Here is a 144,179-nt window from a genome sequence, read left to right as displayed (position 1 = left end):
GTAAGTCAGAAGCTGGTCGAGCTCTGAGATCAGCTGATTTGCCCCATCAAGATCTAATACTGTTTCTAAAAATTTCTCAAGAAGGGCTAAGATTTTGGAAAACAAAGATTATACTTCTTACTGCAGGATTAATCTACTCAAGATGTAGTAAAAATGCATTTTAAAAAACCCTAAAATATCTGTGGAACTCCCTGGGTATCTTTCTATTGATGAAGCTGGGTCAGATCTTAGATTGCTTTAAATGTAAGAGGCCTATTTGTTTTTCTCTGCACTTTTTGTTTTCCTCTTGTTTTCTCTGATTTTCAAGCCTTTTTGTTATCTTCTGACTCATGGTCGCTGGTTTTCTTTTTGCCACAACATAATTGTGTAAGACTTATCCTCCCCAGTTCCTCCAGCTTATAACCATCCACATATTTCTTAGGTTCACATTTCAGATGAATCATGAAAGCCAAAACATCCATTAACCAGTCACCAACCTACTGATTGTGTTTATTTCTTGTAAGTCTGGAACGAAAAAACAGTCAAAGATGTTTTTCCCATCCTCTTCAAAGTCAGTGGGTATCAGGCAGGTGGGCTGCAACCTTTATCCCCTCCAATGACTTCTCAGTGGGTAGATTGAAACATGCAGAGCAGTCACAAAAGACAAGTGGCACTGGGCAGGAGGGATTAGATCTTGAGGAATTTTATTTAATTAATCTTTCTGCTAAAATAATCACATCTCACTTCTCACACTCTTACCCTTCTAGGTCATGTTTTCTGTATCAAACTGTGAAGTAACACAGTTACACACAGAATTATATAGCCTTCTTGGTATCTTTGATTTAAAATAAAAACGTAAATAATTCTGAAGTGACATGAAAATATAAATAGATGGGGTAAGAAAATATTTACTGCTGTGTAAACAGCTATCAGTCTGTCAGAGACATATGCAGCTGCTGGATCTCGGTGGGAAGCAACCTGAGCCTTGCACCTTGAGCCACTTGTGACAAAGGTTTGCATTGATCCCACATGCTACTTTGAAAACTGAAGCTCGATGCATCTCTAGTCTTTGCAGGAAGCCAGAATGAACCAGCAGCTCCTGTCTGCAATCTGTGCTGGTTTTGCTGTGGAGGGTGTAGCAGCTCCAAGTGAAGATTCTGGCTCCAGACGCACATTCCACAGCAGAGCAATGTTTTGCAATGCCACATTTCAGTGACTTAGGCCCCAAACACATCCTGGGGTAGATCATCAGGCATTGTCAATGCATGTATCCTGGAGCTCTTGAGATGAGGTCTGGCCTCAGGTTCATAGGTTCAGGCAGGATGTGCTGCTTTGTCATGCTGATGAAACACAGTCAACAGGATATGGGGAGATCTCCAACCTCAGTAAGGGCTACCAAAGGGTCACTGGAATAAAAGCTGCTTCTTCTCTATGTGAAGTACGAGTGTATCCCTTCAGAGTGTCTCCTGCTAAGCTTTTCCTTCAAAGGGGTAAAACCAAGGTCAGGGAGCAGTAAGTATTTGAGTTAAAAACTCTGGATTCTGAGGCCATCTGGGAAGTCTACAGGATGGCAGTAGGAGAGGTGAGGGTTTGCTGAGGAGAGCTGCTGTTATGCTGCTGTTGATGCAGGTCTGTTCAGTGAATTTCATCACCCATTGCTGTGTCTCATGAATGTGAAGTATGAGCCAGTTTCTGGATAAATGTCTTACTCCCATGGGAGAACTGACATCTGAGAAATACATTTCTCTGAAAATTCAGAAGGCAGAACAGCCCAGCCATAATGATTACTTGCAGCAACCTACTTTGTCAAATATTTTTTCTCCAGAAATTCCTGATGGTCCCTAATTTATAGTGTCAGACCTCTTTCCTAAGGGCTTGCAAATACTGAGAACATGCAAACCTGAGGTGAGTCATGGATCCTTCCTAAATCTTGGACCCTACAAGGAGCCCATGGAGAGTAACTTGAGTGGCAGAAATGATTGTTTACTGTTAAGAGTGTCCCTGGTGCAGCTCTCTGAGGACAGTCAGTGGTGTCTGTGCAGATGTCCCAGGCTGCCTGTTGGATGAGAAGGATAAAGCTTTTAGAGTGCCACTGCTGCCTCCTCACCACAATATCAGCAGTTCAGATTAAAAAGGGGCATGTCTGGTGCCTCTGGTAGCTCCCGAGTATGTTGGAGCTGTAGAAAACTGCAGTTATTGTTCTTTTTCCTCAGGCTTGATACAACTGGGCAGCCCTTTTATCTCCCAGTGATTTTAGGACTGTAACACATATGTTGGCCTAGTGGAGTTGTGCAGAGGAGGTGTGTGCACCTTCATACCTGTGTTATATGTAACAGGTATAATTCGCACCATTTTTTAAATATATATTTATATAATGTTAAATAATTGTTAGGATGTACCCTTTGGCATTAAAAGCCTCCCTTCTCAGGCAAAACTGAGTGTGTGTTAAAACCTGATTTACAAGCAAGGGAATGTGGCTCGCCAGGAGATGGGCCTTATCTGAGGCGATATGGAGACGCTGATCATCATCAGGAACATCCTCCCCCCGGGCCGATACATGTGAATACTCTGTTCCCGTAAATTTCATCAAGAGTTTCCACAACACCAGACTTTGAATTTCTCTGCCTTGTCGCCGAGAAGGAAATCTCATCAACTTATGGGACTTTGAATGAAGAAGGAAATCTCATCAACTTATGGGACTTTGAATGAAACAAAGGACTGAATGCCGAAATCCTGGCCTCAGGCAAAATTTTCCCTATAAAAATCGCTTGTACCACGATGGTGGTGTGGGGGCATAGAGTGAAACCTCTGCTGAGGCTGATCTCCGTGTCTTGCACCCAGCGCCGATCCCAGGCTCGGCACTGTCCTTTTCCGTGTGGCTGGCTAAGTTAGATCTCTATTGCTAAAATAAATTATTTTTATTTTTTTAATTTGGCTGGATCATTTTTCATTTATAACAGCTGTGTGCACCTATTGTGCTGTAACATGAACAAGATAGTTTAGTTCTGTCCCTTCATCTAACTCCAAACTGTGTTATAGCCCATCCTCAGGTAGGACAAACTTCCCTGTGTGCCCTTCCTCCTCACAGGGCACGGATGTGTCCCCTGTCTGTGCACTGTGGTTGGCCACCTGCAGCCTGGCCTGCCTCTCTCCTCGGGGTCAGGCTCTTGGCTGACTGGGTCAGTCTTCCCCAAATCATTTACTACAGCCACTTTTAAGCATTTTATAGTCCTTCCTCTTTATTGCTCAGCTTGCAGGAAGCTGATTCCTCTCTCACAAGGCATATGCTCCGTGTTCTGACAGCACACGTGGCCTGGTGTGGAAACAGTCACGATGCCAAATCCTCTAAATATTGTAAAATTCCAAGACCCAGTCCAGGTCTCCTAAAATAGCATGTCTGTGCAAACTTCCTGGGGCTTTTTAAACAGCCTTCTGATGTGTGTGCTGGTGTATGAATGGAAATGCGGATTTCTGAAGTGTTAAGGGGGCGAATGTGTGTGCACCCAAACAAGAATATTATGAATGAGTCTCTTCAGAGAAGAACACTGATGAAAAGGACGCTGTTAGCAAAAAATGACCACAGAAGTATGAGCAAATACTCGAAAGGAACAACACCCAGGGGGAGTGGGTTCCTACTTTCTAGTGAACTACATTATTTTCTTTCAGAAGTCATGCTAAATAGGAAATATTTTCCAGTTTTAGCAAAAAACTGAAATAATGTCTGTCCTTAGTGTAAATTCTCATGAGTGCGAAGACAAGTCCCAGTGTACTTCCATGGCCATAGGATAAGCCTATGGATTTGGCTCTTAGGAGGAGTTAAGTTAAAATAGGCTAAACTCTTACCTGTCTCCTGTGTTTACATTGCTTCATCAGCATGTTGTTTAATTATCTTTCAGTTTTAATATCTTTAAAATTACAGCACCCTCACGACACAGGGTTTCTGCTATCTTCTCACAAAAAAAGATGAAAAGGTGAGGCATAAAGAAGGTGGTTTGCACAAGGTTCTTTAAAAGATGAATTTGTCTCCATTATTTCAGGTTATTGGCCTCTCATACCATTTTTTATCTCCCATTTGGTCATCTACAATATGAATAGACAGTGAGCTGACAGGGACAGTGCCCTCTAAAGTAGTGCAGCTCCTCTTTCTTCACACTGAAAGCTTCTGTGGGCTTCAGATATAATTTTCCTGCAGCTGTTGTTGGTAGTTCTGCTTCTCTGCATTCTTCAGCTCTTTCAAATCAGACTAAAGATCTTTCCTAATGAAATAGAGATTTTTGGAGTTCACTTGAATTAACAAAATAAATTAATTTTAACCTTCTACTTGAGAAACCTCTGCCATGGTACAAAGGGCACAGGAAAATGCAAATCTCTGAAGCTTCTTGCAATAAAAGACAATGCCAGAGAAGACCAGGAGATGCAAAGAACCCAGATAAAAGGGCTCCTCTGTCTCCAAGCTTATCAAGACCGACAGACGCACTCAGATAAGCACCAAAGGACCAAAAACGCATGCGCAGAGGGGAAAAGTTCAAAAGTTCAGTCCTGAGGAAGACCACAATCTTCAGCCTCAGGAGACCACCAGAGACCACCGCGCGACCACCACAGCAAACCACTCATGCCCAGAAGGGTGTGGACCTATTTAGCATGAGAGGCAGGACAAGTGAGGCCAGGGGTTGAATATGCATGGCAAAGTTGTGTAATGTATTGCATATGGAACACCTTTGTGAATAAAGATGTGGGTCAGACTGAGGCTCGGGGCACAAGTTTTTGGAGAGCTATCTCACTTGTGCCGGGCGCTGACAATACATACCCACTTCATAACTACATCAAGTTGTGGAGTCTATTTATTTATTCCACATATCGCTTCAAATTTATAAACAGTCATTGCACTGGGTTGATCACCATATACAAGATTCCACAGTGTAAGAAATCAGGCTGCCTCAAGCCTGCATGGAGGGCAGTGATGGACAGGAGTGGAGCAAATGGAGAATCCTCATGCAAAACAACAGTTTAAGATATCAGAATTGCAGATGTGGGGGAGAGTGTTGAATCAGGATTATACCTACCAGGCTGTTCATGCTGCTACCTAAAGCTAAGTACTTCAAGTCGTGAGGTCTGTTGACACTGTTCCTAAAAATTGGATTGGCAATGTAATTTCAGCATTGAGATCAGGTGCAGTATCAAAACATATATGGCACATGTGGGACTTTGTAGCAGTAAACCTAGAAATGTTTTATAAAGATGAGTGCATGATATTATCTCCTCTATAAAGATGGAGGACTTGAGGTGGAGAGGATCAAGTTATGTACCTTTGGGCACAGGCAGCACTGGGAAGAGAGCTCAGCTTTGTCAAAGCTCTTAGGTCTGTTTGCTTGGTTTAGCAGGAGTTTTACAATGGGCATTTTTATTACCTTTAAGCTAAAGTCTTCTATTTAGCAGCAGAACTAATTAACAGTGTAAGGCCTCCACTTAATGGCTACCAGTCTGCTCATGTGGGTCACAACTGGTTTTACAGGGAGGAGAAGGTGGCTGAAGAGTAGTGGAGTGTCACCAAATTGATCTGAGCCTATTCAGGATGGGAGCCAGAATCCACTGGGCATTTCACTGGGAGGTGCTGACACTTTTCAGGTACCCACATGGTCTGGTATTTGTGATGAGGGCTTGCAAATTAAGAATAATAGGAAAAAAACCAAAAAACATATGACCCCCAGTAAGGACATTGTCCTCATGAAGATAGACCCATGGGAAAGTGATCAATGGAGTAGGAAGAACAGGGAGAAGGCAAGATAATTAGAAATGCATGAAGTCTATTTTGAGAACTCTCAGATACTAAAATTCATCAGTAATCATGAAAAATCTTTGGAATGGGCCATTTGGATATGTTGTTTCAAAACAATGATGCCTAAGAAATTAATGTCAATAAAAAAAAAATAAGGTGAAACAATAAGTTGTACAGAGCATGAGAAATTAACAAAACTGTCCTAACTATAACCTCCTTTTATCCAAAGATCTGGTGTTCTGGAATTTTTCCACTTTAACTCATCAGAAAGGAAAACCCCAGGCCCATACACCCAGCTTTCCCTTTGGGATGGTGAAAAACGCCAGGGTGAATCATTTACTTTGTATAAGAGTGCTAGCACCTGCAGCCCTCCTGACATAAACATTGAGCACTCCCAAAAAGCAGGCCTGGAATTTCTCACTCTTTTCCTAGGGAGAACAGCCTTCAAGCTGCATTACAACTGCCTGTTGGAAGCAATCTTGCAATTTTCAGTGTCAGCTTCCTTAATTTTAAGCTTCAACTGCTTTGCAATTCCTTTTTGTAACCTCCCTTGTTCTGCACCATCAAACATCCCTGCACAATCTTTTGCCGTTAATAGATTTGCAGGCCATCCTGTGCTGTAAGGGAAGACTGACAGCAGCTAAGTACCATGAATGTCTGTGTGATTGAATACAAGTTAGGAAAGATCTGCAAGCCATTTACCCACGTATTTCCACCATACCCTACCAGGGCTTCAGAGAAAAGCCACAGATTAATCACAGCCCCTCTTCATGTCTCTGAAGTCTGAGCTGCACTATTCTTGCCAGAGGCAGGACCGTTTATAAAGATGTCAGCTCAGTCTTCAGCTGTAGCAGCCAGTGGTGCCCTTGACAATCCTCATGGCACTAGGGAAAATCCAGGCTGGTGTGGAACAAAGAGAAATCCAGAACACACTTCACCTTTGCCAAATCCCTTGATACCTTTCAGAGCCACATCCAGCAAGAGGAAAGATTGTTGGTTAGTACAAAGCCAGTGGTATTTCACTCAGTTCTGTCTTTACAATTCTTTATCAGGAGCAATTTTGGAATGTGACTTGATGGAGAACAGACCCGAGCTGTGAATGACAGAGCTTTGTTAGTTTAAATAAAGAGGGAATTTCTTCTTTTAGTTCCTAAACTTGAGACATGATTTAGAAAAGCCCATGCAGTTTTCTGCCCTGTTTTCCATTTTTGTGCCATTCTCCTTGTGAAACATGGAAACAAATCACTCAAGACGGAGGTTAGTGAAGCGATACGCAGAATAAATAAATAGACTCCACAACTTGATGTAGTTATGAAGTGGGTATGTATGTCAGCGCCCGGCACAAGTGAGATAGCTCTCCAAAAACTTGTGCCCCGAGCCTCAGTCTGACCCACATCTTTATTCACAAAGGTGTTCCATATGCAATACATTACACAACTTTGCCATGCATATTCAACCCCTGGCCTCACTTGTCCTGCCTCTCATGCTAAATAGGTCCACACCCTTCTGGGCATGAGTGGTTTGCTGTGGTGGTCGCGCGGTGGTCTCTGGTGGTCTCCTGAGGCTGAAGATTGTGGTCTTCCTCAGGACTGAACTTTTGAACTTTTCCCCTCTGCGCATGCGTTTTTGGTCCTTTGGTGCTTATCTGAGTGCGTCTGTCGGTCTTGATAAGCTTGGAGACAGAGGAGCCCTTTTATCTGGGTTCTTTGCATCTCCTGGTCTTCTCTGGCATTGTCTTTTATTGCAAGAAGCTTCAGAGATTTGCATTTTCCTGTTCCCTTTGTACCATGGCAGAGGTTTCTCAAGTAGAAGGTTAAAATTAATTTATTTTGTTAATTCAAGTAAACTCCAAAAATCTCTATTTCAAATCCAGTTTTGCAAGAGACTGGTGAACTGGTAAAAATACTCTAAACAGCATTTGGGACACACTAAATAAAGAATGAAACCTTCTTTGATCCTTACTGATGTGTACATACCATGTAATTATTATTATCATTGAAAATCCCAACTTCCTCTCTTTGAGCATAATTTCTAAACAGGAAAAAGCTAACCTTCTGTTTGGCAAATAGTTCGTTTCAGAAGAAATGTATTTTTTTCTCTCTTGCTTTCAGTTCTCATATATTTTATTTTTAATACAAATGAAAAAGACAAACAATAGACTATCTAAAAGGAAGGGAAACCACATGTCTGAGACAAACAGAGTCTGCTATGAATAGATAATCTTTGCACTATGAAATAACTCATGTCATACCTACCTACATTTGGACTTTTGCATATTGGGAAAGGAAATGTAGACTTATTTTTGGCACCCACTGCATTGTATATACATAATACAGAAAGCAAAGCTAAAGTTAGAGAGGGAAGAGAAGCCTCCTGTCAATCTGTACAGAGAGGAGGAATCATGTAGGCAGTTGGCCTGGCCCAACAGTAATTTCTAGATGTAATGCAAGGCTGACTTCAAGTATGTGCTTGGCATATAGTGTTCTCTGGTTCAAGTCAGTGCTGACATGGCTTTTTGGGTAAATCTCACATCCTAAACTCTGCTTTTGCAGCTTTTGTTTAGTTAAAGGAAATACTGGTGGAGCAGCACCTGCAGCTCTGTTCCAGGTGTGTGTGGAATTTCTGATGGCTGCCAGGAGCCGCATAGTGAGACTGAAGACTGAGACGCTCCGCTCATCTTTGGGAGGCAGAAATCAGAAAACAGGTAACTGAAAGGTGACTATGAAAAAGGGTTCCTACCAAAGGCAGAACAAACTGTTCGGCATTCCAAAAGTGTTTCATACCTTGCCAGAGTGTGACAGGCAGCCTAATGGAATAACCAACTGGAGAGGCCTTGTGAGGACTGCTGATGTCAATTTGTCAGTATGGGAAGTGTTCATATTGTCACTTCTCATTCATGTTATTTCATCGCAGGCAAGGCTGTAGTCTTGCTGATCCTATTTAACAGCAACTGCTGAAACATCTTGCATGAATGGAAGAGGATATATATGATATAAGATCACTGCCCACAGAGGGCTGGGAAGATGGAAAGGCCTGTCCTTTCTCCACCATCTTCCTAAATTTCTATAATCCAGACCTGACTAGTTTATATGTTCTTTACAGCTAAACAGAAGTCCTGAAATACTTGGGCAAATTCTTGGTTCTTGTATCTACAGACTGTATTAATATCTACCATCTTTTGATCATGTGAAAAATGTGAAAGAAAGTGTGAAAATGTGGTCTTACAGGGTCAAATACCAGACATTTGTAATTGTTTTCTATTCCTTGGGGTTTTTTTTACACCAGTCTATGATTTTGGAAGCCTTATTTTACCAAACTGGCAGCTTACTGTTGGCAGTACTGTGTAAGTGTAAAGAAACCCTGCCAATATTTTCTCGGGCTATTTCCAGGTGGATCTTCTTACTCCATTAGGGCATTATGCTTGCTCATGTTTGTAGAGTCAGACCCTAAAGACATATCTTGTTCCTCGTCTGTCTTTGCTTGCTTCATGTTTGCACTTCTCATGGAACCCAAGTGCGCACCCTACCCAGCTTTGTGCTTTTCCAGAGATTCACAGGTGAAGCTTCAGCTCCATTTGCAGCCCCTCACTCCTGCCACTCAGTTGTGTCCTGCTCTTCATCTGTATCTTCCCAGGTATGGGCCTTGCTCTGTGATTTAACTGGACTGCAGCTCCAGCAAGAGGATAACATATTAAAGCCAGTGTAAAATAATGGGCACCACACGAAATCAAGAAGGTGGGGTCCAATGATCTGAACTGCAGATGGTCACTGGCAGGGAGAAGGAGAGCTGTCATGCTGAAAAGAAGACCCAGAAGTCAGTACATGAGTGAGTTAATGATGTGACACAAAAAAATTAAGGACAGAGTGTATGTAGGAGTGTCCCTCTTGAGACTGAGCTCTCTGAAGTTTTATCTGTGCTTGTGCAGGTATTGGGGTGGGAGCAGTGCTGGATACTAACTGTCAGTAGTTAGATCTATCACCTCATTAATTAACAACATGATACTCTACCAGCATGTGGAACAGGCTCTCTGATTGGGATTAAAAAGTGCAATTGGACTTCACTGAGAATACTATGCATGTCACATGGGAGGGGATGCCTGATTTCACAGTGTGGGAAATAGCAATAATAATGTCAAATGTGAAATAATATGTGGCCATACAATTGTTTCCTTCTGTTAGTCTCCATAGGGATATTTATAGAATCTGGATTCTGGTCCTGAGTGCCTGGATTTCAAGGAGGAGCCCATGCAATCCTTGGACTCCGAGTGGCTGGCTAGATGTCACTGTTGAACAACAGTGCCCATTTGACCAGTTAGTGCTTATAATATGTATTGCAATGGCAGGACTGGGCTTTGCTATTGAATATCTGAGTTGATACTATGGGGCACTGAGTCACTGTCCTCCCCTGTGCTGCTACTGCAAATAAATTCACCAGCTTCCATCTTAATAGCTTGCTTTAGAGCTAGTGCCACACTTCACACTCTATTCTGGACCCTCTCCAACAAATTAATGTTTTTTACTGAGGAAGATGAGTAAAAATGATGAGAGTATCCTTAACTAAGGAGCCATAAAACTCTGATAGAGCAGTAATGTTCCCAGTGAGCCTGAAGGAAATCCAATCAATAGTTATGAGGCTGAAGCTCAATTTACGGCCTGAATTCATCAAGCATAGTCATTCTCCATTTTTGTACAGGATACTTTTGTGGTTTCTGCTGAGCAGAGGAGTATAAAGTCAGCACAAGCTCTCTCTCAACAATTCCCCAAGCTTTGTCATTTAAGATAGCTGACTCTACAGAGATGGTGATCAGGGTCCTATGATCTATTCGAAGGCAAATTTTCATCATATAGGACAGGCTGTACCAACTGTATGTGTTCTGAGAGTCTCAGGCTTGGAATGGTTTCACAAAGAGTAAAAAATAAAGTTATTTTGAATCTCTTTGACACTGCGGTTATTAATTTGCCTGCAAACCACTCCACAGTCAGGAATGGTTCAATAGCCTGTTCTCCAAAAATCCTTTTTACTGCTTTTTGTAGATCTCTTACAATAGAGTTATCTAGATGGAGCCTGGAATAATTCTACATTTCTAAGCTGCCTCTGTGGAAGAAGTTTTCCCATCTGATTCCAGCACAGGTGTGATCTCCTTAAGTTTTGAAATTGGTTTTTAAGGACAAAGTCAGACAATGAAATTTCATCCAAGGGTTTTATTAAAACCTCCATATAAAAAGCCAGACCATTCCAAAGTCTGAAGTAAATGCAAACCTTATGTAGCCATCTCCCACCAGTGGCATAAGCATGAAATAGACAGAAGCTTTTCAAATGAAATGGAAAAGCCTTGGTTTAAGCCATGTCCTGCATCTACATGTCATTCCTGCATACACAGGTTAGCAGTGAAGTGACAGGAGTATTTTGTAAATATACAGTAAGGCCCTAAGTGAAGAGGGCTCTAAATTAACACTTGACCAAAAAAAATTTGTGATACTCATTCAAATATAATTTCTTAAGGGTGCTTTTAAATCCCCAACTCTTACACCATGCACAGATCCATAGACTAAGCATCTGGACCTGCAGATGATCTTCATTGTACAGATTCATTCTTGCTTTGGCTATCTGCCAGTTGGTTTTATGTGAAATACTCCCTGGTATAGCCTCTGCATTTAAAGGATGCCTATAAGTATCTGCACTGGCTGATGGGACAAAAGGAGAAAGAGTACTTTTTTAGAGAAATGTAAGATGTGTAGAGAGTTGAAATGCCCGTGGTGGCTTTTCTGATGGCTCAGGGGGGGCTCTGGGAAGCCAGGGCTGCTGGTGCTTTCCTAGCCCTCTCCCTGCAGCAGGATTTTCCCCTCCTACCAGCAGCTGCAAGGGCAGGAGACAGGAGGGGCTCAGGAAAGCCGGGCTGTTACCTAAGCCAACAGCGACACCCAGAGCTCCAGCAGCGCAGTCAATACCTTCTTACATCTGCAGCCCCGTGTCCATGCTGCCTGGGAAATATTCCAAGGTTTAGCCCTTTTTGCCTTCCTGAATGACTACACTTATTGAGAAGGAAGATATATTTTGCTGTAGTAACTTTATCAATAGCAATCGTGTATACTGTAAATTAGATCAGCCACAGGCACATCTATATTCCAACACCTGCATTCACACAAAGTGGATTATGCTCTTTCATCTCTATCAAAACAGTTAAGATGATGTTAGTTATTTGTAGCTAAGGTTGAGGCAGACAACTTATAAAACCTCCCATTTCTGCTTCCTCACTACTGCAAGAAGTCTCACTGAGACCACACTGCAATTATTTTGGTTAGCTTTTGTTGAATAAATGCACAAACAGACGTGAACAGTACATGCAAGGTCTATGTCAAGATCAAAATAATAGGTGCAGGTCCTGTAACAGTGAACACTGAGTCAGAATTTTATTAAAATGACCCTATACAACCCCTTGAAGACATATACTGAGCAGACAGCGGTAAAATAATTAGAAATTATGAGAGACTTAGGCATTAATGTCTCTAGAAAAATATTTCAACAGAAGCAAGAAAACACCTTAGAATTGATCAGCACATGGGGTGTGCTGAGGACAATCTAAATTACACAGGACAATTACAAAGTACAAGTGTATTTCCCACTCCCAGAATGTAAAAGCTCTGTCATCAGGGTACAGCCTGCACAGCTGCTGAGGTAGTTTCTTGTTTCCTTTCCAAGCTCAGGCTTGCTTCAGATCAAAAGGGAATAGTGGTTCCTCTCTGCAGGGCAGGAGGTAGGTTGAATGAAAAAGCAGCAAAGCTTAGCAAGTAGCAAATGTTGTAGACCGATTATTGTAATTTGACCACCAAGCAGAGAAGTTGGTGTAGGGGAAGGGCATGAATGGAGTCCAAAGTTTGTATGTTTCAGCTGAGGTTAACTGAGAAGAAAACAAACAAATTAAATCTGTGTTACACCAATATAAAGCATAAAGGTGCAAAACTATGTGAAACAGAGCATGAAAAGTTAACAGTGCAGCAAGCACAGAATTAAGTAGTCCAGGAAGCACAATGATCAGGCTTGGCAGTGCCTGAGAGCACTTTTGGTCACTCCTGGACAGTACCATGGGTTTTCTTTGAAAAAAAAAGCCACAAGCATGCTTCTCTAGCTTAAACAGACCATTAAGCAGTACTCCAAAAATCAGGACTAAAGTGCCTGAAGATGCATCCAAAATGTGAAGCATCTGTGATTTATTCAATTCTTCTGAAAATGCATCTTGTAGTCCATTTACACTTTCATAAATCTGCTGGTTGCTTTGTCTCTGTGTTCTGAAGGATTTATACTGAAACAGTAACCATTCTGCATGTCTTTTCAAGGAAAGATGAAGCCATCATCTGTTTATTCCTGCTATGGTACAGTTGGAAATGGGATATTTGCCAGGAACTCACATAGTCAATGTGAGACAGTTGCTATAGGCTGAAGCTCTATACCACTGGTTTTCCTTTGCACTTTTTTTTCCTTCAGAATTTGGCAAGAAAGGTTGTCTAAAAACCAGTCTACATCTTGATAATCTTCAGGCCACCGCAAGTACTGACTTCTTTGTAAGAAGTTTTGAATTGGTTTGTGTTTCTTAAGTTGATACTGAGAAAGTGACCCAACCACTACCATAATGAGGACATCCTTCAGATCGCAGAAGTACCTGCTCTGGGCAAAATTAAAGGCTTCCACACACCACCCATCTTTGAGAAAATGCCTGGTCACAATGCAAATTGTTTTCCTGCTGTTCCAAATGGCATCACGAATATTGTTGATATGTTCTTCCCCGGGCAAGAAATCTCTTTCCTCAAAGCACAAGGTAAATCTGTTTTTATCAAAATACTGTGAATCCAGGTGTTTTAGCAAAGAATTCTGGACCCATTCAAAGTCATTTTTGCTGTAGCACAGATATGCATCATATTTGTATTCACTTTTATCTGCTGCTTGTGGTTGGTTGTCTATCAGTCTTTTTGTGGTGGTTTTATACCAGATGAAACAAATCCCCCGGCAGCGAGTAAAAATGATGACTGCCACCAGAAACACGAGAAGAATGACCGAGAAGAAGATGAATAGTGAGAATCTGAGTGTCTGCTGGAGTTCATCTTCATCACAGCCATTGTATATCATATGTGACAGGGGTACCCCTTCAAAGGGAGTGGGGTACACACAGTACCTGTCAGACTGGGAGCCAGCCAGGGTTACATTGGTTTCATTCAGCCACACTACCAGGCTCTTTAAAGCACAATCACAGACATAATTATTGTGTGTTATATCCAGAATACTCAAGGTCATAAAGACTTCAGGCTCAGGGGAAAACAGCTGGTTTCCAGATAAGTTTAGGTTTGTTAGGCTTTGTGGGAAAAGCCTGGGAGAAAGATGAGACAACAGGTTGGAAGCCAGGTTAAGTATTTTAAGAGATGTTAGACCTCTGAAAATCTCCTGTGGAAGAGCACTAATGTAGTTGTTATTCAGATGTAGAACTTGAAGTTTGGGCAATGCTTCAAACACATCCAAACATAAATCTCTCTCCCACACCAACTGTAACATATTTTCACCTAGATCCATATATACTAACTGATTGTTTTCTATAACATTAGTACTCTTCTCACAGTAAGAGAACTGGTTCTGTTTTAAGAAGATATATTGCAGATCTGGAATTTGGAAAAGAACATACAGGTCACCTAGGTTTGCCAACCGATTTCTTTCTAATTCAAGGTGTGTTGCAGTTATTGCTATGTCATCTACAGACATTAACTTATTGTCACCTAAAAAGGCAGAGGTCAGATGTGGAAAGGAAGGGAGTCTTTTAATAGCATTGTCTCGGAGATCAATTATTTTCAGATTTACTAAATTCCTGAATGAATTGCCACCAATCACCCCAATATGATTTTGCTGTAAATCAATATACATTACACTATGTAGACCCTCAAAAGTATAATCATACAACTCACCCAAAAGGTTACTTGAGAGATTGAGAATTTTTAGGTTGCCCAAGCCAAAAAATGCTTCCCTTTGGATTTGATTTATCTTGTTTTTGAAAAGGTTCAGTGATTCCATATTGCCAAGACTTTGAAAGACTAAAGAATTGAGAGAAAAAATGTAACCCTGTGAAATATCGAAGAACCTAAGATTACTTCTTCCTAGTCCTGCAAAAGTAGAATCATCTGGATTTTTAAAGTTATTAAAGCCAAATCCTGAACCCATTATAGTAGTGCTAAATATTAAAGAACTTATTTGAGTCCCTTCAATGGCTGTGCAGAAATACTGGACTCTCTCTGTGCTCCAGCCACTGTCACTAAGGTCTAGTGAGCTAAATGTAATATTTTTGAAAGGATTGGGGCAATTGGCCCAGGCCACATCTTCTGTCTTGTGCAGATGATTAGAACCGAGGTTAAAAAATAAAAAGTGTTTTCCTTGGAAGCTGGTAAGATTGGTTTGACAGAAGTTGGATATCTTGTTGAGTTTCAGGTTCACACTTTTCAAGGCTGTTAGGTTATAAAATAAGGGATGGGGATGAAGTTTTGTGATTTCATTCATTGAAAGATCCAATTCTTCCAATGACCTCAAATCTTGAAAGTAACATTCTTCCAGGATGGAATCTCCAAGGTAGTTGTGAAACAGACGGAGGACAGTCAGGTTTGGCAAGCCCACAAAAGCATCAAGATCCAGTTGAAGAATCTTATTGCCTCCCAAGTCTAAGATACAAAGGTTTGGCAGGTTCCGGAACGCTCCTTTTCCTATGGTAACGGGATGGACTAACTGGGTTCCGATTTCCAACAGCCACAAGTGCTCCAGCACTGGAAACGAAGTCACTCGTCTGATATAGTTATAAGTCAGGAAAAGCTTCACTGTATCCTTTGGCACAGGTGGAACATCTGTGAGGCTGCAGAAAAAATACATGGAGACCTGGGCTTCTGAGTAGCACCTTCTAGATGCACACACACCACTAGCTAGCGACAGCCCAAAGACAAGGAGGACCTGATGGCACAACATCATGAACCTATGTGAAAAAAAGTGACAACAGTGAGAATTAGTTCTGCAGTTGGCTGTCTTTGCAGTGAGTTTCAGAGCACATTTTAACAGCTGTAGAACAGAGGACTAATGTCACCCTAAAAATGTCTTGTGATTTGGGATTTATCCTTTCTCTGAAGTCTAACAAGCATCACCTGATAGGCTGTTTGGTGAACATGCATCCCAAAAAGATGTGAGGACCTCCTACAACCTAAAAAGTAACTCTCCTTTATGTTCCTTAAAACCCCACCAGGTAAGAGTAAAAATCTTGGCCTAGCTATTTAATCTGCACCATGGAACTGGTAGTGCTAGTGTATTAGCTTAACTCCTTAATTAGTTTTTCCAAAAAGGCTAAAACACTTTGGATTGTTCAAGTAAAGTGCAGCCATGTAGTCATCTCAACAGAGCAGGCAAATTCTGCTGTTTCCCTGAGTGCTCTCCTTGTCACCTGTTTGGAATTCAGATTGTTACCACACAGAGGTGCCTAAAAGCCATGAGTTCTTAAGAAGGGGAACCTCTTTTGGGGCTCCTCGAGCCTCAGATTAACCTGACAGTGTGAAATTGTTTTGGAAATTGGTGTAAAATAGTTTAGAAAGTATAGGCAGGAGCAAGACTAACAGTGATGGAACAAAACAAAACAAAAAAAAAAGCAGTAGCCTGAAACTGTGCTGCAAGATTTAATGTTTTATGAAAAACTACATTTCCCAAACTGTAAATTCCTAAATTATACAAAAAGGTGCATAGCACAATTTATGCAGCTTACCGATGAATCCATTTATTCCCAAACTCTATTTTTCTTGCATTATGCCCTCTGTCTGCCTGTCACCCTTTTTATCTGAGACAAAAACCTCTTCAGAGCAAGGAAGGTCTTTTTTATTGAGCATGGTAAAGAACAGAGCAAATTATTGGCCCTGAAGTGGTTGCTTGTGTAGTGTAGTTTTAAAAAAAACTCCTAACCTTCTAACTAAGATTGCAACCATCTGCCTCTGCTTTTAGCCAAGCATTTATTGAAATGAAATGATGACTCAATGGGTGATTTTTTGTGTCCTCCAGCACAATCTGCTTAAATATTGGTAAACGTGAATTCTTGTGGAAACAAACCCCCATCTTATGTCTGCAAAGTAGATCTCCTTCAGAGTGTAAAACAGTGGGGCTTTGAATGATTACTGCTCTGATTTGAGCACACCTCTCTCTTTAAAGGACAAGTACAAAACTCCATCCAGAATACTGCACTATTAAATTAAATTAAAATTATGCTTATTGCTGCCATACAATGGGATTCCTGGGAAATCAAAGTATGTCAGTAGAAGTCACTACAACATTCCCACCGCAAAAAACAAAGGAAAGATCTAGCCAATTTTTAGAGACTATCTGCTCCATAGAAAGTACAAGGATACTACAGTACAATCCAGTCCCATAACTGACATGATCCCACTGTATCAAATATTTTTGGTGATGTTCTCCAAGTCACCTGATTATATTAAAACCTTCACTTGTAGCAGCTTTGACTGCTGGAACAAGGCTGTGAATTTTCACCCTCGAGGCTCAAACACTAAGTGGGAAACCCACATAGCTTGCAACTTAAAATAGTGATCTTGTCATTTTTAAGACAATCTCATGTGCTTGAGACAAGCTCTGATCATTGAAAGTAAAAGAGATTAGGGATCTATGATAAGAGTTGATGTCTGAAGTCCTGGCATTCAAACTTCATTCATGTTTTGTCTCACTAAGGAATTTAGAATGTGCTGCAAAGGAAATCAAATTGCAGGCAACGAGCATCAAAATTCTTTTTTATTGAGCATAGTAACTAACAGAGCAATTTATTAGCTCTAAAGAGGTTGTCTGTATACTGCACTTTAAAATAACAATGAAAAAATTTTAACTTCTTCTATAGAAAATAATTCCAAGTACTAAAAAATAATTGCACCTACTAACCTCTTTTTTTGACTTAGCATGCACTTTTAAAGGGGACTTTATAGGCAGCAAACTATATAATGTTTGTTGTGACTACAAAATATTGTAGGTTATTAAGAAAAAGACACAGCTAAACATACAGCAGGTCATTCAAGATCTTGTTTACTTTTTCACTTTTCACTTTACTGGAACCATGAAAACAAGAAAACACCAAATTACCCTTTTAATATTTGATAACTATTATACCGCTTCTTCTTGACACCTTGATATAAGGTGTTTAGCACAAATAGTTTTAAATTACATTTATGTTTCAGACATTTACATTTTCATCCCAGGTTAGATGGATGCTTTTAAAGTTTGGGCAGAATCACAGCATCATCAAAAGCAGAGACAAAGAGAAAATACTTTAAAAGTCAATATTTAACAGATAAGTGTACAATAGACAGCTAGAAAAAGCTCAGAATGTTTAGAGTGCAAGAATTAGAAAATTTTGGTTTTAAATTCTAAAATGTAGTTTTATTTTTATTATGAGAATACAAGAAAATGGGGGAATATTTTTAGAGATTTTTCTTTTACATTGACCTGCTTTTCCACATTTTTGTGAGCTAAAAAACCATCTAACAATCTTTTAACAGTTGTTACACTCCAACTTTGCTCTGGTTTAGTGTCAAGCAAGATTTCACTTGTAAACTCTTTGTTCCCTTTCTGCCTAAGTTATTACCTTCTTCCCTGAATCCATGAGCAGCAGAGGGATGCTGGCAGTGAGAAATGCCTCTTACTGCTCTCATGAAGACAACAAAGATTTGTAATTTATCAGAATCCCATCATGTAGCAGTTTATGCAACACTTCACCACTGTACATTAGCATGCACAACCTTTTTGGAAGAATATCCTTCCTCCAAAATGAAGATCATCCATAAGGGACATGGAGATGAAGGGATGTGTAAAGTCTCAATTCATAGAATCATAGAGTCACAGAATCTTTAAGGTTGGAAAAGACCACCAAGATCACCGAGTCCAACATTTGACCAAACACCACCATGCCAACTAAACCTTAGCAATAATTGCCAGGTCCACCTGTTTCTTGAACACTTCCAGGGATGGTGACTCCACCACTTCACTGGGCTGCCTCATTCAGTGTTTAGACAACCTGTCAGTGAAAAAATTCTTACTGATGTCCAACCTGAACCTCCCTGGTGGAGCTTGAGTCTATATCCTCTTGTCCTGACAATTACTGAAAATTTTCATCATTGAAAACGGGAGTACTGAAGTTCAGAGAACCAGCGTCCAGCATGTGAGATTCTGTTTCCTTCTACTGCACTGATGTCAGAAAGGGTAAGTAGTAAAGGGAAGGGGAAAAGTGGGAAGGCTTTTGGAACTGATCTTCCCTATTGTACTCAATGTTTTAAAACCTGATTTTGCTAACCTGGTTTCAAACCACAGCAAAGGAGGATGGGAATTGGCAGTACCTGAGAGTGGATGCTGTAGCAGTGCCTGTGTATCTCAGCACCTCTGTGTTGGCCTGAGGACATCCAGAGGAACTGTCAGTAAGCGGGGCCTGGAGTAAAGCTGAAAAGGAGGGCTCACACTGTCTCTTTTTGTTATTCATGGCTGAGCAGCAACTCTCTTATGGAAATTTAGAAAGCACTTGTTGCTGCTCTTTCCACACCCCCAACAAAAATGTGCTGGAAAAGTTGCTGTGCAATTGCTGTCTAAACCCCATGAAAATTCACCTGAATAGATAAAGATGTCTCAATCTGCTTCTTCAGATCTTGGGCACCTTCCAGCCATCCAAAGGAGTCTCCCTTGTGCAGTCTTCACTTTATATTCCCAGGTCAAAATTCTGTAGGGAAATGAGAATCATTCCTACTTCTTGGAGAAAGTGCAGAACAAAATACATTGTCTGATGCTTTAGTATCATTCATATTTTCCTCACTCATGGAAAAAATTATGATTATCTTTCCCAGAGGCTGGTGATATTCACTGACTGTGAAGGACTATTTGTATTTGGTGGTTAGTAAAATTTCTCAGGAAAAAAACCCACAAGGACCTTCAAAGAGCATCCTTTTTATTTTAATCTAACAGAAAGCCTACTGACAATGAATTTGTAATATTTATTTAGGTAATAAAAAGATCTTGAAAGATATATTGCAAAGCAGGAAGCTTTTGTTCTTAGACTGGTCAGATAAAGGCCCACTGCTATTGTGAAAATTGGTGTTGCTGCAGTTATCTGATTAGATAAAATCTACTTACTGAAACAAAAATAAAGCTCCAAGCTTTTGACTGGGCTTTAGGCCATCACAATATATGCATTTGTGCTCATAAAAAGTTGTGCAGTGTAAACACACTTCTTATCATGGAGCCCCTCTAGTCAATTGAGATCTAAAATAGAAACTATTTCATTCATCAGACGATGGATGAGTGTGCCCATCCCACCCCCTCAGTTTCTCCCTTAGGTTGCCAGGATGCTTAAATCAAATATAGCATGTTTCCTATTAAAATCAGGAAGCATCTTACAAGGTAATTGAGCACTGTGACAGCTCCTATCATTGATGGAGAAAAGCATAAGGCAGTAAGGCATTTAATGACCTGGCAGAGCAGAAGGACCATAAAAGCCAGAACTTGTTTGGGTGTAATGATCTACTTCCTGTTTCCCTGCCCAGAATGGTCCCAACACTGGGCACTGATCCATGAGCCAGCCCCAGGCAGCCTAGCTCTGCTGTGTGTGTCACAGGACAGCATGAAGGCAGAAAGAGCTTCAGCTGGGCCTCAAAGAGGACCAACAACCAGTCTTCCAGCTCCTAAGGAAATAAGGCTTTAGTGAGGACAGCGAAGATTCGTTTGGATGTTTGGGTTTTTTTTGTTTGGTGGGGCTTTTTTGGTTTTCCAAAGTTTTTGATACTGTTGTTTGCCAGCAGTGACACTCATTCTAGGCTGCACAAACCACCTGTGGGCAGTCACAGTCACCACTTAGGAATTCTTACCTCACAACTTGCACCCATGTTTTCCTCATTCTTTGAAAGCTGTCATGTGAGAACTGCCTGGTCTACACCAGAAGTCACCCTGAGGGAAAAAAGTCTCCTTCCTGTTAGTGTCCCTTCTCTCTTTGCTATAACTTTGTTTTTCAGAAACTGGATTTAGCCCATGGACACAATGTTCTTTTTTTGTGCTTGGGGATAATTAGAAGTAGGCAGGATTTAAGCTCTCACCTAGAAAAGATCAAAGTGATAATAGGAAAAGAGTCTTAGGAATGACAGTCAAGTTTTTAAGTTACAAGAAGCCAGCTTTCAGCCAGTCCTTTAGGAAGCAGTGAATTCTTGACAAAGTGGAGAAGCAGCATTCAGACTGTAACTCCTGGGGTCACAAGCAGAGTTCTGTACAGAGCTCTGTACAGTTCACCTTTTTATAAAGCTCATCAGTTCTGTCATGTCTGTGAAACAGCTGCGAGGCATAAAACAGTGGTAATTGTTTGGTAGCCTGAAGTCAGCAAAGATGAGTAACGGTGATCAGCGAGAGGGGGAATGGCATGGTTACCACTCCTGCACTTCTGGGACCAAAACTGGGCACATTTTTCATTAGAGAACTATTAAAAAAGTATGGGAACTGATTCCTGAATATGTGGAGCCAAATGGAACAAATTATAAAAGAGATGTTTGCTTTTGCAAATATTTTTTTTGCACATGCATTTTAAAAAAGCAATCAAAAGATAACAAGCTGCAAATGTCCAGTGACAAAAGGACCATAAATATAATATAAAGAGAGATAAAATCTGCCCAGCTTTTAGGTGAAATCAGAAACCTGCTCCAGACTTTCCTGGAATCGAGATGTTTGAATTTATTTTAAGTAGGATTTAGATCTGAATGAATTTGAGTTTGCTCTTGGTGATGGAGGAGAAAAATGTGAAAATTGCACTCACTACTACAGCTGACAAAACTCTGTACTGTCGAACCTGTGATGCAATGATGACCTACCAAGTGAAGAAGGTAGAAAAGAAGTTGGTAGCCTTCCTGAAACCATTCCTGTGGGAGGCTTTTGGTGAGGGAGCTGTTCCATCGATTCCCAGCATGGCAGGAGCATCCTAGGGCTCACCTGCATATATATCCCAGTTCAATTGCTTATCCGCTGATTATCCTTACACAAGATAGTCCCAACCCAGCCAGGAAGAACAGGTGTCCCACAGGCTGAGCAGATGAAGGGCATGTAGAGTGAAAGCAGGAGACTGAATGACACACTCCATGCAGTGCATCTAGAAGAACACGCACATTTTTTCTGAATCCATAAAGACCTACAGTCAGACACCAACGGACTGCCAAAACAGAAATCTCCATGCAGGTTATATTTTAAATTCTCTCCCTACTCAGCTTTTTCCAGAGAGAAAGTCAGCTATGTCTTTCTTTAGCATATTGATCTGTCAAGTAAAACAGCTACAGTCAGTATTCTCTTCACAATGCAACACCAAGCGCTTTTCTCACACTCATATCCACTAAATGTGCAAGCATTGGTTATTTTGGACAGGAGGCACTCTCCTCTTTTGTTATAGCTCTTCCAACTGAGTGAATAATGTTCAAGATTCTCTGAATTAAATATGTGTTTCAGCCTAATGAGGGGTTGGGGGATTCTTTGTATGGGGCCGTGGGAGGGAAGGGAGAAGATCTGCTCTGGGCTGCTTCCATGTTCTCATTGTGCATGTGTTCAACCCAGAAACCATCCTTAGAGAACACTGTGGGCATCCTTCTAGCCCTGTCCTCTAGTTCCTGTTTTTCACCACCTTACTCAGCTTCCGAAAGTTCTTGCATAATGGCACAGCATCACAAGGAAGCTGGAGACAGCCAAAATTAGCCTGTTGCCAGTCAAGAGGAAGACATTCTCATTCATGCTCAGGCAGAGATCTGATGGACTGAACTCTCCCATGACCCAGGTGAATGCTCCCAGCTGTAAGTCATGGAATTAAAGAAATACACCAACAGTTCCCTGCTCCATTTTACAACACTGCTGTGCTTTATGCTAGGTTGGAGCTAGAAGCCTGCCTACCTGACAACACCTATGCCATGTGCTAGCCAGGTTAGATGCTGGCCAGTCAGCCCTGCCAGACTGGGACACTGCTGGGTGTCTGCAAAAGCAAAACACTTTGTGCTCAAGTTCTCAAGTACAAAAGTCCAGGGTGGAACTGGTGAAATCCCACAAACTGGACTCTTCAAAGACCAGGTGCAGATGCAGCCCTGTCTTATTAAGCCCCACCTCCAACACCTTCCTGCCTCTTAGGGACCTTGTACCCCACAGATCTATTTTTCCCCATTAAAAAAAAAAAAAAAAAAGTGTAGTAATCCTTGTCCGCCTCGGGGCGAGAAAGCGAATGACTGCTAAGTTACATTGTGCTCTGAAAAATGCGAAGTGAAACCCTGCTGCCAAAGATTCTCCTAAGGGGTGGAAAACCTTATTTCTTGGCGGCAAAAAGGGACAATGGAAAGAGGGGCGGTCGAGGGTGGGAAGAAAGGGTGAAGACTGACCCTTGGAATGCCGTGGGCTGTGACGGACCCGCGTAGGGCTGTCGTTCTCTCCCGCAGCCCGGTCCCGTGTCCCGGCGCCACCGCCAGCGCTCCGGGGCGGAGCGGCCTCGCACGGAAGCCCAGCCGGGAAGAGCCGCCTTGTTACCTGCCTTGTTCCCCGTTCCCCGCGTTGTTCCCGCATACAAACCGGGCGGCTGGAGCGGGAGAGCGTCCTCCACCTGCCGGGAATGGCTGGGGCGCGGGTCTGGCGGGGGAAGCGCCGCCCCGGGGAGAGCGGCAAGAAGTGGTGTGCTGAGCTGCTCACTCACGCAGGGCGAGAGGCACCAAAGGGCCGAGCCAGGGAGCGGGGGTGCCGCAAGGGTAAAGACTAGAGGAAAGCAGTGATTATGTGGATATGGAACGGGAAAAAAATATTTTAAAAGGCAGAATCATCGGGGAAGAAGCACTGGAAGGTAAATTCCCCAGCAGAATGGAAATCCTCCCTGGCTTTCCAAGATCGGCTGCTGGATACCGAACTCTAGGGCCCCAATAAAAGAAGGAAGTGAAGTGTTGGAACAGCTCCACAAGAGGGTCACAAAGATTCTTAGAGGACTGGAGCATCTCTCCTGTGCAGACAGGCTGAGACAGCTGGAGTTGTTCAGCCTGGAGAAGAGAAGGCTCCAGGGAGACCTCAGAGCACCTTCCAGTACTTAAAGGGTGCCCACAAGAGGGCGGGAGAAGGTCTTTTTACAAAGGATGTAGCGACAGGACGAGGGTTAATGGCTTTAAACTGACCGAATTTAGATTAGGTTTGGATTAGATGTTGGGAAGAAATTCTTCACTGTGAGGGTGATGAGGCACTGGAACAGGTTTCCCAGAGAAGTTGCTGATGCCCCTTCAAGGCCATCCACAGGGCTTTAAATAACCTGGGGATAGGGCTTTAAACAAGCTGATCTTGTGGAAGGTGTCCCTGCCCATGCAAGGGGGTTGAAACTGGATGATCTTTACAGTCCCTTGCAACCCAAACCATTCCATGATTCCATCAGAGAGTGTCAGGCCAGGGAAAACCAGACTGAGGGGTGCAGCCAGAGACAGGAGACAGCTTTTATGGGCTTTGCTGCATTTTAATCCATAGGAGATGATAAGACTGACTTATCTCAGTCAAAGAAACATTAACATTTCTGTTTGCTAGCTACTTGGTGCTTGAGCTATTTCTTCTGCTCTTTTTTCAGGTGGAAAGAGCCAGCACATCTGTCTCTTACCTCCAGTACAGCTGTCTCTCTGATCTGCACTTAATCTGACCCAAGATAACTGTAAGCAGGTGATCCTCCACTCATATTATTATCCTGTTTCTAATGGCCATTACATTCCATTTCCTACATTACCTTATACTAAGTGGAATATTTAGGCTTCCTAAAGAAGTTAGGACTGAATGATATATCTATAACTGAAGTGATTTATTTGCCTGTTACTGTAATTCTTAGAGAGCAATCCAGGCATGAAAAGGGGACATAAAAGAGAGGATAGGGTAACTTTTATTTTTAAAAATTATAGTAATTTAGGTTTTCATGTTACATTTAGATAAAATTTCTGGAAATTGATGTTATTTGAAAAAGTGACCATCTCTGAGCTAACTCTTGAGCTCACTTTTGCATGGCCATATCCACAGGAGAGAGCTGGGGATTCAGTAACATTGTATGGGAGACATGGATAAAGCACTGGATCTACATCTTGTTAACCAAAGCATCACCTAATCTGGACAGCTGGAAATGCAGCACTGAGGGCCATGTTTTAAGATTATTAAATAAAATAAGTCTCAACTCTCTTGGGGTTGCATAAGTTTCAACTTGTTTTGGAATTAAGTGCCTAAGGCTGCTTGTGCTCACAAGTCACACCAAGTTGTGGACCCTTCTCCTGTCCAGATTGCTCCTTCTGGAGCCCTCCTCTTTGTGAACTCTGCTTCTGTCCATGATGTCCCCTGGTCTCCCACCAGACAATTAGAATATCTACACAGGAAATTCTTACTCTTTCTTGGTTAAGCTGTTCTGCTTTCTATGGAATCAACTGGGCCAGAGATGACACCCAAGTACCTATTTTCAAACTAATCTGTGTTATGTACCTTTAATTACTTATATTTATGTCACTCCTGTATTAAGTATTTATAAGTGATTGCATACCATAAAACCTAGGCCTCCAGGGACATTGCAACTACAAAAGGCATGCAAAGGGGAGCACTTCATGTAATTTCATTACATTGGCTTACAATCACTTAATTCAGTATTTGCTTTTATTTCTTTAAACTGAATTTCACTTCATTATAAGTTCATCCCAGTCCAGTTGTTTCACTTTGTTCTCTGACTTGGAGATTGTATTTCCTTTCATATAAGAAAATTCTTCATTTCATGAAAGGAAATGAAATCTTGCTATTTCAATCCATTTGGCAACATTTGGTCCATTTTCCTGCACTTGAAATCTTGAAATGAGAGAAGAAAGTGTAACAAACACTCAGGAAAGGAGATAGAATGAAATAAAATGCAATTGAAAAAAAAAAAAAAAGAAAATTCAAAAACGGAGTGACTAAAACCAAATGGATTGCAGTGAAATGAGGTGCAGTGAACAAAACCAGAATTTTGCAGAATTATACTTACTGAATTCCTGAAATGAAATCAAACAAAAAGACAAGAGATGAAATTAATGAAATAAAATGCTTAAAGAAAAGGACAATTTTGCAACAAAGTGAAAACAATAAAAGCCAATAGGATTATAGGACTGACAGACAGTGGCCCAAAGTGTGCCACTGCCTTCTAAAATAGTGAACATGGTAGGACTTCTCCCAGCTCAAAGCTGCCAATACCTAAATTTCTGGCTGCCTCTGAAGCACCAAACACCACGTCTGAGCTGACCCTGAGACACTGGGGGAATTAAGTTTTTTTCCCATGGAAAATGACCACTGTTTGCATCCAGTCACACTGGCGGACAGTGGGGTGCTGCCTCCAAAATTCACAAATGACACAGCATGCCTCCCAGAAAATAGCTGCCACTAACTAGGACTCTGGCTGCCTTTGGAGCCCCAAATGCCATCTCTGAGCTGACTCTGAGACACTGGGGGCTGAGTATTGTGTTCCTTTGAAAAGGGGCCGGTTATCATCCAGGCATTGGAAATCCAGGGAGATGGACAGAACCTTGCCGAATTAATCCTCATTTAATTCTCAAATATTCATTTCCTCTCAATAAATGAATAATTTCTATCAATTAAATGTAATAAAATCTTGAATTCAGAAAAGAAAGTGCAACAAACTCTGTTCAAAGGAGATATGATATTACAAAATACAGGGGAAAGAAAGAAAGAAAAATAAAATTTGTAAATGGAATGACTACAACCTAATGTATTGGGATGAAATGACCTGCAGTGAAAATGACCAAAACTGTTTAAAATTATACTTTATGTAATTCCAAAATCATGGAATGAGGTCAAATGAAGAGACAGGAGAAAAAATTGATGAAAATAAATTATTAAAAATATAGAAAATTGTAAATCAAAGTGAAAACAATAAAATGGAATAGGATGATATCAAGTGTAGGTAAGTGGACCAAGCCTTGCCAAATTTATCCCGACTGAACTCACAAGATTTTGTTTCCTTTTGTGAAATTAAATTTTGAAATCAGAGAAGAAAGTGTAACACTCTGGAATGATGATATGATAAAATAAAATGCAATTGAAATATAAAAAAATATATTTCAATAAAATTTCAGCTTCATTCAATATAATCAAAATAATCCATGATGGTGACTATGTCATAGTTTTCCTGCTGCATGCACTAATTAGTACATTAGTGCACTAATGCACTTCATCTGGGCTGCTGATTTCACTCCTCACTCTGGCTTACCCTCCTTGGGCTTGTTTCTGGACAGCCTTGCATCCCCTTCCCCCTTCAAACCTAATTTAAAGTCCTCTCAGTCAGCCTCCACATGGGCTAGAATTCTCTTGCCCTTGTTAGTTAGATGGAACCCAGCTGGCTGCAGCAGGCCACGTGTCATAAATGTTGCCCCATGATCAAAGAACGCAAAGTTCTGCCCAAGGCAGCAGCCCTTAATCCACTTGTTGATCATGTGGGTTCTCATGTTCCTTTCATCATTTGTCCATGCAACTGAAAGGACTGAAGAGAACACTACCTGTGATCCTGCCCCATCAACCAATCAACCCAGAGCCTTGAAGACCCTTTTAATTGCCCCGGTTCTCTTTTCAATCTTGTCACTGCAGGCCTGGAGTATCAGCAGTGGATGATAATCAGAGGGCTGAATCAGCTTAGGGAGTCTCCTTCTGATATCCCACAGCCAGGCCCCAGGAAGGCGGCAGACCTCCCTGTGGGATGGGTTTGGTCAACATACAGGGCCCTCTGTTCCTCTCAGAAGGGAGTCACCCACTATGACTGCCCTTTTCTTTTTAATGCTAGAGGTGCTGATCCATCTGACAGACAAAGTGCAATTGGGAGGCTCTTTGGGCAGGTTATTTTCTTTGATGGCACCTGGCTGACCCTCTGGATCCAGTGCCTCATACCTACTCTGAAGTGGCACCTGAGTAGGTGATGGGGTCAGAGGAATTTTTATTAACTCCCCAAGTAGGAACTCATTTCCTCTCCCTTTCATCTACTAGGTCTCCTCCTTCTGCCTGGTGGTAAGCAGTATGGGAGTCCTCTGACTCCTGGGGGGCTTCTTTCAGGAATGAAAGGGTGAAAATCCACCAGTCTATTTCCCTTTAACTTTCCCTAATATTCCTAAGTCTTTCTACTTTCTCCTTAAGCTTGGCCACCAGACAGAGGCGATCATTCACCGACCTGCATCACATGTGGGCATCTTTTGCATTGTCCCCTGGTGCTATTGACAGCCTCAAACACTCCTTACAGCTAGGGGTCTGGACAGACACAGCCTTCTTGAGGAGCGCTGTTTGGGTTGGTACATTTTTACTAGCTATGGCTTTTAATCATTTGGAGACCATTGCTGAAAAAAAAAAAAACAAAAACCCCACAAAACCAAATAAGTGAACAAAATCCCAACACAAAATAAAAACCCCACAACCAGGAGTATGACTGCCACCCAGCCTGCTTACCTTGCCTGTGTACACCACTGTGCCATGCCCTTGTTTGCCCACTCCTGGCTGCTACCCTCCCTAGAGCCTTCTTTAAAGCACCTCTGATGGCCAGAGGAAGCCCCTCCTGAGCCTGAGTGGCCAGCGAGAGGGAAAGGGGACCACCTGGTCAGATCCCTTTTGAAAGCACCTCAGATGACATGGATTGGAATGAAATGAGGTGCAGAGAAAATATAAGACCTTGCAATAATTGTACTCGTAGAAATCTTGAAATCAGGGAATGAAGTACATTGAAGAGACAGGATCAGTAACTGATGAAATTGTGTTACTGCACCTCTCTGGTTGCCTGGGATATATTATACTTCCATAAAATCAGGTGACAGATCTGGCACTAAAACAGTCCTAAGGCCAAAGAAAATGGGACCTCAAAGACAAGTAATTCTGCTAAATTTGGAATAATAAACAAAACACAGGGAATTGAAGAAAGCCAAATATAGGAAAAGTCCTATACAATTATTTGAGGACACATGGGATATTAGAGAAATATCTGGAAGCAAATTGTTTTGTGCAAATTTATGGTGTGAGGAAACGGTTGTGATACTTATGCTCAAAAATATGACTTATTTTCTTTTTGGTCCTACTTCTCCCTTTTATAATTGAATAGAGGATACTGGATACTTTAAGTTCTGAATATTTTCAGGATTACCCTTAGCTGTAAATAATAGGAAAAGACAGTAAGCCTGTAGTAAATCTCTTTTCTACCGAGTCTACCACCACAGCACCTCTTTTTATGTGGTGACAGTACGAAGCACAATCATGATTTAACCATGCTTGCCCCCAGTTCACAGGCCACAAACATCTGTCTGATGTAGATACTTCACTTATAATCCTGTTGTTGCCGGTGGGAAGCACCTCAGGTTTTGTAGATCCTGTCAGCTTGGGCCTCCAATTGTTTGCACATATATCTAAAAGGCTGAGATATTTTATACTGACATTACTAAAACAAGATCTGAAATGCTGTGATAGTTCAGGTACAAGCTAAGCCAGTTTCAGTTTGTAAAAACTTCAGAAGTGGCTGAAGCAGCAGGTAAGCAGGACTGTTATCCTTTCATGGCCTAGTTTTTGAGAACCTTTTTGTTTAATACATAATGTACATTTCAGCATGGAAGCAATGTATTCACTGCTGCTTGTTGTACAGTCACCTGCTGCTAACAAATGGTCATGAATTTACACAAGTGTTTCTTTGCAGAAGTTCTTACTAACTTATGGTTGAAAATACAACCTGGAACTTTTCTGGGGTTGGTGCATTGGCTGATTTGTCACTGAAAAAGGCTTGCACACCATTATTATGAGTGAAGACTTGCTTCTGGATTAAATCCTTTTGATCCAGTTATTAAAAACCTCCAGGCTTTATGTCCATAAATCACAGGACGCTATAATAAAGATGCCAAAATATTCAACTACTGTGGTTGTTCTCTCTCTCAGAGAGAAAAGAAACAGCAAAGTTTTTTGTTAATGCAGCTGTATTCTCTGTAGCTGTGTGCTGATACCTTTCAGTGCCTTCTAGCACACAGGAAGAAATGCAATTCCAAATTATGCAGATGAGCATGTCCTGCATGTTATATTTTGATGACAAAAGGTCCACCTACACAGCCCTCTCATGCTGTTCTGTCACTTGAAAGAAATTATGGAAGCAAAAACAAAAGCTGTCTTCCTGCCAAGGTATCTCTGTTAAGCACAGACATGTTTCTTGCTCCTCCTTTGTCTTATGCAAGTCACATACACACAGTGAACTAGACACCTAGCAGGCACCAAAAGGGATTAGGATGGAGGGGGTAAAGAGATCCTCTCCAATATGCATGGGAAAAAGCCAAAAATTAGGAACAATTGCTTACAGGATTTTACTGTCTCCTAGATTTATGTAGCTTCTGGAAATTAAGCACTGAGAGACATAATTTTAAGCGTGTTACTAATTTCAAGAAAATACCATATATGAAAGTTCATTTATAAAAGATCAGTAAATGCTGTAACAGGTTTTATAGCTATTTGTCTCACATTTTGATAAAGACTGCAACAGGTTCATAGGCAGTTTATTGCCAGGGTTCATCACCAGCTATGATGTCTTCTACTGATGTGCTCATAACATTTCCAGTGTATCCCACCCCATTTTAAACATGTTAATAAAATACATGAATAGCATGCAATCTTTATAAGCCCCCTTAAAATGCAGCCAGGATATAGTCTTTATTGAAATAAGACCCAAAAAGGTGCTCTCTCTTGTATTTAATGGAGTGGATTTAATACAGAAAAAAAATGTGCTTCCAGCCAAAACCAGCCCCTTGTGTGAGCTGGTTGTGCAAATGACATTTGCCAGTTGTAATGTACTCAGCCTATGAAATTCTAATAGCCACAGAAGGTTATCTATGGTGAGTGACTAATACCTTCTAAATTAAGGCCTGTAATTGCACTCCAGTTATTAATGCATTAAATTACCCATTTCTTTCATGTAGGACAATTACAAATGTATATCTTATTGTACCTCTGAGCTCACCTATAATGTACAATAGGCAGGTGAAATACATGGGCATTACCCCCAGGCTCCTTCTACACCAGACTTCCACCCACACAAGATCAACGCTTTAATAAGGTCATTATTTCTGGAGATGCACATTCTCAGATCTTGCATAGGTAATGACATTAAGTTCCTTTACCTTATGAGTCCCAGTTAAAATTATCATAATAAATGCCAAGCATGATTTGATTTTTTCCCATATGAATTTCACAACTAACATTGGAAAAATCTATGATCTCTTTAATAAACCTCTTACTTAAAAAAAAAAAAGGACAGGGGGAAAAAACAGTATTTTAGAGTATTTTGGGAATAATTAAATTCTTCTAGAAAGATTTTTATCAAAGCAGTGAACTCAACAGTTTGTCCACATAGTGGAGAGAATAAGAAAAGATAAAATTCTATATGTACAAACTTAATTATACTCTCTTTACGTATATAGAAGAATTCAAAATGAACTCCTGCAAATTATTTTTTCCTGGGCTAGGTAGCATTGATTTTGATCTCAATCTCCTTCTGTGAGCTTTTTTGCTTAGTGAGACTAAATGCTTTGGAGAGGCAGGTTTTTGCATTTATCTGCCTTTAGAGCCTTGGCTACCACTGACTTACAAATATGACTGTGTTAATTTGAGCAAAGAAGAGAAAAGCAAGCTCAGTAAAGGCTAACTGAGCAAAGCTTAATCAATTGAATAAAGTGCTCTATCTGTCTCAACATAAGGATAATTCAATATATTACATTTTAGCTTGAAAATGATGATACCTTCATTTTAGCACACACTGAAACCGAAGTTTCTCTGTTGAAATTAACATGGTCAGATCTTGTAAAAAAAAAAAAAACAAACCCTCAGAGTGTGTTTACCCTGCTTTAGATTCTTGAACCCAAGGTAAAAATATGCAAAAGGATAGTGATGGAGGAACTGGTTCATCTTGCTCTGCTTGTCTCCCCGATCTGGGTAGGTTGTAGGAGAAAAATATACTCCCACATTTTATTATGGATAAAATACAGCCCTGGATTGTCTGACCTCCACAGGTGTGCAGGATAAATCCCTCTTTTGGATCCTGCTGTCAGGCCAGCCAGACACAGCAGCAGCAGCAGCAGCAGCAGCAGCAACAGCAGCAGCAGCAGCTGCCCCTCGAGGCCACTTGGAGTAGAAGGAGACCTTTGTTCGGGCAACATACACCAGCCAGCTGTTCTCTGCATCCTGAAAAAAAAAAAGGCTGACTGGAGCTGAAATCTGGTTTTACTATAATCTAAAAACCTTTCAAATGCTGGGGCTATAGCAAAATGACCTGTAAGAGCTTTTGTGTTATTCAGTTGTCTGGCATCGGGTTGTGAGAGTACATGTGAAGCACTTGTGCAAGCTCAGGTTCTGCCATGGAATCACACAGTGCACGTGGGATTGAGAAGGACAGGAGAGAGCCTCAAGACATGAGTTTTTGCTGTGTTAACAGAAAGAGGAGATGAAGGTAAAACAGAGTCCTCTGGTAACCCCAGAAGAAATGTCCCATGAAACTGAAAACTGTACATGCTGACAATATGCCAGGGCTGTGCATGCAGCTGGGATTTAAAAGCCAGCACCTCCACAACAGGCTTGTATCCTTGTGACTCCTGTGGCCCTCAAGACATGTGTCAGTTAACAACAGCATACTCAGCCAGGATGGCTGGCTTGGTCTATGCTGGCCACTTCTCCAAGTGTAAAAATGACACATGAATTGTGACACGTCATGTTGTGCCACTCAAACACACAGCGGATGAGGAGAGCATAAAACCAGCACATCACTTCTTACACTCCCAGAATGTTATTCTTTTAAGGATCTCCAGAGTGGTTTAGTAGCAGAGCATGTGACATCCTAGAGAAAAAGTCCTTTTTTTCACATGGAAAGATTCCTGCAGGCATTAAAAGGATAACCTGAAGTCTCAATACTAGATCACACTTTTACCAAGAAGCAGGTGGAAGTAATCTTCTGTTCAAGAGGGAGGACTGCTGGGTGACCACATGAACTCCCAAGCTGGGTGACAGTCTCTTTGCTGCTGCTGCCTCTGGCTCCTATGTCCAGGGCAGGAGGGGCCCCAGAGTGGTGCAGACAAGCAGGACCCACCCACCAGAGAGCTGTGCCAGAGGCTGTGCTTCCAGTAGCCACCATAACCCTCTCTGGAGAGATGCCAGTCCACTCCAGCTCCTGCCCCATAGCAGGGAATCACACTGATGGGGTGAATACAGAATAGAAAAATGCAGCAATAGTTCTGCAGTTCCTTCCACTTCACCCAGTGCTTGGTTTAGCCAAACTCCACTAAGTGGTGCTTTGCACTCCTGATCTTACGCCGACAGCACCTGCCAGCCGGGAGTAACTGGAGAAAGTGCTTGGAGAGGGATGTCACTTCTGGCTTCATCCACACCTGAAAGTCCAACCTTTCAGGCATGAAATGTGTTTCACTTTTTTTAATGGCCTCTTCCCGTATTTTTTCTGCCTGTTTTGAAGTGACAGCAGTTTCTGCTCATTTTGTGCTATCAGCACAAACCCTAAAACACTGCTCTTATCTACACCTGTTCCTGCCATGGAATGTCACTGCCTAAAGAAAAGACAGATGCAGCAGATGCCAAGAAGAAACTTCTCTGACTCACTGCCTGTGAAGCAACCATCACCTCACAAATCATACTTGCCTGAAAAGATCATGCTTACCATTTCCAGTAACCCCACCCATTGCTGATATTGTTTTCTTTGTAGATTTGAATCTGGTGCCTGGTCACCTTTGCTCCTGTCTTTTGTGGCCAGTGCACCAGTACTGATGGAGCTGAAATAGCCTTCAGCAGTGAACAGCTGTTGTTTTTAAGAGAGCAGAACCAATTCTCTATGACCATGCCAAGGGGTAAAGCAGTTGCTCAAGTGGAACATTTGCCAGTTATCACAAATTTGTGCTTTTGAGGGTTTCTTGCATTTCCTGCCTTCTTCAACTTGTATTGAAACAGTTGTGTTTGACACCTGCACATGAGAGTCCATCTACATTTGGAATTGAAAATGTATCACAACCTGTTTGGCAGCATTTTCCCTGTAAGCTTTCAGCATATACTTATGGTTCTCCACAATAAATCTTCATTTCTTTTTCTGTGGCTCTGCTAATCAAAGCTTCAGTTCACTTTCCTTTTAAGGTTCAAACTCTCTTCACTCTGTAAAAGAGAAAAATACTCATCAAATGTCAAAGGTCTTTGAACTTTTGTATTGGTGTAATGCTGATGATTACATAGGACTCTTTCTGACCAGCAGCCTGGGATTTGTGCCTTTCTCACTCAGTAAACAAATCTTTTCCACAGATCTTAAATATGTAATTGCAGGGCAGAGGCTGTTGCTTCTTAGGAAAAGCACTTATGAACACGTTTTGCACTAAGTGTTGAGGTTCCAGTGTAATCATGGGCTAATATTTCTCTGTTTTACAGGCTGGATTTCTTTCCAGGGTCCAAATTATGAACATAAGATTTGGCTTCCCTATTGTGAACTTCCTGTTCAAGTGCATGACTAATCTGAAGAGAAAAATTAATGCATGGGAACAACATAACAATGAGGCTACTCCTAAGCTTGATTTATTTATTTATTTTTAAAAACTATTTGTTTAGTTTTCAATGGTATTCACTTTGGAGCTGATGGGAGTTGAAAATACTCACTGCCTCACAGAGCCAGGCCTGACAGACATCCTGATACAAAGATCTGACAGTGCTGAATACTGCTGAGGCAAAAACCTAAGAGGATTTGCAACCATTTCTAATTGGGCTAGTCTTGACCAGTGCCATGTCCATCTTTGGAGTCACCAGGAACTGGGTCTGCTAAATGTGGAAGAAGCTTCAAGCAAGTTCTCACAGAAGCTACTCCTGTAGTCCCACCAGCTACCAAAACCAGGCAATGCTAAACCAATACAATTTCACTGCACTTAATTTCATTTAATTCCGTTCCATTTAATTGTTTTCAATTTCTTTCATAATTTTATATTTTATCAATTAAATTTAATTTCATTTAATTATATTTCCTTCCCTTTCTATCCATTGCCCTTCATTTGTTGATTTCTCATTTCATTTCCTTTAGTGAAATGAAAATTCTTCATTTCATGCAAGGAAATGAAATATCAAGATTTCAATGAGTATAATTTCAGTAAGGTTTGGTTAATTTCACTGCACTTCATTCCATTCCATTTCATTGTTTTCATGTAATTTCACAATTTTCTCTTTTTTTGCATTTCATTACAGTTCATTCTTTTTCCTATTCTATCTTTTCATTTCACTTAATTCCTTGATTTCTCATTTAATTTCCATTCATGAAATTAAATCTCGAGATTTCAATGAGTATAATTTCAGCAAGATTCAGTTCATTCCATTCCATTCTATTCCATTCTTTTTACTTCATTTCACAATATTTTTTTAAAAATTCACTTAATTTCATTCTATTTCCTTTCCTGTCTTTTCTTAATTCCTTGGTTTCTTATTTCATTTTCTTTCATGAAATAAAAATTCTTCATTTCCTTTCATGAGATGAAATCTCAATATTTGAACGAATATTATTTTGTTTTAATTAATTTCACTACACTTCAGTTCATCCCATTCCATTATCTCGCCTTCAATTCAGTATTTTCTTTTTTCTATATATTCAATTCCACTTCATTCTATTTCCTTTCCTGTCTTTTTATTTAACTTCATGCCTTGATTTCTCATTTCATTTCCTTTCCTTTCATGAAATCTTAAGATTTCAAGGAGTATCATTTCAGTAAGTTTCAGTTCATTTCACTGCACTGCAGTTCATTCCAACAATTTAACTTCTCCTAAGAATTTTTTAAAAATTTAATTCTTTTTCCTTTCCTGCCTTTTCATTTCACCCCATTCTTTGAATTCTCATTTCATTTCCTCTCTTTTTATATATTCTAGAGGAGGCATATATTTGATTTATGTCTGCTGTCACCTAGTGACATAAAATACAGTTTAGTGACACTGCCTCAGTGAAGAGACTGAAGGTCAGGGGATAATTAATCACATTCTTGCCCATAATTTAATATGAAGATATGTAGGCATATTTAGGACACTTAGGCGTCCAAAGGTGAAGGCAGTGCTATTCTGGATTTACAAGTGTCTAAGAAGGCAACTGTCTTAGTTTCACGAGCTTGTCTTTGCCCAAGGCAGCCAAAGGCTGCTGATGATCTGTTGCACAGCCCTCACGTGTTGTGAAGACTCAAATGAATCCACAGTACCACAATGCACCCAGTCAGCCCGAGTCACTGTGAATGCTGTAATGCAGGTAAAATCAGAAGGCTGGGTAGATTTTCCAGAGTCCAGTTTTGCTCTAAAGGAGTGTAATGATAAACCCTACCTTCCCTTGGAATGCAGTACATGGCCTGTCTTCTGCTACTAGGAATTAGATGGAGACTCTGACTACACAGTCAGAAAGAGCTTGTTGCTGAAAAGGGTCCCAGTTCTCATTCATTTCACTGGAAACTGAGAGCAGTGTGTATATCCAGAGCCTTCTGTCTAGAACAGCTCCTAGATTCAGAAATTCAGGGAACAGGAGCCTCCCAGACCAGAGAAACCTGACTGAAGAGGCATCATTATCTTTAATAATGTTTCTCCTTGGCAATTTTTCCTCCCACTTTTTCCATAAACCAAAGAGAACACTATCTTCTAAGCCTTGTTGTAGGTATACCTATCTCCAGTAAGATGTATTTGTGATAGATCAGCCCAGCATCCTAATTGAGAAGCTGGACACTTTACAGCAGTCATGATGTCTGTTTTAATGCCAGGCTTCAGCACTTCTGTAGCTCTGTCTACACTGCACACGCCTGCAATGTGAATAGATATGTAAGAAAACCTGCTCAATTATTGTGGCACTTCTCTTCCCAAGTGGTTGCCCAAAATCTGATGGAAAACCAAGCAGGAGGTGTACAAGCAGACAGTTGGACTAACCCTCATTTTTGCTGCAGCACTTCAGTAAAAGCCAATTATACCGAACTCCAGTAATGGCTCTATCAGTGATAGACTGCAGACATTTATAGTCTTCATCAATGAACAGGCTAAGTGAATCGTTCTGCTAAACTTTTTAGTAAGTAATTAACCCTGAATTATTAACAACAGGCAGCTCTGGTAATGGTTATGAAAGAAGTAACAACTGGTTGCACGGTTATTAGCATGAGAGCACTGAACAAGGCAGGCGAGCAGCATGTGCTGCCATGGAATAGAAGGGACAAGGGTGGCAAATGTGATCCCCTGCAGGGCAGTGCAGCTTCAGGGCTCACAGAGGTGCTGAAGACACTTGCTTTGGAAAGAGCAGCATGTACTCAGCAGTAGATGGATGGAAGTCAGAAGTGGATAGTAATAAGGAACGTTAAAAATAAATCCAGTCTCATTAGGTTAAAAAGAAAAAAAAAGAAAATATGTGAACCTGACAGCTCAGCAACTCTTTAGTTCAAGCAGTTATCCAGGGGACAAGAAGTTCATACTGGAGCACAAGGAAGCAGGCAGATGAAGTGACCTGCTGTGCACCCTGTGCTCCCTAACTGGACCATATCAGTGCCAATTTTCTGAAGATGTGAGCTCACCAGTTTCAGAAAGGAGAGGGTCTTTTTAGAGGTCTTTCTTTAACAACACCCTAAAACATTAGCAGAACCTTAAAACCTTTGGCTACTGCTGTTTTCATAGGAGCATTCACATGCACCTGTGAATATCAGCGATGAAAGCTGGTGAGCTGACAGTCCTGGGACCAAAGCATAGACACAGCACTCATGAAGCAGTGTGGGCTCCCCTCAGTGCCCCTCTCTAACCATTTTCATGGGCCATTTGCCAGCAGAGTGAGGAACTCCATGTCCCTTCTTGTCCTCTCTGCTGAGAACTTAAATGAGCAAGGCAAATAAGAACAACCTCTAATACGGGAGGGAAAGTGTCCTGCTGTGTACTGCACTGCAATTAAGCAACTTGTTTTGCTTCCCAGCATGACTGGGGTGGCAGAATGAAACTGGAACAGTATTAGTTACCAAAAAACAACTGAGTGAATAGAAAGATAAGCAGAGGAGAAATGAAGGCAAACACAGTAAAATGGAAAAAGTGAATCCAAACAAAAACCAAGGCCCTTATTGTAAACAGAACCAGTCTGATGACAGAAATGCAGAGGTGATGAAAAGAGCTGCTGAAGCCCCAAAACCTGGAACTCTGGGCTTGCCTCTTGACTTCCTTTTGAACTAGTTGTATTAAACAAACAGCTCCCACTGGTCTTACTGGAGAACATGGGGGATTTATCCACGTCCCCTGGACTTTATTAAAATTTAAATGTCTTTTCTTCCTTCTCCCAGCTTCTGCTTAACATATTTTAGCAGGTGAATGCCATTTTCCTGGGTTATAAAATGTCCTCACATAGCAGCTGCCCCTGCCCTACAGGGCAGCCCCTTTGCCTGGCTGAGGAAAGGTGCAAATCCCAGTCAGCCTCATCCATCCAATCTCTTCATGGGGTCTTTGTGAATTATTAGAAGTCTGCTCTGACACCTGGACAGAAGATAATTCAATCTCAGCCCTTTCTGTTGCTGTTAAATAACCTATCTTCCTGTCCTGGAAAATGTAGGGCTGGAAGAACAGGCTGTGGGCCACTGTGTAATAGTAGTGAGGAGAGAAATCTGGATGCATGAATTAAGTTATATACATTATATGGGGAGAGAAGGATTTGTCTGTCTATCCTGGCTGCACACCTCGGCCTGGTAGAGTGATAGGTAAAGCAGGGCCCATCTCCCCTCTGCCACAGGGCTTCCCCTCCAGTGTAGTACAATTCCTTTGGGAACTGTGTTGTGTCCTCGACTATGCGAGATCCCCCTGGGTTTGGGGCAGATGTTTACTTGCTTTGTAATTCTTTCTTCTCCCAAGTCATGCCTGGGCATCCACAGGAGATCAAGAACAGGAGCTTGAGATATGCTTCTCTCATCTGTCCCCTCTGACAGCTGACCTGCTAAGCTGTGCTACCATCCACAGCATAGAGCAGGAAGGAGCAAACAGCCTTTGGGTGTGGGAAACAAGGTCTGCATAAGCATGACAATGGGCTCTGTGCTCCAGTTGCCTGAGCTGCTGTTTCTCATTGAGCTCAATAGGTGTCTTCAGATAATTGCCGAGAGAGGATTTACTTCACCTAATGCACAGGGAGTATTAGCAGGGCTGCGTTCATTTAGCTGCCTAAGATAGACATGAAGACCAGAAAATCCCAAGTTTGGATTTGTCACAGAAGAAAATTCTGAAATCAATGCCACTTCAATGCAACAGGGTTTAATTCACAGGATTTTATTTGAGTTCAGCCCATGCTACATGAAAGCTTCTGTTGGTGAAATCGAGAGTATTTCTGGCTGTGGTTTTGTTGAGCACTCACCAGGTGCCCAGTACCATCAGTTTGGAATTAGTCTATGGGCAAAACTGGGCATCAGCCAAGTTTACGTCTCACAAGCTGAGAATCATGCAGAGACAGAATGAGAAGGGGCCCCAAAATTCACATTGTGCATCTCCCCCAGTGTTTTCCTGGCCTCTACTTATTTAAACAGTCTTTAAAAATCCCTCAGAGGTTTTTACAGCTTCTTCAGACCATCTCTCTCTCCTAGTAACCATTCCTGTGACTAGAATGTTTTTCCTAATATCTAACCTAATTCTCTCAAGCCTCAATTAAGTCTATTATTCTTGTCCTACTTATACAGATAAATTCAATCTTCTTTGCAAAATGTATTTCTTACAGCAAAATGAATTTCTGTGTTGTCTTTGGTCTTCTGTTGTTCACACTGAGCACTACATAATCTGTGACCTGGGAGGACAGGACAGGTTTTTCCAATTCTCTCTGCTTGGCTGCCATCCAGCTGTACCACATTTCCCTTGAAGAGAAAAAATTTGCTAAACATTTGACACACTGCTCTAGCTGAGGTCTTACTAGTGCTGAACAAGTAAGGCAGTGCAGCTGAGTGCAGCTGAACAATTGCTTCATGCCTTTTATAAGTTACAGTTCTGTGTAAACACTCCTGTGTTGACATTTAACATTTTCACAACAGGCAGGTTCTGTTGACTCATGCTCAGGTTGTGATTCACTCCCTGCAGGCCTCCTGTGAGACCCTGGATCCCCACCCTTCACCCAGCATTCTGCAGGTCAAGTCCCTGTTCGTAAGTCAGTGTTCAAGGCTGACACATTGCTTACTTCTGCTCCTCTTTTCTAATTTTTAGAAATATTGGCAGGATGAAGCCAGTTCCTGTTTTTCTTTCCTGGAGTTCTCAGTACACACCCTTTTTCTCTCTGCAGAAGGCACATACGTTGTCCATCTTCACTAACCCCTCACCAACGAGGGTTTTCCTGAATCTGTTTTAATTATCATCCAGTTAGCTCAAGGAAAAACAGCTTATGATCTGCATAAGATGTGCTCATCCTCCCATCTGATCCCATTTACACAGTGAACATCCTGCCGTGGGCATAGCAGCCCTCTTGTCTCTTGAGGCCCTGAAAACATCCTGAGGTCTTAGGCCAGGGAGCTGTGGAGTTCTCCAGGGTGTCCAGGTTGCTGGGTAGGCTGAAGGCACCCAGGGGCAGCCCCCAGCCCAGGGTGCCACCTTGTGGGTTGGGACACAGGTGTGGATCCAGAGGCAGGCAGTCCTCTCATGAGAATACAAGCCCTATGTGGAAAGAAAATAGTATCAGAAAAAATCCTCTTTCACCCCAGATATTCAAGCATGCAAATCCCCCAAACTCAACCACACAAGTAATCCCCCCCAAAACAGCTTTTCAGGAAGTTTTATCCAACACAAGCAAAAAATGGTAAAACCCTCTTCCCTTTAAAAACTATATTTAGCAGAGTCCTATCAAAAGGCTATCAAGCAAAATCCATGTTTTCTGGTGTATTTGCAGTTCTGCACTTCTTTAAATAAAAATGGTCTAATAAGTCATAAATTTGCATTTCTTCAGTTACTCTGTCTGGCTCCCTTAATAAAATGACTGCAATACAATACACACAGCAGTGTAAATCTGTAAAACTTTAGAGCTCCAAATATTATTCAAGAAGCTTTCATAACTGAAATTATTAATTGGAAGCAAAAATATTTAATAAGGGATGAAATTTCACAAGCCACTAAAAGACCAGCAAAGATGGATTTCATAATATTTTATAAGGCATTTAAAGTAAATCCAATACTTTCCAATGGCATTATGGAACTGAAATCACATAACTAACTGGAGGCTCGGGGCATGCTTCACTTCAGGGTTGGTTTTACAGCACTCCTGTCTTGTTTGATGGACTGGTAATTCTGAGCCTCAGTTGGTTGTGCAAACACCTCTGGAAAGCCTAAGATCTAAAAAGGAAGGGGTAGCCAAGAAACTACAAATGCCTGATAGATATATCTGTGGGATAAACCTGAGCATACAGCTGCCACTGAGACCATTCAGGAGAAGAAAAATGCAAATATTGTCTAAGCAAGGATGGAGGATAATATGGAATATGTCTCATTTTTCAGTACCAATGGCGGTGTTTTCATCAATCTTACTTTAGGATAATTGACAGAATTACTTCTGCTCACAACAGCTTTTGGTCTGTTTTTGCTTCTTGCTATCATGTACAGTTGCTGACAGGATGCTAATAAACACTTTTCTTGAATGCTTGCACATCTATTATTGCTTGAATACTTGCACATCTATTATTCCACTGGCCTGGCTCATGAGTGGGGCCACTAAATGCTACCACAATATAAATAAATCATTAAACAATCATGAAAAAATTATACAGCAGCTTGTAGTGATCCTCTATTTACAGCAATAGAGATATTATTAATTTACTTTGAACATAAAATCAGAACTAAGTCATATTTTCCTCTTTGGGTTGGATTAGCCCACATGATGGCAATCTCTGCCATAAAAACACAGTGAATTATTCCTTCAAACACTGCCAGTTTAAGATGTTTCATCTGCACAATACCAAAAATAAGACAAGAAAATCTTCTTGGGTTTCAGTAAGTACATGAAACAGCCAGGAATTTTCCTGACAAAGAACAAATAGGCTGTAACACCACGGAGTGAACCCCTCATACAGGCTTTAGCAAAATGCTCTGGCCCAGCCTGCAGAGCAAACCCTCAATGAGACCCACATTGCACCTGCAGAAGCTGTGCCCCTGCTGCACCCATTCCCTGTGCTCTGCTTAACCAAAACCACTCTCTCAATTTCCAGCTGGATAATGGATGTAAAGCTGAAAATGCCACAGGATAGGTGTTCTGCTACCTCCTAACTTCAGGTAGGAGCTGGTGAAAGAAGTGAGGAAGGAAAAAAAAAGGCCAATTACACAACAGTCAGATAAGTCAAAAGAACTGAAACTCAGCTTTATTTTTTTTTTTAAGTATTCTACAATAATGGCTCAGAATACTACCACAATGTACAGGGACAAGGCAGTGCTCTGGGCAATGACTGTAGATTACTCTCATATATATATAGATATATTTAAGAGCTTAAGAAAGGTTGAAACATGGCAGTTCAACATTTCTTAAGCATGTATTTCATAATTTCAACATCTTCTAGATCTCTCATATTACAGCAGGATTTATCAAAGGCAATGTAGTCACAGAAGTGCATAAATACAAATATTGATACTTTACTTTGAATATTGTCTATGATATAAATTCTGCCTTACCTTAAAAAAATCTCCAGATCGTTATGTGACCTGGGAGTCTTTCCTTTTCTTTCTCTTTAAGAGTTTTTAAATATATATATATATATTTATATATATTTGCTACTGTACATCAAAGTATATTTGAATACCACCATTTCCGTTATATTTTCTGCAGACATGGTCTGAAGCAAATTCACCAACAACTAAATCAAAAACTTACTGGTTATCATAGGAAAGCCAAAGAGGATCTTTCCTCTTTTTTTGTGTGTGTTTCAGTACTGATATTTTTAAACTTGAAAGGATTCTTCATAAACTAGAGGTCCAAAGATAATTTAAAGTAGTCTTTATAAGCAAATTTACATATTTTGACATGCTTTTGTGAGGCAGTTAGTATCAAAATCCAATAGCATTTCTTACAGAGCCATATGATTTTCTGCGATGCAGATATACATTTCATTTCTAAAAAGCCACAGTTCTTTTTCTACATCTGCTCTCATCAAATCCCCAGGATTCATTCATAAAACTGCTGCTGTTCCAAATGCTGATGCTGTTATCCCCACTGTAGATTAAGACATACACCCAACATGGTGACATCATCGTGTGGAAGATTGATAAGTAGGAAAACACCCTCCCCAAATCCACAGAGAGTCTTTTCTGTCTCTGAATCCTCATGATTCATGTCACCCAACAGTGCAATGTGACGAGGATACGACTCAGTGCAGGCTAAGGGTCTTCTTCCATCAAAGGAATCTCTAGGAGAAACAAAGAAATAGCATTGCTGATTGCAATTTCCTTTTTTGCTTTTGCAGAATATTATTGTTACCAGTTCTACAAAACCAAAACCAAAATCTGAACAAGACATGGGATATTACCAATTCTAGACCTACTCAGACTCTAATACCTCTATGAAAATTAGATAACTAAAATGACACAGATTTTCTCCAATAAGTTAGGACCACAAAAACCTAAACACAAACATCCTTGCTACTACATTAATCACTGAAGCAGCATTCAGAGGTGGAAGGGACTTTAACTGGCAGCTCCACAATTTTTCCTCTCCTCCTGGCTTTCCTGTTCCCCTTGTGATAACAGTAAAACTATCCAAACCCCACTGAAGCAGAAGACTTCCTCTACCCAGACCTTCACCCACACTGAATTTAGGACACTGGGCTTCAGCTCAGTGACAATGGAGAGCGGGATATGAGCCTCTCCCTCTAAATGTCTCCAAGGAAAGCCATCCAGTTTCCTTAATATGCTGAGCAGCACCAACCAGAACTCCATGAAATCATGTCAGTACATGCTCATGTTCTATTTAAAGGCAGGCAGTAATACATGACAAGATCCCTCCTGGCACATGGACCAGTGGCACATTCTCCTTATGCTGTGACTTCCATGTCCATGGCTTAAGGCTCACATGCCTCAGATGGAAGGAACATTTTGCTGGATGCACAGACATGATGAGTTTGCTAATTTTGGCCCAGTATGAAAATATGATTTATTTCCTCTTTCAAGGAGAAAATCCTGTTATATGCTGTGAAAGCCAGGGTATGTGAGAGAGCTGTGAATGTAGGAGTTGAGAAGCAGATGAACAGATTAGCACAGGCAAGATGAGGGTTGGCTTTGCTGCTGTACACAGGTGTTTGCTGACATCTCTGTTGATGAAACTGGGGTCTGAACAGGAGCCTTCTGGCCTGGCATTTAAATCACATGCACCAGAGCTAGCAAGGACATATCACAGACATGAAATTCTATAACCATGGAGTTTTATGATTTACAAAAAGTTTCGAATTAAAGGTGTAGACAAAACCATGGAGAAAGTAGGAGCAAATCAGTTGGGTGAATTCCTGCTCTGCCAGTACAAATAAATGATGTCCCCCGTCCATGGACTCACCTATTGCACCTATGCAAGACTCACCATCTGTGATATCGATCCGGGGACTCGTGGATGCAGCGTCCCTGTCAGTGCTGTGGGACACGTCAGTTCGATCTGAGACGGGAAGTGCTGCCTCTTGGCATGTCAGGGATGGGTACAAACTTTGGAGCAGTTCAGAGGAACCCGACCTACTGTCACAGGTCTCAAATTCATTGGGCTGTGTGTCTGGAATCCTGGGACCAGGGTAAGCAGGGGGATTCTGATCTTCTGACTGCAAAATATGCCCCTGGTCTGTGGCAGCTGAGTATCCAGGTGCCAGGGCATTCAAGCCACTGCTGACAGCTTCATCATAGGAAGGCAGCATGACAGGAACACCATCCACCACCACGAAGTCAGGGTCGCCCATGGAGCCCTCCTGGTTGCCTCTACATCAAACACAGAAAAGTTATCACAGAGAGCAGGGGCATGTCAGCAGCAACTGCTGAACTCCTGTAAACACAGCACTTTTCAGTCATGCCAAATGAGGCTACAGGTTCATCAACAATCACAGAAATGTTTGCCAAACTATGCTTGGGTTGACAGGTGGAATCTGTTACAATCAGAAAAAACAAAACCGGTAATGGGAAAAACAGTTCCAAGAAGGGAAGTTAAACAGGTATGTGGAAGAGATAAGGAGCACCATTTGCTGTGCTGTGCACAGTAGGTGTCGTGGATCACAGATGTAGTTCACCAGGCAAAAGTCTCTGAACCCCTGGCAAAATGTATGCTAGAGCACAAAAGTGTTTACAGCCCAAGTAAGTGGGTGCTGAGATCACTACTGCTGGATGACAAGGGTTTGGTGGCAAGACTTTTGGCCTCCTTCAGGCCTTGCTTACAAATGATGGAAGCTTCCTTAAGCAGTATTAAGCTGGTTTCTTTTTTAAGCAAAACATTTCTATTAATTGGAAAGATCCATTAAACCCTAAAGTTTCTGCTTAGTAGCCTATTAAACACAGTATAGTCCAGGCAGGAGGGAATTGGTCCCAGGTACTTTTAAGACGTGAAAGCATCTGAAAAGGAGAGGACTGAAATCCATTTTAGTAAGCTAGACAAGGCCAGGCTATAGGCCTTCCTCATGGAGAGCACTATGTCAATCAATGACAAATGCTCCCAGCTCCATGATATTTTATGGAAATAAAGGAAGATGCAGGAGATGTTTATGAATCGTGATGAAAATAACACTAATGGAGGTAAAGCAAACCTTTAATATAAATTTGTCCATAGAGAAAAAAAAAATTCTTTCTTAAAACTTACATTACTAAGTCTACAGTAGTTAAAAAATTAATTCCCCCATCACCTGAAAACGAGTACTTAAAAATATTGTCAGCTATTTTGCTATTTTTACAGTCAGAAGCAGCAGCTCTCAATAGAAGAGCGGTAATTACTCCCAGAGTGAATCTGGCAAACTTTGCCTTTTATCTTAGCTGCATGAAGGACTACTGCAGGTTTTTGGGGGTGCCCTTCCACAACAGAGGTTCAGGGACTTCTGCTCAGAGCAGAACAAAGTATCTGCAAGGCTCATGAGCTGCTCCATCTCTCCAGCAAGGAGTGCTGAGTGTGAAAACAGAATCAAGCCCCTCAACCTTCAAAATAAGAAAGAAACCAGTACAAACCGTGGAAGGAAATGTGTCTTAAATTTGGTCTGGAATATCCTGGCTAAAATAACCAGTAGCAGTACTAATAAAACACTGGTAGCAGTAAATGCCACTATTTTCCATGTAGTCAGGAGGGTCTCCTGTGTATTTGGCCAGGTTTGTTCTGTAACAGAAAGATAATACAAGAGTTGTGCTTGTATATTCCTGTTGTTATTTTATATTCAACACTACTCAGAAATGCCAGTTAGGACCAGACATTTTTTATATGCAACTTGTAAAAACACACATAACCCCTTTGCCATGTACCAAAAGCAGTCTTAACATAAAGCTGTCACAGAGGCTGGATCTTGCTTTTTCCCCTTGACTGGTCTTTTATACGTGCAATCATGACCTTAGCGTGCATACATATAAAATATCCAGATGTTAAAAAATACATTTGAAGAGGTAATGATCAAAATGGTTTAGAACCATTCAGAATCTTGGGAATGCATTATATTTAGCCTTTTTCAAAACCTGAGACTCTCGAAAAGGAGATCGAAAATAGCAGCATCTTAAAATCAATGCTCATCACTTAACCATGAAACAGACGAAGTTCACCAGGCATTGCCAAACTACAAATTTGCTCCGAAATGAGGGGCTGTAAGATGACAGAGCTATTATGATAGGACAGTCCTTTACCTGTTTTGACACAGTACACTTGGTAGGAGGGGAACCACTCTCCATACTGGCAGGTGATGTACTTGTAGTCATTGGTGAGGGTGTAACCAGGGTCGCAGTAGAACTCCACCACCGTCCCATGGTTGTAGCGCTCGCAAGGCCGCGGGTGGCAGATGTAGTCTCCATGACTCACCATTGGAGGTAGTGAACAAACTTGGGCAAACAAAGGGAAAAGGAGAAAGATATTAATGCCAGCAACCCACCACTGGGCTGCTTCGGAGTGTCAAAATGCAGCAGGCACACTTCAGGGTTTGTCTTGGCTCCCTGCGGTTCTGGGTATGTCTCAGTGGCACCTGGCCACTGCCCAGGCAGGCCAGGTGGCCATCCACACCAGTGGAGGGATGCACATGCCAGGGGGTCACTGAGGTGGGATCTGGGAAGCTTCCAACCCACTGTGGGAAGAGGAGGGTGAGAGGAAGACAAAAGGGGACACATGCCCATCAGGTGGCTTCATGGGGATGGAGCAGGGCAGTCAAAATAAGGAGAATCATGCTCTTCATAAAACATTTATAATTCAGCTGTAACATGCTATTTTTTGTTTCATCAACATAATTAAATGGTTATATGCATTAATTAAATTCCTTTTAAAAATGTTTGCTATCAGCAGTGCTGCAAGAGATGCAAAGCACCTAGTGTTGCTTAAGCATGAGCAGTCTGTATCACTGTAATTTTATTAAGTTGAGCTTAAAGTCTACTGGTGATATTTGTGTTTTGTTATTTCTGAACAACCTGACTGATCTCAGTGGGACCACTGGTGGAGCGAGGTCTTAAATATAGCAGAGGCTGAGCCTGTGTTAATTAAGTAGAATGGTTTACTTAGGTTTAGGTAGATAAGAGAGAATTGCAATATAAACATGTGGGACCTTTCCTGTAGGCCCTGGAATGACAGCCCAGGCAGATGAACTCCATGGAGAAATGAGGGAGCACTCTGGAAAACAGCAGTGGGGAAAGCAGCTCACAAGCAGTATTTTTACAAGAGGAAATTTTTCCATAGTGTAAGTGTTGGTTGATTACTGCTTTCTTAAGTGCTTCTAGCACAGGGCAAAAAATCCCCTACAAAGTGTAATGATGTTTCAAATGACTGCATACTGACCCAAAAGGGCTTCAGTTACTGGATGGCTGCTTTTATTTCCCTTCAGAGGCAGTTCCTGGCTGGCTCAGTGCCCCATCTACAGGCCCTTCCCTTCACTTCATGCCTCTCCCATGCAGGCAAGACCTGCCGCATTGATTTAAATAATGAAAATGACATCTCTTGGAAGAACAATCTTCCCAGAAATTACAATTCAGCTGCTTCTCCCCGTGAATCTTGTTACATGAATAATGCATTTCATAAAAAAATACACAAGCTATTAAATGAATCTTCAGGAGAGGCTGATTACAATGTGCACCAGTCTATTCCCCATTCTCTGGAGACATGGTTTTGTTTGCAATTTTCACTGGAAAGGCTTAATAATAACTTGAAATCAGAGTAAGTAATTCACATAAAAATTCACATCTTCAATGCTCTGCAGACTTTCCAAAGTCTCTGGGCCCACAAGAAAGAGGAATGCTTCACTGGGAAGTCAACTCAAAATTGAAAACAATTTTCTTAAGATTAGGGTGAGGTTGGCAGACTGAAATAGCAAGAAAGCACCTATTAATAATTCTTGTATATAAAAAGAAAATGATCAGTGAAAGCCATGATCCTGGCCTATCGTAAGGAAACCTGGTACATTTTTATTACCTATGCTTAGAGTATGAGAATAAAGAGAACAATTTAAGCTCCTCTGCAACTGAATTTTGCCAAGTTCTGGCAGTGTGCAAGAAATGTGTAGATACCCACAACCTTTCTAGCAATGAGCAAGTAGAGCACACCTTATCATAAAGAGAAACACTCAGAAGAAATAATTTTCCCCTCCAGCAATGTAGCTGTTACATCATCCCTAACCTCTTAATGTAATTGAGAGCCAAAGCAGCCCGCTGAATAGAAAAATCCCTCAAAGCTGGCATCCCAGCAATGTGGGCTAGCTCAGGAATGACACATTTCTAGGCAGATTTAAAGCTATACACTGTGGGGACAACCCAGATATGGAGCTGTCAGTCTGTTTATAAACAGAGGTGTATTTTATAACACCCAAATACAAGAGTGTCACTCTTTGTGCAGGACATGTCTCCAGTACTAAAAAGGGTGCCACTCCTTCCAGGGACACATCCATATTTCAAGGGAAATGCTTGTGTATTGGTGCTGCCTAGAAACTCCTGCAAACAATTTTTTATTGCCCTGCCAAGTATTAGTCATGAATTAATCAAGGTTTATGGAGTCATATCTGCCAACAGGTCCTGCAAGAAACACTGGGAACCAACAGATGCAATGGAACAGGTTTAAAACTGAGGGCTTTTAGCTCAGCTGAAACAGTGCTTCATTCTTATGTCAACTGGACTGCAGGAGTCAGGGATTCTAACTTACCTGGAGTGTCGCTCACCACCTCCCCTGGACTTCAACCAGTTCAACCAGTTTCAGGATCCCTTTAACACTTCCATGGGCAAACTGGCCCCCACATACAGTCTGTAGCACTCAGGTTCAAAGCCTCTTTTCATAAATCAAGTCAAAGGTACATCACAAACAACCCTAAATGGACTCACTTCTAGCTCTGGGCAGTTAGTTATACACTCAGTCCTTTTCTCCACTCACTTCATTCCCATGGTCATCCTGATCCAAGATCCTTTAAAGATGTCCAGTGGAAGGACAGCCAGCAAGTGGCCTTGGTTTTGATCATAGAAAAGAAAGATTATGAAAGTCTGGAGGGCAGCTGAACTCTCTTGGCTCTCTTGGACAGAAAATTTTTAGTGCAGAGCTGGTCATTTTATAGGGTCTGAACCCTTATTTATGCCAGATGCCAGTGTATGATAGTGGTTACATGGATTAAAGGAATGTGTCAGATCAAATATGGAGGGAAACTCCGGTGATGAACCTAAGGCCACTGAAATTTTTTAGGAAATTTAAAATTTTAGCATTCCCAGTGATTAATCCTAATTGTGTTTGGAAATTACAGGCCATGGACTTCAGGCAAATGCATCAAATTCACAGAATGGAAATAGCCATAAACTGATTACAATAAAAGCATATCTGACAAGTTCATTTTCACTGCCAAAGCCAATAGCAGTATGCACAATAATCATAGAAACAAGGGAATTCTACTTCAGAAAATTCTCACAGATCAAAGAAAGCCCTAAGTGCTGTTCTTAAATATGATACTAAATTTTTACTACCAATAGCTTTCAGTGTCTTCACTTTATAAGGCTTTGGAGACTTTAATGCTCTAATTACAACATACAGCATGGATAATCCAGTAGTATTTTCTGACGACCAGCATTAAAAGACCACATGCCTGTGTCCTTAACTTTGGAGCTTGGCAGAGGGACAGACAAACAGTGTCTGCTGGTGGTCCTGCAACAGGTGATCCTGGGTCTCTGGATCTGTCTTTGTACAGCAAATGGCCACAGACTGTGAGGGGATGTACAGGAACTTTATAGCTCAGCATTCGCAGCTGAAAAGTCGAATCATTCATCAAAAAGAAAGAACAATTGTTTTTATATGCCAAACAAATCCCTTGCTGGATGCTCAAAAGTCCTGTTACTCAAGGAAGCTGAAGGGAAGAATTCCTGATTTGATTTGGTGGAGCTCCCTGCCTGCTCCTAGGAGCTGCTGGAGCTGAGGGCTCTCCTCTGAGATCAGCTCTCTGCTCAGGTTGATTTTAATAAAGGACTAGCACTACCAAGAAGAGCTTGTACCAAGAAGCACTACCTGGGGAGCTGAGCCTTGTGTAACGAGCAGTGTGGCACTGTGGCCTGGAGCAGAGGCAACGGCTGGTCTGCCCCAAGGAATGTCCTCTCCATCACAGCCTCCACAGAGCCACATCCCGTGGAGCAGGGCCAGGGTAGGGTGGCACAGGCTCCATTCCTCATTAATTGAGGAATTAATGAGGTTCACCCAGTGATTTTTTCCTACCCGTTTTAGTCAAGAAGCTTTTTAAACTCTGCCCGGAGGATGCTGCAGCAATTCTGCAATGTTGACACTGGAACTGGAGGAGGGAGGGAAGATTTCTGGCATTAGCATACTCTCAATTAACATCGATGGCACAGAATAAAGACATTGCATGACTTTTAAAAAGCCACTGGTAGAGACATAACAGTAGAGTTACAGATTTTTACACTGCTCAAAATCCATTTTTAGTCAATGTTCAAAGGCTATTGGTTTTAGTCTGTGGTCCAAGTAGACAGGTGGCAAATCATGCAGGTTTTGCCCAGTATTTTTTATGTGACCCAAAAACTAAAAGCAAAAATGTCTTGAAGTATGGGACCCTTATTTATTAAAAAAAAAAAAAAAAAAAAAGGATAGGAGCAAGCAAGCTTATTTTCCAACTGTGATTATTTGTCTCAAGCTACTAGTTCATCTTTTGTGTAGGACATTAATTTCTTGGTTAACTGGGTTAGCAGAAAGCCCCAGTGTAAGGCCAGCCATTTCTCCATCTCCACAGGGATGGAGAGGATTAGAGACATTTGCACCTTATAAAGAATAACACCTCTTCCAAACACATCATGAATGCGTGCTCATTATGCAAAGAGTGAGAACAGATTAAGATGAAACTTCCAGAAGAAAAAGACACAGATAAAAACCTGCCAGTTCCACTGTACAGGAAAATGCTGGTGTGTCTCACTCAGAGAATCATCTGAGAGGGGGAGACACTCTCTGCTTTGCTCACAAACTGAAAGAGAACAAGAGTTTCTCCTGACCCTCACTTGTCATTTTTGTACACATCAGGACACTAATTATCACCAGGAATCTGGACACCTGGCTACACCATCCCAACCAATGTCAAATTCAAGCTGTCACTTACTCCATGAGATCACAGCTGTGTATGTCCCAGCAGGTCTGATCCTTCCCATTGAGGGTGACCAGGTCCCCACCTGAAGCTTTACTGGCTGGCTTCTGGAGCCTAAGGAGGGATCCTTTTCCATATACTGCCCCCATATAAACACATGCTTAGGGATGCAAGATTTGAAAATTATATTTTTTCCAGGAACAGAAACGATGAAGATTATGTTTGTTCCTTTTCCTGCTTCTTTATGAACACTGTGCTAATAAACTTGGTTTCTTGGTTCCCTCAGTGTCATCACCCTTCATACCTTCAGAATAAAACAAATCATCAACCAAGAAGATTTTTCTTTCATATTCAGAAGAATTCCTGGTCCAGTTCACTTGACAGACCTGTTCATTTCCACAGATACTACCAGCAAATGAATCACACCTGTACTGCACAGTACAGAGCCTGAGGAAATTAATTCTGCACTTTGATTGTGAACATCAGTTTAACAATATCCTAATGAAACATTCCTACAACAAATTCTGCTGGCACTGTGAAGGGAGACTTGGTGCCTATTACAGCTGTACTGGAACAAACTTGGAGGCCATTGAATTTGTGTTCTGAAAGTGATGCCATGCTTTCAGGAACTTTTCTGATTACTTGTTCCCACAGCAAAAAAAGAGGACCAAGAGTAATAACAGAATAGAAAGTTTGGTGGAAACGACTGAGCACTCATACATAAATCCTATTTAGGCCTGACTGAAGATGTAAAGTAATGAAGATGCAAGATGCTTACTTTGACCTCTCAAGTTGCCAGAGAATTTATTTCTTGAAAGCCTAGAGCAAGAATTATTAATAATATTTTATTCTTAGCCAACAGTATCCAAATTATTTTCAATCTTAACCTTTCTTGATTAGTTAACCTTCACAATGTCACTTAGATGTTTTCTACTGAAAAGACACCTAACAGGTAAGCAATTTCTTCCCAACCACTCAGCAAGCCAGGAACATACCCCAGGTCTCCTGGCTCCAGACTGCTGGCTGTACCCCTAGAAAATCACCCCTGGGTAATTCTGAACCAGTTTTGACACTGAGGTAAGCCTTTCAATGTGCACACAGTGAGAACTTCTCACCTGCTACAGAGTGTGAAAGCAATTGAATGATCAAGTTTTTTAAAGAAAAGCTGGTTATCTGGTCTAGCTTTGACAAACACCATCTTAATGAGAATTTCATAAAACAATATAAAACTAGTTTCAAACATATTTTAATAATAATTTAATCTTAGCTGATTCCAAAATGGAAACAGACAGTGTTTTACAATCACTTATGGTACACGCGTTCTTCCTGGAACTGCAAATTACACAGAAGATTTTGCAGTTCCAGTCAGCTGAGCTCCTACAGGAGCATCATGCCAAATTCACACTCATCCTCAACAACTCTGCCCTTCCCAGTACAGTACCTTGTGAAACATTGATATCAATGCTGAAGTCTTCAGTTTCAAATGCATTTCACAACAAATACAGGATGAAGCACACTCTAAGTAATATTTTCCTATAAATTATAAGTTAAACAGTGAAAGTTTGATTTAAACTACAAAAAAATTGATGACAAGTTTGCAGCTAGAGCACTAGGACTTCTTTTAGCAAATGGTCTGCAATTATATTTAAGGAAATATTTATATTCATTATTAACATGTGAGTGCTTGGAGCACTGTGGTCTCATTTACAGCGGATAATTTTGGCTTTCTTCATCACTTTCTTCCAATTTTGTTTCTTCCTTCCCTCATGAGTGGATGGCTTTATGATCAGCAATGGTCTTTTTAGGACTTTGAGAAGCAGATGCTGGGGACTACAGACACTTTGCAGGAAGGACTTAGAAAACTCCAAAATAAATCAAGGCTTGGGTATTTGATAGGCATCCCAGGATAACCTGAGGACTAGAAAAAGTCAAAGTGCTTAAAAGTATAATGGAGAGAGAGGGGAGAGAGAGAGCAGTCAGGAAGCTGGCTAAGAAAACCAGACAGCTAAAGGCTCCTGTCAGGAATGTCTGAAAAAGCCACTGCTCACTGAAAGCGGGATGTATCAGTGGGTTTTTATGTTACTTTAATCCCTCTTTTTTGAATAGCTTTTTCTTCTCTGTTATAAGCAAGAATCCCTTGAGTTTGTGTGGGGTTACCTACACCAGTCATCAGGGACTGATGGAGACAAGGAATGCTGGAATAGACAAGCTGTAATCCGGGGTTTAGCTGAAGGCTGAGGAAATCAAGCTGTACCATATAAGGAAGGAAAAAAGCACAAGATCACATTCCCAATGGAAAGCTACAAGGAGAAAAAAAAGACGGGCAAGGAAAACCAGCAGATGATCTTAGCACTGTAATTTCACAGATAATCTTACAAGACCAGGAAGGCATGGAAGACTGTTGGTTTCTGTTATTTATGTTCAGTTCCCAAGTGCCTGCCTACACTGATTGGTGAAAGTGCTGCCCTTTAAATACTGGGTTTTATCTCTGGAAATGAACAAGAGAGTAGACTTCTTGATGCACAGAGTCCATAACTACAGTTCCCTCCATTTGAGAAAGATGTTCTATGAGTGCACCATGTCCATCAAGCACAGAGATGTTTGATTTCAAGGTAGGCAATGTGTTATTTTCCCTTCCAAGCAGCCTTGTCAGATACAGTTAAAGATTAATATCATAAAATAACCCTCAGGAAGAATTTTTGTCTGCTTTGCCCCACTTATCTCACAGTATATTCAAATAACTATGGATAAAACACTACATGCATCTGGCAGCTAATATATAGCTGCAATATAGCTGCTGGAGTTAAGAGATTGGATTACTATTTAACAGAATAACTTCTGCTAGACTTCTCTGGCTAGCATTTAATGTCTCTGTGCTCCTTTTGAATTAAATTCTTTTCCACACCTCTTCTCTTCAGCTGTGGGTAACAGATGAGGTTCAGCATTTTCCAACAGAACAAAAATCCAGATACTCTAAGTTAAAGTGTTCACCTTCCACACTCATACATGGATACATATAATTTCAGCACTCCTGAGTGATGAATGAATCAATTTTCTACAGTGCAGAAACAAGCAGAAATATTGAATGACTTTTTCTAAAGAAAAATATACTCTTTAACTTCTTTATCACACTTGCTTTCCATGACAAGCAACCCCAGGGTGGGACACTGTCAGCATATCTAGTCCTTTGGGTATCAGGCTGGAGGTGTCACTGCCATAAAGGTGGTGCCCTAGTAAAGGTCCTTAGATGTATGGTTGTCTGCTGCTATTTGAGCATTTACTGCTGGTTGTAGTTTCTGAGTCACACATTTTGCTGTAGGCAGTGAAATACCACTGCAGTCAGACCTATTAAAAACCAGGCTATCAGTGTCCTATGTTAACATTAACTCAGTTAACCTGGATGACCTCTTTGGCTGTTGAGCAATATTTAATTTATTCTCCCTCCTGCCTGCCAGAGGAGTGGGTGCAAACCTAAACCAGAATCCTGGTATCTACCTCACTTAATTTCTCAATACCACAGTGTTTCATAACTTGCTTATATTGCTGCCCTTTGCTCCCTCTACATGACTTCTGTCTGTTGGCAATGTGCTGCATCAACATTATCATCCCTGAGGATACACATCAGTTTGTCATGTTGGAATTTATCAAAAGCCTTCTCAAAGTCAGCAGAGAAATACAGAGAGAAATACATTTGTTCCAATGTATAACATCTTGGGCTTAGGATTGCTTACTTTGTCCTGTTTCCTGAACATAACTGACTACAGGCTGACTTCTATCCCTTTTTCTCAGTGTTGCTCTATATTCCTTCAAGAATTTAAAGTATTTTAAATGCTTGTTTATCAGATAGACAGCTTGGTGTCAATCACTGTTCATGGCATTAGGAATTATTATGAAAGAATGTAGATCTGTGAAGCTTTCCTTCAAAGTGTCCTGCACGTAGTTGGTAACAAAGTTTCAGCTATTTTGTTTTGAACTATTACAAGGCTATGGCACTTCATCTCTAGTATCACTAGATATCAATAGATAGACTAGACTAGTATCTAGTCTTCTGTCATACCCTTTACTTTCTAGGCTCTAAGTCAGAATTATCAGCCCCTCTCTATGAGTGTCTCTCCCCAGGCTTCTGAGAAGAAAAATTTCTGTTTTGTATTCTTACCTGTCTTTCCAGAGTAGTTTTTTCTCTGCAGCATATTTTGTTGGTTTTGATTTTCATCTGGCTAACCCCCTTTTATATTCCAGAAATCTCCTGGAGCCCAGATAAAAGGGGTTGGGTTCCCTTGCACTTCTGTCTTTGTTGTAAAAATTCTTAATTCCTTCCTTCTCCTACCTTTCTTCCACAGTTTCCATAATTTTCAGAATCCTGTCAGTCCCTTTATGGTTGCCTAGCTTTGTATCTTTTCATCTACCCTCACAATGAGGTGGTTTTATATTCCAGAATTCAAAAATATCAGGTTTTTTCAGGTTTTTTCTGTGTTTTTATTCTCTTCTATTTATTGAATCTCCCCTTTGAAGTCTATTCCTCATGTTTGTTTCATTTTAATTTTGAATCTACCTACAAAATTTGAAAATTTTCTGTTTTACATTCTTTCAAGTTTAACCTCAGCTAGAGAATGTGCTGGTCCCACAAAGAGAATGAAGTTTTAATATTGCAATATATTTGATTTCTTGCAAGACCAGCTTTTCTGTTCAGCTGGGATGATGCTGAAACAAGACATTCTAGATAACAGGATCATGTCTATTGTTTGCAAATTGAATCAACCTGTTTTCCCTTTTACTCTTAAATACAAAGCTGGGAATTCCCAATGACACTACCCATACAACTGCTTTATTTTCTGGCACTATAATCAAATTCTCCCAGCCCTTCTTCTCTTTATCTCCTTCCCTTGCCACTCCCCACCCAGATCTTTATAAGAACTATTCCTTACATCTCCTTGGAAGGTTTCCAGAGGGCATAAAAAATTAAAATACAGACTCCAGATGGCAAGGATAGTAATCATATGCAGATCATGTTCCCAGAGTACTTGTAGCCAAGGGTTTTTTTTTTTTTTTTTTTTTTCAGTTTGGTTTGGGGTTTCTTGGGTTCAGGACTTTTGGGATGTTTTGTTAGGTTTTTTTTTTTTTTTTTTTTTTTTAATCCTGTGCAATATCTTAATTCACCTAAAAGTACCATATCATAAACATTTCCTAGTTTTAAATATTTCATTTCACAGAGTTCCATACAGGTATGTTTTCAAGTGTTTGTCCCCCTTTGATGTTTTTGGAAGCTGTTTGATTTATTTTACAATTAATATTTATACCCCATGTGGTATTCTTCACTCATTAATTCTGCACCCATATTTTGCATACCATATTTTACAGAAGGCAACCACTAACTTACATCAGTTTCTACAGATGGGTAATTAACCCCAAATTGGTAATTTAAAAATCATATTAAAAAACCCAAAGTCCATTTTTCCTTCAGTTTTCTTGGAAGTGTCTATTGAGTTTCAGTAGAGAAGAAGGTTTAAAAAGTTTCTGCATAACTGTGGAATTCCACTAGAAAAGAAGGAAATTAAGAAAGTTAAAGAATAAGAAAATTCAGTGTGAAGATGATTCATCTTATCCTCTAAATGACTGCAAAGTTTTCTAGAACTGATAAAACAACACCATTTCCTTTACTGTCCTTCTTTGACATCGCTCAACCATTTCAACTGAAGCCACCCAAATGATTCAGTTTGAGGCTGACACTCAAAAGTCAATCAAAATGTTTTAAATATGGCAAAGGTACAAGCATTTAAGAAGAGGATCTCATACCAGTAAACACTTGGAAATCTGAGCTAGAGGCATCCTTTTTTTCCAGAGCCATATCCACTGCCCTGGCCAGATGCAAACAGCTGTTTCTGGGCAGTGGCTGCTCAGCTGTGCACTGCTGGCTGCACTCCAGTCTCAGGTGACACAGTGTCTATCCTCTGCTCTGACTAAAAGCAGCACTGATTTCACTTATCAGAAAAAAAACTTCCTTCCCTAACAGGAAAAATTAGTCTCTCACCTGAGCTGGTGAAAGCTCCTTGCTCACCAATATTGAGGGTAAGGCTGGGAATCATTAGAAAGCCTGATGTGCAATAGGAGCTGTGTGGTCCCTGGTGTGATCTTCTATTTAAATAGACCTACAAACCTTTCTTTCGGAATTTATTTGCCCTAACAAAGAGGAAAAAATTCACCAGATTGCTGTATAGTATTTTTCCTAAACACAAATTTAGGAAATCCCTTCTGCGGAAGCTTCAACAAGAACATACATCTAAATGAAGAAGATGTAAGCAGTATTGTTTATAGAAGAATAAAAGCTCTCAAATGGTTTGCTATAGCTTCCTAGCAGTCATTTGCTTTTAATCATTACCATATTAAAATACTGAGCAGGAATGTCATTACAATACATTTTTAATTGAACATGGAAAGAAATAAATGGAATTAATTTGTTATTTGCAGATTTCCTCTGTGAAAAAACCTGCTTGGTGAGATTACACTGCACACATAAAAGGAACGCTGAAAAATGAGCTTGACAGTGGAATGCAAGGTGGAGAATAAAAAAATATGCAGGTAAGGAATTTTGTCCACTAATTAAGACTAGTGGATTGTAACAAGATTCCTGGAGACCAGCACTCCTTGCATAAATCACTTGAACAAGCACTTTCAAACAAGGGCATCTCGAGTTGATTTACCCTATCTGGATTAATTTTGAAGACCACTGCACACCTGCTGAAGCAGCCCTACAGCAGAGTTCACAAGGGTAGCTGTCAGGAGTGACCTTTCAGTGCTGCTGGAAGCTCTCTCTCCTCCCCCAAAGCTGAGTAGAACCAGCTCTTGCAAGCGTTGTGCTCCAGATTTGGTCTCCCATGGTTCACTGAATAAATGTGCTGATGGGATGCCCACGTGAAACCACCAAGGGAAGTGCTAGCATTTAAAGAGAGAAGTAAGAAAGTGATTCAAAGGGACGGTGAATTGAAATCTGAACTCAGGAGGCCTCTCTGATGGCCTTGGTCCACACACCGATCCCCTCATCACAGATTATCATAGTTGAGTGGGGATGATAATTTTTGACATGTAATTTAAAATGGAGATCTGTCAGGGAAGAAGTTCTTGCCTCATGTTTTAAATTGTCAAGAAAAAGAGCCTCTTTATGACTTCATAACAGAAGCAAGAAACAATGAGCACATGAGTTTTCTCAGGTATTTTGATAGCAACTGGGATGTTCACCTGTGTTAAGTGACAGTAAGACATAACTTTTCCTGCTTCACACGCTTGAGTTTCATGCTCTTATCTTACTAACTGAAGAACTGTCATTTTTCTCAAATCAGTTATATTGTTTGGATTAAGCCTAACAGTGCCCTTCTGATTTTTTAATGTGTTTTCCATGCTATAAACAACAACGAAGAAGACTTCCAAAAATGGCTTACATAGAGCTGATTGAGGATTAATCGGTCATGGTGTGCTAAATAAACAAACAAAAAAAAATCTTGTTTTGTCATTCCAAAATTGCAAAGGCATTTTTGAATTTTGGAACTTAAATTGTCAGCTAAAAATAAGGATCATTTAATTATTTTTGTGCAGTTTGTCTCTTTGTTAATGATTTTGGCAAATTTTTGCAATTCCAGAATACTTAGCATTTAGTTCAGTGACATAAGCATCACATATGAATTCCTATAATTGCTTTTAGTTAATTTCTACATATAAAGAGCTTCCTTACAGGCTTGAAATAGAAAAAAAAAAGTAGTTTTTTTAGGGGAATGAAATGCAGAGGATGTATTTGGACTCCCAAGGCTCCCTAGGATGTTTCATTCAAGATGTGAAGATGGAGGAGGGTAGTTTATGCAGTTTTGGCAATGTATGGAGCAATCCATCCAGTATCGCTGTTTTAAATGTCTGGGATGCAAACACAAATGCACTCTAACACCCTCCATCCCAGCTCTAGTCACAGATTATTCCTTCTGGCTCGGTAGAATCTACCTGTTTCATACTGAATGGTTTTTATGTTCCTTATCAATAAATTAGCTTGGTGGTTTTTTAGTTGTCAATCCTTCTTTAAGGTTAACTGCTACGGGAGACAGCAAATACTCGAGTGTGCAGCACCGTGTGGCACTGAGTAATGACTGCAGCTGGCACAGCCCAAACCAAGAGTTGCTGTGGAGTATTTTTTAGCTGATCATGGAAATCTATCCATATGTGTAGGAGCTCTGATCATCTGCACAGGAAGGTGAATTATTTAACTTCCTCAGTGTTTTGATCAGAAAGGCAGCAGAGAGTTTGCATTTTAAAGGCAAAGCAAACATTAGGAACTTTCCCTCTTCCACTGGGACACTGCGAGAGCAAACACTACTTTGGGAACACCATGAGCTGAGGGTGAAGCGAAGCACAGCAGGAACACAGCAGAACCCACGCAGGCTCTGCACAGCCACTGGGAACATCACTGAGGATGGAACCGTGGCTATAGCCCTGAGTTAAAACCACAGACAGCATGCAGGTCTAGCAAACCAGAAAGAGAAACAAACAGTAAGGCATTTACCTTCCACATCAAGGCACCTAGGTGGGCTATCTGACCAGATAAGGTTATACATGCACTCAAGGATCTCTGCCCCTTCTAGTTTATATCCAGGAAAGCACTGATAATACACCACTGTTCCTGTGGGGAAGGAGGCCCCGTACTCAGATATGTTAATGTAACTATGAGGAAGAACAAACGGCCTCAGACAACCTGCAAATTAAGAAGAGGGAGGTTTCTTTTATTTTCAAGTGCTTATCTCAGCCATCTTCACACATCTCAGTTACAGTTTCTAAATTGAGGAGTGTGATATTTTTCATCCTCTCCACTATGAATGGCATGTCTGCATGATCTCCCTCAGATAGATCTGCCTCATTATCCTGTTTCAAACCCCTTTGTTGTTTAGCCCACACGCTTTGCTAGCGTGGGCTTCACTCCCAACAAATCCAGGAAAGGTTTTCCAAAACTGACAGTATTTTGTTTAACAAACATTCACCATTTCAGCAGATGGCAATCTCTTTTTGAGGTAGAATTTTTAATAAATAAAGATTGTAATTTATATAAATGGTGAGTTTTATTCCTCCTCCTAAAAAATGACAGTCATGTAAACCCTCTTAAATATTAAAATCGCTCCTGTAACAAAGAGCACACAACTGTAAAAGATTTGCAGGCAGAATTAATGACTTTGAAATTCTAGACTGAGAAAGTCTAAAGGGACTTGACTACCTAGGAGCAGTCCCATGATAAACATTGAGAGAGGTCTCAGACTAAGTTATCAAAAAGTTAAGGTATATGTTATCATCAGAAATTGTAAATGTAGTCAGAATCAGAGACTATGTTGCAGTTCTACTTCTGGAATTACTCCTGAGGGATCTGTATCATGGCTGGTACTGAGCAGTGACAGTTAAATGGTCACCAACCAAATCTGGGGCAACAAAGAGCAGTGAATTCAACAGATGGCATGTCTTTGTAACATGTCATTCCTCATGGCCCTAGAAATGACCCTCTGGGTAATGCTTGATACTGTTTCATTTTTTAATTTGCAATAATGTGGGGAAAAGATGACTAGCAATCATGGAATGAAAAATAATATTTTAGAATTATGTGACTAATGGAAGCTGCATTATGGCAGTCCATAAATAGGAATTAGTGAAGGATGTTTATAGGACTTCCATATTTTTAAGCTAGGGAGGAAACGAAAATCAGCCTGAAAACTCCTTGTAAGGTACTGGCATTTAAAACAAAAAAGCCTCAGCAGCATTTCAAGCAGCTATTTCCTTGCAATGGTCTTTTGAGGGAGAGGAACAAACCCAAAAGAAAATAAAAGAAAAAGCTTGAAAGCTTTTTGCAGCATGCTATACCACCAGAGCAACGATTTCAATATCTGTTGAAGCAGCTGGTTATGTCCCTGCTCAAATAAAGTTTCAAGCATCCTATCTGCTGGCTGCTGCTTCCACCCTGCTCAAGAATGCCTCACACACAGCACACTAATTCCTGCAAACTGAGCAGTCCATCGAGCAGGACAACATAAGCAGCCCCCAGTGGGACAGAAAGAGCACAGATTGCCCAAGCAAGACCAAGCTTACTCTTCTCTAAACTATATCAGGGAAAATTTGGTCCTGCTGGCTCAGAATTTTAATGCTCATTATGTTCCTGTTCATACAGGACAGATATTTATTTGAATTTGTATGACAGCCAAGCATTTGTGAAAATTCCTAGGTCCCCAAACAAGTCAAGCTGCTTGAAAAATTTAATTTTGATTTTTTTTTTGCTAAGTAAAATAATTCCAGACCAGTAATTAATATTATTATCTCATGACAAAAAATAGAGATTAAATTCTTATACACTCTACAATCCTTCCCCACTGCTCTGGCAGGAAAAAAAGGCATTTTAGTGTCATAAGACTCCACTGCCTTTTATAATGAAAGGGTCATAGATATGTAACTGACAGCCTACCTAGAGCAAGTAGACAAGGGGCTTTGATCTTACCAGTGCCTGACATGGCAAACAGAAAATTCTGGAATTCTGCAGTAACTTTATGGAATTTGGCAAAATATGGCAGAGTCTTGAATCTAAATTGCCTATTCTTTGCCTGCCTGGTAAACACAGCACGTGGGTCTTGTGCAATTGATTTCTTAACTTTTATTAGCACTGCTTTTATTTTGAAAAGCAGTTAATATTGACTATTGAGTAGGAGTAATTGATTGTGTTTCACAGCACACAGAAGTAAAAAGCCATGAGGTATTTGGGATACTTCTGCTTACTCAGTAAATATTTTCTGTCAAAAAGTTTGCCTCTGGATCTTTGGCAAATACATCATCTGCAAATCAATCTTTTAAACATTCATCTCCTCTTACTGCAGAAGTTTTAATCTACCTAAATTAGATGTGAGGTGCACCTACACAGAAAGGGGCTTATGTGCCCCTCATACTGCCTTATGTGATGCCATTGCTGATAAGATACCCCAAAACTGACGCGTGCTTTGCTATAGTTTTGCAAAACCTCCCCTTTGCTGTTAGGCCTGTTCAGATACCATGTGTGCATCTAAAATGCTGAACTAGCCTGGTAATATGTCTAAGTTTCTGCCATAGTCGAAGGCAAGATCTTGGGGGACAATCTGATGTGCTACTGCTCCTGAGAAGTGTCCCAGCTCCCCTGCCTGCCCTGACTCTGCAAATTGGTGTGACAGTGTAATTAAGTGCCTACAGAGAAGTGTTAGCTCTATGAGGGGACAGATGGCTTTGAGGAAATTTGGGACTAACCCAGTCTGCTCCTCAGTTAAAATCTCTTGCTGCTGTTTAGTGGGCCAAGCTTGTTACTAAGACAGAGTCAGTGGTACTCAGACGTGCTTATTAGAAATGTGAAGAGAAAGGGAGCCCAAGATTATTGAATTTCCATTCACTTAAGCTGGCTTACCCCCAGCCATTTCTCACAGTCTAAGCTGAGCTGGGATCCCATGCTGTTGATATTTCTAGTTCTACAGCTAATGGCCTTTCTGGCCAAAATCATCCCTGTGCACACCCCGAATTTTTAGTCAATATGTAAATGTTTAGTGGATTGTGAATCTAATCAACAGCTCTGCTGTTGAAGAACAGGTTTCAGTTTCTCCCCTCTACCCCTGCCTTCTGCACAAAGTAAAGGAAAATAAAGCGCAGTTAGAAGCTTAAATTTTTCCACAAGTTAATTGGTGAAAAAATGCAAGATGCCCAGCAGAACTTCTGACTGATTATCTTGGTTGTTTTTTACTTTGCAGATTTGAACTTTGCAAACAGAAAAGCAGTATTTAAAGTAGTATTATAAGCATGGGAATGTTCAGGAAGCAACATCTTTCCTGCAGTGAGCAAAGGGAAAGAGATATCAAAAAAAATCTGAGCAGCAGCACTACTCAAACACTGCACTGTGGAGCTTATCAGATCACTGACTTTCTTACAACTGTAGGAAAAATTATTGGCAAACTATCACAAGATACATGAGCTATAAAACAGGACGTGCTGAAGTACTAAACCTTGACATATGGGTAGATTATCCCATGTTCCATCGTCTTGGCATATGGAAACCATGTTGTCTAAGTCAGGGTAACGGATCTGGAATCCTTTATGACAGCTGATTATTAACTTATCGCCAGTCCTGTATGTCTTGTTATGAACCTCTGCATCTTCAACATGTGGAACAAGGCAATCTGTGACTTCATGAGAAAAAGAAATAGTAACTTAATTACAAAAACATGGCTAGCTGTTCAGTAATCAAACTCTTAAACAAAAGTTAGCATCCAATATAAGTGCTCTGCTTAAACTGTTTGGAAAATGTATTCATTTCAGTAAAAGTGCCCTTTCCCTAGTAAACCACCATTTTACCAAGTCTATAGCATGGTAGGAGAAGCTGAGGTGCTACAATAATGGATCATTCTCCCAGACTTTTTAAAACAAACAAAATTAGGAGCCTTTAAGAAGTCTGTGGTTAATTTTGGCCCTCCATTCATCATATGTGCAATTACACCCAAAAGTCTGACTATCCCAAGGTTCCATGTGAAGGCAGACTCTGACAGCACTAAGGACAGGACGAAAGAAAAGATAAAATACAGATATGGCATGAGGAACACAGAAAAGCTGCAGTTTTAGCAGAGAGACAGATGAAAATCAGGTACATTTACAATGGTTTATCAAGCTCCATTCCACAGAGTTCATTTTGAGAATGACTTCACTTTAATTTCCTTGATTATGTTTTAAACCAGATATTTTGTGTGCCTGCATTCATATGCCTTTAGAGGACATGATTTTTAGGGTCCTGAGCAGCATCTTGAGTGCTTGTAGAAGATTCTCAAGAAAGGACTGCAAACCTGAAGCGATATACAGGGATGGGCTCCAGTGCCTGTCTGTGACACATGCATCAGTCACAGATCTCACTCTAGGTAGTAGTGCCAGACACCAAAATACAGAATGAAACTTAGAACACTGAAAGATGTACAAAGTGGAAAGGGGAAGCGGGGGAAAAATCCCCTAGTAATACTGAATAATTGAGAAACAAGCTGAGGGAATAGTCTGGGTAACTCAAAGCTCATCCTCATCACAAAGGCAAAGTGAGATGAAACAGAAGTCAGGGAAAGATTAAATATTGTGAGAAAAATTTTGTTTGTCAGACAGTAGTCAATCCATGACAGAGATTGTAATAAAAGTTTCCAGGCATCAAAACCCAAGAATTATTTCAAACACAAAAAAGACAGAAAAAATATTATAAGCCTGTGTTATGCTGTTTTATTCCCCTAACACCTCTACCATGAGAGACAATTATATTCATTTAGGAATACTGAATATATTAAGGAAAAAAACCCCAGAAATCCCTAGAGACTTGCATAGAACAGAAAGTTTCTGCCATTTTCATGAGTAATTCTTGCTATAGAGGAAAAGGCAAAGCTAAATTTGCATTTAGCAATTAATTTTTAGTAAGCACTAAGCAAAGTGATGGTGACAGCTTCTTTGTTTCGAAGCATAAATTAAAGGAAGATAAACTGTCATTTAGCACAGCACTCACAAACTACTAAGAGCAAATGTATTTCGTAATGTTTTTATTTAGTTAGGCAAACTGAGACTCTGTCACTAAATTTTACTAACCTGAAGTGGGACTGTTCCCCCAGTTAAAACATACTTTGTATCTTCCCATCACAGGGATGTTTCTAAAATACATTGTACTTAGCTAACTTTTTGGTATGGGACCTGAGCACATTATTAGTTAAAAATTCTTCCATTTCTCTTGTTACTTTTTAGCTTCTTGGCAGCAGCTGCAGGTGCCTCCTGATGCTGGTAGCAGGAAAGGCTGGCAGCCTGCCAGACAGGCTGAGAAACTGCAGCAAGAAGTTTTCTTGGAATTTATTCATTTATAAATACACAAGTCTGGGAGGATCCATGCCCTAACTAGGAGGTTGTAAAATACACTGGCGAGGGTGCAGACATTACTTTCAAAGACAGAACAGTTTTTTCTCTCTCTGTAAAGTTAATCAGCAGAGAAGACAGCAGAGGATGCCCCAGAAGAAATGCTTTACACTAAGCCATAAATGCTGTCATGAAGAGGCTGTCCTGGGCACCCCACGAGGATGGGATGAGATAGATGGAGAACCTGCCTGGCTGCCCCGCAGCAGGAGACTGGAGATGGATGCCAGAAGATAACGTCAGTGAACAGCTCCCTCTCTTGCTACAACATCTTTCTGTTGCTATACAAATAAAGGATGTGTGTGTACACAGAGCACAGTAAAACATGAAATTTCCCTTTCAAAGTGGAGGAAATTGATTCTGTAACAACGATCTATCACAGAGATTCCATCCCTATTATTCCAAGGAACAGCTGTAGATGGGATCATTTTAATCAGGTAGATGTTGGCAGAGAACAGCGATAAGTTGCTTGCTGCACCGTCCTCCGCCTGCCACATCCTGGCTGACTTTGATAACAGGCTTATTACAAGCCCCAGCTAAACACCAGACCAATGGACCACAATATTACAGCTCTTTATCCTGATGCCTCGCAAGCAAATGCTTTCCCACTGGCTGAATTCATATTGTTTAGCATTTAGGCATAAACTGCAGTAGCCACCTCTCCACAAACAACTGGATTAGCTGGCACCAATTCTGCTTGGAAGAGCTAGAAGGAAGTGACTGAATTTTAAAATGTCCTGTCCCAGAATATAAACTACTTTATTCTAAGTCCTTCTCAGCAAATCCGTGGAAGCTGCTAAACCACTTAAGGGAATATACGGTCTTTAACCAGCATCAAACAGCAAAGGCTGACTTATACTCCTTTCTGGCAGTTTTACATGATCTGCTTATATCTACTGACTGAGTATTAAAATGGGCCAGCCAGAAGGACACATTTCTTATCTTGCAGGGGCAGAAAGAGGTGGGGCAGAGCCAGCAGGCTCAACAGCCTGACAGGCACAAGGGCTCACCTTGCCCTAACTTTCATGAAGATTTGTACATTCGGAACTCTTGGCTTTAGCAAACCAAGTGCGTTCCTCATCACAGAAGATTGGTCTGAAGAATAAAATTTGTTAAACATTAGAGTGTTTTGCTCAGGTGCAAACAATGCAGAATCTCTCAGAACTGTTCCTTCTACCCCATGGGGAAGAAAGATCACCCTACCTCCTCCCAAGAGCACTTGGACCACAACAGCAACTCAGAAGGAAGGCATGATGTAGACACCATGGAGATAGCCACACCATCCATGGGTACCAGCTGGCCTGGGATGGCTTGTATCTATTGCAGGTGAGCCCTTACCATCCAAAAATTATCCTTGGTCCATGCTAATCCAAGGAGGTGCTTGTAGGATTTAATTGGGAGTACTGCTGGGTATTGGCCAAAACCATGTCAAGGTCCCTTCCAACACTGTAAGAGTGTGTACAATCAAAGAACTGTGTCCCAGTCCCTGCTCTGGCACTGTTTTGTTTGTTATCTGTATGTAAATTCAAATGCAGAGGTCTGGTGCTCCTGTGTATCTCACTGTGGACAAGTCTCTGAATTAGCCTTGACTACATTGAGTCACACCACTGGCAAGCTGGAACAGAGAGAAACAGGGAGGAAGGATGAAAGGAATATAATGAAGAATTGGTTTGATGCAAGGACAGCTCATCTACACTCTGTTCTCTTAAAAGTAAGCATTAAAGAATAATATTGTCCCCTTTTTTTTTACTAGTGTTTAATCTGCAGTACTATATTATTAGGATTGTTCTGTGGATGGCAAACACAGTATTTTAGTGCATATTAAATAATCATTTCTTTTTATTGTCTTTGTTGGTATTGCAACAGTGCAGAGAGATTTTGCCTAAGATCTGTGGCTATTGAGCTGTGGCCTGGTTACAAATATCACAGAGTGCTTGTAACCAGTCTTAAGAAACAGCAAACACTGGGCAAGACAAATAAGAGATGGAAAAATAAAAATACTTCAGTCATCTTACAGATTCAGGGACAAAGGCAAAGCAAATGGAGGGATAAATGTCCTGCAGGACAGCTGTAGCCAAATCAAGTACTAGTCCAATACTTTCACTGCAGGTTTATCATGCCTGGGAGAATGAGGCACTGAGAACATGTCCAAGGTGTCTGCCTGCAGAAGCACAGGGAGAGGAGGGCACAGCTCTTCGCTTCATTGCCATCTCCATGCAGACTGCAAATTTAGATTCAATCTCATAGGAAAGAGCTAGCATTTGTTCCAAGTAGGGCAACAGCCTCAGCAGCCACATTATCACAGTGGGAGAAGATTAGATTAAAGTGTGAACAACATGACATACTGCTCTTAAACAGTAAATACAAAATTCCTGCCTCAGAGGTTTGGCATTTATGTGCATAACCATATTAGAGCTGATGATAGGAACAGTCACAATATGCTGTAGATCAACATAAGAACATAACTCTAAGCATACAGATTTTTGACAGGGCATTTATTGGGCACCAAGTCACGCAACTTCATTCTCATCCTGACACATAAAATCTCCTGCCTCTTAACGAGAAATGACAGACCTATAAAATCAAATAGATTGGGTGAAGAGTTCCAGGCAAACATATTAGATCTAAAATCAATTGCATTCTGAAACAGGTTGCTTTGCTTCCTTTGGTAAATAGCATCCATTTGTGATTAAGAGATTGTGCTAGCAAACACATAATGACAATTAAATGTACATAACATATAGACATAAAATTATCCTTCTCCAAATCCAAACTCCTGAGAATAAATGAACTCCAAAGTACAGAGTGTTTTTACTGTTCAAGCTCTGTTGGCACTGCCTGACATTTAAATATGCTGAGATGAAAGGCGTGTAGAGCATACCATAGCCCATGAAGCAGCCAGCCCCTGCCGTAAATGGTAAATGCAGCATAAAGTTTATTTCACCTTGTGATATGTAATGATGAATGGGAAAACATTAACTTCTCTCTTCTCCAGCAGTTGCTAGAAATTTCAAATTTCTTTCTATATATCATTACAGAATTTCTGCAATGAAGACTTTTATGTGTGTCATTAGACAGCTGAGAATCACAAACCCTGTTGTAATTCTCTCTTAATTCATCTCCAGATGTGCCACGTTCCTACACTGTCCACCTCCCTACCATGGCCCTCTCTCAATATTCTGCTCCCAGTGTGCACACCCACCCCCCCCCGGATCACAAACAAGCACCTGCAGTTTTTATAAAGGAAAAGTGATGCATGATCCTATGCAGTAATTGTGTTTGTGAGCCACATAAGTCTTTAACTACCTCTGAATAAAGTCCATGTATTTATTTAAATGTCCATGTATTTATTTAAATGGGGAAAGGTAACCTGAAGTAGAATTTATCTTGCTCCACCATGAAGACAATGAGGCAATGGCTAATGTCTTCAGTGGAGAAGTCACAACACTAAAATGTAAACACTTTATTTAACCAACACTTTTCATGTTGGTTGACTTTAATAGCTCTGTTGACCGAAAATAAATCAACAACAAGGACAGGTTATATCTTTAATATACTTGGTGAAATAAATAATTTGTGCTGTTTGGGTGTACTTTGGCCAAAATTTACAGTTATGACATTCAAATTAATCCTGCCTCTAAGACCTAGAAGAAGAAAGCAATGTAACATCCTAAGTATTTAAACCAAATACAATTTCAAATATACAATAAAAATAAATTGGTTTATGCCATAATAGTCTGAATTATCTCAGAGTAAACTTCTACCCTGGCTTTAAACTTTTGCAGGCTCTGTGTATTTGATTTTGCTACTTGACTCATGCATACATCACCAAATACTATTGTTTAAAATTCCTGATTAGCAGGAGCAGTAGCATTGGAAATTGATTGTATTTTCCTAGTAAAATATTGCAGAAAGGAATATTAAATGGGCAGTTTTAATAAATAGTTACAGTTAACTTACAATGGAGGTTGTTTTTCCTCTCTGCATCAATTTGTAGCTAGTTAAAAGAGGAGGTTAAATTCTGTTTTCACAATTTGTTATGTCCCTTTCAACACACACAGCCTCTCACGGTACAAATTTATCTGACAAAGGAGGATTATGGATGGAAAATTAAAGTATGTATCCAATAAGACAAAGTGAAACGGACTCCAGCCTGTTGTGTTTTGTCGAGAGACACATAGACGTGGAACATGGACAAGTGAGAAGAACTGACGTGTTGAACAACTTGAAGAAAATTGACTTACCTTCTTGTAGGCACACTGGTTTATCACCGGGTTTCCAGCTCAGGGAGCCATTAAAGTGTCGCACACAAAGTTTTTTGGAAGTACCATTGAGCCTGTATCCTTCTTGGCAATGGAACCGGACCACCATGCTTTCGAAGAAAACACCTGTGCTGGGTGTCTTGTAGCCATGTTCAGGAGCTCCAGGGTCAGCACACGCTTGCAGGTCATCAAACCCTGTGTCAGACAAAGGTACAATCCAACTGTGCTCATTTACTCCTTTTTCTGTCTTTATCCATTATCTTCACAAGGACCTTGTAGCTTCTATATTGACTGCTAGCAGCCCTGCTTGGGTGCAGGTACTCCAGGAGAGGACCCACCCCCAGCTGAAATGCTCAGGTGACAGAAGTACCCCTGTCTTTTCATGCAGCTACTGGGGAAGCAAAAGTCAAGCACACTCCTCAGTAGCTGCCCTAGATAAAAATAAAGCACTTGACACAGCCTACCAGTGGGAATTGCTCAGTAATGTGTCTGTAATTACTTCTGGGGACTATGGGGTTTTGGAGGTTTCGTGCAGTCACTGGTAAGAATAATAATGTGTCAGAAGCAGAGAGGAGGAGGAAATAAAGGGGCATAAAACGTAACTGCCATCCAAAGACACAGTAATTGAAATAGGAGAACTGCTAAATACAGGGAGATTCCAAGATGGGAGGGAGATCTGCCACAGGGGAAAGGGACACTGTGATGTTGGATGAATGTGACCCCCTTATCACTTTGGCGTGGTGGCCCTACCACGCTTTCCAAACACTGTTGTGGGAGTGCTGTATTACTTCATTGACACAAGAAGGGAATTTGTGAAGTCCTTTACCTTTACAAAATTAACTGTAAAATGACAAACCAAACCCCAACAGTTGCAATCAATAAGTGTGACTGTTTATCACTTTATCAAACTCATTTCAATGCCATTTGCATAAGTGGAAGCTTTTTTAACTGCAAAGCACCAAAGGTTTAGTGCAGCAGTGAACAAGGGCTGCATACAGAAAAAGCAAATAGCTTTGGAACAGGAACAGCAGGGTGGGGGGGGGGTAATTAATGCCAGCAGGAGGGATGCCTGGAAAATGTGAAAATCATTGCATGATAGTTTTAATGTTTTGATTTTAAAATAATAGTATCAGAGAACCTCAGCTACTTCCTGCGTGATAAGAATGAGATGCCTCCATGGTGCAGTCAGAGGGAAGGAAGATATTACAGTAAAGGACTTTTTGAAATAAATCTCCATTTCCTGAGGCTAAATCATTACCTCTGCCAAGGGCTCATTGTGGTGCTGTGGCAGCCAAATGGAGAGCACTGAAGGTGATGAAAGGCTCTTGCATTTGAGCACTGAATGTCTCTGCTCAGTCCCCTGGCTGACAGCTGCTAATGGAGAAGCAGGAGGTCCACACCAAGCCACTTGTGTCCCATGTCCCATTACCTGCTCCTGTTAGCAGAGGCAGGACACACTGTGGGGTCACCAGGGTGGATTGCACATTCCTGATTTCCAGGTCCTGTGCTGAACTCCCCAACCAGGCTACAATTCCCAGGAGGTGATGTGATGGACAGAGCCCAGCCTGAATTCCATGACCAACAGCGAGGCTGTGCCTCTCTGCAGTGCTCCAACACCCATGGACTGTCATCAGGGCAACAATGGACCTCCCTCTCCACTTTCCCAGCATCCCCTCTCCTGGCTGAAACAGCACAAGAGCAGCAGAGCAGCTGCTCCTGTGCAGCTTCACTCCTCCATCCAGTGCAGTTCATCCTGGGAACTGAAGGATCAGTGCAGTGACCAAGTCAAACACATTCCTGAATTCCACCCACACCTGCTCATCTGCCACAGCTCAAGTCCTCCAGTGCAAATCGCGCCAGAATCTCTGGTGTTTGCCAATGGGATGAACAAGGAGAAGCACAGTCATTATGATCATGGGATTACATGCTGTAGGCAATACTTACTAGCAGAGAAAGGCTGTCCATTTTTACTGGAGATTAAAAAGAAGCTTCTTATGCTTCAGACAGCAAGCCCACGTCCTTTAATAATGTCAGCGAAGATCTTAATTATTTCTCATTAAGCCAAGGGATAACATGACATTTAGATGAATTTTGTAACTTCAGTAATCTTGGAATTTGCAGTCAGGCGAGGAATACTGTAACCCACCTGTGGGGGGCGGTCCTGGGGAAGATCAGCTAGGGATGCCCTGGGAAACTACAGTGGTGTAAGGAAAAGCATTGCCCTAGGGTTCCCGCCTTCCCCCATGTCTATCATTAGTTGCACCCTCCCCTGTTAATAGCCATCAACCAGTTGTGCTATCCCCAGTTCTGGAAAGTTTGTTGTTCTATGTACTGTTATTGGTTCTCTCACTGAAACCACTCCTTCCCCTCTCTCCCATTGGTTTTCCCCAGATCACCCCATCTTATCCCACTGGTCCTTCTGTAGCCTGACCCCGCCTTTCCTCCCTCTGTTATAAACTCTGACCCCTCCTCTGGAAGGGGCTCTCAGAGTCAGCTCCCCTCTCGTGAGGCTGCCTCCCTGCTCTCTTCCTACTTCCTCCTGCTGCCTCCTTCCCTTGCCGCACCTTCAATAAACCCACGAGAACAACAGCGCTCTGAGTGTCCTCCCGTCATTTGGTGGATTGGATTTCTACGCTATCTGGGCTCCTGTTGACCGGCCAGCAGTGGGCTTCCCTGCAGGACCAAGGTCCAGGGTGGCCTACACCCACCTTGAGATATGTGTCCTTTCTCACTAGCTGCATCAGGGAAGAGTACACTGCTGCCTACTACTTTGCCTCTGCAACAACATAGAAAAAGGAAAGGTGCTGAGGTCACACATAATTTGCTTGGTAAAAAAAATGAGCCAAGCTCATCTCTCAGTTTTCATTATGTCAGATATGCAAAGTTAGAGATTTTGTGTTTGTCAGCACAAAACCAGACATGGAAGACAAGAATGTTTCTTTCCCTGGTGCAGGCTAATTCTGTCACTCTACTGCCACTTTTCTGGCGACCCTTCACAAGCAATGATTTCCATTCTCCTAGGGATCCTTTTGCAGTGTGTTGATCTCTCAGGTTCTTTTTCTCGAGTGCTGTTAGTGAGCAGACAAATCTATCCCCAAGGGGAATTCCCAAGTGGAAACTGGAACACAAATGGGAAAACTGATTTAGGCACCCTCTGGTTTCTACAGAGCCAGTAGCCAGCTGTTACTCAGTTACTGCATAAGAGATGACACATGGACTCAGCATAGTACCACTTCCTGGCCTGTTCCTGAAGCAAGGAAGAAGGAAAAAGCCTCAGGGAAAAGCCAGTTAGGCAGTTGGCACACACAGTACAGTAACACCTCATGGTAAAGCCATGAAGGCAAAGCAAACAAATCCCTAACCCCATCTTAGCTCCATAGACAGCAACAGTAGACTCAGCCCAAATCGAAGTCCTGCTGAAAACAGTGGAAGGCACCTGTATATCAAATTTCTTTATGAAAGTGTAGATGATCCAGGCACAAAGCAGAGAAGCCAGGGCTGTGCTGGGGCTGGGAAGGAGGAAGGACACATATGAGGAAGGTGTGGGGAGGCTGCCCCTGTGCTGAGGATCTCCAATGCACAATAGGCACTGCAGGTGTTCCAAAGGGGCAATTTCCACCATCCAGAGAAGCCAGGAACTGCTCTGATTTTCACCAGGGCTGTTCCTCTCTTGCACAAGAGCTGTAGTTAAGTTTCAACAGCTTATTTAGCTGACAGCTAAGTCCATCAGTCTTTTCCAATTTAAGTTTGAACTTTCTGGTGCAATATTCAACTACAATAATGCTCAAACATCCCTGAGAATTGCCATCTTCCAGTTCTTCTTAATAACAGCAGAATTAGACCCTTTACAGAATAATCCTTTCCATATAATCTCATCTAGTTAAGCCTATCAAAATTTTTTGAATATATGTCTTCAATGAGATACAGCTTGGTAATTTTTTTTTCTCACAATCTTTGTTTTCTTTTCTTTTTCAAAACTATGCATTTAAGAGCAGCTACTCCAAGTTGTGACACAGTAACTTTCTAATGGTAGAAGTAATCCTACATCATAGATAAGGTGCTATAGACATCTTATGCTCCAATCTCTTTAGAACCTGATGAAAAAAGCCAAAAATCTTCTCAGCCAGAGCTACCATATAAGTCTTTGGAAGAGAAAGTCAATCTTTTGGCTATAATAAAAAGCTTCTATCCTTCAGGAAAAAGGTATATAAGATAGAAAGTAACTTAGAACTACAATGGATTCTGTTTCTTGACAAACCCTTCAATGAGTCTTTGGGAAAAAGAAGCTTACTGGACTTTTACTCATGGTTAAAAGGAGGGAAGGGGAAATCATCATCACTACCTACTAGTAAGCATTATACAACACACTTGTTAAATAGAGTAGTAAGCTTTCATGTTGCCTATATAGTAAAAATTTAATAAAGCCAGCAGCCATCATAATCAATACTACATCATTGGCAGCAACTTTATGGGAGGCTATTGTATGGCTTTAAATCCCTAAAGTAAAGACTACACAATTGCTGCTGGAAGTGATTATTTCAGTAATCAAAATAGGTTAATATTTGGTCCAAGTTGCAGACTTTCTGTATCACAGCACCTTTAAGGGATATTGTGTAAAATATCATGGACAATAATATCTTCTTGGCAAGGTTAATGAGCACATAAGGTCATCATCACCAGCAAAGCATGCAGTTGATATAGAATATATTTTGGGTTTGGTATTTACCAATTTACCACATTTCTACTGTTGGACCAATCAGAAAATAGCAATGTTCTTGATCTGGATAACCCTCAAGCAGATTATATGGGTGTTTACTTTACTTAAATTTCTTGGTATTGTCAGTCAGGTAAAATAATGTAAAATTAATGAAAAGACTGAAAAGCTAGCAATGCCCTCCTTGGGGTATAAAATGAATCATTGTAAATAACTTGATTAGATTGCTCCTAGAATTCTGTATCGTGCATTCTCCAACATAAAATGATTCATCTCATCCCCAATGAAAAGCCTGAAAAGTTGGAATCCAGGGGAACATTACATATGTGTGATGACAAGAAATCATAACAGCCACAACTGATCTTCAGACATGCTTAACAAAGGGCAGGAGGAAGAATCCCTCAGTTCATCCTGTAAATCTACTTTTCTCTGTTTCTTTTTCTCAGTTTCATGTTTTCTTTTCCTTGTTTCCCTCTTCTCTCACCCCTGTATCTTACAGCTCCTTGTAAATTCATGGTGCTGGCAAGGTGATTTCTAATCTAGATTTGAGGGACTTCTTTGATTCTAAAGCTGCTATAAAACATTTCACTGACACGCTGATGATGCAAGTGAGCTCAGAACTGGCTGCACTCATTCTTAAACAGAGGCATCACTCTCATTTCATTTTGTTACATACACCCAGTGAATGAAAAGTGGCATATAATGTGCAATAATATTCAAGATAGAGGGTATTTTCAGTGTTTATCTTCAGTAGGATGGAGAATGAGCTTCTTGTACATTAACACCTGCATTTGGGTTCACTAAATCTGTCTCAGCCAGAAGCAGGGAGAGGCAGAGGCTTCACACATGTGGCAGGACCAGACTGCCTGCATGCACATTTTAGAAGGAGTCTGTAAACACTGCAGTAGCAGGTTATATTAGGCCAGCTCTCAGTAAAAAGCCATTCTGGGACTAAAACAGAAGGGCCACAAGTGCAAAAATGCCAAGGGCTTGCTTGTCTTGTACAAAGGAAAAGTCTTTTTCATACCTTCAGGAGTTTCTGCCCCACTTCTGTGAAAGCCATGCAGGCACAGCATTGTGTGCCTCTGGCTGTTTATGCTTCCTTGCTGTTACTGATGTTAATTGAACTATCCATGTACCCCAGGAAGAAGAAAAGGAAGGATGTGCTTCGATTAGCATCTAGACTTGGATGAAATTTAATTATAAAGCTATGATTTCATTAGTGAAATGCCTGCTAAAATCTAAACTCTCCTTAATACCTGATGGGCCAGTAATGCTTAAGCTTTCCTGAGACTTCAGCAGCTTTGTAAAGCCCTGCCCTGTTTAGGATGTGAATCACAGCCTTCCCTGCTATCCTTGCAGAACACGCTCCCAGCACGGCTGCATATCCCTCCTCACTTGGCTAAGCCTTACCCAGGGCAGCCTAACAAGACACTGGAAGAAACAGAGAAGCTCAAATTACTTTGTAGGAGAAACAGAACAGCAAAAAAGACCTCCAAGGGCAGGTATTTTGCTTAAGTCACAAGCTGATCTATCAAATCAAGAACATCATTAAGCTACTTTATCCTTCTTATAACACAAGAGCATCATAGCAGAAAAAAGAAAATCAGTGTATAATGCAGCTCGTGAGCACCAAACTGACCCATCTGCAGTAAAAAATGAATATGCAAGCCCTGCATGAAGGGCAGCAGACTCCAAGAGAGGCAATTGGTCATTCATATGGCTGAAAGGTTGACTCATTTGCAATTCCTCATTTTTCTGATCTTTCATCTTCTCCCACAACCCCAGCCTCCCACCTGTGTTCTCCATCCTCCTTCACCACAACCCACTGTCAGCCAACCCCTCACCTGCCCTTGCACTCTCCTTGAAGATCACCGTGATCCCAAATCTTGCTCACCACCTCCCTTTCTCCTCTTCTCAATGGGCTCTTGGAAAGGGGCAGTCACTCAGAGATGCTCCTAAGGCTCATCAGCTCAACCTTAAAATCCCTACTCAGGTATGACAAGTCCCTGGGCATTTTTGTGCTACAACAAACTGACATCTCCCTAGAAAGCCCAAGAATTGCTGCTCCCTCCAGAGTGGGGACAGGGGATGGAATGTGAGGAGCTGTAAGCAGGATAAAGTGTCCTCAGAGGACAAAAACGGTCTCCTAGGAACCACCCAGGAACTGCTTCTGCCTGGGAACACCACCAGGGAGAAAGGAGCGCAAGCTGCAGTGTCAGCAGGGCAGGTTCCTAGGCCCTGCATAGATGACTGCAGATGTAATAACAGCATCTTTATTTCAGGGGTCACACCTCCAATTAGTTACTCCAATTACCATTCCACACTCACAGCTGACAGCACACCCCAGCTGGTGCCTGACCAGTGTCATACAGCAGGGAACAAGCTGAATTTCCTGCCCATGGAAACCATCACCAGTTTGAATTTTGAATGTGAACCTTGATGCAGGATTCTTTTATTGCCTTGACATTAGGCTAATACACGAGGAAAAACCATTTAAAACTGCAGGAAAAGGAAGGTAGTTCAGAATGCAATCAGCAAAGCACTTCAGTAAACCCACAGAAAACTAAAAAGATGCATTTGTTTCTTCTGGAAAGAGTTTCTTCTAATTAACATCTTAAACAGCACAGACTTATCCCTTTAATCGCAACTTCTCACAATTAATATATCTATGTCATCTTTGTAAATAAGCCATTTCTTTTATAATGCAAGAAGCACTTGTTACTCCCAGGCTTTTGTAATCCAACAAGTCTGACTGCATAATTTATGAACTTTTATGAAATGTCATATGCTGCTCTGTGATCCTCTGAACTTGCCATCACTTAAATGAAAAGCAAAAGGCAGAAAGCAAATTTGCTGCTGCTTCTGCTGACAGAGCTCACGTCTTCTGTGTTTTTGTTACAGAAAGTTACCATGGCTATCCTAGGATATGATTCAGGGTGAATAAAAGCCAATTTACCACACAATAAATCCCACAACCTCATCCCAGCTCCTAAACTTTTAAACTGGCTATTTATTTTTCCAACAAAGCCCTTGAAAATTATTAAACTGGTACTCTGAGGCCTAGACTGGGGTGAGCTCAAATCAAGTATTAGGCAGAAATAATTAAAAATCTGAAGACAAAGTTTGGTCAGCTTTCTGCAAATATAGGGTGAATATTTTCTGAATCTCCATTTATTCAGTTAGTTCAGTTTAATGATTAGTTCTATTCAAACTGCAGACTCCATCAGAAATTAAAAAAAGTGTAAAACCAGAGAGGTTTTTTCCTATTCTGTGAAAAAGCAGCATGTCAGAATAAATGACTTCTTCAATTTCCAATAAGATTTCCTGTTTCTAAGTTAATTTAAAATACAAAATGTGCTTAAATAAGCTTATCTGTGTGCATATTTATTATCAAAAAGGTAATTTAAACTACTTTAAAATGGTGGTCCTTGGAAATGGTAATTCCACGTTTCTTATTAGAACCTTCAACATCCATGAATATTGATCTATTTTATTTATTCTAGTTTTTATTTCATTTACTTATTCTAATTTCTATCTAAAAAAATTCTAAACATGGTTTGACAAGGATGATTAATTTTGAAACAATCCAGTTTTAAAAAATAATCAAACCTCACCTTTTACCATAGTAAAAACAAAAATGCAGTAAAAGATCTCTATACGCTTTAGCAAATGGGCAAATATGTAACACATCCTCCTATTCATTTTGCTGATAAGGCACTGTAATAAAGATGATATTTGCCAATGTGTGCTTGTGAACTGGTGACCCATAAGCATCATCATAAGGAATTAAACATGTACAAATCCAGACTATAAAATATTAATACATCACTTATGCCAATATATTATTTTTACTGATTTAAATGAATAAGTGAGCTCATTACTTGGATTTAAACCAACCAACCCCATTTCTGCTTTCATCCTCAGATGTAACATTTTATATATTAGGTGTCTATTAGAGTTGCAATACTGTCAATGTGGGAATCCAGCCTTAGGTCACTAAACTGGATTAATAACAACATAGAAAACTACTAATAAAAATGTGACAAATAAAACAATATTTCCATAATTTCAAGTATGTTATGGGCTTGCTGTGTTTTTCAAAAAGCAGTATCTAAGTATTGCTGTTTATCTGTCCCATATTCTTAGCACTCTGGAAAAAATTAATTACCATAAGTTAGTTTAAACAATCTTAGTCTAGACAGGCAACCCTGAGGAAATATAGCAAAAAAACCTCATAAAAAATTAATCATGAGCTAGTTACTATAGTAATACTTCTTCTAGACCAATAGCATATAATATTATTCATCACAGCAAATCCAAAGTGATGAAATGTCACACTGTTAAGCAGAGATCCTTGTTTCTGTAAGATGCAGGAATCAAACAGTCAGGGGTATGAGTTGGGGGGGTTGATATTTATGCTCTTATTGGCTACAGGCTTCCCTAGATAACACTATATTTTTATTGTACACCACGCTATGGTAATCCAACCATTTTTTCCTTTTCAGCTGTGCTGTATAAATTGATTTTATACTTTCCCAAGGCCAGGCAGAACTGGATATGGGGACAATCACGATTTATGTGTGAATATTTTAATATTAAACTTTTAAATAAAGTGCACACTAGAGAAGACTGAGAGGCAGGGGATTTAAAAAGCTGGTACATACTAAAACAGGAGAGCTGACACACACTGTCCCCAGCTTTTGCACTGATTCCTTATCACAGTCCTCTGATGCTTCTGAGCACTCTGACAGCTCTTATGCCCTACAGTGATTTTTCCCTATATGCACCTACCCATGAAACCATGGCCTTTGCTCTTAAATGGGGACCTCATCACAGCCATCCATTTTTATTCATCTTTTCCTCTGTATGTTTTCCTTGCTGACACTTATTTGCTTAGCCTTGCACAGTTGGGGTATTATTTACCTACAGATCTAGGAGATGTAAAGGAACACAAAGTGGCTTTGTGGGTTCACCAGGTATTTCCCACACAAGAACTGGCACTGCACCTCCAACATTTGCTTCAGATCACCCTGCAAAGCATTTCTATTTTATTCTAAGTAAAGCTTTTAGAAAGCAAGCAGATAATATCCACTGGGGAAAAAATAACACCCTTATTGATTTTGGTCCTAATCTGGACCCAAGGAGAACTGATTTTCTTCTATATTAAAAAGTTCCTGTATACTTTCTGTGTTCTACTAGTACTGTTAGCATAAAACACAGCTTTTACTCTGTTTCTCTTCCTGAGAATACATTTTCTGAAGAAAAATGGAACATAATCATGCTTTTTTCCGAGTATGTGATAAACCCCAAAATTGTATAGAAAGGCAGCAGGAGTCTGGCTGGGCACTAATAATGAAGTATTGTCATTATATCCAAACACTTTTAACTTAAATTACTCTTTTGAAGTGCTCTGTCCTGTGAGTTATTCTGTCCATACTGAGAAGACTGGAAAAATCAGTGTGAGGTTAAGACAATGCAGACACATTTTTCTTCCCTTTCTTTTTGATTCATAATTGTGTTACACTTAATCCTGGTGTGCCCACTTTCCTCATAAAGTCCTTCCAAGAAATTCCCAGCTGATAGAAGGTGATAGGAGGCTGCTCACAGCATCAGAACAAGCAACTCAGAGCAAAGTCACAGAAGAGCCAGTGAACAAGATGGAAACATTTAAAATTAAAATGCTGTGCAACTCCACAGTCACCATGTTTAACCCCCTAAAAAAAATTCCAGAAAATGTCAATGACAAATTCCACTGGCACACTCAATTTTTGTGGCATCACCAAAAAATCACTGGTGTACAAAGTCCCCTCTGGTCCAGTATTTCTCCTTTCAATGCAATCTCTTTACCCTCTAGTCAGTTTTCTATCAATTCTCCAATTCTTCCATGAACCCAAATCTTCACAAATACTTTCCCTAATGGCAGTTTACAAAAGTCAAGGTGGACAATATCTGCTATATTTTCCTCCCTGGGAAACAAGCTATTTTCTCAGGAGATTAACAGATTATTCTGACACAACCTTTCTTTTACTAAAGCCATGCTTTATTTTATATCATACCTCCAATATTTTTAATCTCTCTACCTTAAAACAACTCTAAAATCTCAAATTTTTGAAGTGAGAGAACCAAGTCCCTGATTGCCAGATCCTGTGGGTTTCTTTCTTTCTTTTTTTTTTTTTTTTTTTTTTTTTTTTTTTTTTTTTTTCCTTTAGTCTGTGAATATTACAGATAGTGTCCTAGGGAAATACTGGAAGTTGCTCCATTTCAGTTCTGTGGCAGTGAATTTAGGCAGAAGAGGAGGAAGTTGAGGATGGAAGAGAAACCAAAGGAACTGGAGCAGGAACAGCAGGAGAGACTTGGCAAAGGTACAGAACTGGGATGTAGAGACATACAAAAACATGGTAGCCTGAAAGGTGACTGACAGCTGTTCGGATTGTGATACCAATAGCAGATCAGAGAGGAGGAGATGGGAACACAAGAAGCAGCCCAATAGGGTTCCTAGGAGGCTAAAATGTGGAACTGGAGAGGGACAAGAGAGAACAGAGAGAAGTGACCCTCAGTCACATGCAACAGAGATGGGCAGTGCCTCACAGGACAACTTTGGAGGCCTGTAAGACACTGAGAGCCTTCTCAAAGTTTAATTGACTACCCTTTTGGATCAGAAAACATGATTTTTTTTTTTTTTTCCTGATGACACCTCTAAAAACTACAGACTCCGTAATGTACTCTGCGTTGACAAACTGAAGTTGAGACTGTCAGATCAAGTCTTGTACAATTTATATAATGTATACATATCTGTTGTATTAGTCAGTTGAAAGATTGAGAGTTAGGGTATTCTTGTGCACAGATAATAGGTATTGCTGAGCTACCTGATGCTTAAAATATTTTCATAAAAGCCAATCTGAAAATCACATATGCTAGTTAAATGTAAAGTTTAGGGGCTTCTGATCTTCAGAAAGCATTAACATCCCTACCTTTCATGAAAATAGGTTCTCATAATTTTGAATAAACAGAAGAATAAGCTGTTATTAAATTGTTATGGTACTGTAAGTTGATTAACTGTAAACTAGGAAAAGTCTAGAGCTAGTAAAATGATAGCTCTTTGTTCTTATTCAAGGGACAGGAGTTTTAACCATATATACAAGCAAATTATTTGGAACTTATTTTTCTTAATAGATATTCATTTGAGGATTTCTCAAGACTCTCTTTCCCCAGAGTGTTAGATGGTTCTTTTCAGAGCAACAGCTACAGCAAACCTAGAATAAAGAACAGGCAGCACATGGATCTGTATATATGCTTTGCGAGAAACAGGCAGCATATCCAGATTTATATGTGTGCCAGTCCCCTAGGATATCATAATTGTGTTTGTTCTTTTAATAACTTTAGGCTCCAGTGATCAGAATAAAAATTCTATGCTGAAGCTAATGCTTCATCCTTAGTTCACCTCACTACCCTGAATTATATAGTAAGCAGACTTAAATAAATGCAGGAGTCTGGCTCCTTCCATACACCAGACTCCAGCCACACACATAATAGGTTGCCTGATTATTTAATTCAGCGTCTCTCTCTTCAAATCTTACTTTGTTTTTACAAAACATTGGCTCAGCCATTTCTTTCCTTGCACAGCTTTCTGAGCCCGCCTTCCAGCATTTGGGGAATTTAGTCCCCTTAAAGGAGCAGCACATCAAGCTTCCTGACTTGAAAGAGCAGTTGCAAGTTATTTAGACAATCTTATTCTTCCTAATTATTATATCTACACTTTACATTTACAACCTCTTTCTACAACCATACTTCAAATAACTGAGTTAGTTGAGCAGTTTATTAAGTAGGCATGGCCTTCCAGCAGCTGTTGTGACTACAGCATGCCAGTCCTAACCTAATGATTACATATGATTTTTTAATTCCTATAACCAGGCTGCAGATTACCTTGTAATGAAGAACGATTTATAGATTACCAGCATCTATGAGGGGCATTAAGACAAATAGAGGTCATAAGCAGCACGGGCTAATGGGACAGTGGTGGGCAGAAAGCCAAACCCCAGTCAGTCAGTGCCTAAGTCCAGTGTGTCATACAAGATAATGGCTGAAAGTGAGCTGAACATGCCTAAATATACTCCCACTTTCAGTTTCTGACCACCTTGAGAAATTTTTTTACATGATCTGACACTATCTTGAACCTTGTTTAAAACCAGAGATAACTGCTTTAGGAAGGTCAGAAATTATAGAATCATAAAATGTTTTGGGTTGGAAGGAATTTAAAAAACAATCTAGTTCCAGCCCCTGTACTATGGGCAGGGAGACCCTTTCACTAGAGCAGGTTGTTTAGAGCCCCCTCCAACCAGGCCTTGAACACTTCCAGGGATGGGGCATCCACAGTTTCTCTGGACAACCTGTGCCAGTGCCTCACCCCCCAGTTCTTGCACAATTCTTGGAGGTCTTGCTGGATTAGACAAGACTACTTGTCTTTGCTACATATGAAATACATGGGTATTTTTTGCCTCCAATAACTCAAAACCAGTTTCACAATAAAACTCTGAATTTGGCTGTTGATAATGCTGGTGGAAAAAGAACATTGATATGGTCCCTGCATCAGTTCCCTGACCACCACCTTATGTTGACCCTTTTCTCTTCATCATTACCCATCTTACTGTCCTCCTAAGGACAATAATGCCCCTTTGTTTCCATATCTCCTCTGTCCTTACTTAGCTTTCTTTTGTGGCTCTGCTAGGTGCCACCTTCCAAATATTTCTATTATTTTCCTTTCTTCCTTCCCATTCTGATTGATGAGAGTTGCCCAGCATAAATTGATCCAGTGTCTGGTGCCAAAACTTTCTTTCTAGAACTGCCTTAAATCCCACATCTCTGTTATTCCCAATAAGGTCTCTGCCATTATTCTCAGTAATGTCTCTCCCTGAGGGCACTGGTCCACCTGGAACCCCCAATCACGCCCTCTGCCCATGGCCAGGAGCTCCAGGTAGCTCAGCCTTGGGTTCCCAGACCTTGCCTGGGCTATGCTGCAGCTGTGCCTGTCTCTGGTCCCATCTTCTGGGTGAGCCTTGGACCAACATTCTGCTGCTCTGACTGGGTTCATCCCCTGGCTGCTTCTGGGGTTGTTCCTGGACCCCATCACCAGCCCCTAGCCCTGCTGAGGCGCTGTGGCCCTGGTCAGTGACAACACAGCCCCAGTTCCCTTCACTCTTTTCCTTTCTTTGCCTTCTGAAAATCAAGCCCCTCAGCCTGTCCTTCCTCAACATATGTCTCTATTCTCCATTTTTTTGTGTCCTAATTTTCTTCCACATTCTTCCCAGAATATTGTTTTGGCTGCTTTGTTTTTTCTCAAGTTTGAATTTATCTTTTTATGACACCTTCCTATTTCCCCATTTTTCCCCTTTCAAGTCCAGTTGTCTTTTAAATCCCACCTCAAAACTCCATTTAATTCATTTATTCTTGCCAGACCAAGCTGCTTTCCCCTTTGAGGATTGTTCTCCATGAGGTCTTTGAGCTTTGGCAATAAAATCCACAAACAAGAAAGCATCTTGCCACACTTGGTAGTCTCAGACATAGTCTGCCCTAACCTTGGACTGAAAATGTTACTCTTTTAACTATTTGTTCCTGGAAAAAGCCACCTTTTTCAAATGCCAATAATTTTCTGTGAATATGCTGCTGTACCTATAAACAGAGAGACTTCCATTGATCTGACCTGGCTTATTGTTAAGAAATACTTGCTTCTGGGATGAAAAAAGGTCTCTCTGCTCCTGATTTCTGATTCAAGCCACTGGGTAGCCCACATGCTGCCCACCAAAGACATCAATCACCACACATCAGGCAGGAGTGACCTCCACAGGTAGTTGCAAGTTCCTTCACTGAGATACCACACATAGCTTCATCTAAAGTTCTCTCCCACTCAGAAAGCACGCCTGTCTTCCAAGTATTTAGACCTTCTGCTCTCATAAAATGCAGCATCTTGTGTCTGATCAGCAACCTGCTGAAACTAGGCATGGATATGGGAATGATAACTCTGTATTGTTTTTATTTTCCACTATCTTAATGGAGAAACTGTATAGATATATGTCCTTGTGCATTTTAAAACTCAGTATATTTCTTATGTCATAGATACAATTTTACATAGAGTACACCACATACACAAGTCTAACTGGAAACTGAGTGAAGACTGAGGCAAAAAAACTGTATCCCTTGACAAAACAGAGGAAACTACTACTTCTCAACGTTTCCATATGCAATCCTGGCTGAAACATCGCATCTTTCTCTCAGGAGGCAAGGGATGCTCTCTCAGTGTTATCAGCTGTTCTACATGGTATGGAAAAAATACAAGAATAGATACTCCAAATTGGAATGAGTTCAGCATTTTTTTTTTTTTTTTTACAATTAATTTAATCAGTAATCAGGTAAACTTAATCTGGTGCCAAAAACCCACATGGTTACACTTACTTTTGAAACCCAGCGTACCCAAATGAGGGAGGAAATTGCTTTTGTGTGATTTATAATGGCAATGAAGAGTTATATTATTTTTGGTAATGACATTGTGTGATGCATTTTCTCTTTAGGAAGAAAGGTTCTGAAGTGTTTTAAGCTGTCTCATCTACTGTTACAAACTCCAGCAAAACTGTGAAATCCTCACGGGAATCATGACTGTATAAAAATTCAGTTATAACCCACAAGCTTCTCTGCACTTTGGTTCTGTTTTTCTGTTGTAGATTCTTTTATGGAAAATTTGCCAGTTTTATAACCCATTGGGCCATTTAAAGGGCTTTAGCTGTGTATTATGGCTGCTATGTCAGTGGGCAGCTTTTAGAGTGAAAGGGGAGAGGTAGAACGCCACGAGGAGGGAGCACACCTTGCTCATGACCTACAGGAAATTAATGAACTGGACAGCACAAACTCTCAGTGTACAAATGGGAAGGGCACTATTTAAACCAGTCCTTGCTTTGGCAGCTGGGAGGGTCAGTGCCACTTCTAGGACTGGCAGAGGCTGACTGGAGCTGGTGTCTGTCCCATCCCCTTCGCACAGGTAGTGTGTGGCAGCTGAGCTGTGGCAACAGCCGGTGCACTCTCTTTGCCCATGAGATGAAATGCTTTAGCTTCAACTTCCTGCAGCCACACTGTTTACCATATGGATTCCTAACAAACAGCACAACCCAACTGCTGAATTATTTTATGTGTGCTTGAAAGGCCTAGGAGAAAAAGAAACACAAAATTAATTACTAATGGGAATTGAGTTATGCATTTTTGAGTGCAACAGACCCCATCATTATTTCAAAAAACCTCTGTGCATTATGATTCTATTAAAAAAAGTAAAAAAATCTAAGTAGTTTCCCACTCTATGTGAGATAATGGTTCTAATTTTCACTCAGTAGAAATATGAATCCTGTTCCCATCTGAGCACCTGTTCATTAGCAATGGTGTACGAATGTGGTAAAGCTCATATTGTGCTGCAAATATGCTTCAGCTTTGCCTGCAAGAAATTCCCTTTTCTCTCTTCATTAGGAATCTACATTGCTGCTTCTGTACAACAGCTATTAGTATTATTATTATGTTTTCTTTTGGTTTGGGCTTTCAATATTAGGAGATGCTAGGCTTTTTTCAGTTAAAAAAAATCAAAATCCAAATGAAATTAATGCAGCCACGAGAGGGAGCCTCTGATGTCTTTGTAGAGAAGAAAAAGCTATTCACAGTGACAGAGAAATTAATGAAAATAATTATAGTTGAGAAATTGAGTTCCAAGAAGCAGTGGATTTGCCTTAAGACCAAACCCTATTTCAGTGTAAGGTTTTGTGAAAAGATGTAATTTATGACATAACTGCCTCATTTCCATATGCAAAATATTGAGAGGAAGGACAAAAATCTGACTGGGATGAAAACAACCTTGATTAACAGTTGCTTTATCTAAAAATGCAGCAACTCTTCAGCCACAGTGAGTAGCAGAAGCAATTCAGGCTACTCAAGAGAGCCAGCCCTTTGCAAGCAGATATTAATATATAAATACAGAAGGGTAGTAGAATAGTACCAAATTTTCATTATCTAGACACAAACTATTTTTGCAAAAGAAAACATGCAGCTTCTTTCCTCTGTGTGAAGTCTGTGTGAACACAGGTTTTATATATGTCACGGCTGCCTTGGCAAGAAGGGAGATGAAACCAGAGCTCTCCAGAAAAGACAGCAGAACTTTCTCAGACCACTCAACATTTTGCATAACCCTATCATGTTCCCTAGACAGCTGACCTTCAAAATGTCATAAAAACAGGTAATATTAAAAGTACACTTCTACAGAGTAGCGTCTTGGATTTATATCCTATTCCTGCCAAGGCTCTTCAGAAGAAATCTGCCTTAAAGCATATTTTGCTTAAAGGATAAATAAAAGATACAGTATATTTGCAACCAGTATCTTCAACAGTACATTTAGTGAAATATTTATCACTTGTTCTAGTCCCTGAACTACTTATGAATTGCTTATGTAATTTTTTAGAAGATACCACATAAAGACTTTTTATGTCGGTATTTCTTAACTATCATCCTTCTTTGTGGTGTTACATTTTAGTTAAATGGTATGCGCTGTCTCACCCCTCGAAAATGTATGGTTTATTCCAAGTCTGTGATCCTCCCCTGCAGTATCCTGTGTCTGTAATCCCATTGGCCCAATCTGTTCCGCTCCCACTTTGAATCTCCCTGTTAAGTGTGCCGGGGGATGAGGCTCAGGCTCTCTCTCTTAGCCGGCTCTCCTGGCCGATGCTTTCTCAGCCCGTCTCTCCCCCTCCCCTTTCCCCCTTCACTCCCCTTTCCCCCCCTCTCCCTCAGAAACCATGCTGCCTCCTGGGGGTAGGACCCCCAATAAACCCTCATCTAATGAGCACCCTCAGAAGCCGTGTGGAGTCTCCTTGCCTGCCTGCTGCTACCTGCGAACTCACAGCCTTGGGGGCCCCCGGGGACACCCCCGGGGGGCCCCCCCACCCCAACGCGCCACGACAAATGGCGCCCAACGCCGGGTTCGAGGATCGATGATCCTGAGACCACCACCGCCCCACCGGTACAGCGCAGAACCCCGCAGAACACCACTTCAGCACTGACTCCAGCACAGTGGAGTGGCCGCGCCGGGCCGCAGTTGCGGCCCTGTGCGGCCCCATCACCACCGCGCAGATGCCCTGCAATCCCACCACCACCAGCTGGCGCAGCCCTGGCCCGGCTCCGGCCCGGCTACTGGAACCCACACCAGTAACACTGGTCAGTTGAAACTTTCATTCTCATATCCAAAATAACTCTGCACAGGCAACCCAAGGAGGAACACATTGGGCACAATTAGGTATTTAAAAATCTTGTCCTAATAGTTCCTGAAATCCGAAGCTCTTAAGCCAGAGATAAAACAAGAATGAAATATTTCATTTAAATGCTTCAGTACAAAGTTACAAAGCACTGAAAACAAGGATTACCACTGAAGCAGCTTTAGCTACAAGCCTCGCTGCCAACTCCACCTTCCCCAACACAGCACAACCCGTCTCGACTACACATCTGTTCATCACACCTAATATAATCTCAGTTATATAAGCAGCTCCAGCACAAGGCACTTGATATAAATGTTGATGTCATAGTGATTTTTAAAAACATTTCTATTAACATTCTGTCTTCAGCCTTCCCAGCTGGCTGACTGCAGACCATTTCCCAAGATGTCCCAGTTCTTCCCTGCAGAGCTTTCTCATGTATCTTAATAATAATTCATAACATTTCTATTGCACCTTTTAGTTTGATTCCCACTGATGTATTCAGCTGTGACTTTCAGAGCAGCAGTAATACTGTTGTGGCTGTGATTGCCTCTAGGATACATCAAGGCAACATTTGTCAGGAAAAGAAATATATTTTATTAGACCAATTAAGAGAACTATAAAAGACAGAGATCTCACAGTCACATAAGGCCTTCCTCACAAAGTCTGCTGTATTGTCTCTTCTGCAGTTATGAACTAGAAAATGCCTGCTTAATGGTGTGCTGGCCAGAAGATTGAATTGATTGGGAATATAATCTAACCTCATTACAGGAGTTATAAATTTTCAAAGATTTTATAGTTTGAACCAGGGCAAAATCTAATCAAACTAGAAACATATTTTCAAAAGCACTTTTCCTCTCCCTCTCATCATTACATTCTTCACTGACCTCTTTCACCTTTTCATATACATGTGGATCAGTGAGTAACTATTTACATTTTATGCTGAAAATTAAGAGGCCAAGAAATGCATGGCAGAACAAAGAAGAGACTGTAGATCAATCTAATGCTAAAGCAATCAAGGAGAAAATGAGGTAAAATCACTTTGCAGATCTGTTCCTAGCATTTTCCCTCCCCAGTTTCAGGAACGAGTACAACAAGTACTCACATGCCACCATAAATTAGCCTACCTCTAATAGTATACATACAAGGCCAAAAAAACAATGAGCAAGCATCACTGAACATAATCTAAAAAGCGTAAAAATTATTTTCCTTTTGGCATGGATGTAAGATGCTATGAAGTAGAATAACAGAACCCTTAGTAGAGGGTGATTGCAAATTTCTCCCATTGCCCCAGCAGCACCCTCTGATCCCAAGGAGTTAAATTCTACAACCAAGCATGATTCAACTTCCACAATCTCATCCAAAACTGGCACCTCTGATGAGACTGTGAAAGGTCTTGAGGAGAGCATGTTGGACACAGACATCTGAGCAAACGGAAAATCTATTTTACATGTGTGAGTTCATTTAATTATCTACTTAGATGGCAGGAATCTCTTGTCACTGTTGAACTAAGGTCACTGAATCATGATCTTAAAATATAATATTCTTCATCCCTTTGTCCAGATTTAAGATTTTAAGGCCATTGTGGCTTTTATGGAGAGACAAGTAATTTCATTGCTACACAACGAAAACATTCAGAATCAGATATGGGAAGAAATGCCTCAAAATGCACATATGGCTGTGAAATCAGTCCCTTTGCAACTTCTGAAAATCTTTATTTCTGTGTGGTATGCGCTTGCCATATTTGAGAGATGTTAGATATAATTTGTGCAATGGAGGCCCAATTGCTAGACAACACCTAACTGTATTAGCCAGCATATTCCAATGAGAGACAGTTCATTTGACCTTCTACATCTTGTTTTATCCAAGCTGGCAACACTCCTGCTATGCCATCTGTTCCTACCACGGAAGCAGCAACACAAGGACACTGACGAAGACGAGCTGTGCCTTAGCAGTTTGGTCCTACTTGAGCCAAGGCAGCATACGGTCATGTTGTGTGTTCATCAAGACACCAGTGCAATGGACTTCCTAATTTCAGCTAAGGATGGTAGCCAGGCTATGCTAAAAACAACTATGTCACTCATAACAGCAATAACAAGGATGGTAACAGTAACAGCAAACCACAATAGCACTGTCGTGCCTAATGTCTTTATAGTTTTAATTTTCTGTCATTCCCTTCACTTACATTGCACTATAGATCTTTAGCTCTGTATTGAAAGGGCTGCTAAATTGTTATACCCTGAGCAAGTGCTCCATTTATCTGGACTAAAGATAGAAGGGATATGAAAGGGGGAAAAGGGTAGTTACATGTGGCCAAAATTAAGTATTTCTTAGGCCATATTTCCAGGCTGGAATTAGCCAGGTTCTGGAACATGAGCAAAAATGTCCTCATGTCTGTACTCAAATCTTGCTGGATACACTTAAAATTTCAAATAGCAAGTCTGAGATCTTAGTCTGCTTCTTTATGTTGTGAGTACACCACAGCCTCTCACCCAACTTGCCACATAAGTCCATGTACTTTGGACACGACCTGCACATCACATTCAGCCATACCATAACTTTACAATGTCTGTATAATGGAGTATATCTCCCACACTTCCCATTTCCCTGACAGTGCTGATGGACAAGGCTTCCTCTGATGTGTGTTGATATGTGGTATATCACAGAACAGCAGAACTGCTGAGGCTCTAAGGGACCTTCTGATCATCTAGTCCACAGCCCCAGCTCAACCAGGGACAGCTAGAGTGGGCTGCCCAGGACTGTGTCCAGTAAGGCTTTGAAAATCTCCTCAGATGGAGACTCCACCACCTCTCTGGGAAACCAGTGCTTGATCACCCTCACAATGCAAAACTGTTTCCAGATGTTCAGAGGAAATCTCCTATTTCAGTTTGTGCCTTTTACCTGCTGTGCTGCCACTGGGCACCATTGAAAGCCTGGCTCAGTCTTCTTTGCCCTCTCCATTCAGGTTATTTTTACACATCAGTAAGAGCTTCCCTGAGCTTTCTCTCCTCCTGGCTGGACAGCCTCAGCTCTTCTGGCCTCTCCTCACAGGAAACAAGTGCTTCTCTCTTCCCAGTGCAGCCCAGGATGCTGTTGGCTGCCTTTGCTGCAAGGGCACACTGCTGGCTCATGGTCACCTTCTTGTCCACCAAGACCCCAAGCTCCCTCTCTCCCTATTTGCTTTTGATCTGCTCAGCCCCAGACTGAATAATAAGATTAAAATATGTGCCTGCATAACACCAGACCTGGATGTTGATGCACAAATGGCAAAGAAAAAAGAGATCCTTTAGACTAGACTAGGCAGTGGAATTTGTTATAGCCTACTGTGAAATGTTGATGAGTCAAACATGAGACTTAGAGCGGAGTGCTCAGCTTGCAGCTACCCTGACTTAAAACATTCCTCTCAGACATTCACATAGGACCAGAACAGAGAGTTACAGTCTTCTGCTTTGAAAACATCTCCCTGGTGCAGTTTGATAAGACTCCACTCTCTCCTGCACAACAAAAGAAGATAAATACCCGTGAGCACCAGTTTTATTCCTCCTATGAAACACAACTCATCTTCAACCTTCTACACCCATCATTTCAAACACAGAGATGAAACTTTTACTGGGCTATCTCAACTCCTAGGTCTTTACAAGGGAAAAGAGAATCCTTGAAAAGGAAAATATTCTATAGAATACATAGTGAAGATTGCTTCCAATCAAAGGCAAGTGGTCAGTAGCCTGTTGCAGTCTGAAGCATCTTCTAGATTCTTCATTCAATATCCACATGGCAACTATAAAACCTCCTTTCAGAGTTAAAGGCTTCTTCCATGACTTGAAGACATGGCCAAAGCACACTACATCTTTCTCTGGATCTTCTGGATCAACTATCCTATCCCACTGTACATGGTGGCAGACGGAAACTACAGAGTTCATAGCTAAGGGAAGGAAGAACACATTCCCAATGACCAAATATGCCAGGAGCCAAAATCAAATTGATCCTCCAAATCATGAAGTAAGAAAGTTGCACCCTCTCCTGAAATTGCCCCTTCATCGCCACAGCAGTGTTCTTCAGATCAAGATTCCAAAGACAAGACCTGCAATAAAACAGATGCAGTCACAAATGGTGGCAGAATTCCACCTCTTCTCTTGAGATCTTACCTATGGAATATGATTGTGATCTAAAAACTTACTATTACCAGAATGAAACAAAAGGCTCAGGTCACAATAGCTCGTGATTCTATAGGAATTTTCTCAATGAAAATAAATGGAAAAAGCATCAACAAAATTTTACCATGTTGCACTCTTGCTTAATGCACTGCAGAGGAAAGAGGGACGGTATATGGTCAGTGTTTCCTTTTCTTTTTTTTTCACAGAAAGCTCTAGTCTTAGACATCTGAACACATTAGACAGATGCACAAGGGTTAACAGGTTAAAAATGTGAAAGTCTAAGTGCATGGTTCACAATATTTCTGCAGTTCTCTCTCAATACAAAATTCAACTGAATATCAGTCAGTTTAATTCTTTTGTTGAAAAATGAATGCAGGATTGATTACCGATGGCCTCTGCGTCTCAAAGGATTGTACCTCGTACAAGGACAGACTGTAAGCTACAAGTGATCACACCCTCCTTCCAGGAGATTGAGAAATCAGGGATTTAGAAAGTCTTCAAGAAGCATTCAAAACAAGTATCTCAAGTCTTCAGTTTTGAGGATGATTATAAAGAAATATAGTATTTATTTAACATATTTCACAATTTAAATCTTTATTACTCTAGACCCATTATACAAGTCAGAACATTCCAGAGTCTGAAACAGAGAAATCCGAAATCATGTGTGCATGATTGCTTATAAAACCAAAATGTTGTATAAAACACATACAGGGCATTAAGGAAACTGAGGTGGGAGATCAGCTCCACTAATTTCTTCAGCCTACACAAACATATGCCCAAAGGATAAAACTATCATCTTCTAGATATTATATCTATTCTGCACTATTTTAATTTCTAAGTAGTCAGATCTTTTGCCCAAGGAGTCTTCTCACTTGGCACTGCTAACATGTTCCTGAAAAAAATTATTTTTTCATTTCAAAATTGAACAGAAACACAATTTACTAACAATTACTTCAGCTACTTATACCTCCAGATTTCAAATATGAAGCCACAGCTTTGTACCCCTGAAACAAACTCACCCTGTGGGGCAGGATATGGGTTGGATTCTCACCACTGTGTCCCAGTGCACCAGGGTGCACAGGGACATCTCAGCTGCTCCTGCATGACAAGTCCCACATGCAATGGGCTCGCAGTGGATCAGCCCATTTGGGGCAGACTAGGGACAGGCACTGCCTTCCTTTCACAAAGCAGCTGTTTGGTGTGGCTATACAAACTTAAGAACAAGACAAATCCAACACTATGGCAACTGGTTCCAAGGGTACCTGGAGAATCTACATGGTGAGGCCAAAGCAGGGGCAGCATCACTGAGCAGAAGTGGTGACCACTTCAGAATGGAATGAGTGCCCTCCTGCACATGCAGAAGACATATTCATGAATTAGGAGAGGTGTTCATCCTGAATAATCAGTCTTAGGAACTGCCACCTACTCAGGTAGAGTGGATAGAAGATTCACACTTAAATAAATATAACCTGTTTGATTTAAAAAATCACTGCCTCCAGAAAACATTTAAGTATATATTTACATGAAGAACAGAAGAATGAGTAGGCAGAATACAATATTCCACTCCATTCCAGAAGCATGTTGCATAAAAATCCCACAAATATAAGCCTGGAGCAAAATTATTTTACCGCCTACTAAAAACCTGCAATTTTCCTGTTAAGCTTGATGTTTAAAGCAAGATTCATTAATGGTCTAACAAGAGGTGAAACCACTCACAGAACACAATCAGTTTTGGTAGCAAGGGACACATGACCTCACCCAAAGGCCATGGGAGAGGTTCTCAACACAGAGTCAGAAGCTGGATTCAAAAGCAGGGAAACAGCACTAAGAGCCACTGCTGTTAAAAGGGCAAGACGATGCAGACACTGCCCTTGTTAAGCAGGGCCCAGGTCTGTGAGCAGTTTGCAGACAGAGTAAAGCAGAACTGAACAGCGTGGCTGAAGAGGAGTCCTGTCATGGGCTTGGCTAAGGGGATCAGACTGTGTAGTTCCAGTTCTTAACATTTATCCATTTAGAAACCTTTTTGGCTTAGGTCATTCAACTCATAGCGTGTACAGCATTATCTATTGACAAATAACCATTATAACATTTAAGCACATGTGCACGTCTACTAAAAAAAGTCAGATTTAATATTTTCCTGCTTGCAGCTGACTCATAATGTGACTTGAACTTTATATTTAAATCCAGTGTGTGTGCGCACAGTGTGTCTCTTGGTATTTGCTTTGGTTTTTCAAATATGTTGTTAAGTGAAAAATGTTCTGCTGTACAAGCCAAAGATGCTGAACACAGTAAGCTACTGTCAGTCTTAAAATACATAATAACTTTTCAACTGCTACGTTGCTTAAATAGGTATTTAGAGGCTGTTTAAAAGCAGATTATTTATGTAACAGTTCATAATAAATCCTATAGCAACAGTACCATTTTCATGCAAATTTGAACTGAATGCCTTTTAAAAATATACTCCTTTTGTCTAATATACTTATTACAAAGGTAAAGCAGTTCAGAAAACAAAGTGTTACTGAGCTGTGCAGTTTTCAATATATATCAACTTCAATTTTGTGAACATATTGGGTCAGAGTCAGCTGTGTCACAAGTCCAGAGATGTCAGAACATTCTGTAATTAGTATTTCCTGCCTTTGCAGAACACTGGACAGATGGTCACATTTTAAAGAGATTTCAGTACAGTGGCCAGAAGTCCTTCCTCACTAACGGTGCTGTATGACTGAGGTGTCTTAGGTCAGGATCTGCTTTCAAAAATGGTACAAAATCACAACCTCCATGGACTTTTACTAGAAATTTGGGATAAATCACATTTGAAAATAAGTCCTTAAATTAAATCAGTGGTCTTCAGTGCTTTTTTTTTACATTATTAACATTTGATCTTGAAATGCCACCTCATGTGTCAGGGCTCAGTCCCAGGCAAAGAATTTCATTAAATGGGCAAATAAATGCTTAGAGGACAAACTCTGGAATGTAAAAGAAATTCAAGCCATCAGTTGTGCAAATAAACTGGAGTCATAATTTAACCTTCAGAGAGACCCAGGGTCTCCCCTACTCAGTTTTATAAATTACAAACAGAATCAAGTAGGGCAGAAAAGTTCTGCTGTGTAGGCATTATCCTGCTACAGCTGATTTCTAAATTGGCACTAAGTTAAAGCAAATTGAAAAGTGAGCTAAATTTTATATTTTCAAATGCTTTTCAAATGCTTAGTGTATCTTTGAAAGAATGATCCTAAATGGATTATCCATGGGACAATCTGTGCGGAGCCAGGAGTTGGACTTCCATGATCCTTGTGGGCCCCTTCCAACTCAGAATATTCTACGGTAAGAAATTGTTCCATGAAAATTTGGAAACTGAATTTCTCCACTTAATTGTGACATTTTACTTCTGATGCAGAACTCCTGTGGTCTTCACTGAACCAGGCAACACTCAGAAAACAGACAGGGGAGGCCACAGCAGCCTTATGTGACAATTGGTGCTAAATGTAAAACTTCCAGGCAGAGCAGAACAATTCCCTCTCTTCGCTGACTCAGTACCAGCTTTTCCTTCAACACTGACAGCAATTACTGGGAATTAGTGTCAAGTGGCCTAGGGCTGTGGGACAGACAGGTATCCCACAAGAGTATGGTAAGAGAAGGCCTCCAGGTGAAAGGAGCTTCAGATTTGGAGCCAACAAGTGCTGACCTACTGAAGGAAGAAGGATCGATGATGATCAAGTACAAATCCCTGTCATGCTCAGTCCTCTTGAATATACAGCCATTCAATATAAATTTTCCATTTTTTTAACAAGCTGACATTTCAACCCCCTGCTCCTATTTCTGGCTGCATAACTTTGCATCCTGCCTTCCCCATGTATAAAGAACAGGATTCTTGTGTACAAGTATATTTTTTCCTCCAGCAATGCATAAAGGCGTGGGTGTTCACATATGTGTAAGGCATATGTGTGAGCATTCACTCACATTAACATTTTTGGGTTGCCAATGGCTAGGTCTGTGTGCAAGTAATCATAAGACAGGTTGAGACACAACACGGAAATTTATCCCATCTGCCAAACTGAATCAATCATGTGCTGTCAGCAGATATTTAGCTCACAAAGAGCTTGAGTCTTACAATATTTTATTGACTTAAAGGCCGTGCTGGTAAAGCAAACGATATAAATTAAGTCATTTCTCACCATAGCATTATACCTTTTAAATGTCTAACAGAGGAGAAAGCAAACAAAAGCAACAGCTGTCCAAAAATGTCAGGTCTGTAATTCAATGACCGCTGCTAAACCAGGGGAACTGGGATTCTTTGGGCAACTCACACACCTCAGAGATACTATCTGGGTTTTTTTACCTGACAGCTCAGGGTTTTTTGCATCCAAATAGGGTATTGCAGTTGACACAATTTCTTCTCTCTGAAGAGCAGAGAGAAAAGAAGTCTTCTGAGTTGTGTCTGAGTTGTGCTTCTCTGTCTGCTCAGGGGATCTGAGGAAGCAGGGAGAACAGATGGGCAAAGTAGCATGTGCAAAAGCAACTCTGAAACCAGCAAGTCACTCAGCAGACGATCTAGAAGGGACCCTTCAGCTGTCACTTTCCCAGAGGTATCACATAACATTTTTGGGCCTAGGTTGTTGCTTTTTTTTGTTTTTGTTTTTTGGGTTTTTTTTTTTTTTTTTTTTTTTTTTTTTTTAATCATAGGCATTTTAATATATTAAGCTGAAATGAGAATATCTGTCAATAAGCTCTGTCCACTGGGCCACAAATCCAGGAAAGGGCTATGACTCCAGAACTGCCCAATTCTGCTATACAGAAATCACTACAATGAGCATGGGGAGGGTAGAGTTGAGTTCTGTTCCCACCATAGCATTTTATTTCCTGAGTCGGGGTAGCTCCTCACAAGAAAAAGGAATTACATCCTAGCAGCATTTACCACCCACAGACCCTGACAGATTTAGCATAAGGTACAGTGATTCAGTACACAGAGGGTGGATTAAAAATAGTGACGTTGTGGCTAAGTTGCCTCCACTGTGTCTCTAAACACTGACAGCCTCAAAGCAGCCACTTACAACACTTGAAAACTAGCTGTGCTATTGGAATTGCATGTCCACACACCAAGGTTGTGAAACATCTCCTGGACGTGAAGGCAACGAGGCCAGAAAAAAGACAATCTGGCCAAAAATCCTGCTTGCACAGATAGTTACTGAACAAAACCATTACTTCCTACTCCATACATTTCAGCTTTAAAAACAGATGAGTCAAGAAGGCGAGTGGAGAGAGCAGCACAAACTCAGTAGCATCACAGTGCCCCAGGATATACTAAAATGGATAGAGAAGAGGTCAAATATACAGAGAGACTGTTCTACTTCCACTGTCTGCAATCAGTATGTTTGTTCTGGGATAAAAAAACCACCCGTAATCAATACTGAAGGAATGCTGGACTGTGTCTCATATACTTGAGCATGATCAAGAAATATTTTATCCCTGTGCAAGTCTTGCCCTTGTAAGTCTGCCAAGGTCAGTGTCACTTTAGGTTATCAGCTGTTGGAAGTGCTGGCTAAGTTAAACTGCCTAAAGCAAGCTTTAAACTTACATTCTCAACTTCTTTGACAAAATGTCTGTGTCTTACTTTATCTGAATTTGCAATCCCCTGATAATGCAAGGCACATTCTTCCCCTGTGCTTCTTATTCGCTGCCCTTATATCCCTTTCTGGCTCAGATAAGTCTCCCATATGTAGCAAAGACATCACTACAGAGAACATACAAGCATCACTCAGTCGACATTCACCATCATATGTCCCTCTTAAGAGATAATTCAAATTAGATTTAAACCCTGGTAAAGTGGTTTTTTTTTTTTTTTTTCCATTCAAAGGTTGCTGTATGTGCAGTTTCTTAAAGTGATTTAATTTTTTTTTCTTCAACTCGCCATAAAACCAGCAATCAACTTATAAAGTATGCTGCATCACCATTATGAGCCAAAGACTAGGACCTAAATCCCACTATTTAGTAATCTGAATGCAGGTTTTTGCCTTGATCACAGTCTTAACAAGTGTACCAAAGGCTGTAGCACATCTCTGGTCTGTTCTGTACCTTCACAGCAGCTCAGACCCTTTGTTTCACTGAAGGTTTAGGGACTTTAGGCTTCTTTCAGTGCTTAAGCTAATTCTAAAGCAGTTCTTAAACTCCAAAGTCACTTCACTGTTTTTTTTAAGGTGTAAAAATGTTTTTTTATTCAAATCTGTCAGTATCACCACTCACTTTTACTTAGAAATTCAATGTTAGAAACTGGAACTGCTTGGATGCAAGAGAATTTTAACGACCAGGTATTCCCCAAGTAAATCTGGCAGAAGCAGAGTCCAGGCAGCCTTGTAGGCTTTGCAGCACTCCATGAGATTAGGAGCAAAAGCTTTCAGAAATCACTTTTCCAAACTGAATCTGGATCAGTTATTCTATGGGAAAATGTGATTTTTCCTTTATTATACCAGTACTACCAAATGTCTAACCTCCGAAAATCATTCTTTTAGCATAAAATATTTAGCACTCTGAAGGAAAAGGGAGAAAATATTTATACTTTAAATAGCACAAACTAAATCCACAGACTTCTGTGTTGCTGTTTTAGTTAAATCAGTCACATTTTCTGCTTTGGCTGTTTCCAGCAACAATTAAAGTTGCAAAGTCTCCGTCCTGTGCAAGGGCCTGTACAGTACCAGAAGAGCAGAGAGGCATTCTCTCAAGGAATGAGCATATTATGAATAGAAGCCAAACAGATGCATGGCATCTTGCAGAAACCTGGTTAAAAACAGAAAGATGAACATTAAACCTCTCAGCAAGATCAGATTGTTCAACAAATGGCACAGTTGGTATGGAAAGATTAACCTTTGCTCCACTGTCTCCTCTTCAGAGCTAAAAATAATAGTGAGTCATGCCAGTAGCAGTTTTGCTATTTAGCTTTACAAATTCAGGTCATTAGGCTTGGATGTACAGAATCATCCCCTTCCTACCACAGATCATATGAACTGATAGTAAGGAACGCTCAGGACTGGACACTGACCAGTCCTTGCTTTCAAAACTCACTAAGATAGCCCAGAACAAACCAAATGAACACAGTCAAGTTCAATGGGAGAAGCAAGAGTGAAGCTACCATTACAACTAGGAAAAGAAAGGAAGTTTTACATAAAGCTCTGAATAATATATCCCTTGACATCTTCCCCCATCTAGCACATCCCTGTCTTGTTTTTCTGACTCTTTCTTGTATTTCTGATCGAGGCAAACAGTTAAAAAGTGTGCGTGAAGACATTTTTTAAAAGCTAGTTGATTTAGACAGCAGAGAGACCAGATGATCTGGAGAAGGCTGAATGGGAGCCAAATTACAAAAAGAGACATATTGAACATTTTTTAATTGCCATGTAGCTTCCCAGAGAATCTCCTAGAAAAGGCACTAGTCCACCTGTTCATTTTATTTTCAGGTAAGTACTTTTAAAAATAAGTCAGAGGAAGAGATAAGTATAGATTGACAAGGATGCAAGGGAGAAAGAATGAGCGGTCTTCAGACACTGAAAGGAGAGGCTGTACATCCAACCAGAAGGATCAACATCTTCTTGTGTTATAGAAAAAAAGCAGATTTTCCTCATCCCCACATGTACATTGAAGGGGGTATTGTTTTAGAACTGTTTCATGAAGTCAAATCTCTTAATTTCATACAAACTCCTCCCACTCCTACCTCCTCCATTCCCAAGGTCAAGTGTAGGAGGTAATACAGAGGATCCAGATTTGCTCTTGTAGGAAATTTGGCTGTGGTGCTGGTGACCAGAGTCCCCACAGCCTGAATGACTGCCTTGGAGCAAGATAGGAAATACACAGGAGAAACGGAAAGCTGATGAATAGGAAAATCCCTGCATCATCCTTTTTCCAAACACGTTCAGATCAGGGAAAAACTAGCAAATGGATTTCCAAGCTAACAAACAGCAGTCTTGTGTTAACATTCACAGTAATCTGCCAGTCCCACTGGCTCCTGAAACCCTGCTGCAGCTCCCTGCACTGCCTGGGGTTCGCACTTCAGAGGAGATTTTATGATAACAGAATCACATGACTGCAAGGACAGAAAACATCAGTATATGGAAAATATTTTTTCTAACACTATAGGTATATATGCACTACCAAAGGACTTTTCTCTCTCCAATAAAACAACCCAAGAATTAAACTAAGATTAAGTAAGGCGACAAAAGGGGATCATAAACAGCAAATGCTAAGATGACTACAGAGCTGGTACATTGTTCCTTTGGAAAAAAATAATTATCAGATCGGATTTATAAAATATATTAAAAATCAGATCAGACTTATAGCTGTTTGCCCTGAAAGTCTGCATTTTTTATATCACAGCTTCAAACAGGTCAGGATGGCAAATGTCATGAATCATTTACCTGTGATACTAATGCACTGCAGAAAACCTCCGGCTGACATAATTCTGAGCTACTTTAAATGAGTGCCCCCTTACATTTATTAATATTCTAATAACGTTGGCATTCAAAAAAAAAAAGTTCAAAATACTCTTTTTTTCAGTCCTGTAACCTTGGCCTGGCTGACATACTGACTTCCTGCACAGCATAGATCTACCTGCTCCAAGTACAAGGTTTCTCAGACAGCCTTTTGGAAGAACCAAGAAAACTCTTCCACATGCAGAACCCAGGGTTAAAAAATACACCTGTTAGTAGCATCCAGGAAACACACCTCCTAGTACATCAAGGCTACTGCAGAAAGTCATCTTTCATCTTGGTTTTGACAAAATTCCTCTCCCCGCAGTGAACACAATTTATCTGATGGATTTCTCTTTGAAATGAGGAATGAAGTCCGTCTCTGTAGCATTACTGAATATGAAATAAAAATGAAATAGAATCTAAATATACCCAACACTTTCCCTTTCTCCATCCCTCACATGAATCCAGTATCACTCTTGCACCTAAACAGAAGCATTAGAAGCAGTGCTCATCCATTTTTCAGTGTAAAAAGCAACCTTGTAAATGCTAAGAACCTTGGAAAGACTGTCAGTGAGTGTAGTGTATTTTTTGCCATTTCATTCCTGGGTTGTGGGGGATTTTTTTTTTTTTGGTTTCTCACTCTTATTCAGCATATATGCATACATCTCTCTATTTATCTTCCTCCCTACCCATCCACCTATCCATAAGGTTAATAAGGGGCACTCTAAGTGCATTAGTGCATGGCTGCATGCAAAGACAGATATGTACCCCTCCTTTATAACCAGATGCCTCTTCCTGCAATTTCTTCTGCAGGCATCTCTTACAGCCACTGTGCAGAGGTGTGTCCCATCATGACCAATTTCCAAGAGATCATAGGCATAAATGGAGTTGGGCTTCATCTATACACATTATGCAGTCATTCATGTATTTTATCTGGTGAATATTTTCACTGGCATTTTCCCTTTGAACTAAAATATCTTAGCCTCTACAGAACAGCCTAGTCATGACAAAATCAGTCTTAGACTGGACCTTTTTTGTGCTGGTCTCTGAGACAGACACACTGGATCACGGCAGCAATGACAGATGATGCACAGGCTACCAGCAGGGAAGGACTCTGCTAGACTTGAAAGCTGGATTCTTCCACCTGGGCAAACATTTCTGAGTGTTAGAAGAGAAGGGGCCAAGGCCTGAAACAACAGCCTCTCTTGCTGGGACATGAATCCCACAGGGCAGAGTGAGGGGGAGTTTTAAATGTGGGTACTGTGCTGTCACAATCTTGTCACACCCTCCAGCTCACCCGTGTAACTGCAGACGGTATTAATCTGGAATTATGTCTAAAGAAAAGAGACTGTATCCTCCATACTTCCTCTATGGACCCACAGAAGAACCTCAGGCCTTGAAGAAGAGAACAAGGAGTGCAGAAAAAAGAGCATGTGATGTTATATGAGTCAGCAATTGAAAGAACTGCTCGGGATGATTATCTCTGAATCCAAGGAGGGATAGGGTAGGATCAAGGATTGTGGTTGTGGCAGCTTGGTGCTCCCCCAGAATGGTTATGACTGTACTTTAGGGGAAGTCATGGTCCCCCTTCAGAGGAGAGAAGAATGTTCTGCACTCTTACAAGACCAAGAGAAATGTCTGTGCATTTTCATTTTTACTATTGCTCATGAAAACACCATTTTATCTTAATTCCTTCAAGATTACTGCAAATCTGGTAATTGCAATCAAGCTATTTTATAAGTCAAATTTACAGGAGACCAAATTATTTATTATTTATTTTCAGTTCTAAGTGGATCATTTGTGTTTTCTCTGAGTAAGATGATGTGTACAAAATACCCCTAAAAATGTCAACTAAGTGGAGAGATACAGAAAAATGCCTCTCTCTCATAAGTACCCATTGCTTTCAGAATACAAATCATTCTTACACAAACACAGTAATAGCGTGGTAGGCTTCCACAGAGTATTAGAAATATATAAAAAAAACCCAAAACACTGAATGCCATGAAGTTTTTACAGCTAAAAGATTTACCCAAGCAAGTAGTGTTGTTGACTTCCATCCCCACACTATTGCAGATTGCCTCTTGCTAATTCACCTTAGTGCTGCTCTAAATCTAACTTCCATTTTAGCCTAACCAAGCAACTCCTCCCCATGCACTCTCCAATATCCCCCACCTCTCCCCCTGCCATTCCTGAATGACACAATCTTTCTGGATATCCACAGTTACCAACCATTTCACTGGAAATGGGAATGCAGGCACTAGGACTGACAGCTGCTTATCAAAATTCCAGTTAAAATTGTTTATTTGCAAACACACATGGAAGTCGTAAACTATTGACTGGCTTTTGTGTGCATCTAATCTATTACCACAGGGCTGTTCAGTATATACAACTTCACTCAGTCTGCAGAAGTAAAATACAAATTCACTTGGGTGCAATTTACTGTGGCAATAACCATACTGTTTACATCATGATCAAGTACAAAGAGTTGGTCTAATACCCCCAAGGAGAACAAACTGTGTAAATAAGCATGTTTTTGAGATATATTCCTGATGCTTTCCAATTCTGACTTTGGAAAATCCTTGCAAGCCCTTCAGAATGGGCAAGGTAAAGCTGACCCTTTTGATAGCTGCTGGTAAAATATGTGATCTTGTGTTAAGCACAAACTTAGCTGTGACCTTCACTAAACCAGAAAAATGGAAGTTCCACCATCAAGAATCACAACAGCTCCTTCTGTGCTGGCAGCTACACATGAACATTGGAATAGCTCCAGCTAAACTTCAGCTCCCAGGCTGTTAATTAATCCATAACTTTTGAACAACTCTTTGCTGGGGCAGTCTGCATTCTTCCAGCCTGACCCAAGAAAGTGACAGCAGCAGTCAGGATGGCCTAAGGCACAGCACTGATGGATTTGTACTGACAACAGCACAGTGGAGGAAGTAACAACACTTGGGAATCCCACACTAGAGATGGAAATCCTCAGAGCCCTATATTACAGCAATGACGATTTGAGTTAGACTTGACAAAAACATTTATAAAGATTTGAGAATGAAGCATTTGGATAGAGGGTAGAGTTTCCAACCTAAAGTCTCAAACAGTAACATGCCTGAGGTAAATGTGGGACTCCCATGTTCTGGGCAGGAGGATAAACTACAGGCACGTCTGAGCTCTTTTCCAGTCCTGTTTCTGTGACTCTGCTCTGAAGTGTGCTGTCCCATGTCTTGAAAAATGGAAATGAAATTTCTGTTCCATAGTTTTTTACTGTACACACTTGCTGATGCTAATGACAGAAGTGAGAACAGGACCCCATGTTTACAGGCTTCTTTTTCTGAGCATCTTCTCCTCCCTCCCAGCATGTATGACAGCTTTTCTCTTGAATCTGTATGGTGTTCTCCAGCCTCCAACAGATAAACAGCTATGAGTTCTGCTGCCTTTCTGCAGTACCAAAAAATATCTGAAGTCTTTGCATTTTCAAAGAAAACCTCTTCTTTTTAGCATGTTCTCTCGGTCTCTCTGGAATGGGAGTCCAGTGATATAATGATTCCTCTGATTCATGTGCATGCCATATTCCATTTTTTCTTTAGCAGTGTACAAGAGAGTGTATTTTTAGGATATTACCTCATGACACACTTGATAACCCAGCTTCTACATAATCTAACCCCTAGTAACATAACCTATTTTCTTCCTCAAGCTATTGTAAGCAATTTCCTCTTTTCAGTTTCCATATTTTGTACATTTTTCTGGTTGAAGAATTTGGCTTTACACAGAAACTCTGCTGCACCCTTAGCTGTGCTTCATCATATGCAGAAAGGATCAAGGGACCAGACCTGTTTCATCCTTCTGTGTCCTCTGCATTACATCTTATGTTTTCATAGCAAACATTTGTAAGCTGAACCCATATTTTTATGGGAACACATTACACATCCACTGATTTCTAAAGAGGGATGGGCAGTATAAGGCAATGGCACTCAAGACACAGCCTGCATGGAGCTGCCTGTCTTGCAATGATCTTCTCCTCTCTAACTGTTCAAGTATGTTAGAATTCATTTAAAACACATGCAGTACTTCTCTAATGTTGCCCTTTTGTGTAAATTGTGATCATGAACCACATGACTGAGCAAGGCAGAAATACCCTTCCTCTTAATATGGACTTTACACCATGAGAAACCTGCATAACACAATTTTTCAGGGCTCTACCCTAACTTGTGACACTTTTTTTGTTGTTATTCTGAAGATGTTTTTGGTGTCTGGAAAAATGCCATGTGCTATCTCAGACATAAAGGAGTCACACAAATAAGCCACACTGAAAAACTCTCAGTGATTTGTTTAAGTAGCAATTTAAGTGAATAGGAAATCAGCTGCTCATCTCAATTAGAAGACAGTCACAGCCAAAAAATCCTATTATAGAGACCTTATTATAAAAATGTGGATTAGGAATTTCCCTAAATTCTATTTACAGAAGAAAGTGCCGGATGAAGATCCAAAGGATCTCTTCCCTCTATATGGCAACATCTGTTTCTTAGGTGAAATGTGTCAAGACATTTAATCTTTCTACAGTCATTTCTCCATCAACAAAGGAGCATAATAAAACTTATGTTCCTTTATAAAGTGCTTTAAACTCCATGGATGAGAAGAGCTATATTTTAAAAAGTCACATTTTTAGTACTGTTGTTACTATTAAGCTACCACAAGCAAGAATATTTGTCAAATTATGGGTTTAATGAGATAGGTTTATCAAAAGTAAGTAGGGGTGCTGGCAGAAAAGCCCCTATACTCCCTTCTGAAGTTGGTCATTGGTGACAAAATCAATTAATACAGAAATGTTCCTGATAAATTCTAGACCCTCCCTAGCTAAAAAAAGCTTGGTACAATCCCTTAACAACAAGCAGAAGAGCAACCCAGGATGGACACTACTCGATTTAAAAGGTCACAAAATGTGGAAACACATTTACCCCACAGGATCTTAGTGAGCACAGGTGGCACCACCAATCACTTCCACTGTTTACAGTACAAGGAGAAAGAAACATCCTGACTCAGATAAATTCCATCAGCAGCCCAGCTGTTCAGGAAAAGCCATTGGGAGCCTCTTCTGAAAAGCAGGAGGCAAACTTGGTGCCAACAGAAGCAATGGGGCAGTCAGTAGAGGGTGAGTGTGACACCAAAAACTGCTGCTATAAACCACTGTGAGAATTAATAGATGTACAGATCATAATTGGTTTAATAATGCTCTGCTTATGCCACCTTGAAAGAAGTAGCTGAGGAGACGTAAAACCAAGTGAGGAGATGCCAGTTTCACAGTTAAATTGCTGAATTTGGTAGGATCCTTGTATCTTCAGTCCCTTAATATGTTAGCAAAGCAAATTTTTTCCACTTAGTGAATCAAATTGTGCACACTACACCGCTTTATTCCTCGAGCTCATTTTCTGACTAAGCAATGCCAACCAGTAAGTGTAACCCAGCCTTCAATCACATTTGCACTGGCACACAGCAAATATGAATTCAGGCCATACTTTGTTGTCCTTTTTCTGCCTAAAACCTCATGAAAAAGCACAGCTCAAGTGCAAGGTTTCCTGCCTCCAATAATGTGTATTTTGTTATAAAAGTAAATGAATTGCAATCAGACTTAGACTATATTTGAAAAAAAAAAAAAAAAAGTTGAGTACATGATCAATCCTGCAGAAAAAAAAGTCTGCAAGAATCTGTAAAAGTTTAAAAAGATAGCATTTTCCTAATTCTGGTAAGAATATCTAATTATTAAACCCCGCAAATAGCAACAACAAAAATCATGAATAGTAAAGAACCTTCTACTTTGATAAAGCTCAGTTTATACTTAGCTAAAATTCCTATTTCTCATTCCAGTAACATTTTCTTTGGGAGGTTCTCAAACTCCCTCATAACATACCCACAAAATACATCGCTTATCTACTTTACAGATGAGAAAATCAAGCAAAGCATAATTAATTAATTCTCCTAAAGTTGTAATCATCCTTAATGCAGATATCAAAGATACTCTATTGCAATCCTGGGAGCAAGGGAGCAAAACAGAGAAGGAAAAGTTAATCTCAGTCTCCAAATGACACAGCACATCAGTGATAAAGCTCCTTCTTGCACAGTGCTAAGAAACTGATTTAAGATTAATCTATCAAATATGCCCACCTCTCTCAAGGCTGTAGGCAAATGGATGTGCCACTAAGACAAATGATGAACTGCCATCCTCTGATGTCACTGGCCTTGCCACTTGCAATCAGAACAGCATTGGAATGGTGTTTAACTGCTGAGAACAGAGGTTGCATGAGGTACATCTGGGACTGAGATTCTGTCACTGTGGGAAAAAAAGTCCCTTCCAAAACACTGAGCTTCTCCAATAAGCTGGAGGTTAAAAAAATCCTGCAAAATAACTGATGAGTTCATCAAATGTACAAGGAACTCGAGGCTGAAATGTCTATTTTGCTTGACAAGAAATGCAGATGCATTGAGAGGGAGACAATAAAATACATTAACCGCAGACTTAGTGAGAGGTTATCAGAAAACATTCAGAGTTTTCAGAAAACCTTCTTTATAAATCCCAAAATCACATGTAAGACACTTATGGCAAATCTGTCTGGCTTTTCTTGCCAGAAACAACTGCAGGTTACAAAAAAGTCAGCCCTATCATAGGCCTGTATCAGCAGCACACATCAAAAACTTCTATTACCCCAGAGAAACAAGTCCACCATCCTCAAGAAACCCAAGGGATGTGGTTTTGATGGTCACTACATCCAAAGTCAATGGTTAGTTACCATAATCACGGCATAACCAAAATTTCATTCAAATGCAATACAATCACAGAGCAGTAGCAATTCAGCTTTAGTCTACAGAAAGAAGCTCACCACTATTTTTCATGGAATTACTGAAATTCAGTATATTTGAAGGTTTCACAACATGCCAGATTTCTTTGCAATCATGCATGATGCACTTCTCAGCTTAAAAGCACTACTGATGTGCAGGGATGTTGCCTGCAAAACATGCAACCAGGGAAACACCACAAATTGATTACAATGTCAAAAAAATCATTTTTTGCCCGGGGAGCTACAGGGAACCAGAAGCTGAATATAATCCAGCATCATCTTATAATGACAACAAAGGACCCTGGGATGTCTGAGCAGGAGGAGAGCTCCAAGGCACAGGATATTCCTCAGCTCTGCTCAATGCCAGTGAGGCATATTCCATAGGGAAGTGGTTCCATGACAGCAAGCTCATGGTCTGAATGACCAGCAATCCAGAAAGTACAACAAAAACTTAGGAAAAGTTCAGAGAAACTGTAGCCATCCAGGCTTTGGAGGAACTGGAGTGTGCATTTCTGCAGCAGAACATCAAAGAGATGAAACAGACCATGAAATACAGCCAGAATGCTGACCCTGCTCGAGGCCAGGAGGCAAGACAAGGTCATGGCCCTCTCCAAGCCTATGGTGATGTGTGCTGCAGCCCTGAGGCTCCCTACTGGGCCCTGCAGAAGAACAGAGTTCACCCAACTGACCCATGACAACAAAGCAGACACACGCCCAAGTCACATCTGGGTACAAAACCACATAACAAATCTCAAAAACAGAAGCTTATTGAACTTTTTTTTCTCTCTCTCCTTTGAGATTTTGTTGTCCTCCACTATTGTAATATAGTTGAGGGAATTTGAAATATATTTAAAAATTCATTGTTACAGCTATTATCTCCATACTAAAGTTTTCACAGTGAACTCTGTACAATACCCTCAAACTCCAGGGCAAGCTGTCATCAGCTCCATCCACTACACATTTCATTTTTCCTCATACCAGCCTTCCCAGCCTGTCCCTGCTTCGTCTCTTTTTTGTTCCTCCTGATGAGGAGCAGCTGAGGAAGCTGGGGAGGCTCAGACTGGAGAAAATGAGGCTGAGGGGGGACCTTATCACTCTCTACAACCACCTGAAAGGAGGGTGTAGCCAGGAGGGGGATGGCCTCCTCTCCCAGGTAACAAGCAACAGGACAGGAGGAAATGGTCTCAAGTTGCACCAGAGGAGGTTTAGATTGAATATTAGAAAAAATTTCTTCACCAAAAGGGTGATCAAGCATTGGAACAGGCTGCCCAGGGAGGTGGTTGAGTCAACCACCCCTGAGGTATTTAAAAAATGTGTAGATGTGGCACTTGGGGTCACGGTTTAGTGGTGGCCTCGGCAGTGCTGGGTTAACATTTGGGCTAGATGATCTTGAAGGTCTTTTCCAAACTAAATGATTCTGTAAACAAAAATGATTAGATGAAAGCCACAGGCTGAAGTATGAGAGATACACTTTATCCTCGGTATCAGCAGAGTTTTAAATACATCAGGGACGAATGAGGGATATTGATAGCTGAAAGGTTTGATCCTTTGAGTTCACTTCTACAGCAAATTTTTTTGCTAGATTCACTTTTGCGAAAGTCAAAGTGTAATAAACAAAGTTATACTCTGTAGGGTTATTGACAAGAAAAAAAGAGTTATAAGTAGTATTGATTTGGGGTGAAATGGTAGAACGTGACAATCAATAAAGCTTAGTCAGATATAAAATAGAAGGAGTCACACAAGTCATGACAGGATTATTACAGGAGACAAATCCTGGTATCAGCCAAGGAAGGGAAGAAGCTGTAAATGGGATCCAAAATATAAGCTGTGGATTGCTTTCTAGAAAAAATAACCCTAAATTATTCATTTTAATGTTTTAATATGTGAGGTAGTTTTTATTTCAGCATATTGTCAGTGCTGTTTTTCTAAAGCTTTTGAAAAAAATTCTTTCCACCTCCATAGTATTTTCATTAAATGTCATCAAAGCTCTTTTCAAATCTCTGAGATAAGTATGATTATCCTTATTTAATAGATAATGAGAAGATAGAAGGAGACTGGAGCTACATTTTCCAAACCAGTCAGTAATGCTGTGTGCCTCGTGTCTAAATACACAAATCCATAAAATGAGAGTCCTACAGAAATGAAATTTTCAAAGGTGCCAGGAAATCACAACTTTGGCCAACAGCTGCTTACAGAGATCCCAAACTCTGGGTCACAGGCTCAGGAGCCAAAAGCTGAACCCTCACAGCAAAGATAGCAAGCTACATAAGCACAGTGAGCTTGCTCACAGATACACCAGAACCTAAAATAGGAGGGATGCTAATTCACAGTCCTCTGTTCTAATTACAAAGCTCATTGTTTTTACCACTCAAATGACTCAGGGTGAAAGAAACCCAATGTCGTCGTAGAGCAGGACGGGAACGAAATGACTCCAAGTCGAAGGCAAGAAAATGAACTCTGATTTATTTCAAATGCACCGCTCTATTTATAGGGAACATTGTGCAGACTAATTTCATTGGTCTTAGAGTAAAAACATCTCACACCATTGGTGTGCAGTGAATGACGCACAGTGGCAAAACATATCTATAAACAATGTGAATAACAAGATAGATTAGAGAATTATTTACATTCTTTCCCAACTATCTCCCAGGCTCTCGCCTGGTTAGAAAACCTTATCTTTTTTTCTCTGACTGAACTGAGAATATCCACAACCCAACAACCGTATATTCTACCACATGAAAGGACTGTACATTTGCTGGGATTTATACAGTGCCTACCTTCTGAGCACAACCACACTGAAAAATAATAACAATAATCTGAACAGCAATGAATGTTTTTCACTGGTGATTATGCCCATGCACAATTGTTCAATGCATTGCCTTTTCCTAGACTCTGGTCTAAAAAAACCCACAAATTATTGAAAGATACTAAAATGACTTACAGATGAAATTTGATACAGAATTAGTTATACTACTGAGGTCAAAGGCAGAGGCGTTAGTAACGATCAGTATTGCACAATAATTTATTGCAGGCTGGGATGAAAACTATTCCATTCAAGGGGGTGATAAACCATATTTTGAAGAACCTCTTGCACTAATCGGCTAAATAAGTGCTGACAATCAAACTGTGGGATATGCAGAGCCTCAGGGAGGAGGGGGCCTTGGAACAGCTTCATTTTTATGAATGGAGCCATAAGAAGGAGGTTAGAGAAGGACAGGAGCATGCACAACTGCAATCCAGAGAAAGGCACAGGACAGGCTAAAGAGCATCATCACCACACTGAAACATGAGCTGCCCAGGAAACCAAGGGTTACACAGTTGCAATAAAATAAAATTTAAAAAAAAAGCCATTGATTTCTAAAGAGGGTATATAGTGACTGCAACAGTTTAAAAGCTTTTTTAGCTGGAATCCCATTTGCAGTCACGGGATTTCTATTGGAAAATGGCATTATTGTCTCCAGAGAGAAAACTAGGACTGAATCAGAAGGAGGATGGACAAGATGACCTTTTGAAGTCCTCTTCAGCCATATTCCTGTAAGTCCATATTCAGTGACAGAAAATACATCTGGACTGGAGCTGTTGTGGCTTAGGCATTCAAGTTAGAAAATTTTGGCATAAGTCTTTGGCATGAGAAGAAGCCCAAGCAATTTTTATATCGGGCTCTGTCTGCCATTAGTGATGCAATTCAACCATAAAATGGCTTATTCCCCCACCACAAATGTATAATACCATGCCGGAGTAGGAATGTGAAGCTGCTCTCATTATCACAGCTAAGTTCATTTTTTTGCAGCAAAGCAGTTTACTTTAAGACTTTTCCAATAATCCAAGTCTAATTATGGAATCAATTTAAAACAATTTTGTAATTAAAAGTACCTGCTGAAATATCTCACAGGCTCAATAATTTAAATGATAGTGTTAAAAAGGTAATTAAAATTAAAAAGGCCAAATGAGGCTGGGTCGCTCTTCCACTAGGAGAGTGCTGAAGGACGTTGCATTTGCAAACCTGAATCGCCAGCTTCCTCCCCAAATTCCTGCTTTCCCCAGCTGCACGGGGATTTCGCACTAAGAGTCATCCAAGAGATGTTTGAGCGGACCACGGCGGGGCAAGGCTTTTTTTTTTTTTCCCTTTAAATTAAAAAAAAATTACGCTATTTCAAAATGAAGCTGTACTTACAGAGAGCCAGTGCTCTCTAACCGGGGTGAGGCTCCCTCCTGCCAGAGGTCCGCACGCAGAGTGCCAAATGCTGCGCGTCCCCGCGGCGAGCACGGGAGGGGGTGGGGGGCGCAAGGGGGGAACTTTCCCCGCTCCCCCCGGGTCGGGGCTGCGGGGCCGGCTGGGGTTGGGGTAGCGCGGGCCGGGGCCGGGCGGAGGAGGGGACCGGGGACGGGGCCGGGGCGCCTCACTCACTCACCGCCCGCCGCTAGCCCCGGGCCGAGGCTCAGCGCCAGCTGCAGCCACAGCGCCGCGGCCAGCGCCCGCCGCCGCGCCGCCGGGAGGGCACCGCCGCCGCTCGCCTGCTTCCCATGACACATCTTCTGCCCGCCAAAGGCATCCGGTTCGCCGCCACCTGCAACGAGAGAGCCGCTCCGCCTCGCCGCTGCCCGGGGCTCCGCGCCGGCTCCGCGGGTCGCCCCCGCTGCGGCTGCCTCCGCGCAGCCCCCCGCCAGCCCCGGGACGCGCTCCCGTCCGCCCCGCCGCCCTCCCGGCCCCGCGGCTCCTCCGGCCGTGCCCCCCCACGCCACCCCTACCTGCGGGGGCCCCCCCGCCAGAGCCGGCGATACCTCCGCGGCTGCTGCCGCCGCCTCCGCCGCTGCGGCTCGGCAGCCTGCCGGGGCCGGGCGGAGCACACACGCACACACTCGCTCATCACACACGCTCACACGCCACACAGGCGCACAGGGTCCCCTGCGCACCCCGCAGCCGGCCGGCCCTACCTGGGAGCGGGGCAGCGGCAGCCGCAGCGCGCACCTGCCCGGCCCGCCCGCCCGGCCGGCGCGGAGCGGAGGCGCGGGGAGCCGTGCGCCGCGGGAGCGCGGGCAGCCCCGGCGCGCCGAGCACGCATGGCAGCCGCGGGCACGGTCGCGCCGCCGCTCCCGCTGTCCCGCCCGGGCAGCCCGGCCCGCAGGGGCACCCCCTGCCCCGCGCCGGGGGGCGCCACAACACTGCCACGGATAGGGAAAGGCGAAGTTAAGGCTTCGCTCCCGGTAGTTTCTGCTCGTTTTCACCTCAAACGGAGTTTCGTGGTGCGCAGCACTGACGAAGGAGCATCTTTGGAATGCCCTGTGCTTCGTCACGTAGGCAGAGTGTTAGATACGAGACACGGTTTAGCAGCGCTGGTGGCAGTGTCGCATTTTTCACAGTTTATGGGAGTGGGAAGGTGTATTCCTGAGCACGCTTACCCATCAGCTTCCACTGGGGAAAGATAGGACGCCCGGGCCTGCCGGCTGGAGCAATTCACTGTTAGGAATCAGCATCTAGCTATATTTAGTGAATCTGTGAATTCACAGCCACGAATCACTGAATCAGAGACTCGGTCTCGTGGCTCAAGCAGCTGTGGTAGCTCTGTGTTTCCTGGTACCGTTCCCAGTATGCTGTTAGGGGCATTGCCCTCTTGCCCACAGCTGGGCATTGCATCTCTTCCCTTGCTCAGAGGTAGCAGAGAGTGTCCTCTAGCTGAAGAGGACTCTGCTAAGCAGATTAAGGTGTTTGGCACACTCCTGGGACACAACAAGGGGAACAAAACCAGGGACAAGGGAATGCACAATTTTAATGAAACATACCTATGCTCAGTACAAACACAGACCCAAAGGTACATGGGATAATATTAACAGCATTTGGACATAGCATATCCTGCTGCTTCAAAGTTTATAGTAAATAATGACAAAGTTGAAGTTCTTTTCAAGTGTCTCAGCTATCTGATGCTGTCTCCTCCAAGTTGAAACTTAAAGCTCTTTAGGAGAGATTTTAGTTTAAATCATGAATCAGTTCAAAGGCCCTTGTAAGAAGCATAGTTCTTTATCTCTCCTGGAGAAAATGGGCATCTTACAGTGAAATGCAGGTATTCTGCTAAGAATGGGGAAGTATTGGCCAATTTTCAGCTAAGAGAATGTATTATCTCTGAAATACCTTTTCGACTCCTTTTAAACAGGAAAATTTGGAAACTATAGAGCATTTCCACCAAGCATCCTTTCCTGATCAGGTCAGTTTTCATGTCCCCAGCCAGCCCAAAAAGGGAGCTCACGGCAGTAATAGCCCTTGTAAGCCATGCAAACACAGCACAGGCAGTTACATGATAGAGATGTTCTTCAGAAGCAATAAGCCATTGTCTACTACAAGTGTCAGGACAGAGCAATAATGCAGCTATTCCTGTTATCTGTAATAAGAGGATCTTTATGTTACTGGTTTGGTAGCTTTCATTTTTGAAATCAAAATAGCAAAAGATAATGTCCCGAGCAATCTGATGCTATTCGTGTTCTCCATCAATTGAAATGCAAAGTGCTGGATGCAATGTCTATCTTCAGTGTGGATGGAGCACCCAGACACATCTGAGGAGGAAGAGAAAAATGAACTAATGCCTGTCAGTGTTGATAGGTACTACTTAACCCTTGTTTCTGCCACTTATTCCTATCCCCACGTGTGCAGCTGCACCTCTGACATCACTCAGCCTGAGGAAGGACAGCTGAGTGCTCCAGGCACCTGTCAGACACCCCACATAAGTGGGAGCACCACTGCTCCAAACAGCACCAAGAAAACAAGGTTTTCTTGTGCAGCAGATCTCCTTCAAAATCTTAATGAACTGTAAAAATTCTCCTCTTGCTGAGCAGGGCATGTGTGAGCAAGGTGGTGGCAGTGGCTGAAGGGGCTGGGGGGGGCTGCCCCCCCCAGTTGTTGAAGGAGTTTAGCGGGAATCCGTTTCAGCCAAGAGCAGGGAAGGGCTCCTGCAGCCCGGGAAAGCCTAAACTGAGTGAGGAGCAGCAAAAGGTGGAGGAGGATGAAGCCCGAGGCAACCCCAACCACAGAGAGACAGAGAGGAAGGAACTGCTTTGCTCTGGCTTGAACTTCGTTTCTGGAAGGGGTGGATGGATGGATTGCCTGAAGGGCTACAATGGCTCTGTGACCAAATCTCACATCTGTAATCAATTTTACTGCATCCTCCTGAGCTGAAGTGGGGCCAGAGGAGTGATCAGTGGGCTGAACCTGAAGCTCTGAGCTGCTGCAACCTAGAACAGACTGAAAAATACAGGATTTGTCCCCTGGTTATCCTACCTGGATATCATGATTTCTGTGCCTTCCTACACTTGGCTGCCCCTCCACTAGTTTTTAAAGCAAGTTACAAATGAGCCTCAAACCTGTGGGAACTAACCCTGAATTGCCTCTGGTGGGGATAAACCCTCCCTGTAGCTGGTGCAGATGGGCTGCAAACAAGTAAGAGAAATTATGTGATCTTTTTTTTTGCTTCATATGTACTCACAAAGCTGCTTCCATCTCTCTGCACTGCTTCTGCAGCTAAAAATGCCACCGCTTAGAATGAAGATGAAAAGTGCCAGTGCTCATCTGCACCCTCCAGACTTAGGTCCCTGTTGTTTGGGCCCAGGAGCATCAAGGTGGTTGTGGGAGCAGGGCGAGATCACGTCTTCCTCATGGCAGGTTGTGGGTGCTGCCATGTGGTGAGAGGTGTTCCTGGCCAGCTTCACTCTCCTTGCAGGGAGAGGCTTCAGCTCTACTCCAGCTGGTGCACACAGTCAGCTCCTGGCTGCTTCTAGCAAGTGCAGGGTGTGCATCCCAGCCAGATTCTGGCTGGCTGTGGGTTTACAGCTCATCTTCTCCTGGGGTTTTGTAATCACCTTGATGAATAAACAATTGTGTGTTCAACTCCTGTAGTTGCAGGATTTTAGTTTTGTCTTGCCATACACATTCATCTGCTTCATTCTCTTATTTTTATTTTCTCAAATGCCCTCTTTTAGTTGATTATCTTATTCTGAGGTCTGTACTGGATAAAAAGCTAGAATGGAAAATTCAGTTAAAAGCATCCAACCCAAAACGTGGCCCCTCACTCCAAGCCTGGTGAAAAGAGCAGCAGAATTGACTCTGCCCAGGACTAGGAATATGAAGGCATGCCCACCCTACACAGTGTTTGGCCCTGAGTCCTGGATACAATTTTCTCTCTGTGTCAAGAAGTAGGGACCATCTTTCAAAGCACCCAAGGCAATGTGAGAGTCTGTGGCATCACCAGTCTAAGTGGTGCCCTTGCAAGGTGAACCTGTGTTGCACAGCTTCTGCCATGGCACATCCAAGTGCTCGAGAATGCTCAAAAACCGGGACCAAAGTAGGACAGGAGCAGCCAAATCTGCTGTAGTCTCATTCACACTGCTCATTGGGAAGGTGTCTGGACTAAATTATATCCAGAATTGCTGACAGGTATTGTTTCAAAAGGAACAAATTTATTCACTCAAAAACTCCCCCAAAAAAACCTAGGGAATTAATGTGTTCTCCCAGCCCTCCACCATCCTGACAGGAAGGGGAGGAGAATTGGGGAAAAAAGAGAAGAAACTCATGGGTTGAGAAGAGAACATGAGTTCTGAATTTAATAATTGAGATAAGAACAGTTTAGTAATTGAAACAAAGTAAAATATAGTAAGGGTACTAATGATAGTAATAATTAGACGGAAAAAGATGGACAGAGAGAGAGAGAATAGTAAGCCCCAAGAGAAACAAGTGAGTCACAACACAGTTGCTCACCACCCTCTGACTGATGCCCAGCAATGACTGGTCCCTCCTGGCCAATTCCCTCCAGTTTATGTCCTGACCATGACTCTTTAAGGTGTGGAATATCCCTCTGGCCAGTTCAGGTCAGCTGTCCTGGCTGTGCTCCCTCATGTCTTCTTCCACAGCTCCTCACTCGCAGAGTATAGGAAACAGAAAAGTCTTGATTTAGAGTAAGCACTGCTCAGCAACAACTAAAACAGTGTCAACACTGTTCTCATACGGAACCCAAAACACAGCACTCACTGCCCACTAAGAAGAAAATCAGCTCTATCCCAGCCAAAAGCAGGACACTGTAGTAAGAGTCAACTGGAAAGGAGGTTTTGAGGTCCAAATTCTTGGGTACCTAGCACTCTGCTTGGCCTCATTGCATGCATGAGTGGTCATGGGCATCTTTAATTTGCTAGCAAAATGTAACCCAAAATATTGGGTATTAGATTAAGTGTATGGGGGATGTTAATTATCACATTAAGATATTCCTTCTCCATGTTTTACCTGCTCAAAAGCAAGGCCAGAAGGAATTGTCCTGGTGATGTGGCTGTTGGGTAGGTAAGTTTCATCCTTAAATTGGACTCCAGAAAGGGTGAAAAGGAAGTGGTGAGGGTCATAGCTGAGGGTAAAGAGAGAATTTATATTTGACAGTGTGAGGCTGTAAAAAAAAAGACCCCGGGGCATCTTAGTGGCAGTTGTATGAATAAAGGGGTGGTCACACCATGGGGAAAAGAACAGCTTAACACAGAAGTCTGCAATTACATATTTTAAAATATAAAATGGCAATGACTGGCATTGAGATTTGGCTGCAGAACATCAATCCAGACTGTAAGTATATATTGTTGCAAAACATCCTCCAGATCCCCTGGCCACAGACCAGCTTCCCATTTTATTGGCCACAAGGAAGAGTTGTTGCCTTGAGCTCACAGGTATTTATTGGTGTAAATACAATTCTGCACACAAAATTAAGAAAAAGAGCTCAAGCATCATCTAACAAAATGCAGGGAGCTGCTAAAGGGAGTTCTGAATGCCTTGGAAGGCACAAAACTCTTCAGGGCTAGGATTCATAAAGACCATGTTGTATCCTTATGAAAGATAACGGACTTAGGCTGTATTACTTGTACTCTTAACAGTCTTTCAAGCATTTTCAAGTAAAAACTCATTTGTTGAACTCCCTTATATATCAGATAAAGCATTCAGTCACTTCCTTCATACCTGGAGTATACCATATTTCCCTTTGAACTTAGAAATATTGATGAGCTGATATTTCACAAAAATAAGGTTTGCATGGGTAATCCTGGGGAGGTGCCCATTATTAAACCATGTAAGAATAAATAGATGCTTCGCCAGGAAAGGTTTTATCTTCTTAGATGTTAGTGGTGATGACTTACTGTTGATATTCAGGAATTTAAGAGTGTCTGAGTGCTTTCCAATCTATTCCCAAGTGTGCCCAGAAGGGTACTCCTGGAGATCCTCCTCTTCATCATGACATTGCCTTTGCTTGATTCTGCAGGAGACTGACCCCCTACACATCTCTGGGTAGATTTGCACTGGAAACCTTGATTTCCTCATTTCCCTCCATTAATGTCTAAAAAGGCCAGCTCTCTCACCTACCTCAGCCTGAAGAGCCTGCAGATTGCCGGACATGCAGTAATTGCAGGGATTACAGGAAAGCAGTAATTCTAAACAGAATACTTTAAGATGGCTGCTTGTAAGAGAGGCTTCCCTCAAAAAAGTGCTTTCAAAAACAGGTAAGCTATTAGGAGGATAATTATTTTGATGAATTCTGACACACTAACAGTGAGTTAGTGATAATTATTTTGATGACTTCTGAACCACTAACTTGAGTTATGATAGCTCAAGAAAAGCAGCCCTAAAATTGCAGAGTCTTGATTCTGCAGATGCTAAATAGTGCTGGCTCCTTTCAGCTCCTACCAAATTGAAAGGAAAGCTGAAGGCATTCATTTTCTCACAAAGTCGGGATTTAAGAAGAACGTTTCTCCCTAAATATAATCACTTTTGTTGTAAGGGAGCAGGGGACACCCTGAAGAAAATGACAGGAATATGAAAGGACTTTTTTCCTTCATTGAGCCATTTGTACTGACAGCCTTAAACTCACATCTGGGACCAATACACAAACATTAATATCCAGCTATCAGTGTAGTTTTACCAATTAATGCTAATTACATTTCGTTAGAAAAACTGGCAGTGTATGGAGGATGGAGTTTCAACTACTTTTTTGTTTCCTACTGACATACATAACTAATGAAAAGTTTTAGTGAACAGAAAACCACACTTTATTTTTATTTCCATCAACATCACAGAAATAAATGATACCTGGCTAATTGGAGAACCAGACCAAATCACACTTACTAGGAGGCTAATTCTTCACCTGAACATGGGAGATTTTTGTACTCTAATGATTACAGCCAAATTGAACTTGCCACTAGTCCTGTGACTGCATTTGGCCCTTGCTTTCCAGTAAACAGTAATTCCAAGCAGAAGAATGTAAAATGGAACTCCAGGAGCTGAAACAATTTAAATTGGTTATGAGTGCTTTTAATTTCATCCCCTCAGACCAGAAGAGACTCAAAAATGCAAAATACAATATGTAGTGTTTGATTTGTAACACCATTCTAAGCCCTGAATAGTATTCATCACCCTTAAGTATAAACTCATGATGAATTTCCCTGTGCCCACAACACACTTGGCACAGTCCATTTCCTTTGCATTATGATACCTGAACTTCTGCATAAGAGGACCCCAGTGTCTTTCACCTCCAGCTTACAAATTAATTACTCACTGGTCTGTTTAAATTAAGGTACTCAGCCCCATCCATTTGCTCCCCGGCAAAGTTCACAAATCCCACTTTCTGACCTTTTCATCAGTCTGGCAGAAGCAGACCTGAGTGCCAGGGTGCCTTTGGGGTGGGCAGCACAGGGACAGCAAGATACAAATTCCTTCCCACCACTGCCTGAACTTACAGCTGCAAGCAAGTCCCTCAGATTCAGGTCCCCCAAGAGGTACCTACATTCAAAATTGTAGCCTCCAGACCCCAGTTCAGCTGCAGTTTTAGTCAAAGGCACTTCACTATCTCTTAGCAAAAATTCCTAGGAATTTTCAGCTGTGTTTCAGGCTGTGGACTCAGCCCTGGCAGCAGGGATTTTGTGGCTTGGTTGGTAGGGTTGTACCTCTGGATGCTGGATTCACAGAAGCTTTCACAATGCTTCTGATAAGCAAAATGTCTTTCAAACCAGAAGGGATGTGCCTTCTTTTGTCCAAAGAAAGAAGTTGAGCTTTCCACTCTGATGCTGAAGAAATTGGCCTCTGTGGCCCTTGGATTCTGGCCCTTGCATCTCATGTCTCTGCAGAGTTGATGTAGACAGAGTGTGTTTGCCTAGGAGCATTTAACTAAGCCATGTAGAAAAATAAAAAATTGTGCACTGCCTTTTTCCTTGCATGGAGAGCAGCTTTATGTATTCCTTGAGGACACAAGGAAAGAAGAATAAGGAATTGCAGCAGAGTCCCCATGAGAGAGGAGAATGAGATAGCTGAAGCACATATGTTCAAACATATTCTTTGAAAAGCTGTGACAAAAATAGAGCAGCTGGTTGAGAAGCCTTCCTGTGCAAATATCTGTACCTTTACAATCCTAAAGGTAACAGAAAAAGTTAAAATGTCACCATTTTATAGCGCTGCATAATGACTTCCTAAGATGTTGAGATTTTTTTATATTGAGTCCTAACTAAATGTCATGCAAAACCTTAGCTTCATAATGTATGGTCAAATATGAATTCAGAGAATTAAGAATCAATTTACATGCATCTTAGGTATTCCATGTCTACACATTTTTTATGTTTCTTGGTAGGCATAGAGCAATTTGCATTAACTTCATTTCATAGAAAAACCATGGAAAAGCTGCAAGAGCATAGTTCTGTCAGTGTTACACTAGAATTTTTGTAACTTCCTCTGGCATCTGTTCTGATGCACATACTAAAAACCACAGTATTGGGCTCCAAAACTGTTCCAAAAATCCACAATGTGAAGCAATAGCCATATAGTAGGAATTAGTGCAGCCAGAAGAAAGGGAATGGAAAGAAAGACGGAATTTGATGTGAGCAAACCTTGAAGATGCAGAGATTTGGATTTGAGCTGTTCTCGTCTTTAATTTCCATGTTTATTTTCTACCTTTTTCACACAGACACAAAAATAACTCTCTTCTGCTGTAGCCACATTACCACTGAGATGTGCTAATTGTATCAGCTGTTCATCTGGCTCTCAGTACAGGCAACAGTTCAGGTTTGTTCAAGTTTCTCCCGGCATGTGATCCTTTTCTTCCTTTTTGCTGATGCTTTTTTGTAGTTTTATATCTGTCAGCTCTTAAAAGGTGAGATAATTACAAATCTAAAGCTGTCAGGAAAATACATGATCACCATTCCTGTTGCCACCCTGAAATTCATAGCAACAAGAGGATTAGCTTGAACTGAAGACTAAACTAGATTAGGTTTGATGAGCTATTCTCCTTTAGCAAAAGAAACTCTAAACAAAACAAAACCCCAAACAAACAAACAAAAAAATTATGTCAGCAGTTCCTTAAAGGAGAGGTGCAAGAAGGTCAGGACAAGTCCAGCCAGCCCTGAAGGTTATGCATGGGGTTGTGACTTGGGGGCTGTTCCTGCCCTCTCTGGTCCACAGAGGCAAAGCTGTGGGTGCAGAGCAACAGAAGGTGGGAGAAGAGGGTGAGGAAAAAGGAAATTGTTGGAACTGGTGTGAGTTACCCTGTGATTATCTGTTTGGGAACAGAAAACATAGGAGTGAGAGCAAACCCTCCACAGTCTGGAGAAGGCAGCACCCTGCCAGGGACACTGTTGCAAGTGGCAACAGCATGGATTGGAAAGATCTCTGAAATTATGCTGCTGTCCTCTTTTCTTCATGTCCCTGCCCTTTCTACACAAGGTCTACTGCATTGTCCAGGGGCAACAGCTCCCCAGGGTAATGGCTGAAACCCAGTCTAGCTCTGCAGAGAAAGGAATTCTGCCTTTTTTTGTTATGAATAAGATGACTTTCAGATATTTAAATCCCCAGGGGAGTCATCTAATTCTTCATTCTCACTAATGAAAAGCAAATCCAGCCAGGTTTAGTCTTCCTCAACAGATTAATTGTCATAATATTAATTATTCCTTTTTATGAAATTTAGTGCCATTTAAAGCTTTGCCCTTCTTTGTACTTAGGTGTTAAGACTATATTATTTATATGTGATTGTTTTGTTTAAAGTGTAAAACACAAACTGAAACATAAACTTTTTTTGGTATAGCAATGCCAATACACTTTTGGTGCAATAAAACATCAGGTATTAAATACATGGATGGGACAATGTGTGGTGGTGAGATGGCAAGAACTTCACATGACAGGCTTTCAAAATCCAATACTCATTAGATCTTCATCAGCTCAGAACTTCCATGTGCTCCTGACCTCTCTATTTCTCTCACTTGCTCCATTATATTTTGTATGCTGAAGCTTGTTAGTATCTGGTTAAACCTAAGTTTCCAGGACATTCAGTTTACTTATGTTAGTTTGTTCAAACACTCAGTTACTTTCCATGTGAAAATAAGATTTCCAACTCTACAAATTCAATTTGTCAACTTCAGCTGACAAACAATGATTTCTCAGAGGTTTTTTCACTTGGATTTCCCCTTACCCTCATTTGGAGTCCCTTCATAATTGTACTTATTCTCATGAAAATACCTCAATAGCACATTTGAAGCACTTCACAGGATTCTTTATGCTAAGAGTGAGGTCTTCAAATTTCTCACACTGAGAGTATTAAAAAGGAGCTTGTTTGAGCAGCTCCAGGGCCACCTGGCATGGAGAAGGCTGAATAGGGGCAGGACCCCTAGATGGTCTAGATGATCATTTTATGATTCTATGATTCTGTGATTCTATTCTATGACAGGGGCATGTCTGAGCTGGTGGCCTGTGTGATCTGGACCTGCTCAACAACCTCTGTGCTCAGCACTGCTGTGGCAATAAAGGGAAAGCACTGCTGGGCAGAGAAGGCCTTGGCTGACCTTGCTCCTGCATCATGAGCAGCAAGGAGAGGAGGGTTTTGAGCCCCCATCTTTGGCAGCCACTGCCAGCAGCTTGGCTCTGCTGAGCTCCTGTGCAGAGAAGGAGAAGCCTGTGCCAGGGTGGAAAAGGCTTTACTCAGTCCTGACAGGAAAGGGCAGGAAGAAACAGACATTTCTCTCTTAAAAGGTGGTTTCTTCTCTTCTTTGGAGCTGCAAACTTCAGGCTCAGTTTCACTGTTGAGATGTTCATAGTCAAATAGTCCCTTTTTCAAAGGGATTTCTCCATGCTGATGAGGGCAGCCACCAGCCTCAGTGCTGGGCTATCCTGCCTCTAAAGAAAAGCCCTAACTCTCTTGTGCACAGCCTGAAAGGAACTGAAAGATTTCACTGTTAAGTCTTTTTGTCCCTCCTCTGTTCCCCACACTTCATAAATTTGCATCTATAATTAATCATTATTTGTTGCCCAAATTTATTGATTGTATATCACTGCTTATTCCTAATTACTGCTTTCATTTTTTTTTCCTCCGCCCAGAATTTGGCTTTCAGGCAATGCTGTCATCTTTCTTGGCACTGGAATCACAGCTTTTTGGCTGTTTAATGAGCTCTTCTTGAAAGAGCTCAACATTCTCCATCACATTTGCTCCTTCTGGGTTTTTTTTCTCACTATCACTCTCTTCATCTGGGAAACCAGTCCTTCTGAAACACTAAAATTGTATAAAAGTATGTTTTCTTTTTGCCCATTGTAAATACTGGCAAGCAGTGATTACCATTCCATGGCTGACGACTTAGCTTTACCTGTAACAGAGGGGTCCAGATTGGATTTGCTTGGGATGGGTGTTCAAGATTAGAAAGTTACTCTTGTAACTATTAGGAAAAAAAAAATGCCTTCAGAATAGTCTTGAAGGATATTGCAGTTCTTTCCTTACACAAAGTTTATGAAGAAAAGGGGGGCTGTGAAATTTTCTTGTAACTGATTTGAATCTAGGAGTTCTTGTTCAGTCCATCATAGTCAAGTCAGAAATTATTTTTCTAACACTTGAGACTGTTTGGGTAGCAGGTTGTATTTCAGCTGATGATTTATTTATAAATCTGAGGAAAAGGATTATTTATGACTGCAAAGGCAGGATAAATTGTGAAATTTTACCTATAACCAGAGTTACAAAATTTCAGCATATATTTTATTCACAAGTTTCCTTCCTTTTACATGATTTAGCAAACATAACATTATCTCCTTATATGTGGTCTTTGCCCCAAAGAGTTTGCAGTCTCATTCAGGCACCAAAGATTTTTTTAGCAGAGGTAAGCACAATGAAGTAATTTGTTTTGAAATAAACAGACATCATTGCATATTAGAGAGGATGCACATTCATTAAGGCATCATGTAGAACCCTTCTCCTGCAAGGCACATGTTCTGCACCAGGCATGGCTAAAGATATTACAGAAAGAACTTCACTGAAAGCAGAGACATTTCCCTTTGGATTATGACCATGAAGTCATTTTATCCATGTCAAGATCTGAAGTCCATCAATAAAACTGAGAGTGATTTCAAAAGTCATGCATTATGTTTAGCCCTCCTTACAATGCACTCAGAGCACTCCCCCATGGTTTGATTTTGCTGGGAGCTGAAACCATTGAGGTGCTCAGTCCTCAGGCAGAGTTACAGCACTGGGAATTATTCCACCACAGTTCAGTGCTATTTACCATGCCTCATCATACAGACAGCCCCTGAATGCAAATGGGAAGAATAATTTCATTAAATCATTTCTGGAACTGCATAATTTTAGTAATTAAAACTTTTACTTATACCTATTCAGGAATGAGCAGAATATTATATTAATGCACTGCACTTATTAAATTTTTAAGGTTGAGTGGTAAATTTAGGGGTGATGCAAGACATAGTTAAACACCTTTCAGGGAAAAAATGGTCAAACAGCATTCTGATTAGTACAAATATGTGGGAATTGTCTCCTCAAATTTAGTTTGGTGGGAACAGATGGGCTTTTCCATGTACCTGAATCTATGGCTATTTTGCTGTGCTTCAGATGTTTCTGAGGCACAGGTGTTTCTAGGCAACATTTAGAGAATTCTCAGAGGAAAAATATCTGCATAGGAAAAGCAAAACTAAAAGCTGCCCAACCCAGCCCCTGTACTGAGTTAGCATGTTGTCTACTTCTTCAGTCATTCAAGGCCAAAGAAATATGCTTATTTATTTCTTTGGGCTTTGTATCAAGCTTTTAGGTTATGATTTGCAAAAACAGTGGGAAACACAAACAGAGCAAAGCCCAAGAGATATGTAAGGGAGCACTGAAATGAAGACATTCATAAAATTCTGATAATCATTCCATTGTCTACATAAGCATGGACAGGACACAGAAAACAAATGCAACAAAGCACATGCAGTACATTAAAATCCTGATTTTATATATATTTTATCCTGCCAAAAAAAACTGGATATCTCACACACACACACAAAAAATATACATATACAAAAACACAATACAAAAAAAAACAAAACGGGGAGCAAGGTTCAATACAGATTTAATCACAATGTCTGATCCCAGATTAGTTTAAAAGACAATGAGAGAAATCATTTCACCTTTCATAATTCATTGGAAATGTAGGTTAGACACTACAATTGATTCAGATGAGTACATGACACCTTTTTTATTGCCTCTTCTCTATTTCTCTGCAAGAAAGCTTTTATATCTCAGCTTCTTACAAAATTGTTAAATTACTAGTCAGAAGACCAAACCTTTCAAAAGATTTAGAGGTTCTACCTTCTGGATTATATACCATGGTAATTTAATGCTAACAAGCTGCAGTGCTGACTAAGGCAATTTGATTCACAAGAATTTATGGGCTATTCAGAATATATCCCAAAACATGATTACAATTATCTGACAAATTGTTCTGTGAGGAGAGGGACTGATGTTGCATCCGTGTCTTCTTCCCATCCCAGGCATCCCAACTCTCTGCTTCCTTCAGCAGCCCTTGGCTGTGGCTGGGGTAGAGCTGCAAACATCCCAGCCATTGCTTCTGGGGCCAGACAAAACCTGCAGTGTGTTGATTCTACACCTAAAACCAGCGTGCACAATAGATGGAAGAACTGTTTAATAATCCTGGTAGAAAGAGGCTTTCTTTTCCTGGTCCCTTCACAAGTCTGTTTATTCTCACTGCTATCCAAGCAAAAGCAGGATTGCCACAACAGGTTTAGGCACCTGCTGGAAACCAAGATCACAAGTCCTTTGTAATTCATGGGGATTTGCCTTTGGCCCCAGCTGTTAGAGGATCATTATTGAAATCTTTCAGCACTCTGTTTGCTCCCGTTTGTACTAGCACGGGTTATCTCGACTGTACCTCCTATGCTTGATCACATTCCAGCTTTACAAACAGAAAAGTCCTTGGGAATACACAATTCTGAGAATATACAATTTACAGTTTCACCTTATCTGCTGTGACTACAAGGTAAAAAATCATAAAGAAAAAGACACAACAACAAAAGAGTACAGTGGGGTGAAATTCTGTTTTCTCACCCTGGAAGCACTCCCAGGTGCAATGCAGCTGAAGTAAGTGATTTATACTGAAATAGATTAGAGCAGATTTAGTTCCTACACTGTCACCCATATCTGCCTCTTATCATTGTCATGCTTGCACTATACTGTTAAAACTATTGAGGAATGATACCTTCATTTAATGTTACCCACAGATCTGCAATTCCAACTGTATGACAACAAGGTTTTAGCTGCTGCTGAATTGGGCATCTACTTCAGTTCTTTTAGGAAAAGAAAATGTTCAAAGCCCTAACATTTTCCCTGACAATCATCCAAAGTGCTTCTAACTCATATCAGCACTACTTTCACTTCAACTCTGACCAAGCAACATCTTGGATGGCTTTGGAAAAGGAGAAATGCAAAGTGGCTTCTGTTCTTTCTAGCAGCAGAGTAAATGAGCATCCTAGGACTTGGTGATCTAAGCCACTTCCTTTTCAGCCTCTGCAATGTCTGTATCACCTCTGGCTGTTACATTACATATCCATCTGTGATAATCAGTCTGGAGTAATTTCAAGCTCTTATTACTTGGCGTTCAGGTCCAATTGTTGTCAATAATTCTAAAATAGAAGAGTTCCTACACCCTGAGAAGCTAAACTGCTTAATGCCATGAGACTGAGTCTCCCCTGGCTGAACTCTCTTGGTGCTTAGACTGGCCCTGCCAGCTCCCCGAAAGTTCGCTGCCAGCTTTGTTTATCAGAGACTGCAATAATTAATTTCCTAATACTTTCCTGTGAGGATGGATTAACATTTTCAAGGATCTGAGGGAAGACTCCAGCTGTGAAAAGCACTACCACGGTGGGCATTGCCACTACAGGCACCAAGGAAGTCTGAGAGTCTGCTCAGAGAATCCCAGAGTGAGTATTTCCATGTAATGTGCTTCACACCATGCTCAACTGCCTAGAATTACAGATTGGGAATTTAACGACTGTTCATTGACACTAGTAAAATAAAAGGCTTTTATGCGCTACAGAAGAAACACTTGACCAGTCTACAGTCTTTGTGGGAGAAATCATCTTCAATCCCATTCTAACTGCAAAAGGAGGAAATCTGTTAAAACCAAATCACATTATAGTGTTTATGCTTATGTCTTGCATAAATTTCTTGCTCTCTCTAAAGTTTAACTCTGATGAGAAGGAAAGCTCTGTTAGGAATGATTATGTGCTTATTTTCATAGAAATGATCCACCAGTTTCTGAAGAAAACAAGAGAGAAACATGCTTGAAATATACCAGCTCAGACATCACATTGCCAAACTCATTTTCTTCTACAAGTACCAGTCTTGAGATAAATCTGAAAGTTCTTTAGTTTTTTAGACAAAAATGAACATACTCAGTTGTGAAATGGTGAGTTTCATACTGGAAACTCAAAAGCTGTGGAAAAAAACCATCCTTTTGTGGCAATATTTGGGTTTATGTTTTGTTCAGGGTGCAGTCACTGAAGAATCTAGTCTATGACAGCAAAGTGGATATATCGCCATCTACAAAGCAGTCAGATATGCATTTATTTTGAGAGAGAGGCCAGCAAGCTGCTGGTTCTCTCTCTTTACTCTCGCCCCACTGGCTAAAACACATAATAGCACAAAACCCCAACCCAAGCCCCTAAACTAAACAAAAGAGGGATGTACTTCTACATTTGATTTAAATAAGCATTTGCTTGAAACCTTGCAAGCCTTTGTATCCAGCAGCACAAAAAAGCCTGAAGCAGATAACACATAAAAAAACCAATCATAACTCACATCCATGTACAAAAGGATGCTGCTCTCTATGTGCAGTTCACTAAGCCTTATCCAAATAACCTCTGAAAACACTGCCCCATATTCTACTGCTAATCCCAGAACAAAGAGTAAAAAGGTTACTTCATATACATCTCAACCATCTTATCTACTTGGGCTTGAAGGGAATAAGGTGTTTTACAGGCATCTTGGACAGGATATCCAAATTCAGACAGGTTCATTAGGCATCATGAAAAATTTTAACATTTTCCCTCTTCATACTTAGTATTCTGTTTGCATTAAATAGTGAAGTTCTCATACTTTCTAGTGACAAGATTTTGGTCTTCTAGATAATGCCTTGCAGATTTGCTGGACAGAGAGATAAGTGAAACAAGCAGTTTCTTGTGGGGTGTATCACTGCTCCCACTGCTGTGAGGATTCTCATTGTAAACATAAACAGTTTTCTGTGTTGTAGGAATTTGAATATCTCAGTACTCAGACCATTTATTGGCTTTCAAAATCTGTATGGCTGAATTATAGGACACAAAACAAAACTTTTTATATTTAAATAGAGCAAACAGGGAATGCCACAGTGATATGATGAAATGAATTTCTTTTTATAAAAGCAATGTTGTTTGCTGCCACCATTGCAATCGAAAGATAACTGGGTGAGTTGCATCTTATTAATTCCTTTTCATCGTGGAAAAACCTAGTGATAATATATTTTACTTTGCCTTTCTAAAATGAGCTTGAGTTTTCCTTAGTTGAATCCCTAACATCAGGGGAACTGTCCAGCTGAACTGGTCATGCTGAGTCTTAACAATTCTGAAGTTGAGCAGACAGAAATCTAATTATCCCCCAACCCTTAACACAGATCAAGTCTCTCTGGGCAAAGGTTGGTGAGTATGACTAAATGACAGTGGAAATCTTACCCATTCAGCTTCTTCAAGATAGTTATCACACTAGGGATCAAGTAACAGCCCCAGACTCCAGTTTTCACACTGCCTCCTGCAATTTCAAAGTAGCTACATGTAATCTGAACATACAGATGAATCTGCATCCTTTTTAGATGGCATTATGCAAATTCTGTCTGCTTTATCCAGAAAAAACTGCAGCCAAGAATAATAATATAATTAATACTATCAGTGTCGTGTGGCTGCCTCTTCAAGGGAGGTGTAGCTAACAGGTAAGGCAGGTTACACCAGTAGAGCAGTTCCCTGCCAGCCGAGCACTTTAAAGTGCTCCTGCCTCCCTGTGGCTGTCCTGTAGGTGGCAGCAGGCTCTTTTGCAGAAATCCTCCCCTCTCCATTCAATGTTGATCACAAGACCTGGTGTGCAACCCAGCACTTGGAGTAACACTGATGTACTCTCAATGCTTTCCTGGTGGTCTCCACACTTCCGTAGCCAAAATCCTAAGAAAAAGAATCACTGACCTCGAGAGACTTCAGACCCTGTGGTTGGCATATCTGGAAGATGTGGAGTAAGAGGCACGTTTGAGTAGAGTAAGGGAATAGAATGAAACAAAGCACCCCCTGAACCTACTCAAGAAGACAGACTTAGTGGGTTAACTCCTCATGGATGTCCTGGGACAAGTAAAGCTAGAGGATTGATTTGGATACTGATAAAGCTACATTGGGGGACCATCCAATCATTCTGAAAGTCTGAGAAGGTGTTAAAATCCTTGAGAGAAAAGGAGATAAACAACATTTCCAATCTGAATTAGATTGCTGAAATCTTGTTAGAAAAATGTCCCACTTAAAAAAAAAAAATTCATCATTTCAGCAGTTTCCTAGGATATCTATGATGTTTTATATGGCATATAGACCACTTTGTCTCACTCCTAAAGGTCATTGACCATTAATTAAAATTTCAGTGCACATCCATCTTTCAAGGGATGTCTTCTCATCTTGCCATCTGGAAGGTTAATAATGCACAGATTCGCAGACCATGCTGCAATGCTCAGATCCAAAGATGGATTTCAGACACCACTGATTGCAGCACCTGCTCAGAACTGCATTTTGGGTGGTTCACACAGGAAGGACCCTTCTGAAAGTTTGGATTTAGTGTCAAGGCTTTCACAGGGTTCCATTCCCATGCTAGAGATGCCAAGGTTGACTGCTTGAGTGCTGGGCATGTAAATAATGAGAAAGGGTCATGTGAAAAGATAACAAGGGATTCACTGTGGCCATCTGGGTGGAGAAGCCAACTGAGTCACTACCTGGGACTGCTTTGAGAAGCAAACAGCTTCAGCCAGTTGTGTGCCACCTTCCCTTACATGACACTGAGTCTCAGGGCTGGAATTCAGGGGCAAATAATAACACAGACAGTTTGCATCTTCTCTTTTAGCACCAGAGAGAGAAAGATTAGCAAAAGCTTTCTGAACAGTGGACTTGCATAGCTTCTCTGTGAGTCATTTGAGTGTTTTCAGGGAATTTCTGGTGACAGACTCACAGCTGTGTGTCCCAGGTTGAAATGCAAAATGTTATTCATTTCCCATCTGTGAGCAGTTTCTTCTTATCTTTTCTACCTCCTCCTTGTCTCTTATCTTCTTATCTTTCCCCCCCAGGGAAGATATCTGTTGTTAATGGCCCATTCAATGTCACTGCATGACTGTTGAAATTACATCATCCCGTTGTGGGATGCTCCGCCCAGAGGGAGGAGACAAGCATTTCCTGACTGAACATAATCTGGGTCCCTGAGACCCAAGGCAGCTTCCCACTGGGAACAGCTGGGGTTTTCTCTACTGCACCGTCAGAGGCAGATTACACCCTTCTACAGGATCTGACAGAACCACATCTGCCACTTTAGGAAGACTGAGGCCATTCCAGTCTGGACTCCCACCACCACCCGAGTGTCAGGTTGTATTCTGACTCTGTCAGTGGTTGTTTTCTTTCCTTTTGTATTATTGCATGTATTTAGTTTTTTTTTTTTTTCCTTTCCTAAATAAATTGTATTTCTGACTTGAAGTCTCTCACTGGTTTTGCTTTCCAAACCAGAACACTGTGGCAGTGGAAATACAAACCCCCTGGGATGGCATTCCTAAGCATGTTTAACCCAAACTCCTTCAATGGTCTCAGCTCTCTCTTTTCCAAAGAACATCCCCTTTCATTCTATCTTTCAGAATGAAATAACTGATGTTTTCTTGTGCTTGGCATTTGTAAAGGTCTCCAAAGCAACAAATCCTGAACTTTAATATTGGTGTGTGGCTTTGTCTTCCTCTCACAGCCTCAACTAATTGACCCATTCTTTGCATCCACACCCTTGTCTAACAGGTGCAGAGGAGCACAGTGATATGTAACCCAGGAATGCTGTTCATGCTTGGGAAACGGTATTGCGCACCTCACCCTATAACCCATGTAGGGCTGCAGTCTTTTACCACACACAGATCATCAGCCATGGAAGGGCAAAGACTCTTGATCAAGCTGAGCTGTCCCCTGTGCACGGAGTCTTGTTTCCTGGTAACATGTTACAACCCATATAATAGAAAAACAGTATCCAAAACTGTAGGCAGCATTCCCCAGAGAGGAAAAATTTGCAGCTAGAGAAAAGGCTGCTATTTGGTACATTATTCTGGCACTGCTTAACATTTTGTTCTATTTTTGCTTGGGAAGACAGCTCGTGATGAAGAATGTCTCACCTTATCAGCAATGGACAGCAGCTGCTGCATGGGGATGGGAGGTCTTTAGGTGATCAGTTGCACTAGGAATAATTTGAAGAGATGAGAGTAAATTAGTCCAGGATAAACCAAGGAGGGATCTGATTAGCCAGAGTACTAAAAGCCAGTTACTTCCAAAACACAGCCAAATGGCTTTACAAAGCTAAAAAAAGAAAACATCTGATAGCTTTTCCAGCACATGAGCTCCGATCACTAAAGAAATTACCCCTTCTTGTCCTCCCCTAGAAAATTTAGTTCTGGATCAGGGCAGACTTGGGAGACTGCTGCTTTTTTTTTTCCTTTTTTTTTTTTTTTTCTTTCTTTTTTTTTTTTTTTTTTTTTTTTTGATAAGTAACTTCTACAAGGGATTGTAAGATACCCAGCAAGTCATGAGCAGGCTTTAATATGCAGAAAAACTCATCACTACAAAGCATGATTTTTCTGGAGAACCACTGTTCATTTGTTCCAGCAAATGCTGTCTTTTGCTAAGTCAAGTTGTCTCTTCTTTAAGTGGAGTTGGCACTCAGGCAACTTGGCCACCCTGGGAACTGCATCAGGTCAGCCTCCTAAAAGCTGGTTCCCACTTCTCTGGCAAGGAGAAAATGTCCTGTATGTAAATAATGACTTGATTGTTTTCTTCCCATGGGCTGCACATTAAAATATCTACTAACTCCATTTGTGGCTGAGACATTTAAGAAATGCCTTTCTGGACATTCAAGCATACTCAGTATCTGGCGTAACATATATAAAAACAAAAGGGTGCTCAAGGTGGGCAAAGCTGAAAATGTGAGAAGAATTGGACCATCTGTGGGCTGGTGTGTGGCTGCCTCTGTGTCTGCTAGCACTTAATTGCAGCTGGACTGCCAGCTTCTTCCTTGTAAGCATACTGTCAATGTAAATTGACAGGAATCCCCAGGTTCCAGCTTTGGAATGTATTCCCTTATGCAGCACTAATTGTTCACAACAGGGCAGACCTGGCAGGAGAGGATGTTTGACTAATTGCATATAAAATTGCACCCAAGCCAAAAAGCAGCCTCTGAAGAGGCAGTGTGCAATTTCAGATAGGGCAAAATGGGATCCCATGAATGCATGAACTCAGCCACTTAGGTTCTGCTTAAATTCTCCCTGTGAATACCCAGCAGAATTTGCAGAGCTGTAAGTCAGTGCTCTGCGTGAATGTGAATTGCATCCCTAGCACGTCTAAACTGTGCCTTGGATAATTCATGAGAATAGCCACACGGGGTCATACCAAAGGTTCATTTAGTTCTGCATCTGAGGCTGAACAGTGAAAGGTGTGTAGGAAAAAAGCATGAGAAATGGGATAAGCATAGCGTGCTCCTTCCCCTGGTATGCTCTCTATCTGCTGGCAGTCACTAGTTCAGTCTTCTGGAGGCTGTTCCCACTTCCCAGAGCTTAATGGCCCATAAGAGACCTTTCTTACTGATTCTGTCTAATTGCTTCTTCTGCTCATTCTTGCCTCTTTACAAAACATCCTGTGGCAAGAAGGTGTGCACTTTAATTATATGTTGTGTGCAGATGTTCTTAGTTTTATTTATTGTGATTAATAATTTCATCTGTTTCTCACTAAGGCCTGAGTTATAATAAAGAGTGAACAATCTTTTCTTACTCATTTTTGCAATTTACTTTCCCTCCCATAGATTGCTTTGTAATATTTGGAGAAAATTAAACCTTCAAGTCTTTCATTTCAAATATTAAACTGAAAAGAGATCACACCTATTTGTTAGCTTCCAGCTGTGAATAGCAGACCTGTTCTGAATTTCAGGTGTTAGCAATGGTCTCTCTTTAATGTTCAGGCTTTGAATACAAATTACAGCATGAACCTGCCTCCAGCATTATTATCCACTGGACTACTGGGATTTAAAACTCTTTGTATCTTGTGTGGTTACTATGGCCATTTGCAAAGTCTGCTATGTCTGTGCTTTGTACCAGACCTGTAATTATAAGGCTACTTAAAAGGTGCAGAATTTCAGAGAAAATCTCTCCATGTTCACACACAGAGGTTTCAGTAGGCCTCTAGATGGTAAGACCAAAAGGAACCCAGAAACCTTGGATCTAAAAGAAAAACAATCCTGTTTCTCTTTTCTCCTCATCTCCACATGTAATACTATGCAAAATGTTCCTGTGAAGGTCTCCCTCTGCAACTGCTCCACCCATCATTCGCTTCTGCATCTTATTCAAAGTCTCGCAGATATCCTGTCTCACCTTGTGCAGTGTACCTGTCTCATAATACTGCACCAGATGCATCTTTCTGATTGCTTGCCATGGGCAACAGTAATTTTTCCTTTCTCAAGGGAAAGCCATATTCACACATCAATTCTCCACCTTCATGCTTCTTGTTTTCAAAGCCCCTCATACAAAATGCACAAGGGTTAAAAAATGACAGAAAATCAGAGCATCTGCATTTTGTATTCCTCCAGCACTGGCTTGAGTGGCTGCACAAAAACACAAGCCTGGAATTTTGAGGTCCCCAGCTCTCATCACCTTCATATCTCTGCTTCTGTTAAAGACTTTATTCCCTTCTGGCCTGTCTGAATTGGAGTCACAAAGGCAGGAAAAAGTGATATTTACAGTGCTCTTCATTGCCAGTGTCTGGGAATATTAACAAGTCAGTGCACCCTGACAATGGTTCATTTCAGGTGTGGAGCATTACCATTCTCATCAAGGGCAAAGAACCTAACACAGTTCATAAGAGCTCAGGTGCTTTAAGCTCCTTTCTAAAATTACATTTCTGCAGACAGCAGACCATTTAGTTGAGTCATTCTGTGCAAACTGAATGAAGTCTTCCAGTTGCAGTTCTGTGTGATTAATAGCAGGTGCATCATTCAAGGGGAATATTTTAAACCATCTCAAGTGAAAGTTTATCTCTGGCAGCCTGGGCAGTGGCCTGGCTCCACCACAGAGCAAAGGGCCAGGGCAGCCCCTTTCTCCTCCTCCTGCTCTTGATCCCTCCCGCTGCAAAAGAAAGGAGAGCAAGAGTCTCCACCCGTCAGTGGAGACAACCAGGCAGTGCTCCCAGCTCTGCCCTGTGCAGGGCTGCAACATGCAGCAGGATGGGCAGGCAGCCAGCAGCTGGAAGCATGGCTGTGGCCTGGAGGCTCCTGAGAGCTGTCACATGACAGGACAGACTGATCCAGCCTTTGTGTGCCTACAGAACCACATCTAGTGGATGCCCTGACTGTTCCAGATGTCCTCTATCTGTCCACCCTTGCATGACAGCACTCAGGGGACAAGTGAACACAGCTCCTCCCAGCTTCAGCTGGGCAGCAGGGACCCATCTGCCCAGTTCTAAGGACAGAGCTGAAGCAGGCAGCACCTGGAGTGCTCAACACTCTTGAAGGGTCCCAAGGATTTCTCTCTCTCCTGCTGCAGCATGATGGGCACTGACTTCCTCTGGGTGTATAGGAACCCACCCCTGATTGGGGTGAGCCGAAAAGGTGGAAAAGTCTCTCCTCCAACCCGTGTCTCTAAAGAAAGACTCAGTAGTCTTCTGTTGTCCGGTCTCAAGGTAGTTTATTGCATGTTGTCTAAAAGATTTTCTTCCCGAGATGCTGCGGTCCATCCAGCAATCAGGCAAAGGCACACTCTCTCCTCCCAGGGGGCTGGTGCCCTCTTTTATATCATACATTACGTATTAGATGTTTACAGTTTTTCCCCAATGCCTATCACCTATATTGAACAGTGACTTTCTACTCTAAACCAATCTGTGAATGCCAACATCACCAAGAACATGGAGGTTAGGAGGAAGAAGGAAAGAGGACAGGGCACACCCAAGTCCCTCCATCTTAGAACTTCTGACCCCCATGTACAAAACTCAGACCCCTCTGTACAAGGCCTAAAACCCCCCTGTACAGCACTCAAAAACTCTTCCTCTCACTTTGTGACTACTTCTACTACAATATCTAAACTTTTGTGATTTCTTGTTCTTCCTGCAAGGTTGGTAAATTTTTCCATGGATCAGATTCAAAGCCACAGGGGTCTGTGGCTGCATTCCAGGGTCTCAGATGCTTCTGACCTGGGCCCGGAACATCCAAGAGTGTCCAAAGGACATTCTGGGTTCCAACATGGGTGAAGGGCAGCAGCACCATCCTCAGTTCTGCAGAGGGTCAGGAGAAAAGACTCACCCTGCACCATCCTCAATTCTGTGTTGGTTCAGGAGAAAAGACTCACCCTGCCTTTTTTTCCAAAATTCAAAAGGTGAGCAGCAGGACTCCCACAATTTTCAGACAGGGTAGTCAGAGCCCTTTGCTTAAAATCACCCTGCAGAAACCAGGCTGTGCTTAGAGAGCAGCCCCGCAGCAGAAAGGGTCTCTGGAGAGCTGCCACCCAGCACCAGCACCCTGAGCATGGCAGAGCTGGGACCCTCTGCCCTCTGAGGCTCTTTGGCCCACCTGGCGGATTTCCTCCCAGCACCACCAGCAAGGCTGTGCTGGTGTTCTTAGTGCCTTTCCAACCCTCTGTGTTCCCCGAGGGGCACGGCTGGACCCTCTCTCCCTCCTTCCCACACTAGCTCACCCCACTGGCCACACATCACCTCTGCACAGCCAGATGCAGCTGAAAGGCAGCTTTGCTGCTGCCATTCTCCCCTTCTTCTTCCTGCCCCACTGCCTTCTTTCCACCATGCAACACCCACAGTTCTCGGGGCAGGGCTAGACCAGAGGGACACGCAGCAGCGTAGCAGTTCATCTCATTCTCAAGGAATGTTATGGATGGCAGACACACAAGGGAGGAATCAGGGCACAGCTGAGGGGAAGGGTCATCTCCCTTCACCTGTTGCTCTTCACTTCCCCTTGCTTTGGGCTTTACTGCTGGTCCTGATCTCTGATAAACTTGGTGCAACTTTGGGCCATCAGTCTTTGGGCCCAGCCACTCAGCCAGCTTTCAAACCACCTCCCATTCTGCTCAGCCTGCCCACACTTCTTCAGCTTCTCCATGAGGCTATTCTAGCAGACAGTCCTCCTGAAGTGTCCAATGGCTGCTGTAGTCCCCTCATGTCCCAACCCAGCCATGTCACCACAGAAAATTATCAGGTTTGGCAAGCAGGGTTTGCTTTGCTGTATTCATGCTGGCTCCTAGTTCCAATCACCTTCGTGTCCTTCACATCTCCAGGATGTGTTGTGATATTCCAGCATCTCCGTGAACATAGGATACCCTTTTCTTACCAAATACAGTAAGTTCAGGGTGCTGGTGATCTTGGCCTTATTTTATTTTTTTAAGCATCTCCAAGAATGTGACAGTGAACACCACAGCAAACATTTAACAAGATGTGTGGGCTCTGTCCTCATTAGTCTAAACACAAGAGGTGAAGCAGCAGATGCATGCAGAGCAGGCATTGCTGAACGACATGAAGTTAATTTGAGCTTGGAAGAGGGGAGCCTTTTTCTGGCACACAGCCCTGCATAGCAAAGGCACTGATGTGAACCAGCACGTGCGAGCCCTTCAGTCCTTCACTGGAATGTGATTTTGAAACACCCCAAAAAGCCAAGGGCAAGTGGAACAAGAATTTTAGATCGACTTGCCATCAAAGCTGTTTTGAAACCTGAATTCACCTTGTATTTGAGAGCTTATTTCCTTGAGCTATGTTCACAGCACCCACTATGAAATTGTACTTCAAGGGCATTTTTTCTTGCAGGTGTGCTGTACTATCACCCACATTTTACGGAAAGGGAACAGAGATTCAGGGGGAGACTTTCTCAAGGTCAGAATGATCTGATGTGATAGAAATGGAAAAAGCACAGAAACTGTGTGGAAAAGATGGGTCTGATCTACACAGGAGGGACTAGAATGACAGTGATTTAAACAAGTATTTATACAAAGCCTGAAATGAAAACACAGTGTCAAGACATTTACATTATCACTCTTTTTATTCTTAATAAAGGCAATGATTTGGCTTGAAAAATAGAATTGCTCTGACCTTAAACATTGACTTGATATTTTCCTTAGGGATTTAAAACTTCTGATTATTATTCCTTACACTTTCTCATCTCATCTTTCCCCTTCTCAAATTAACTGTCATTTATTTGTGACACTACCCACATCTGAGCTGCCAGGATGTCTCCTGTGAGCAATCCTCACAAAGTATTTTCCACAGAGGCTTAGGAGCAATCCTCTTCCTAAATCTAGCCACAAAAGCCTCTCTCTATTGCAAAAAGATCCAAATATAGTCACTATTTTCAGGGAAGTTCATGAACTAAGGGATCACATGCAGCTTTTTGTAGAAAACCATTACAATAGAACTGCCTGTTGCTTAACCTGGGGGTATGTTGAAGTCAGTCCCGTACACAAGGTGACATCACAGATGCCTCCAGCTGAACAGGACTTCCCCAGGAGCACCTGGGGCCAGCCAGCACCGGTGCAATGCAACAGTCTGATACCCAGTGGAGAAAGAAAAGCCATTTTCCTAAAAAGAACCAGAAACACAGGCATCAACTGTGATGTGCTCAGAGTGCCCCTGAGAGGCACCATATTATGCCACCAGCAACAGTCCAGGGGAGCAGTGATGCACATCTTACCCTCAGACTCTTCATAAGATCACAGGGATTTGAATACAGAGTCCAAATTAAAGCTGCAAGAATAAAACTCTCTCTGCTTCCTTGGGTAGATCTGTCTCAGCCACAAATGATATGACAAGAATCCTATACTGAAAAACAAGATAAAAGCACATGAAAACTATATGGCCCAGGGAGTAGAATAATGAGAAAGATTCTCTGTGATGCTAAAGACAAGACCACTGTGCCTGTGTAGAGCGGATGAGTAAAAACACGTTTTAAATTAGTCCCCTGGCAAACATATGGCTCTTGTTCAGTCTGACTGCACAGGACATAAAGCATCTTCCTGGACCCTGGGCTCCTCAGCACACTCTGTAGAGGAGCCATTTGTCAAGTTGTCCCTAACCTATGTCAGGAGCTAGAGAGGAGCCAGAGCTGAGGGTCATGACATCTCCCTCTTTCAGTTCTATCCCCGATGTGGAAAGACAGTGGGATCACATGAGTTGGAAGACAAGTTGGTGCAGCTCCAAGCATCATTTTGGTTCCCAGTCTGGGCTTTCCAGGCCTCCCATGAACTCAAAAATCAGTATGATAGAAGTGTGGAGAGTTCATTGATCTGCATAAGTTTGGCTTTGGTTATGCTCCTGTCTCAGGCAGAATGAGACATTCAGCTTAAGTTTGTTAGAGAAGCCCTTCTGTCGAGTCATGAGGGACAGAAAGAACCTCCTTGCTCTCTAAACTCCTTCCTAAAGAGGAGTCCAGGTGCTGCTGGATCCAATCTTAGCCCCAGATTTGTCAATGATTTATGACTAAAGGATTACATTGGTGTAATTGAACCTTCATACAATTTTGTCCCACAAGGTAAAGGACAGGGAACCAAATATATTTATATAAAAATAAATAATTTCATGACTAAAATAAAACATCTTAATCAAAATTATTTACTGCACAGTAGAGGAAGCTATTAGTATTGAAGCAATATTGAAACAATTATATTGCAGCAAGCAAAACAATTTATTAAGTAGAGATTGATGTTACTCACCCGTGCCAACGACTGCAGGGAAATCTCTTTCACTCAGCCTCAAGGAGTAACCTTCAGGGGTGTCCCCGCTTCAGGGAGGAATCTCCAAACACACTCCAAGAAGGAGTATGTTAGAAGGTGTGAGCCCTGGCACAGGATGCCCAGAAAAGCTGTGGATGCCCCAACCCTGGAAGTGTTCAAGGCCAGGTTGGGTGGGGCTTTGAGAAACCTGGCCTAGTGGAAGGTGTCCCTGCTCATGGCAGGAGGGTTGGAACTGGATGATCTTTAAGGTCCCTTCCAACCCAAACGATTCTGTGATTCCATGAAGACCCTGCTGTAGGACTAGGTTTTTATATATAAGGTGATTTTCTGTCCGTCATATGTCTACTGGCCAGCTGTGTCAGCTCAGTATCTTTAGATAAGTTATCAGCAGTATCACTTGCTTGTCCCTTTATATCAGGTATTTTATCAGGTCTGCCACATCCTCACCTCACTATCAGGATGTTTATCTTTGGGAACGATGAGTCAGGCTGTTTTCAGCATCATTCAACACCAAAAGCAGTGTGCCAGCCCCCTTGTCCTTTCACCGCTGATAGCTTTGCAAAAACAGTATTGTTCGAGTTGTTCCGCCCCCCACTCCAGATGCAGCATCCTGCTACAACTGCCCTTTTGAGTACTCATTAGAAACTATTTACTTTGACTAGAGCCTCAAGTCTATAATTCACTCCTGCTCCCACCAACTCTATATTCAGATTAAACTTTTTGAAAACATGTAATAGCATTTGCCAATGAAGTCATCAGTCGTGGTTATCTTTAACAGAGGTAACATTTATTGGAAAAACTATAAACAGCTGTTGAGAGAGGTGATTTCTTATACTAAAAGTGATAAAATATTGCTAATTGGGTAATGTTTCATTTTCCTAGGGTGAAAATATGACTGCTGGGAAGATACTAATTGGTCTGATTCTTGAAGCTCTTCTGAACTCCTGACACTTGAGCTTTACCACTCTCTCTTCAAAGAAAAACATCTGAAAAAGGGGGGAACATTAGTTAACCTTGTGCTTCTCTTGGAGCTCATCAGCAGTCATTAATGGTTTGAAGAGAGAAAATCCTTCTTGCATGAACTCAAAGAGTGACCTGAAGGATTGCTGTAATGTACTGTCTCCTACAGAGTTTGTGGTAGCAGTTACTTGCCTCCATTTGTTCCAAAATTGAAATTTGTGTCCAGTTTGTAGCATGCCAGGACAAGTGGGGAATATTTTACTGGCCTAAAACAGTTAACATTTCTTTGAATATCCTTGCTTCTTCTTTATTGTTTAAAAGGCAAAACCATGAGGTTTTTTTGCTTGAAGATTAAAATCATGCCAATGTTTTGATTTCAAACACCTTTCCTGTAAATTAAAATTTTAAGGAAAAAGAAATTGCATCAATTCGTTGATATTTCCATTCTGCTTCAGCTCTCTTCTGAGACTGAAAATGCAGTAAGCCTGATTTATTTCAACAGAGAGGCACTTTCTGACAAAAAGGGCATTTGAAGGATCATTTCTCAGGTAGCTGTTACAGAGGCAGGCTGAGAGTTTTCCAAGATCTCCCTCTGCCCACTCTGGTACTTCACCATTACTACAACTCTTCTCTCTCCAACTTGTCAGTGCCATTCATATAATTGGAATATCAAAATAAAGGGGCTGCTTTATCATCCAACAGACTCTGTGCTTAGCAAAATGGTTGAGGGAGCTGCTTTGGAGCATAGTTTCATATAGGAGAGCTGAGTCACAAACTCCAGGTTTGCATTTGGGGTGAACCTTGAGATAATCTGGAATAGCTGAGGTGACTATAATAGCCTCGGGGGTGGTGGGGGTGCAGCTGTGGGATGGCATCAGGCAAACACTAAATGGAAAGGGAAAAATTCTCTGCCTTTCCCTACATGGTGAGCCTTGTTCATCAGGACTTCAGGCGGTCAGGAGGTGCAGGCAGTGACACAGAGCATCAGCTGCTGCTCAAGCACTCCCAGGTTTATCTGCAAAATTAATATTCAGTGATGATAAGGTAATCCAAGATAAGATAGGAGACAATCAGAGCTGGTCTTATTAGGATGTGATATAATTAAATTAAAATTACTTATTTGTGAAACTGTGATGATCAGTGTTGTGTTTTCTCTCCAGATGACAGGGTTATTAGTTAGCTTCAGGCTGCCTGAGGGTATGAAGCAGGCAGGAACTGTAGTTAAATAGCAGGCATGTACATGCCACACTTATTATATTAATACCCCTTCCCTTTTTTCTCCTCATCATGCCCCCTGGCTATATCTCCTTGGTCTTTTACTTGCTTGACTTCCGGCATGTATTAAAAAACCACTGACAATCAAAGGTCAGTACAGTCACTTACTACTGCTTTTGATCAATATTAATCAGAATTTTATTTCAGCTGCTGCATCACAGTGGGAAATAGAAGCACTTTCTTTAAACACCTCCAGAATTTTCTCTCCAAGCCTCCAAGATTTCATTAAAATTACCCAACTGAGCTTTATCTTGCAGTGTTCAGGTCACATTCACAAAATGTTTAACAAACAAGAAAAAATATTCTGTGATTCTGTGAGAGGACACAGAGAGTCAGTCCTTGATTCCTCTGCCCCATGCCAGGGCTCAACCAAAGCTTGTCCCTGGGCAGAGGTTTGCATCAATGCAGTTGATGTGAGCTGGGATTGGGTTCCATCTTGGGATCCATCTTGTGCTGACAGTTTGATTCTGCACTCATTTCTGTAAGGCAGCTCCAGCACTGGTGGAAGTAACTGGCAGAACACCTGTATTGAATATAAAGTTAGGGGCATCCCTTCCTAGCTGGAAATAAAGGATGCAGCCACCTGGAAAGCCAGGGGAAATGCTTTATTCTAATTAACTTTTCAGACATCATGGAACCTTCTGTCACATTCCAATTTTTTTCTTAAAGAGAGAATGATATGTATTACTATAAAAACCAAATAAGGCTTATGTTACATGTTAAATGGTTTCAACCGATTTTAGTGTGCTTCCATGGAGTTATTTTTAAAACAAGTTCACAATATTCTTTATACCTGCCCAGAAGTCAGCCCAAATTTAAAGTCTAGTGTCAACAAAATCAATACCTGGGAGCTTTTGCAATCTGTCCATGTCTCTTTAAAGACAGAAGGTGATACATACAGGATAGAAATTGACATAACTTAAAAAAAAAAAAAAAGTATTAACTGGAATTTCAACAAAGTGAGACAGTAAAGCAAGGTTAGCTCAGACTGCGTCACTCAAGCTTCTCTGGGAGAGGAGACACTTGCAACACCTCTCCATCATTTACATATTTTGGATCATTCTAGTCATGTTTCTTAAGCAGGTTTCTCAGTAGAGGACCTTTAAAATGGGGTGAACATCCCTGTGAGGGTCTTTCCCCTTCATTCTCCTCTGACAGAGCTTGTTCTGAACTCCCAGGCAGAGCATATCCCTCCAGCAGCACCACGCTCCAGCCAACAGGAGCACATTCCTGCAGAGCCCGAGGGGAGCTTGAGCTTTCCTCTGCCTGGGAGCAACAGAGCTGGAAAGAAACTTCCAGAAAAGCGCTGCTTAAAAATACCCAGGCCCTGCCAAAAGGAGCTGACACATTGTCATTTCACCAGTCCTGCCATGCACAAGTATCCAATGGGTCTTGCAGTTAAACAGTTCCAGCCTTGAAAATGTTTTTGAAAACAAGTGATACTAACTCCTTCCTCTGAGCAGAAACTGGTGACATCCCCTTGACTCTTCCCTGTATATTGAGTCATGATAGTCAAAAGTTCATGTCCACATCATATTTATTATTTTTAGAGCTAGCCACTAGCACTGGCATATGCGAGTATATTCAACAAGGTTGTTTTGAGGATTAGAGCACCCCCCTAATCGGAACTGGAAAGAATGAACTCTTTTATTATATGATCTTACCTTTGCTTGTATTAGAGTCAAGCTTGTGACTTCAGCGATAACTCATGTTTTATTGTCTTTTTATTCCTGTTACTCCTATAAAACCTGAAAAGTGTGGTCCAGATTTTATTTCCCTTCTTTATCACCAGGGAAAAAGTGCACTGAGTTCCCAAACATTTATACACTGCAAATTCACTTGAAGCAAAGATGCCACTCAGGATCCAGGCTAGAAAAAGGTATCAGGACCTATTTTGTTTGGTGGAACCTGTATCGAACGCAATGGTCTGGGACATCTGCCCAACCTGATGGGGGCACCAAGAAAGTTAAGAACTATTTCGCTTGGGAGCTGAGCTTATAGTTTTAAATGGATATTGTGGGTGACAGAAGACGTAGGGCTCTGCCAGCCTGCACGCAGAAGGACCTTTTCTTTTTGAAAGAGGACTCTCTTCTAAAACTCAACACCAAGATGCATGGTGCTGCAATTCCAGCAAAGCAGACTGTCACATACCAAGAGAGGTCCCAAAACAATATGATTGGTCTGGAGGCTCAGACAGACCTTGCTGCTATTTTATACTGGTTTTAATCAGGCTGTGCTGAAAGGCAATTTTTGGATTTCACTGTTTGTGCAGTGCTCATGGATGCAGCACCTGGTACATGTCTTACCCAATTTGAAAGCAGATCTGTCTCACAGATCTTGGTTGTGCGAATGGATGACAGGGGAAATCTCGGGCCAAAGCCTTGTGTTGCTGGGAGTGACTTAAAAGGGCTAGATGAAAAGGAAGCATTACAGCTTGAATATCATCATCACTAAGAAGCATGTTTGCAGACAGATATATTTGTCCCTTTGGGCACTCAGATGCTTCTCCTCTGGGGACTGATTCCTGTCAGGATAGCTTTGTAAATTCTAGTGGTTTTTTATTCCATCCCACAAGTAATTTTCTAGAGGTGCCAGAAAACAGGAGTTAGGAAGGGATGCTTTCCGGAGATCTGGGTTCTATAGTCACTGTTATCATTAGATCTGAAAATCAGAGCCATGGGTTGTCCCCATGTTGTGCTTCCTGAGGGAGCCCTAGAGACCCAGGGAGGTTTTCTCAATTGGCAGAGACCAGGATTATATGAAATTATTTTAGTATCTGTTTTAGTGCCCTCAAGCCCACATATTATAAGAAATATTTACAGAAAAAAAATGGATTATGCTTTTCTAGGTTCTCTTGTACTTTAGAGTAATTGTTACTAATCAAAAATACTTTGGCCAATTCAGTAATTGGCCAGAACTGGGCTTTGCAAATACCTTTCACAGTTTCATTGCCTTATAAATCTATAAATAAAGAATAAACATATGAGTTATCACTCCGTAGCAATTATTTAGGATGCAGTAAAAACAGCAAAGGAAGGAGGAGGAGGAAAAGTGAAATCGTTCTGAGAGGCACAAGTTCATTCTGCTCTGTGGCATGTCAGCTCCTCTCTGCTCAGCAAAGCAGAAGTTGACAGGAGGCTCCTGGCAACCCAGAAGGGTGGAATTCAAAGCACTGGTGGTACCTGCACAGCAGATGAGGACAAGTCTATTTGAGGTAACGTGGAGCAAGCACTGGTCTCCTAGGAGGGATCTCTGGTCAATCCAGTGGACTATCCTGTCTGAAAGTGTTCAAGATTGAGAGTTTCAGAGTAGCCACACATATGGAGGGTTACTTTAAACTTCACAGCAGGTTTGCTCTCAATATTAGTGGTCTGCTCAAAGCCTGAAATTATGAAATTTCATGATTTTCAAAATGTGGGTAGCAATAAAGATGAAAACAAAACCACTGATTTCCCTTTTGTCCATACAAATGTCCGATCCCTCTTCTCATCT

At 41.3% G+C, this 144,179-nt stretch overlaps 2 protein-coding genes and 1 long non-coding RNA gene across 10 annotated transcripts; 1 reads left to right on the top strand and 2 right to left on the bottom strand.

The window, feature by feature from the left end:
- Positions 1–12,906: 12,906 nt before the first annotated feature.
- Positions 12,907–15,965, bottom strand: TLR5 (toll like receptor 5). The gene has a single exon (XM_068182972.1). It carries the CDS (start codon positions 15,743–15,745, stop codon positions 13,166–13,168), a length of 2,580 nt encoding a protein of 859 aa, XP_068039073.1. The 5' UTR covers positions 15,746–15,965; the 3' UTR covers positions 12,907–13,165.
- A 26,157-nt stretch (positions 15,966–42,122) lies between these two features.
- SUSD4 (sushi domain containing 4) lies at positions 42,123–112,227 on the bottom strand. 8 transcript variants are annotated; one of them, XM_068185559.1, is made up of 9 exons: positions 112,080–112,227; positions 111,557–111,712; positions 69,708–69,920; positions 63,546–63,725; positions 60,065–60,253; positions 46,625–46,816; positions 45,965–46,109; positions 44,355–44,737; positions 42,123–43,191 (listed from the first exon to the last, which is right to left on the bottom strand). In XM_068185559.1, the coding sequence occupies exons 2-9, from the start codon at positions 111,675–111,677 to the stop codon at positions 43,163–43,165; spliced, it is 1,452 nt and encodes a 483-aa protein (XP_068041660.1). In that variant the 5' UTR covers positions 111,678–111,712; positions 112,080–112,227; the 3' UTR covers positions 42,123–43,162. The 8 variants fall into 8 exon arrangements, with proteins under 8 accessions (XP_068041660.1, XP_068041652.1, XP_068041653.1 ...); XM_068185551.1 differs by lacking the exon at positions 112,080–112,227 and adding an exon at positions 111,894–112,042; XM_068185552.1 differs by lacking the exon at positions 112,080–112,227 and adding an exon at positions 111,927–112,027.
- On the top strand, positions 95,033–100,855 carry LOC137471334 (uncharacterized). The gene is made up of 3 exons (XR_010997530.1): positions 95,033–95,349; positions 99,257–99,312; positions 100,406–100,855. It is a non-coding gene; the product is annotated as an uncharacterized lncRNA (long non-coding RNA).
- Positions 112,228–144,179: the final 31,952 nt, after the last annotated feature.

Source organism: Anomalospiza imberbis, chromosome 3, assembly GCF_031753505.1.
Source record: "Anomalospiza imberbis isolate Cuckoo-Finch-1a 21T00152 chromosome 3, ASM3175350v1, whole genome shotgun sequence".
Classification (NCBI taxonomy): Eukaryota; Metazoa; Chordata; class Aves; order Passeriformes; family Viduidae; genus Anomalospiza; species Anomalospiza imberbis.
This window is presented reverse-complemented; position numbering and strand designations above follow the sequence as displayed.

Bases quoted from the DNA above. Each gene is read 5' to 3' on its own strand.
- TLR5 (XM_068182972.1), bottom strand. From the start codon at position 15,745: ATGATGTTGTGCCATCAGGTCCTCCTTGTCTTTGGGCTGTCGCTAGCT.
- SUSD4 (XM_068185559.1), bottom strand. From the start codon at position 111,677: ATGTGTCATGGGAAGCAGGCGAGCGGCGGCGGTGCCCTCCCGGCGGCG. The intron at 60,254-63,545 runs GTTTAGTACTTC...CTTAATTTGCAG, and splicing joins TAATCTACCCATATGTCAAG to GTTGTCTGAGGCCGTTTGTT. The intron at 46,110-46,624 runs GTAAAGGACTGT...TTTCTGTTACAG, and splicing joins AGTGTACTGTGTCAAAACAG to AACAAACCTGGCCAAATACA.